This window comes from Crotalus tigris, unplaced genomic scaffold, assembly GCF_016545835.1.
Source record: "Crotalus tigris isolate CLP2741 ecotype Arizona unplaced genomic scaffold, ASM1654583v1 scf7180000020201.887925, whole genome shotgun sequence".
In the NCBI taxonomy this organism is placed as follows: domain Eukaryota; kingdom Metazoa; phylum Chordata; class Lepidosauria; order Squamata; family Viperidae; genus Crotalus; species Crotalus tigris.
Window position 1 is genome coordinate 26,253 of NW_024097902.1, and position 116,054 is coordinate 142,306.

At 37.2% G+C, this 116,054-nt stretch overlaps 3 protein-coding genes and 1 long non-coding RNA gene across 6 annotated transcripts; 3 read left to right on the forward strand and 1 right to left on the reverse strand.

The window, feature by feature from the left end:
* Nucleotides 1-3,898: 3,898 nt before the first annotated feature.
* LOC120318374 (alpha-1-antitrypsin-like) lies at nucleotides 3,899-8,635 on the forward strand (the record flags this gene model as incomplete). The annotated part of the gene is given in 6 exon segments (XM_039365897.1): nucleotides 3,899-4,238; nucleotides 4,241-4,411; nucleotides 4,926-5,106; nucleotides 5,108-5,188; nucleotides 6,789-6,936; nucleotides 8,287-8,635. Coding segments are annotated over 6 exon segments (1,113 nt in total), but the record flags the coding sequence as incomplete, so codon positions are not given.
* An 11,384-nt stretch (nucleotides 8,636-20,019) lies between these two features.
* SERPINA10 (serpin family A member 10) lies at nucleotides 20,020-29,869 on the forward strand. Its single transcript, XM_039365895.1, has 5 exons — nucleotides 20,020-20,121; nucleotides 20,715-21,436; nucleotides 25,392-25,665; nucleotides 26,242-26,389; nucleotides 29,655-29,869. The coding sequence occupies exons 2-5, from the start codon at nucleotides 20,737-20,739 to the stop codon at nucleotides 29,844-29,846; spliced, it is 1,314 nt and encodes a 437-aa protein (XP_039221829.1). The 5' UTR covers nucleotides 20,020-20,121; nucleotides 20,715-20,736; the 3' UTR covers nucleotides 29,847-29,869.
* A 1,386-nt stretch (nucleotides 29,870-31,255) lies between these two features.
* Nucleotides 31,256-106,413, reverse strand: PPP4R4 (protein phosphatase 4 regulatory subunit 4). 3 transcript variants are annotated; one of them, XM_039365884.1, is made up of 26 exons: nucleotides 105,890-106,413; nucleotides 105,076-105,191; nucleotides 104,867-104,940; nucleotides 82,061-82,163; nucleotides 81,053-81,200; nucleotides 80,159-80,232; nucleotides 75,699-75,805; nucleotides 73,940-74,047; nucleotides 70,544-70,665; nucleotides 70,301-70,423; nucleotides 68,110-68,279; nucleotides 67,640-67,759; nucleotides 63,357-63,434; nucleotides 60,617-60,700; nucleotides 59,502-59,684; nucleotides 50,265-50,370; nucleotides 49,552-49,699; nucleotides 46,261-46,405; nucleotides 45,716-45,757; nucleotides 45,556-45,630; nucleotides 45,071-45,146; nucleotides 43,884-43,964; nucleotides 42,197-42,290; nucleotides 40,096-40,163; nucleotides 39,665-39,807; nucleotides 31,256-35,055 (listed from the first exon to the last, which is right to left on the reverse strand). In XM_039365884.1, exons 2-26 carry the CDS (start codon nucleotides 105,127-105,129, stop codon nucleotides 34,978-34,980), a joined length of 2,604 nt encoding a protein of 867 aa, XP_039221818.1. In that variant the 5' UTR covers nucleotides 105,130-105,191; nucleotides 105,890-106,413; the 3' UTR covers nucleotides 31,256-34,977. The 3 variants fall into 3 exon arrangements, with proteins under 3 accessions (XP_039221818.1, XP_039221816.1, XP_039221817.1); XM_039365882.1 differs by lacking the exon at nucleotides 105,076-105,191; XM_039365883.1 differs by lacking the exon at nucleotides 105,076-105,191 and having other exon boundaries at nucleotides 39,657-39,807; nucleotides 105,890-106,409.
* Nucleotides 106,414-106,502: 89 nt separating this feature from the next.
* Nucleotides 106,503-113,682, forward strand: LOC120318369. The gene is made up of 2 exons (XR_005559474.1): nucleotides 106,503-106,702; nucleotides 112,884-113,682. It is a non-coding gene; the product is annotated as an uncharacterized LOC120318369 (long non-coding RNA).
* The last annotated feature ends 2,372 nt before the right edge of the window (nucleotides 113,683-116,054 follow it).

Sequence of the window (116,054 nt, forward strand, 5' to 3'; positions counted from 1 at the left end):
ATATATGGCAGCTGAGAAAAATCATCATAGATATAAATATAGCCAGGAAACAGGTCTCTTCAAATCTCAGGGCCCCAGATCGGGAACAAAGCCAGATCGACAAGGATTATGAAAAGTTAACAGGGTCAGGGTGATCCCGACTCCTGACTACATGAACTGCTACTGGAAAAACCATAGGTTCCTCATTTTTGAAGGTCATTGTGAAAGCCAATAAATATGAAATGGGGTTCCTGAACATTCATTTTTTAAAATTTTTTTATTGAATAACAGAAAACGAAAAAAAATTAAAAACATTGAGCATGGTAAATCAGATTTGACAAACATCTCAGTTCATATTCACAATTAATTACTAATAAAAACTCTATACAATAACATCACTCTAATCTCAATCCTAACTTATCTCATTACAATGACTTCCATATTTTTCCCCCATTATCTATAGAATTTGTTCCAAATTTGGTAAAAATCCACTGAACATTCATTTTGATTGCTGAAAAAGTCATGTTTGTTTGCTAGTCTTTGGGTAATGCTTAAGGGAATATTTCTACACCATTCTGCAATCTGATGATATAAATAGTAGAAGAAAAAGGATAAAGGCCCATTTGAATGAATGAAAATTCTTCATATATTCAGTAAGTAGTCTTGTGAGATATGATTGGCGATTTAAAACCATATATACAATTTACATGTTAATACTGCTTCTTTTTGTGTCGTTTAAGAAGTTTATACGTTTGAAGTTACTTCTGATATTAGAGATGCCGTAATCATGTTTATAATTTGTATTCCTATATTTAGAATTCTATAAAATAGCATTTTAGTAGCTTCAGCTCTTCAACACTACATTAAATATTTGCACATTATCCAAAAAAAGTTAATATTTAAAAGAAAGCAGAAAAAGAACATATAAATTTCAGATTTGCATAAATTATTACATGGAATATATGTGGAAAAGGTTTGGGGATGAAGAAAAAGAGAGAAAGAGAAAGGTATCCACTGGTCTCTCAGGATACAGAGAAAATTAATGAAAATTTCATGGTAATGCAACTTTAATTCATTTTGTACCTTTGAACTTGTATACCTTTGCAAGGACCCAAAATCTGTCCCGTTTGTGTGCTGAATATGCTGTGCTCTAGCCAATTAAACATTTTGAATTTGAAGGCAATGTAATGTTTTTAAAAGGGATAGAGATTAGAGGCAGAGAGTTCCACTTTAGCACTTAATTGGGAGGGGGGGAGAAATATCAACAAATGGTAGGAGGAAAGTCAGTGGCAGAACCAAGAAAAACAGGTGCATCCAATATTTTCCTTCCCCACTGTTTTACACTGGTAAGACAGTCAGCTGCATGGCAGGCATATGTGTGTGAGCCACCCAAGGGACGGGAAACAGAGCATGGTCAATTTTGGGTGAAGGAGGCCTTGGGAGACCTAAGGCAGGCATACCCTAAACCTCCTGGAATCTCTCTCACCCCTGAGGCACTTGCTCCACTTAATGACCTACATATTCAATTAATGAATGGACTGGGAAAAGCAGAGATGGTGGTTACTTTTTTTTTTAAACAAGTTTTATTGTTTTTTTCATTTTACAAACAAGTGCTTAAGAAACAACGTGGTGTTAGGGGAATCAATTGTCCACAAAACAAAATCATATTCATAAAGTTCAGATTAAGTCATTAAAAAACCCCTCTCTTTTCCCTCTAATGACATATTATATTCAAATTGATATATTTCAATACAATTAGATCAATCATAGCAATCCTCAATAATCTTTCATCTAAATAAATCCACAAATCCAGATCCTGTGTTAAGTTTGAGCATTTCACTTGGTATGTTCTGTATTTCTAATCTAAATACCTAGTTAACACTTTGGGAGTCTCCCCATAACCTTTTTCCTTAACGTATTCAATAAACATTTATTAATATCATTTCTTCTTTTTTCCTATTCCTCTTCCATTACAAAATGACTATCAATTCTAATAAGAAAAGAAAATATTAGTTCAAATCAGAAAGGAAAAAAATAACAAAGAAGAAAAAACAGAAACAAAACAAAAAGAAAAAAGAAAAGAGAAAAATACCTTTCTATATCTATTATTCTTTATAATCTAACAATCAATCCCTCAATATCTGTATCAAATTTCTTTAATGTCCTCTCAAAGTTACTGTATCCAAAACATATTAATACATAGACAAAACAACTTATTATAAGTTCAAACCTTTAATTAATTTTTATTCAATCTAACCTCTTATTTAACTGTCTTAAGCTATAAATCAATACATATCTATAAAAGCCTTTTAAACCCATTACATAAAACCTTAAGTCACATTCTTAAATCTTATTCTAGCTTTCCTTTTTATGCCAAACCGGTTTCCATAACAAGGCCTCTATATCAATGAACAAATCACTCTTTATGCCTTGTAGTATTCTTTGAATCAAACAGAGACATCCTCTTTTCTGTTTTAGAGACCTAGCTCCTTTGTAAGCAATCCCTTGTTGTTTTGGAAAGTCAAATCTCCACGTTTGAAACTATTGAAGAGCCGGTTCAATTATGTCCAACTTTGTAGATGATAGTTGTTTATCCAAGCTACCATAGTTCTCAGTTCGTTGGGCTTGACTGTCCATTTCTGTTGGTTTTAAGGTTGTAAGTGGTTTAATTGCAATCCTTTTAGTTCCCCGGAGATCTCATCAGTATGCATATGAAATAGGATGGAATCTTCTTTATCTGTAATTAATCCCGCCTCTATTGTTTTTTGGTCTATAGAGTGCTCAGATAAGGTCTGGGAATCAATTTGTAGATTCAAAGCAGAATTTCTGTTTTTTATTTCCATAGTAAATTCTTTTATTTGCAAACATATTTCATCAGTAGCTTCATAAAGTTTTTCCAGTATAAGTTTATAGTCAAGTTGGACCAAGGGTTGCTCCATTTCAAAAATGATTAGAAACAGTCTGTATCATTTAGTAGAGGCTATGTTCAGAAAACATTTAATCAAAGCCCACCCCCACCAGTACAGCTGTTAATTTTCTTTGTATTTTTCCTTTTATGGTAATCTGAAAGTCAAGGTCAGTCTGATCATCAGAAAAAAAGAGAAAGTTGCAATTTTAACTTTTTCCACAAGGTGTCCTCAGTACAATGTAAAATCTTCTCCCATAGACCAGGAATCTCATAAACAACATCAGGAAATGCAGAAAAAAAGAGAATTCAAGTCCAATAGCAAATTCAATATTAAAAAGTTTTTCAAGACCCCAAAGTGAAGAAAAAAAAATAAAAATAGAGAGAAAAAAGTCACTTTAAATTAATTCAATCCATAAGCTTCTTTCTCCCACACTCACCAACACCGCCTTCTCAGAGCAGGGAAATAATTTCAAAAGTGCTTTTTACAGGCACAAAAAAAAGGAGAACCAAGAGAGGAAAGGAAAAAAGTCTCATCCGGCACAGCCACAGTGGTTCCTGTGCTTAGATGTTCTTCTGACTTCTGGTTACAGCAGCAAGGTGAATGGCCATTTTACTGGCCATTCTTTCCACCGTCGGACCAAAGGAGCAATCTCGGTCCTTGGAAGAAGCTGCCGTTCTCCCAAGGACAACGAGGACCTCCTCACCGGTAGCCACCCCTCCAAAGCGGCTTTTCTTGACTTGAAAAAAATACAATACATCGATGTCGTTCATCCTGGCCTTCATCTAGAAGCCCAAATACCCATAAGACTGTAACAGAAAAGAAAAAAGAAAAAAGTGCTTACAAATACAGTTTATGATAAAATAAAATCCCTTTTCTTTATCACTATTTTCCTTTCCAGAACAAATTATCATCAGGATGAACAGAATCATTCATCTGTGCTTGGCCTTGATAGTGTTTTCCCTCATCAGCCATGGTCACCATGATGTCGATCATCACCAAGATCATCATGACCCTCAAACTGCTATCAGGACCAGAGCAATATTACTCATTTTGCAACTGAATTCTACAAAATATTGTCTGCAAGATCACAGGACAAGAATATTCTTTTCTCACCCTGCATTTCTATATTGCTTTCCATTCTGTTGTTAGGGACAAAATCAAACACCCATGCAGAAATTTTAAAGGGCCTTAATTTTAACTTGACGCACATTCAGGAAGATGAGATCCACCAAGGGTTTCATGATCTTCTCCATCTGCTCACACACTCAGAGAAGGATTTCAGGCTGGATATTGGACAGGGCCTGTTTCTAAAGAAAGGCATACAACCATTGCAGACATTTTTAGATAAGATTAAGGAATCTATGATGCAGAAATCCAAGCCACAAAGTTTCAGGAACCAAAAGAAGCTGAAAAACAGATCAATGATTATATAAAGCAAAAAACACATGGAAAAATTGTGGAAATAGTCAAGGATCTTGACCCAGAAACTGTCTTTGTTCTCACAAACTACATATTCTTTAAAGGTAACTTGCACAGAGAAAAGTGATGATTACATCACTAAAGGAAATATCCAAAGATGCTATTGAGGAAGAGTAAAGCTTTTTGAGTTTGGTGAAAGAAGGGTGGAATTGCTCCAATTCAGAAAAAAACACCATAATTTCCAATCAATACAAAGTACATGCACTGAAAATCTAGCCAAGTACAGAAATTTAAGTATGTTGTATAGCTCTCATATAACTATTCACTACTGGGGGGGTGTACAAAACAGAAACTGTATTGTTTATAATCAAATTACATGGCTTTTCACTTTTGCAGAACCATTTTAGGAACGGCGGTTCCAATTTTTTAAAAGCACCTAAGAGTAAGCCATCTTAAATAAAGTGGCATCCTGATCACCATAAGCAAATGAATGCAGAGCACCTTGCTAATTAAGTCATACCATGCCTTTGCCTGAGCAAAGACGATAACAACATCCACCTTACACAGGTTTAATACTTTTCTCCAAATATGACTACGAATCTTTTTTATACTCTTTAGGTAACTGGAAGACTCCATTTGATTCAGAGCTCACAAGGGAAGAGGACTTCTTTGTGGATCACAACATAATTGTCAAAGTCCAAATGATGCAGAGGACCGGTTGGTTTTACTACTATTTTGATAGCCAGCTGTCTTGCAGAGTATTGCAGATAGACTATAATGGTACAACTACCACTTTTTTTTTCTGATCCTGACAAAGAGAAGGAATTAGATGAGGTTCTGTCAATAAATACTCTGAACAAATGGACAAAAAATGTATACAGGTAACACTACTTTTACTGCTTCTTTATTTCTCTATAGAAATCTTTATTCTCTATTTATAAAAGAATGTCTAAAACAACTCAGTGTCTCTACATTCTGTGCTATGCTCTTCCAGAATAATTATTGAGGGTTGATTTTAAGGTAGAGACCAGTAACCCCAGAGCTCTGCACGTATCACTAGAGTTTCAGGTGCATCTCTTTGCATTGTCCCCTGGATATAAGAGTGAAGGATTTTCTTACTAATTCTTAACCACATTACTAATTATTCTTCTTTCCTGTTTGTAACATGTTACCACATGCCTTTGCAAAATAGCTCCAGACATGCCATTGAGAGATTGGTATGGCACTGTGGAAATTTCTGCACCGTTGTTCTAAGTGGTGAGAGAGTATCCCAGAGGACTAAGTGATGATAGAAGGGGACACTTTGGTGAGGAGATGCCAAACCCACCTCAGAGGCCTCACATCATGAACAAAACAGAGGACAGTGGTTTCCCATCTCCTCTGCATGAAAAATATATTTCTTCAAGTCCCATTTGACCTTACAGTGTTGTGTTTATCTCTTGATAATACTCCGATACTCCACTTCTTTCTTGCAATCTCTAATCTGTTTTATTCCTGAATCTTAATTATTCTCAGGGAGGGCAATATCTGTGTTTGCAAGATATTCATGACAGAAACCCCTCCTCCTTGATATTTGCATTTATAAAAGTGTGGGGCTATGACACGCTGGGGCTATGTCACACCATCTTGTAGATTTTGATCTTCCATGCAGACACTGCAAATTAATTCCCTTTGCCAGACCAAAAAGATCACCTGTACTGGATCAAAGGAACATTCTGAATCAAATCAATAGTTCCAATTTCATTATACTCACATACCAACCATTATTTGGACTGGCAATTCTATTGTAAAATGAAACATCAGACTGTGCCTGATTTAATTCCAGCTGCAGCTGTTAAGCTAGTCACCTTATGACTTCAGACATCTTGTCAGCTTGTTTTGTTTGTAAAATGCTGGCAGTGAAGGTCACAAATGACAATCGCATGACTACTGGACATCGTTGTGAATTGCTTTTTTCTCCCTTCTTTTCCCTTTTGCTTACTGAAGTAATCTTTCTGCACTGCAATGGAGGGAGAGGGGAGAATACAAGCAGTCTCTTTAGGCAATCAGTAGACATGTCCACAGTACAGATAGCTCTCGGTTAGCAACTGCCTCAGATAGCGGCCGTTTGCAAATACAACAGTAAATGTCTTGGCATTCTTTTGTTTTGGTAGTTTGCTGTTCTGGTCAGTTGATTTTATTATATACTGGTGTTTTAGTTTAGTTTTAAGCCACCTAGAGGTAACATAGTGGCTGGGCAGCCTAAAAATTCATTCATTTAATCAGTCAATCAAGTCTGATATTCATTTTGATAGCAACACCTATTCGTTCCTCTCAAATAGGTTAAACAGATTGATAATAGTTCTTATGATAGGAACTAATACCAAAAATCAATAGCTTTGTTGTTGTTGTGTGTATTTTACTGATTTTAGTAAATATTACCGGATGTACTTTTTAACTTTGTGATGTCTAGAATGAAAATGTATTTCTGTCTTTCTGAAGGGGTGTAGCAATGGTCTCCATCCCCAAGTTTAATATTTCAGCCACCTACAGCTTAAAGGAACCCCTGTCCCAGCTTGGTATTACTGAAATCTTTACTGACCACGCTGATTTCTCTGGAGTCACCAGGCAGCCTTTGAAATTGTCTAAAGTAAGTAAAACATTCATATTGATCATTTCAGGCAGGATTTCAGTAAGATGAAGCCATATTTCCCAGCAGCGGGGCTATATGTAAAGTCTCACCCTTGTGAAAAAGAACTTTCTAATTGTTATTTTGTAAGCAAAATATGTGCATCAGATTATCTTTCTGGCATCAGTTTCTGATTGTTCATCATTACAAAGAGGATAAAGATTGAGATGGCAATTTATCCAGGCTCAGTTTTTTCTTTAAACTAACTCCTCAAGAAAAGCACCGGCCAACTTAGAAAGATACATCTGTCTTTACCCAGAAAGTTGGAGGAATATGACAGGGAAAGTGAAATTGACTTTTTAAAAAATATACAGAAAAAAAATGCAACAATAAACTGCATAGAATAGGAATTGCACCAAGTGCAATATATGTAGAGGGAGAAATATAGTGTGTCTGGACACATTCCATTTGTTTCTTTTGTGGTTATCAAAATGATTCACTAGACTAAGAAATTGAAGGAATATATCAGCTACAGTATAATTCAACAGCAAACTTGCCTGACCTATCCATATTTGCAGAGAACTAAACTAATTCTGGTTGCTTCACAATGAAGAGATGCATACTTTTGGACAGCACTCTAAAACTTTTGTTTGAAATGACAGAACACAGAACTGCGGAGATCCAATTTAATAATGCAAGAATCTCAGTTCTAGGTCTGAGAAGGCTCCAGGCAAAGTAATTTTGGAAGTTGGAAATGGTATCTAGAATGGCTATTTTAATCTTCTTCAGTTTGTCAGTGGCTGAATTAGAGGAAACCTAATAATAGCCCTGGGCAATATTAAGCCCAAGAATCCTGTCATGTGTCTGAGGAATGTGGCCATGGCAAATTGTTCTGTCTGATTGTTATCTGCTGAAAAGATGGAGTTGAGAGGGAGTTGAGTTAAACATGCATTACTTATATTTTTTTAAAGCAAAACAATTACCAACAATATTCAATTTTGGGACTTTCTTTATTTTAGGCTCCTTAGTACTGTTTGGTTCCAGAAGCAAATGGAGGTTCTTTTATTCCTTTTTCGCTTTTTGTCTTAATTCAATATACTTTGTCTCTTTTTTTTCACAGCTGTTTAACCTAGTGTTTTTCAAACTTGGCAACTTTAAGATGTGTGAACTTCAGCTTCCAGAAATTGTCACGTTTAAAAAACATGATTTAAAATCTTTCCTAAGGAGACTCCAGCATTCACTTCAACAATGCATGGCTAAATTTGGAGCAAGAGAGAAGATTAACATAGTCCTAGCAGTGATCGGTTGTTACCATTTTTGAGATATTTCTCTCTTCTCCAAATTTTGAACTTTTTCTTCCTTTCTTCTCAGGTTACCCATAAGGCTGTGTTGACTGTTGATGAAACTGGAACTGAGGCAGCAGGAGCCACTGCTGCAGGAGCCATTCCTTTGCCAGTGCCTCTGAAGCTTAATTTTAACCGTCCATTTCTATTCTTCGTTTTTAATCGACAGGTTAATGCTACATTACTTCTGGCCAAGATGAAAAACCCAACACAGCAGTAAAACTATAGCAACAATACCCCAGAGTGGATTTTGAATACAGTTCCAAAATAAAGTATCACTGGAACATGAATTTCAAACAAAGAGGGTTTTTTTCTTGCAAAAGTTAACAAAACTATTTTGTTCCTGTGTGAATCGTCACATGAAACTGATAATTTCTAAATAGAAAAATAAATAAATAAATAAATAAACAAATAAATGGGGCAGTACTCAGATGTATTCACTTTTTGCAAGATCCAGTTGAGTCGATTACTGGAATGAAAGGTTTATTCTTACAAACTTTCACGTTCATGTTGGACCCCATCCTTGGGGACTTCGTTCTCTCCTGAATATGTGCACCAGGCTGTTCTATGTGTTGTATTTATATGGTTCCTGTTCCTGTGGCTTTTGATTATTAATTAGGGTGTTTATGACTGGCTATTAAGTCATTAATTGTTGTTTCCTTGTGCTGCACCCTTGGCTCCAAAGTATCTGATAGGCAGGAGGTAAATCAGAATTCCTTTTTTTTCCTGAAAATTTTAGTTTATTTAAAGAAGGCTAAAATACAAAATGCTAAAATATATTTTAAAAATGAAAAGAAAAAAAATACAACAAAAAAGACATTAACAAGAGAAAGTATCTTTAAAAAAAGACACACACACATGTTATGTTACCGGTCGGCTCTGCACCCGGCTTTTCAACCTGGTCATTGGTCCACTCACCATCTCTAATTGTTTTGTTTTTAAAGGGCACGCATTTGCTGCTACACTAGTGGTTTCCAAAGTTGCTGCTCCCTTTTCCCTTTTCCTCCCCCCAATCCTGATGTCGGCAGTGTTGGCCGACGATAGCTCAGCACTTGTATTAAACAGTTTTTGCATAAAGAATATACCAATAAAAAACAAACACTTTCTAGGAGATCTATGCTATGTTGCAACTAATTCAAACAACAATGATCTCAAACCATGAGGAAATTAAAAATAACTTTGAAAATATAAATGAATACATCTCCAATTTAACTTTACAACAAAAAATCTCTCACAAAATAAAAATAGAGAGTGGGCAGATAAAACAGACAATTGAACATAAACCAGAGGAAAGAGATTTAAAGATTGAATCTAACAATAGAAGGAAGTATGACTTAAACCAGGTGGAAAACAACTTGCAGGAAATACTGGATATGGAAAAGATAACTTATACTCTAAGACAGGGCATTTCAACCTTTTCACCGATTGTACCACTTTTAGAAAATGGCAACATTCGAGTACCACTAGTTACCCATCAAGGTGTCAAAAGCTTGATGACAAAAAAAATGGAAAAAAGTGATAAAGTACGGTAGTCCTCAACTTACAACAGTTTGCTTGGTGACTATTCAAAGTTATAACGGCACTGGAAAAAGTGACTTATGACCATTTTTCACACTTATGACCATTGCAGCATCCCCAGGGTCATGTGATTTACATTCGGATGCTTGGCAACCGATTCTTATTTATGATGGTCACATTGTTCCAGGGTCATGTGATCACCTTTTGTAACCTTGTGACAAGCAAAATTAGTGGGGAAACCAGATTCACTGAACAACCATGTTACTAATTTAATCTCTCTCCTTCTTTCTTTCTCTCTCTCCCTCTCTTTCTTTCTCTCTCCCTTTCTCTTTCCCTCTCTCCCTTTCTTTCTCCCTCCCTGTCTCTTTCTCTCTCCCTTTCTCTCCGTCTCCCTTTCTTTTTCTCTCTCCCTGTCTCCCTTTCTCTCTCCCTCTTTCTCTCCCTCTTCCTCCTTTTCTCTCTCTCTCTCTCTGTGTCCCACTTTTTCTCTCTCTCTTTCTCCCTCTCCTACTTTCTTTCTCTCCCTCTCTCTATTTCTCTCTCCCTCTCAAAGATCCTTAAAATTCTTAAAAGTTATGCTTGGGTGGAAGACTTTTTCTTTTACAGATGGGGCAGGTGGACCCGACATTTGCGGGCAGGCAGGACCTCACCCACCGAACTGCCGCCTCCCCATCACCCTCCATGCCAGCCGGCTTCATCGCCAGACTTCCCAGCTGATTGGCGCAGGTCTGGGAGTCTCCAGCTAATGGCGCAGGAGTTCAATGCTGCAGCGGCCTCCCCTTCACCCTCCGAACCGACCAAAGCATTGCCTGACATTCCAGCTGACAGGTGCAGATCCGGGGGTCGCCAGTTGATGGGGGCAGGAGTAGGCACTGCTTCTTTGGCTGGAGCAGTTGCCAGGGCTTGCATGGTTACCGGCTGCAGGGAGTGCGTCAGCGGCCCTTGAGGACCATGCAAGCCCTGGCAACTGCTCCAGCTGAAGAAGCAGGCGGCTGGGAGGCCAGTGTGGCACCTACCTCCTGTGCCCATCAGCTGGCAACCCTCGGACCTGCACCTATCAGCTTGAATGTCAGGCAATGCTTTGGCCAGTGCAGAGGGCGAAGGGGAGGCTGTCACAGTGCCGAACTCCTGCGCTTGTCAGCTGAGAGGTCTGGCGATGGAGCCGGCTGGCGTGGAGAGCGATGGGAAGATGGCAGCTCAGCGGGCGGGGTCCTGCCTGCCCATGAATGTCAGGCCCATCTGCCCCAATTGTAAAAGAAAAAGTCTTCCGCCCAAGCATAACGCCAGCAGTTCTGTGCCACAGAGGCTTGAGACACAGAGGCACGGGATGCAGCGTGGTGCTGTGGGAGGCAGCAGGACAGGGAGGAGAGGTTACCTGCATCTTGCCAGCCAAATTCTGGAAGCCTGCCTGAATGAAGAATTTTAGGGGGTGTTGAAAGTGAAACAGACTTAGGACTGTATTAAGACCATAGATGGCTGCGTAAGGAGAGTGGAAGGGAGGCGAATTCGGGGTGGAGCAGAAAACACGGGGGGAAGGCATTAGGAAATAAGCACCAAGGTATATGGTGCCTTGCAAGGGATTCCCGAGTGTTCCACAATTGTTTTTCCTCTCTCCTCTGTGCGAGAAAAACTTTTGCAGCATAAATCTGAAACCAGGTGTTCCTATGAGTTGGCGCAGGAGGTTCTTGGGAGAGGCGAGGACAAGCTTGGTGTTTCCTCTCTCCCAATCTCCTTCCTCTTCTTCACCCCCTTCCCCGTCCTGCCTGCAATCTGAGCTCGCAGCTCTGTGGCTTTTCTTTGCCTAGCCTAGCCAAGCTTTCTTCCACCCGCCCCATTCCCAGAAGTGCCGAGGAGGTACGGCAGAAACACATGAATTGGGATTGTGGTGCCCTTGGGAAGCTGATCATACTTTGAACCTTAGGAGAGGAGAAAGAGTCCTTTCCTCCTTCCCTCCCTCTCTCCCTGTCAAGCCCCAGAGGGCTCAACATGAACGGGCTGGGGGAGTGGTTGAGGACAACATGCGGGGTGGCAAAGGAGACAGGCGGCTGGCTCCAGACCTCCCAGCTGACAAGCGCAAGTTCGGGGGTCGCCAGCTGATGGGCGCAGGAATTCAGCGTTTCGGCGGCCTCCCCTTCACTGATCTGAGTGCACAAGAAGTCAAACCAGTTGCTGCACAATGAGTCCCTGGGGAGGGTGGGGCCTTGCTCTGCGCTTGCGCTCTTCATGCACCTCCTGCAGGACACATTCAGTAAAGTTTGTGCAGGCTGCTGCCAAGCAGCATGTTTTCCACAAACAATTGAGGTGGGAAGGAGCGGAGGGAGGGAAAGCGATGCTGCAGGGGGGAAGAAGGCAACGCTGCATACCACCAGCCAGATGGTCAAGTACCACAAGTGGTACATGTACCACCGGTTGACAAGCCCTGCTCTAAGACCACAAAATAAGTCTGACCACAAGAAAAAAAGACTCAACAAAATGAATTACAGAGATGTCAGGAGAACTATGAGAACTTGAGAGACAAAAAATGATAAATAAAATTAAGAGAGAAAGAAAGGAAAATTCTTCAATGAATAAGAAGGGCCAAAACCTTCCCATAAAACATCTTACTTGAGTTGCCTTTTGTACTTACAACAACATCTACAAGACTATGGGAAGACTCTTTGATTCAGTGGAGCATATTGATCAGGAAAGATGTTTGGCAAAAAAAAAAGGCTAAAGTGAGAATTAAGAAATTATATGATGAGATTTATCAGAGGGAATATTTAAAAATTAAACATAGGTTTGAATATGGTTAAAGAAATAGAAAGATTTTGGATATAAATGAATTTTAGTTTAAGAGGGATGAGCCCTCAAGTAACATAGTATTTTTTTCTTTCTTTTTTCTTTTGTTTTTTGACATGAGAAATATAAAAATGTTCGGATGGTTTATATAAAGGATTTTTTTTTATATTTTAGTGTAATTGATCTTGAGAAAACTTCAATGGATAAAAATGTTTTGAATACATCGAAAAGTTTAGATAATTGGATTTATTAAATGGAATATTTAAAGATTAAACATATGTTTGAATATGGTTAAAAAGAAGAGAAAAAGTTAATTGATACAGAACATTCTTGTCCCCGGTAATCTAAAAATTATAGGGTTATCAGTGCATGTAACATAGATGTGCATGTGTGGACAAGAATATCAACCTTGCTGTCAAGCAAAATCATGTTTTTAATAACGAGTGCCACACTAAGTGCACTAATCAAACAGGTGGTAAGAAAATAGGGGAACTCAGGCACCACACTGGTTATGTAGAAAGAAAACACAGGGTTAGACATAAAGGACTCAAATGTCTATACACCAACGCACAGAGCTTGAGCAACAAATGGTGAATTAGAAATTCAGGTAAATGAGGGCAGATATGATATTGTTGCCATTACGGAAACTTGGAGGGATGAAACCTATAAATGGAACACACAGCTAGAGGGATTTAAATTATTTAAAAGAAATAGACCAAATAAAAGAGGAGGTGGAGTTGCTCTCTCTATAAGAAATAACTATATCTCTACAGAAATAGAGCAATGATGAAAACTGTCTTGAATGCATTTGTGTCAATATAAAAGGGGGGGGGGAATGGCATTGCCATAGGTGTATACTATAGGCCAGGGTTTTTCAATTGGTGGTATGTGTATCACCTGTGGTACTTTGCCACATGGCAGGTGGTACGTGACCATTCTAGAGCAGTACAGAGGGGGGGGGGAATGTGACCGAAGTGGCCAATGTGACCCAAGCCTGAGGGAGAGGCAACTGCAGTTGTAGGACTGTCAGAAGCCCCAGCAGCCAGCAGGGCTCCAGATGATTGGCGCTTCCGGAAGCAGCATAGAGCTGAAGGTGAACTAAAGAAAAAGGGGGGGAGGAGAGGCTATAAAAGGAGGTGGTTTTGGTGGGAAAGGGGAAAAAAGACAACAGGGAAAGAGAAGGGAATGGAGAAGAAGCTGTGAAGGAGAGCTCAGCAGGCAGGGAGGAAATAGGAACAGGAAAGAAGCAGCAACTGTTGCTGGAAGAAAAGGTACCCTGGTTCATCTTCTCCAACCAGAAAAATGCAATTAACACTGATGAAATGAAAAGCTGGGAGACAAGCATGTCGGAAAGGAGGTGGGTTTTTAAAATTCTGGATCAGCTGGCAGCTTGATTGGGTTACCATAAGGATTTTTGTTCAGTTTTTACAGCATTTTGTAATTCAGAGGCTCGGTTTGTGTGTTTTGGTTATTAGAATATTTTAGTCTGTATTTTAGGCTAGCAATGAGTCCAAAGTGTAGATGTCCATAGGTTTAATCCTTTTAAACAAATGTTTTAACCCCTTATCTTGAGTCTGTCTATGGCTTTTAGAAAGTTATCTTTGAAGGTAAACAGGCTTAATTTAAGGCTAAAGCTTTTTCCAATTGCCAGAGCCTTTCAGTCTCGAATTGCAACATTGTGACACATGACATGCCTGAGGCAGCTTAAAGGAAAAAAACCCAGAGTTTATGCATTTCTTTATTTTGTGAGCCTTTTTTGCTTTGCACTTGATTCCTGTGTCTTTAAGTGTACAGGGAAGTGATTGGGGGTGCATTCTTACTACACCCCCAGAAGGGAGAGAGGAAGAAGGGCTGACCAGCTAGCTCAGGGGGTCTACAAACTTAGCAACTTTGAGACCAGTGGACTTCAACACCCAGAATTCCTCAACCAACCATGATGACTGAGGAATTCTGGGAGCTGAATTCTACAAGTCTTAAAAATGCCAAGTTTGAAGATCCCTGAGTTAGCTGGTAGTGGTGCATATTAATAAACATGGATAAATTCATCATACATTTGTCAGTGCAAAGGGAAAGTGATTCAGCAAACAAACAGCCACCAAAGAAATTAAAACTGGTACTTTTTTCCTTTTTTCTACAGTTTGTAATATTTTATTAGATTATAGAACAAAATACAAAAGTACAAAAGCAAATATTAGGAAATGGTGGGGAGGAAAAATGGGGGGAAAGGAGGGGTAGAAGAGAAATAGAACAGACTTCCTCTATTACAATAGAAGAAAGAATTAACATTGAACCTCAACTTTTTACTTTTCCACAATATTATAAACTAGCCATTTCTATAACAACAAATGAATCTAATCAGTAAAACCCAAAATCCCCCCCCCTTTTTTTTTTTAGTCATCAAGTTTTTGACACCTTGCTAAGCACTGGTGGTACTCAAATATTGTCATGTCTTAAAAGTGGTACAATCTGTGAAAAGGTAGAAAAGTCCTGCTATAGGCTACCCAACCAAACAGAGGAAATAGATGAACTTTTTATTAGTCAGTTAACTAAGGTATGTAGGAAGCACATCACAATAGTAATGGGGGACTTTAATTATCCTGACATCAACTGAGAGACAAACTCTGCATCAAGTGGAAGATCAAACAGATTCCTGACAAACCTAGCAGACAACTTTGTCTCCCAAAAAGTAGAGAAGGGAACTAAGGGATCAGCCATATTGGATTTTATTCTCACTAACAGAGATGAAATGATAGAAGGTGTTGAAACCACAGGAACCTTGGGAGGTAATGATCATGCAATATTGGAATTCAACATTATGGAAGCACAAGCAATAGAACACAGTCAAACTAGAGTGTTGGACTTTAAGAGAGCTAATTTCAATAAACTTAGAGAGAGCTTGGGAAGGATTCCATGGATAAGGATCCTCAAAGGGAAAACAACTCAAGAAGCTTGGGAAATTTTGAGATTATAAAAGCCCAGTCTAGCACACTACCAATGAAGAAGACAAATAACAACTCTGAAAAGAAACCAGCATGGCTGCATAAAGAACTCTCTGATAAATTAAAAGGCAAAAAGGACAAGTATAAAAAGTGGAAAGAGGGGCACATAACTAAGGCAGAATATCAGCAAATAGCCTGAGCTTGCAAAAATGGAGTAAGGAAAGCTAAGGCTCAAAATGAACTAAGGCTTGCAACAAAAATAAAAGATAACAAAAAAAGCTTCTTTCAACGTGTAAAACACAAGAAAAAAAGTAAGGAAATGATTGGTCCATTAGTGGGAAAAAGTGACAAGAAAGTGACAAGCAGCAGGGAAAAAACAGAACTACTCAATTAATTTTTTGCATCCGTCTTTACACAAAAGGAAAAAACAGTCCAACCTATCAAAAATAGCACTGTAAAAAACAGATCAGAAACACAAGTTAAGATAAGCAAGAAAATGATAAGTGAGCATTGTCCACCCTAGATGAGTTCAAATCACCAGGACCAGATGGACTACACCCCAAGGTTCTCAAGGAACTGGCAGATGTACTTGGACTTTAGTAAGGCATTTGATAAAGTAGACCACATCCTACTACTTGATAAGATAGAAAAATGTGGGTTAGACAGCATCACACCAGATGGTTTCGTGGCTGGCTGACTGGCCATAGTCAGTGTGTGGTCCTCAATGGAACTGCATTTACATGGAGGAAAGTGTGTAGTGGGGAGCCCCAGGGCTCTGTTCTGGGCCTAGAGCTCTTCAACATTTTCATCAATGATTTCGATGAGGGGATAGATGGGGAGCTCATCAAATTTGCAGATGACACCAAGCTGGCAGGAATAGCCAACATTCCAGAAGACAGGCTTAAGATACAGAAGGATCTTGACAGACTTGAACATTGGGCACTATTTAACAAAATGAAATTCAGTGGTGAAAAAACTAAGGTTCTACATTTAGGCAAGGAAAACCAAATGTATAGATATAGTATAGGTGGTACCTTGCTCAACAGTAGAACTGTGAGAGGGATCTTGGAGTCCTAGTGGGCAATCACTTAAATATGAGCCAGCAGTGTGCTGCAGCTGCCAAAAAAGTCAACACAGTGCTAGGCTGCATTAACAGAGGGATAGAATCAAGATCACATGAAGTGTTAATACCACTTTACAATGCCTTGGTAAGGCCACACTTGGAATACGGCATCCAGTTTTGGTCACCACGATGTAAAAAAGATGTTGAGACTCTAGAGAGAGTACAGAGAAGAGCAACAAAGATGATCAGGGGATTGGAGGCTAAAATGTATAAGGAACGGTTGCTGGAATTGGGTATGTCTAGTTTAAATGAAGAGAAGGATGAGGGGGGACATGATAATGTTCCAATATCTCAGGGGTTGCCACAAAGAAGAGGGAGTCAAGCTATTCTCCAAAGCGCCTGAAGGCAGGACAAGAAGCAACGGATGGAAACTAATCAAGGAGAGAAGCAACCTAGAACTAAGGAGAAACTTCCTGACAGTTAGAACAATTAATCAGTGGAACAACCTGCCTCCAGAAGTGGTGAATGCTCCAACACTGGAAGTTTTTAAGAAGAGACTGGACAGCCATTTGTCTGAAACGGTATAGGGTTTCCTGCCTGAGCAGGGGGCTGGACTAGATGACCTCCAAGGTCCCAACTTTATTATTATTATCGATCATCGCACAGTCAGCCAGATGTTCAGACTGGATTTGGCATTTTGTCTACCTATCGAGTCCTTACCCAGGACCTGGGATAGGCAGATGTGGATGTTTGATGGTATTACAGATATCGTCGCAGGATGGAAGCAGTTCCTAATAAGGCCGCCTTTTGCAATTGACTAATAGCGAATTTGTCAATGCCAATGGTGTTCAAGTGGTGCTCCAGTTGTTTTGGGATTGCACCCAAGGAGCCTATGACTATTGGTACTACCCTTGCTTGCTTTTGCCACAGTCTTTCTATTTCTATTTGTAGGTCTTTGTATTTTGTTATCTTCTCCAGTTCTTTCTCTTCTATTCTGCTGTCTCCAGGCACTGCCACGTCCACTATCCAGACTTTTTTGTCTTTCTTATCGACAATTGTTAAGTCTGGGGTGTTATGTTGCAGGTGCTTGTCTGTTTGAATTCTGAAGTCCCAGAGCAGTTTAATTTTATCATTTTCTATGACTTTCTCTATTTTATGATCCCACCAGTTTTTGCTTACAGGCAAATGATATTTTTTGCAGATCTTCCAATGCACCATTGTTGCTACTTTGTCATGCCGCTGCTTGTAGTCAGTCTGTGCAATCTTCTTGCAACAGCTTACCAGGTGGTCCACTGTTTCTTCAGATTCTTTGCATAGGAGGCACTTACTGTCTGTTGCTATCTTCTCAATTTTGACTTTATATGCATTTGTCCTTAAGGCTTGGTCTTGTGCAGCCAGAATTAGTCCCTTGGTCTTTTCCTTCAATTTTCCTGCTCTTAGCCATTGCCACGTCTTGTTATTATCTGCTTTCCCAGCTATTTTAATGTATTGGCCATGTAGTGCTTTGTCTTCCCATGCCTCTATTCTGTTCTTCATTTGGTCTTTCTTGTAGGCCAGTTTGGTCTCTCCAGTAGTCAGTAAGCCTTCCTGATATACTAATTTCAGTGCATCTTCATCATTGTTCTTCAGATATTCTTCCAAAGCCATTTTTTCTTCTTCAACCATCTGATGTACTTGTAGCATTCCACGCCCACCTATTTGCCTTGGTAGATAAAGTCTATCAATGTCACTGCGTGGATGAAGGGCATGATTCATTGTCATTATTTTTCTGGTCTGCCTATCCATTGCTTTTAGTTCTGCTTGAGTCCAGTCCACTATTCCAGCTGTGTACCTAATGACTGGGATTGCCCAGGTGTTGATTGCCTTTATGGTATTTCCTCCATTGAGTTTGGACTTTAAGATCTTCTTCACTCTCTTGATGTATTCACCTCTAATCTTTTTCTTGACTTCAGTGTGCTTGATGTTGTCAGCCTGAAGGATATTATTATTATTATCGATCATCGCACAGTCAGCCAGATGTTCAGACTGGATTTGGCATTTTGTCTACCTATCGAGTCCTTACCCAGGACCTGGGATAGGCAGATGTGGATGTTTGATGGTATTACAGATATCGTCGCAGGATGGAAGCAGTTCCTAATAAGGCTGCCTTTTGCAATTGACTAATAGCGAATTTGTCAATGCCAATGGTGTTCAAGTGGTGCTCCAGTTGTTTTGGAATTGCACCCAAGGAGCCTATGACTATTGGTACTACCCTTGCTTGCTTTTGCCACAGTCTTCTTCTTATTATTATTATTATTATTATTATTATTATTATTATTATTATTATTATTTTCTCAATTTTAAACTTTTAAATTAGGGAAAGTTCAAATATATCTTCCAATATATTACTGGAGTATTTTTCTAGAGCAATTATATATCCAAGCATGTTCTTTTGTACCATGGGCAACATTCACAGTGCCACATGTTGTACATATGCTATCTTTCCACCCCACATAAAGCTGCTAGAGATTTAATGAAAAAAGAGTAATTATATTACCAATGCCACTTCTACCTTAAGAATTTGGCTGTATATTAAACTAGGATCCTTGATACCCTCTGAACCTGGTTATTTACTTGCAGGCATTTCATTTCCCAACTTGATAATATGAGTGAGTGTGAGTGAGTGTGGGGGGTTTTGTCAGCTTATATACAGTAGTTTCCCCTGCCTGCCTTGGTGGGGATGTGGTTTCCTCCTTTTCCTTGATTAGAGTATTTTTTTTCTGTCTGATGGCTTACCTAGCATTAATCCCTGGGGAACTCTCAGGATGGATGGCATTCAACATCCTATTGAATAATTGCTGAGGATGTTTGGAATACTAATGGTGTTTATTATGTGACTAGGTTAAAAATCTTTGGGATGTGTAGTTGCTAATGTTTCCATACATCAAAAGAAAATTTGAAGCTACAAAGACAGAATTACAGTGGGGATCTGAAACATAATAAACATGAACACAGGAAAACTCAACACAGTAAAAAAAGGAAATGGAGCAACTCTATATTGCCGCCTAGAGTAACCCCTTAGCCAGATAGGCGGCAAATGAATTTAACAAATAAATAAATAAATATTGACATCTTGGCATCGGTACATTGAAATGGATTGAAAGTACATAATTTCAGTCAGAAGACCATTTAGCATATGAAAAACAAAGAAACAGTGTTATTTTCATAATTAGGAGGGATATAGTAAGGGCAGCACTTGGTACTATGCAATCAATGATTGATTAATTTCAATTAGAGGTTGTGAACAGCCCTTTAATATGACAATTATCCTTCCCTTTATTATTGTTTATTTCTTTAATTTTAAATCCAGCTACCCAACAGACCCTAGTTACTGGAATCTGGTTATTTCATCTTTAAATCTGTTCTATGGCAAGGCATCCTTGTTTGTAATCCAGTTAATCTACAACAGACAAAACTATGGAGCTACACTTTGGAATAGCAAATATTTACCTCACCATCCCTCTTAATGTTGTAACTTGTTTTCTTTTTCAGGCTTCAGAAAAGTAAAAAAGAGGCTGTCCTGCAGGTAAGATAAAAGCATTTGCATTTAATTTAAAATTATAATGAAAAGTATTATGAGTTGCAAAGTGGAAATGATTTATATATTGTTATCGGGGGCGGGGTTAAAAAGTGCATTCAAAGTGTCCTTCTTTTAAAATATGATCTAATCAGACTGGACAGAATAAGCCAATTTGCCTAGAATCTCTTTCTTTCTGGTCAACGGAGCTTCCATTTTATTAGATTACATAAAATTGTCTTGCCATCAGCTCCATATTTAATGGGGATTCTGTTATTAAATATTTACATCTTTAGTAAGGCCTTTTACATATGAAATAATGTAGAAATGACTTTAGTATTTTCATTAGTGTGTTGTGTTGTTCCAGTGTAAGAGTGAAAACTAAGTGAATTTGGGAAGATTTCTAATCTCAGTTTAGCTTAATATGAAATAAAGTAACATGAGATAATCCCATTGATGTTACCATTAGAAAAGATATTGGGATAAATGGGATAAATGAATTGGATGGGGTTCTATTATAGCCTACAGATGCCAAAACATCCTTTCTTTTTTAATTACAATACTAACTTGTGTCATCAATTTATATTTACTCTGTTCACCAGAAAGAAGTAACCGAAGTGCAAAATGAAAACTAAATTTTTGTTGGTCGTCTTTGGACTTATTGCTGAAATGTACCTATCAAATGGAATTGCAGAAAAATCAGGAGTCGAGGTACCACAGAGCTTAGTGTTAAATCTCTTCCCTTTCAATGATTCTGATAAACATTATCCACATGATACTACTCAAGAGTCATCTAGAAAAAGCCCCTCACCATTAGTCACTTTGCACAATTTCACAGAAAACATTAACAATTTTGGCTTCAATCTCTACAGGAAAATAGCACTGCAGCATGACAACAATATCTTCTTCTCCCCACTGTCACTGTCTTTTGCTCTAGCAATATTCATGTTGGCTTCAGAAGGGGAAACCTGCCACCAAATAAGTCAATCTCTAAATCTGCCATCTTTGAAAGAAAAAGATGAAGAGTTTCTGACTTTGTTCCAACAACTAAGGCTTAACATCACCCAAAATGAAGAGTTCACTCTTTCACAGAATAGCTTCTCTTTCATCCAGGAAGAATTTCAGATCAAGAATGCTTTCCATAACTTGTCCAAACAATACTTTGACATGGAATTTTTGTCAGTTGATTTCCGCAACTTTACTCTTGCCCAAAAAGTGGTCAATGAGCACATTAAAAAGAACACAAGAGGGGGAACCCCAACACTGTTTCATGATTTTGATCAGCATACTAAAATCATTCTGCTGAATTACATACTATTTCAAGGTAACTGTTTTTTCATTGATTCTTTCATAGTTTTTAAAGAGGAAAGCTCAGGGCACCAGCTACAGTAGCTTTATAAGAGTGTCTCTCTGTAAAAATGTGGACAACCTTAACTTCCTTAACTTAGTCCCCCAAAGTGTGTCAACAGAAGGGTCCATTCTCATAGCTATTATTCCTTTTCCTGTATGTTTTGTTTATGGGTGGAAAGGCCAATTGGTTCACATCAATAATCCTTCTCATCTGATATACTTTAACTTCACGGATATTTCCATGCATAAAGGCTGTTATCATTTTTGGTCCTCATTTCTTATTTTGAACTTGCAGTGCAAATGTTGCCAGTGGTATTTAGGTAGGAGAAATGTGTGTGCATTCTGAAAACTACTTACCTTCCAGTAATATATAGTGCTATTTCATGTAAAATTTAAGGCAATTCTCTGCTTTCATAACAGATGAAAAATCTAAGATATAGTGTTACAGGTAGTCCTTGACCTACAGCTGTCCACTACGGTTGCATGTTGTGACAGCTGTTAAGCGAGATTGCTTTGCTTAATGACCACTATCCTCTACTCTCCTTGATGCAGTCATTAAATGACTATGTGGATCCTTAAGCAGAGTATGGGTGCCTCAGGGATGGGGAGAGCCTTTAGAGGCCTATAGCAGGCCTAGGCCCACCTGTCCCAGACCTCCCAAGACATCACTCACTCTCTGAGACATCCCATGATCTGCTTCCTACCCAGTGGTGGGATTCATATATGTGAACAACCGTTTCTCTGTGTGGATGCCGCTTCCAGAAGTCCATTCTGGGCCTGGGCAACAAAAAATTAGCTACCAGTTCTGCTGAAGTGGTGCGAACTAGATGAATCCCACCACTCTTAGGATTGTCACTTTGTTGCTGGGCGAATGTGACATGAATCTGGAAGTGGCTACCATTTTCTGAGCAACCATAATTCAATGCAGCCACTCAGAAAATGGCAGCCACTTCCAGATCACACTACATGACCCAGCAACAAAGATAAGTGAGGAAGAGTGTTAAGTCCTTCGTTTGATGGGGAATGAAGGTCACACATGGTTGAATCAATAGCTCTTTATTTCTCCTTCTGCTCAATCCAACAACAACAAGAACGAGGCTCGCAGGCCTCCTTATTTAGTGTCCGGATCCCCGGACAAAACAGCAATAATTAATGGCACGCTTTTGCGCCTCGCGCATGCGCACAAGGCTGGCACCACTCAGTCTGGTCCCGGACAGTTTTTGCAATTGCCTGGGAACCTTGCAATGTCCCAAGCCTACATTTGCAGGCTCAGGACACAACAAAGAGGATGTGGAGTGGGAAGCAGGGCCAAGGCCTGTGGAGATCCGGTGGGGGCCATGCAGGGAAATAGATAGGGGAAGATCAGCAGGTGGGTACTGCAGCATTTCTAAGGACAAATGACAGAGGGGGTGCTGCCATGGCTTTAATGTCAGGAATTGGTCGTATGTAGCAATAGCAACAGCAAAAGCACTTAGACTTATATACCATTCCACTATGCATTTCAGCACTCTCTGAGCAGTTTACAATGTCAGCATATTGCCCCCAACAATCTGGGTCCTTGTTTTACCGATCTCAGAAGGATGGAAGGCTCAGTCAACCTTGAGCCCCATCAGGATTGAACTGCTGACTGTGGACAGAGGTAGCCTGCAAAACTGCATTTTAACCATTGTGCCACCACAGCTTTACCAAGTAGCTTTTGAGGGGTCTGTCATAACTTTGAATACTCACTGGTTATAAGTTGAGGACTACCTTCATGATATATAAATTCCTTATGGTTTTGTAGAACTTGTCACTGGAAAAACCTGAAATTGCCAAAGCCCCTAAATGTCCCTATGAAATATTAAGAACTCTATTTTTTTAATTGGGCCAGAATACCAAGCCATAATTTCAAAGGGAAGTTGATTGATTGACACAATTTTTACATGGTATATTTTACCTAAATGACTCTTCAAAAGTTCTTTAAAGTTGAACCTACACACATAAAAGATCCCCCAAGTTTTAATAAACAATTATTGTATAAATCAGGAGTGAGAAACTAAATTTTCTATAGCTCTACAATAATAAAACAGAGCATGGTATTCCCTACCTGGTGACTCTTAATAGTTTAAAATATTAATTGCTAGAACCTCCAGCCAGCATAGGTCCTGGTTTCTGTCACCTGAGAACCAGATAGGGAAAGAGAGATATGCAAATATTGCTGTGTAATCATTTAGCATATTAACGTGTTTCTTATCCTATTTGTCTGAACTCAGGACATAGCTGAAGGAAAATTCCAGTTAATAATTTTTTTTTAAAATGGTATTTAAGGGAAATTCAAATGGCACCTTCTCTAACATTAATATATTAAGAGACCTACAGTAGGGATGAAGAATACTATATATGAAAGTGGGATGAGACAATGCCTCCTTATGCCATTTCTGAGCTTTGTGAATGCAATGGTAAGTCCAGAAGGAGTTCTGTGTACAGAGTTCTGTATATGCTTTGCTCTGAACGTAGTGAAACTGTCAAGTGAATTCTTTCCCCCACCAAATATTCAACAAATATGATTTTGAAGCCAGGCCAGGACTCATACAGATGTGCAAATTCATTATACCTCCTTGCAATTTTCATGGGAGGGTCAGTTAAATATTGCCTTGCATGGGCTATATGTTGCTGAATTTCTAATTTTTTATGAATATTGTGAATTTCATTTCTCTGTCTCTTTCATAACCAAAAAAAAGGGGAGTGAATGGGATCAGAAAGATATTTCCAGCATAGTTTGTTGCCTGTCAAATATCTGAAAAGGGCTCCATGGCAACTAAAAAGCCTATTGCAATTAAATATTGCTAATTTCACTTCTCTTATTTTTAGCTCTTGCTCAGATTCTTTTCTAATTGCAAAGTTGCACTGAAGTGTGTTGCTGAGAGATGAGGGAGGATGAGTACATCTGCTATCTTGAATATAAAGGGGTGGTTTAAATCCTAGAGGGTACAGTGTGTTTAAAGCAACTGGAAATCATGCAGGATGGCACCCATTGTAGCTGGAGGTTACAAGGAGGTAACTAAACATTTCTTGGTGGATGGGTGGGGGGAAGAATTGGCACAATCACATTGAACAGTAAGGCAATAGTTTTTAAGAGACAAAAATACTGTGATGGAGCCTCCATAGCTATTCTGCCTCCATAGCTATTCAAAGAAGTCTTGTTGATCCCACAAAGTTGTGCTGGGAATGATGGTGGAATGGGAGACTTTTAAATTCCTGATAGGAAGAGGAAACTGGTCAATAGGATAGATAGCAAATGTGGTGCCTCTGGCTTCTCACTTGAGCCTTGGCATTGCAAGCAAAGTAGGTGACGCCAGAACCAAGAAATGGTTAAAGCAAGATAATACTTAGATATATATGAATGAATGAATGAACGAATGAATGAATATTGGATTAAATATACTGAGTAGGATTATTCTCAAGTGGTGGGAAGTACAGATTTAAGTCTCCATTTGATCATGGAGCTCACTGACACTACAGTATTAATCTGTGACAGTGAAGTAGAACTGCCTACTGATGCATGGAGCCAGTCAATATGAAAAAGTAAGCAGTAGCATTTATCAGCTTTTCAAAATGAAGTGGGGCTGTATTGAACTGGTGATTCATATAATTAATCACTACTTTTCCAAAAAGAGACTTAGTTAATGTGCAGGTCCTATTTATGAAAAGGAATCTCATGTGAAACTGTCATTAGCCCCTGTAATTGGATCGGAACCAAAGATTCAGACATGCAGTAAGAGTGCAATATAGATCTAAAGTTTCAATCATACTATGGAAGAACACAAATTCACCTTTAAATTGAAGTAAATCAGGGTGATTTGTATCTGGATTACTGTTGAATTTTCCCTCAATAATTCTGGATTATATCACAATATAAAATAACATGTTGCATTTATTTATATTTTCAGGCCAATGGCTACATCCATTTTCTGCTAAACTTACAGAGCTGGAAACTTTTTATATAGATAATTACAGAACTGTCCAAGTGCCAATGATGTTCAAGACAGACAAAATTGCTGTCACATTTGATAAGACCTTGCAGTGTTATGTGATAAAGCTGCCATATAAAGGAACTGTGCAGATGCTGATTGTTATGCCTGTGAAGGAAGCTGATTATATGTTTATTGAAGATGATTTAACCAATGAACTTGTGGAATCTTGGCTTAAGACCATGAAGATCAGGTACAAGTCATAGCAATCACTTCACATTTTTTATTCCTAAAATCCTGGACAGAAAATCCTGTAGTACAAATTAAAATGGCCACTCAAACAAAAAAAATGACAATAGAAATGACAAGGAGAGGAAGAAAAGGAAGTAACTGGGAATGGGCCACTGAAATGTGCCAAAGACAGCCATTTTATCTTTACAATATATTGCTTCATCAAAAATAAATAAAAAACATTGAGTTTCTATTACCTAGTCTGCTAAGAAAAAGGATCAACTTTTATTTATTTAGGAAGTTCTATATCTTCTGTAAAATCTTCCACATCATTTTTATGAAAGCCTTCCAGATGTCTGAAATTTTCATATAGCTTCCTCTTCCACAAGTTGAACTTATCCAATTAATTCAAGCAAAACTTGTCACAATCATTGCCTTTGCATCATTGGTGCTCAAATTTTCATAGCATCCAGAAAGAGGGGAACAATATGCAAATGTTCTGCTGCCTGCTATTTATCTTTGCATGTTTTCTGTATATACAAAGGCCAGTGTATGCACATTTTCCTTCAACTTGCATTTATATTTGTTTGCATTACAGGAAAATGGATATTTACTTTCCAAGCTTCAAACTAGATCAGACATATCACATGGATCAGTTGCTTCAGGATTTGGGAATTAAAGATCTTTTCTCTTATAAAGCAGACCTAAGCCATCTCACAAATCATAAATTCGTAAAAATATCACAGGTAAAAAAATAATTACTATACTTACTATATTGTTCAACCAAATATATTTAACAAGTAACATGAAGACCCATTCATTTACTGGAGACCCACTTGCTAAACGTGGGTTTCTCAACTTTGTCATGCTAACTACAATAGAAAAAAGAAACAGGATCTTATAGTTCACAAATTGATGAGTTACATGATCATAGCTGATGGGGAGTGCATCGATTCATGATCTGTATAGATCAGTGGTTCTCAACCTTCCTAATGCCGTGACCCCCAACCATGTGGTCGTAAGTCGAGGACTACCTATATTTCCCTGCGGGCGGGGCAGGAGGAGGCGCTCACACTCCGCCTCCTCTCCTGCGGCTGGAGCGCACACTGGGCAGGCCGAGGGTGCACGCCGGCCATCGCCCAGCAACCGCCTTGGCCCGGGAGCGCTGCGCATGCATGGTGCCGCCCCCTGAGCTAGCCGAGGCATAGTTAGCAAGCGGCAGTGATGGCACAGCCACCAGCTGGCCCAGCCCAAGAGAGGTAAGCCACCCGCCAGGCCCCACGCGTGCCAGCAACTCTCCCTGCATCTGCCACTGCCCCGCTAGCCTTACCTTGGCCGCCGCACGTTCAGTGCGGTGGCAGGCAGGCCAGGCGCTCCTGGGCAGCCATGGCACGTGGCAGTGAGGGCGCAGGGTGATCACCGGCTGGGCCACCAGCTGGCCCAGCCCAAGGGATGTAAGGCACCCACCAGGCCCCACGCGCACCAGCAACCCTCCCTGCACCCACCAGTCTCCCACCTCCCACCCCTGGCCTTCTTTTACTTACATTTAGTAGTTGCTCAGCACGGAGGGGTGGAAACGTCCAGAAAACTCCCCTTAGCTGCAGACAACTTGCAGCACCATTTGCAGACTGGGACTTTTGGCGGGCTCAGCAGGGCAGAGACAGCCTGGACAATTCCTATTGGCTTTTGAAAGCCAATAGAATTAGACTCTATTCAAGAGAGTCTATTCAAGAGATTCTATTGGCTTTCGAACGCCAATAGAATAGAGTCTCTTGAATAGAGTCTATTCTATTGGCTTTCAAAAGCTAATAGAATAAGAGGGAGTAGCACAGCTAAGGAAAAAGGGGAAAAAATGGTGGACTGCATTGTTTGGCGACCCCTGTGAAATGGTCGTTCGACCCCAAATGGGGTTGCGACCCACAGGTTGAGAACCACTGGTATAGATCTAAACAAAAGTATCATGCCTCGTCATTGATGTTGCATTTGTAGACACAGGGTTTTTGCCTTTACAAGATTCAACCTCATTGAGTGATCCATATCCAGAACCATTTTGGATAAGTGCTACAGATTAACTTTACTGTAATTATACAACTATTTAACTCCTAAGAATATTCAAGGTTAACTAGAAATGACTAGAATAGCATGAACCTACATGTTCTGATAAGAGTAGGAAAGGCTCAGAATTTAACTCTCATTTCATGCTAAATAATCCAATCTACCTACACTGTGATCCTCTGCAACCATCCCTTTTAGTGTTCCATTTTATTATCAGGAAATCAGATTATCAGGAAATGTCTCCAACCCAGAAAAATGGCATCCCAAATTCTACCAGCTGCAGACTATTTATTTTATGATAGATATGTATTATTTTAAAATATTAATATTTAGTATTATACATAGTGGCCTATGGGGAAGAATCTAATTTAGTTCTCAGTTCTTAGTGACTTGAACCTGCCAAAGAGTTTGACTACAATTCAATATATCTGATTTTAGTTTGAAAATTTTCAGCATAGTTACAGCAGTCAAAATCATGATAGCTAGTAGTTTGTAGAGTTGTTGTAGAGTTGTAGAGAGTAACAAGCTAAGGAAACATGATTTAATCCATGATATTGATAGTATGTATGCCGATCCTGTGTATTATGTAATAACACTGTGCAAGACCTTCCGAATTTCAGACCTTACTGGATGAGACTATCTGAATTCATTCCAAGCAACCTTTGTTGATATATGCGACTGAAACTATCTTATTCAACTAAATGGCTTTTGTAAGGATTTGATCTGAGACAGTTGACTCTACTAATCCTTATATATCTCTCAGTGATTTTCAGTATCATTGACTATTGTATTGCTTTCAACCAAACAATACTGCCTTTAGTTTGGGTCCAGAGAATGATGCTGGCAAACTACTATTAAACAGACTGCTCTGCTCAATAATCTCTTGCCATATATGATCTAGCACTGTATCACTAATTATCACTATCGGATATATAAATATATATTCTTCATTTTCAAATGTTTCTTTTTCTTGAAAAAATGAGTTCATGATCAAGTATCTGCTCAAAATCTTTTGCAAAAAGACCATCAATTCATTTAGATTTTCTACAATCACGTAACCTCCATTACTACTATTACTAGCCACCCACCCACCTACTCCTGGTTCTGTCTGTCTGTCTTTTAATTGCTGGTCTTCATGTATTTAACAAAATGCTGAACAAATTTTCTTTTATGCACCTTTTGTTTAGGGATAACAAATCTGGGCTGCAAACTTCTGTGTAGGATGGAAAACACTGAATTCTTTGCTGACACCTAGTGATTTTTTGTAGCTCAAATCTGGTAGTCCTGTCACTTCTGCATATTTCTGTATGTTTCACTTGTTCTCTCTATTTTCTAGAGTAGGGGTCCCTAAAATACGGGCTGTGGCCTATTTGGAATCAGATTGTGGCCTATTTGGAACCGGACTGTGCGAGCGGTGGGCACTGGCATGTGTATGTGCACATGCTCAGCTTTACTCATGCAAGTGGTGGGCCACACACACATACAGCTCAACTTGCACAAGTCAAGCTGTGCACATGTGTGCCAGCTCACTGCTCACGCTGCCCAGTTCCCCTCTCCCCCTCCCCCCAGCCAGGCCGCCAGCCAGAAAGATTGGGGACCGCTGTCCTAGAGGAAACCTGCTTCCTGCTAATATTTTCCTTGACTGTGTTCATTAACTATCCTAGTGACTTTTGAGATTCAGTCATGTCCAGAAGTCTGGAGAGATGGGATCTTTTTGACTGCCCCTTTTAATTTCCCTTCTACAGAATGTTTATCTTTTAAAATTCAATGCTGGCATATCCCCAGTATGTTCTTATTGAGACAAAGTGTTTGTAGCTGTGGATTTAGGATGCTGCTTCCACATAAGTGAAAAAATGTATGCATGCTCAATTTTCAATCTGTGTTGAAGAGGCAGACCAGTTGATAGGAAATGTGAGCATCTTACTAAAAATCTCCATATATTTCCATTCTTTTTAGATTCTTCAAAGAGCAAGCATTGAGGTGGATGAGAAAGGAACAGAAGCTGCAGCTGTCAGTGTATCTGAAATCATGGCATACTCTTTGCCTGATACTATCCGGATAAATCGGCCATTCATTTTTATGATATATGAAGATATTACCAAGATTGTATTGTTTTTGGGCAGAGTTACTAATCCTACAGAACTGTGAATTAAACAAAACCCAGTAATTTCTTTTTGATGCATCCTATTTTAATGACATAACCCCTCCCACCACCACAAGTCAAATTACATGCTATATACTAAGAACACATTTTAAATATGCTTTAGCACTAACTTCTTAATTTTCAGGAGAAAAATATAGGGATATGGAAAACAGGTAAACATTTTCCTTCTTAAAATATATTCACCAAATATTCTCTCCTCAAAACAATATTTTCCTCTTATGCTATTATACACAGCAAATAATATCTTTCAGGAAAATAGAATTAGAATAAAAATTTAATGGAAAAGATTACTTTCACACAATCCCTTTCCCCAAAGCATTCAACACTAAAATAGCAAAAAGGAGCATAGTCGAAGAGAAAGCTCCCACATCCATTGTGTGGGAAATATCTTCATTCACACAAAGCAGTATGTCAAAAATAATGGGCACGTTCTCCAGAATTATTAATCCAAGATATATAAAAAGCAGGGACCTGGTTTTGGGGAGAGTAGGAGGACAAAATAGTATCCTTTGTTCAGTTGTTATGGTCATGAGGTCTACACTTTAAATACAGCTGAAAATTACTGTACTTTTTTTTTTAAAGAGGGCTCAGTGTATGATATGTACTCTTTATTGCTGTTAGAAATAGTTGGGTCCTCTTCGCAACATAAAGAAATTACTAATGTTTTCTGCAAGCTAATCAGAATTAGAACCACAGCATAGTGCTACAAGTTAATGCTGCTGTCAAAAGTATTTATTAGCAATGTCTATGCAGATTCTCAGTCATCCAGGTTGTGGTTGTCCCAAAGATGCTTTTTCAGGAGGCAAGTGGACTTTTTTTGTTTTTCTTTGAATACATTTCACTTCTCATCCAAGAAGCTTCTTCCGCTCTAATTGGATGGTGGGGAATGGAAAGATTTACATTCTTTGCAGACAGCTGATCATTTGCATTATTTTAGAGTAGTGTTTCTCAACCTTGACAATTTTAAGGCATGTGGACTTCAACTCCCAGAATTCCACAGCCAGCAATGCTGCCATAAAGAAGAGGGACTTAAGCTATTTTCCAAAGCACCTGAAGGCAGGACAAGAAGCAACGGGTGGAAACTAATCAAGGAGAGAAGCAACCTAGAACTAAGGAGAAACTTCCTGACAGTGAGAACAATTAATCAGTGGAACAGCCTGCCTCCAGAAGCAGTAAATGCTCCAACACTGGAATTTTTTAAGAAGAGACTGGACAGCCATTTGTCCGAAATGGTGTAGGGTTTCCTGCCTGAGCAGGGGGTTGGACTAGATGACCTCCAATGTCCCTTCCAACTTTACTACTACTACTACTACTACTACTACTACTACTACTACTACTACTACTACTATTATTATTATTATTATTATTATTATTATGCCTTAAAATTGTCAAGGTTGAGAAACACTGTTTTAGAGAGTCATTGAAAGCAGTCAACCAAAACTATTTCAAGTGCTTCATGAGTTTATCCTCATCAATTTGGTCTTGCTTGAAGTGTACAGATCTACAATAAGAATTTTGCACTTATTACAAGGGAGAGAAGCTCTAATAGCAGCAGAAGGGAAGGGAAAATAATATGTACCAGTTAACATGAAAATGAGAGGTGGGGAAGCAAATTAGATTGTGGAAACTACAGAGGTATCTCACTGCTGTCCGACACAGACAAATTCTTTGCCTTCATTCTTTTGAAAGGACTTGTCATTGTCTTGGAAAGGAACGTCCCAAAGGTGCAATGTGGCTTTCAGCCAGAATGGAGTAGAGCAGACATATTTGACATGAGGTGATTCCAGAAATGCATTGAGCAGAACATGCCTCTTTACTGTCTTTCTTGATCTGACAAAGGCATTAAACACTATAAAGGAGGAATCTCTCTGGATCTTCCTGAGATATTATGGATGTCCAAAGAAATTTGTGAGGTTGATTCAGCTACTCTACAACAGAATGACAAGACAGGTTCTTTATCATGGTGATACATCAACTGCATTTGTTATTTCCAATGGAGTAAAACAGGATGGTGTGCTAAACCCAGTTCTATTGAATCTGTTCTTCACTTGCATGTTACATTTTGTCTGGGGTCTGAAGGTGGAACTGTGTATCAGGTACCAATTGGATGGCCCCCTCTTTGACCTTCACCACTTGAGTGCACAAGGTGCTTCTATATAGTCATTCAAGAAACCCTCTTTGCTAATGTCTGTGCATTCCTGATGCACAAAGACAGTGATTTCCAGCTGATGCTGAACAATTTCTGACACTGCTATGGCTCTGATTATCAGCTGATTAGATTATCAGATAATCAGCTTGATTATCAATCTGAACAAGACTGCACTATTTTAGCCAAATGCTATCTGTAGAACCAACAATCAGTATTGAGGACACCTAGTTGACAAATGTAAACAGCTTCAGATATTTGGGAAGCATCATCTCTAGTGATGCATCTTTGGACAAAGAAATTGACTGCAGAATTAGCAAGGCCAGCCAGGCACTAGTTGCATACTAGAGTGCTTTATCAACATATCATCTCTTATCATCTCTAGAAAGCTGAAAGCCTCCAGAGCAGTGGTTATTCCTTCTTTCTTATTTGGATGTGAGTCCTAAACACTGTACTGAAGACACATAAAAAACCTGAAATTTCATATGTGCGTTCTGTAGTCCATCTTAGGCAGATGTTGACAAAATTGTATCTCCAACCTGGAAGTCTTGGATCCACCAGTGTCCACCAGCATTAAATCCCTGACTATCAAAACCCAGACGATGTGAGTGGAACATGTCATCAGAATGGATGACCACCATATGCCTTACCAGTTGCTCTATAGCACACCAGAGTCTGAGAAAACACCTCAAAAGGTTGACCGTGCAACTACTCAAAGATACTGGAAAAGAAACCTTGGGTCATCCAGCCAAGGGAACTAAAAGCTGTGGCTATTGACTGAACCTACTGGCTAGCCCTGTGCTATGAAGCCTCCATCAGCACTGAAGACAGCACTGTCCAAAACTTATAGAAAACTGTGAGTAGCATCACAGTATAATACTCAGTTACTACAATAATGGGTTTCCAGTGCCCCATTGTGCTAGACTCTACACCTCCAGTCTGGGACTGCAGTGTCACTTCTGTGCCAAGGATAACAGCACCACAGTGCTTCTTCTTTGAACACAAAGGATTACTATATAGACTTGATCACAGAATTTATAATTATGCAGTACTCAGCAAAGGGCAATATCCCAAAATACTAGAAAGTTTCACTTTTGGGAAACAGTGTATGAATTGCATCATTAAGAGAAGGCTGTATTTGCTGTTAATTAAGAAAAAGAGGACTGACACTGATTGAAATTTGGGACAGTGTCTATTAATGAGATGAAAAAGAAACATTATGGAGAAAGTTACCGTAAATGCCGGTGTATAAGGTGACTTCCGCGAGCGCTGAAATCGGCGCCAAAGACGGGGGTCGTCTTATACGCCGAGTCGTCTTATACACCGGAAATACTGGTAGTTTCCGGCGTATAAGACGACGTTCTAGGAATGCGGCCCGGCTATAAAGACGGGGGTCGTCTTATACGCCGGGTTGCCTTGTACGCCGGCATTTACGGTAGTTGCTACGTTTGGATTGCTGAATGCTCTCTGCATGATACCATGAATGTACATTTCTTAAGAATATAAAAAAAAAACCCCACTCATTCCAAGGCAAGCCACCAGTTCATGGAGCTTGATATCATTTAAATATGGAAACAGTTCTCTAGAGCTTCAGACAGATATCATTTGCAGATCCATTTGGAAAGACCAGGTATTGAAACTAAGATTTTCAGCACAACGAGCCTTTTCAGGTATTGCTACTTTAGTGTTTAAGTGAATAGCTTATTGTTCAAGGGGTTGGTTTGCTACTATAGGAGCAGAGAATTTTGCTATGCTGCATGTATTACTTACATATTAATCACTAGTGCAGTGGATACAGAATATTCCTGTCTGTTTTTTTTATTTTTTATTTAATTTAAATTAAAAGCTGCAAATTAAATCTCTCCCACCCAAAACATGCCAGAATTTTAATGGCCTAAATTTTATTGTGCATAAAGCATTCATTATTTCACATTGTAAAAAGTAACCACACATTTATTCATTCACAAATTAGATTATCTTTATCATACACCAACATATTTAAAAAAACAGATAGTCTGATATCAATATAGTTTTGCTGATTGCATTTGTGAAGTAGAGAAGCTGACAATAGCTTCATACAGTCTCTCTCAAGTATTGGCATAAATTGAATGTGTTAAATAAAACTGCATTTTGCAGGCAAATTTTGATAGGAATGCTAGCATGAATACAAACAGAATGATGTTGATATAGCTAAAAGCATGATGGCTTGAATTAACTACTAATTAAAAACTAGATTAATCATCTCTAAAATGTTGGATAAAGAGAAACTACAATAGAATATACTGGTAAATTAAAACAAAGTATTTGTACAATAAAATTGCAATGTGAAATTTAAGAAATCATTCATATGCTATTTGGAGGTATCTGTTTCTTATTAAAAAGTGAAAAGAAATCCTCTTGACATTTTATACACTAGATAAGCAATATTATCTAAAATTATAGCAGAAGTTTATTTTAAAGGACTACACTTCTCCACATTTCTCTGTTCATGCTTCCAGATTCCACACTGAAGCTTCTTCGATATTTAAAAGCTTTTTTGAAAGAGAAAGTGTCACTTGTTCAGTTAATTCTTATACGCAGAGCAATTTCACACATATGGCCCTATTTCCATAGCGAAGGCAAATTAGGAGTCCATAAGCTTGTAAATAGCTATATTTTAAAGTAGAGGGCACTTTCATTCCAAACTGAATAACCTGACCTAGTAGAAGGCATAATTGAGAGGGGGAAGTAGGGAAACCCTGTCTCTTTAGCTGCAGCAGATTTAAAGCACATTGCTAAAGTAACGTTGAATTAAGCACTTCACTTACAACATTGGCATTCTGCACATATTACATTATTTCTATGAAGATATTTTACAACATAGGAATTTATTTAATTGACAGAAGATGTTAACATTATGGTATCAAATCAATCCCTCCTTCCTGGTCCTTAAATTCAAGGTTGTACTCTAGCTTTGTCCAATCCTGGCTTCAGCCACATTGGCTCTGGTGGTCTTTGGTGTGCATGCTTTCTTTCACCAGCTCTAGGAGTTTAATTTTCTGTTTTTCCTTGAGAGAAAGAAAAACACTCTTATCACACAGAGCAGATCAAATTAACAGTGTTCAGAACTGCTAACTTCTTGCAATCATCATTTACAGCCCCAAAACTGTTGTGATCTTAGGCTCATGTATTGTAAGTAAAAAGAATCAACATTATTTCTTCTAAATCCAACAATGCGATGCTTTTTAAAAAGAATATTCTTGATTCAAGGCGCACTCACTTTCCCATCCATTGTGCCATCCAACTCCACTGGCTTCCTTTCCACCCATCGCCCACACCTTGTGGATTTTCTTTATGTGGAAATTGTCCATCCATTACTATGCAATAAAGAAAAGTCTGCGTATGGACCTCAGAATACACAAATCTTAAACTATTGGTTTGGAAAAAATATATACATACATATTAAAATAATTTTATTGTAGAATCCTTTTTTAAATCAGACTCATTTGTTTTAATAGTGATCAATACAGAAAACTGGGTGAAGTCATCTGTAAGCATGTGGGTATCAGTATGTTGATGATATACAACCGCCCTGGGCCTTCCATGAGATGCTACTGAGCTGCATTCTCAGTGCTTGGATACCTGTGCGTCTGGTAGGGGAGGATCACCTTCTTGGAGTTGAAGTCATAAAAGAGCCAAGGTTGCCTACCCCTGCCCTAGATCAAAGTGGCTTTCTTTTCTGCTACCATTGCTTAACTGTTAGAAAGATTATGTTGAAAGACAACTATCTTAAACATAAATAATATTGCCAGAGCAATCATACCTGCCTGTCATTGTAACTTGTATACCTTAATCTGATGAGTAATAATGTGAATAAGTTTCCTGTATCCTTGTTAAAGATATTTATTTCTGAGTACTAATATTAAATTAAAGGAATTATTTAGAACATTACCAGATACTTTAGCGGTATATGCCCATATGGTAAAGTATTACTTATCCCAACCCACATTAAAATTATTCATCTTAGGGGCACATAATGCCTGACTAGCTATATATTTTAATGCTTTGTGAAGGAGTGTAAGAATATAAGTTATTATGTTGAAAGAAAATATCTGAAGCTCTTCACAATGAGCAGATATACAAAAGATAATAAAACCAAATGCAGTACAACAGTCACAGAACATACTTTTTTTTAATTACCTATGTTTGTGATTCATGTTTGCTGTCTATTTGAGTATGACTCATTTAACGCAGTCTATTTACTAGCAATGGGAATGAATATGTTCTGTTTTCAAACTCATTGATGCAAGTCTCCTGTGGATAAAATTACTTTCTGAATGAAATTCTATGAACAGCAATGCACTACAAATGAAAGTTACAGGCCTACTATAAACTGAAAATTGATTCAGGTATCTGAGAATTCCCACAGCTTCCAGATGAACACTACTGAAATACAAACTGAGATGCAATCATACATCTTTCTGGTTTTCAAAACAAAGGTACAGGTAGTACTTACAACAGTTCATTTAGGGATCATTCAAAGTTACAACAGCACTGAAAAATATGACTTATGACTGTTTTTCATAGTTACGATCTTTGCAGCATCCTCATGGATCATGTGACCAAAAGTCAGATGCTTGACAACTGGTTCATATTTATGATCTTTACTGTGTCCCAAGGTCGTGTGATCCCTTCTGCGACCTTCTGACAGGCAAAGTCAATGGGGAAGCCAGATTCACTTAACGACCATGTTACTAACTTATCAACTGCAGTGATGCACTTGGCAACTATGGCAAGAAAAGTTGTAAAATGGGGCAAAGCTCACTTAACAAATGTCTCACTTAACAACATAAATTTTGGGCTGAATTGTGGTCGCAAGTTGAAGACTTCCTATATTCACAAGCTTTCCAGTGCTCTTCCATGTGTACATGCCTCCGCATCTGCCAGGCTGCAGAGACAGGGCTCAGATGTTTGTGATCCAAGCCCCATCTCTGCAGCCCAAACAGAGAGGCTGAGGGTCCAACTCAGCAGACGGCAATGTCAGCCAAACCCCAAGAACAAGAGGGAGATCTCAGGCAGGTGGCAGCAGCAGCAGCTTGCAACCTTCCCTGTCGGCTTCCCCACTGACTTTCTGAGAAAGTTAATAGAGATGATTGCAAATGGCAATCACATGATCACAGGGCACTTGGGAATTGGTCATTAAATGTGAACAGGTTGCCAAATGCCACAAATGTGGTCGTGTGATCACAGGGGGAGCAGCACAGTGTTTTATGATAGCCAGAAGTGCTTTATGGGCCATAAAGCACTCTTTCTGAGGCAACGGTAATTTCAAACAGTTGTTAAATAACCAGTGATAAATTGAGGATTACCTGTAATATCAAAAAATACAGGCTGCTGATGAATAAAATTGCAAAATAACAGTGCCTAAATCAGCGGTTCTCAACCTGTGGGTCACGACCCTTTTGGGGGTCGAACAACGCTTCCACAGGGGTCGCCTAAGACCATCGGAAAACACATATTTCCGATGGTCTTAGGAACCGAGATACTAGTGAGAATTTCTGCTCAAGGCTAGCTGTGCCAGTCAGCTCGGACAGACAGGAAAGCAGCCGCCTCAGCAGCATGGTGGGCCTGCGCCAGCCATTGCAGAGCAGCTATTGCTGTGTCGCCACGGCTATGAACCTCCTGCTCGGCGTCTTTCAGATCCTCTTGCCTGGCTTCCGTCTGGGAGAAGCGCAGGGCAAGGTAAAAAAAAAAAGCCTGGTGAAATACTCCCGAGGGGTAGTATCGATCTGTAGTGGGAGGTGAAGGGGTCGGGTGGATGGTGGGGGTCGACCAGAAGGGGACCGGGTCTGATAAGGGCAAAAGTTGAGTGAAGTTTTTCCCCTCGCCCCTCTCTCCACCTCCCTTTGTGCAGCGGCGTCTCTGGCTGCTGCCTTCCCAGTCACCGAGAAAAGGGAAAAAAAGAGCCGTGAGCGAGTTCCCCTTTCTGCCTCGTTGCTGAAAGCTTTTTTTTTTTAAACGACCGCTTGTTCAGAACTCCTCGGGGCTTGTTTGCACGAGCTTGTGGCAGATCAGTAAATAAAGGGGTGGGGGAGCCAAACCACCCAAGGCGTTTGCACCCTGAACATGTGGACGCTGCTTTCATGACTTGCTACCACCGCCCCCTCTCTTCCCGCCCTGCTTGGGCAACGCACTGCTGCTGCTTATGATGGCTGAGCTGAGGTGCTGAGCCGGTCCCCACGTCTCCTGGTTACTCGGCCGCGCTCCGCTCCCGGCTGCCCTCCACGTCGGAGCCTCCCCGTGCAGCCCGGCCTGCCTCCCTCGCCGTCGGAGGGCATCTGTGTGTGTCTCCAGACCTTACTGGACTACCATCCCCAGCAGCCCTAAAAAGCACTGTGGAAGAGTGGGGAACGCTGGGAGTTGCAGTTCATCACCATCTGGAAAAACATGACTCTCCAAAGATCAATCCTTCCTTCCTTCCTTCCATCCATCCATCTCCTTCCCTTCCCCTTCAATCTCTCCTTCCTTCCTTCCTTCCTTCCTTCCTTCCTTACTTCCTTTCCTTCCTTCCTTCCTTTCCCCCTCAATCTCCTTCCTTCTCCATCTCCTTCCTTTCCCCTTAAATCTTCCTTCCTTCCTTCCATCTCCATCCCTTCCACTTCAATCTCTTTCTCCTTCCTTCCTTCCTTCCTTTCCCCTTCAATCTCCTTCCTTCTCCATCTCCTTCCTTTCCCCTTCAATCTTCCTTTCTTCCTTCCCCTTCCCTCCCTCCCAACATTTTTGAGCAAGGAAGAGTAAGCTTCTCCAGCGAGCATTGCTATATTGTTTTTGTGATTAATCACTATGCTTTAATTATATTCAATTCGTTACAATGAAAATACACTCTGCATATCAGATATTTACATTACTATTCATAACAGTAGCAAAATTACAGTTATGAAGTAGCAACGAAAATAATTTTATGGTTGGGGGTCACCACAACATGAGGAGCTGTATTAAAGGGTCATGGCATTAGGAAGGTTGAGAACCACTGGCCTAAGTAAACAATGGTTCTTTAATTATCAGTACATTCATACATATGAATTTGTATCTCTGTAGACCATCATTTGAATCTAAAGCTATTATTCCAGAATGATGATCAGTACAAGTGCAAAGTCATATGTGTGAGTCATAGAGATAATGAATACTAATTCCACACTACTCTTACCCACATCTAGCAGCATTAAAATACAGTGATGAGTCAATTGCAGCTGTTCCTGAAAACCAGTGTTATGATTATTTTAGTCATCATACTATCCAGAACTACCATAATAATTCTAGTTCTTTGTATAGTATATTTGGGCCAGGAACATTGTTTTTGAGATGAAACAGCTTACCAAAACAGGCATAGCCTCCCCAATACTAAATCAGAAGAGTTAAACCTTTAATTCATGGGTTGTCTAGTCTTAGTAATAAATTAGAATGAATCTGTAACCACTACTTCTGTGTTCTTGCTAAAACAATGGTTAAAGCAATCATAAATAATTATCTCAACATAGCTGTGGAAATGACAACATAAGCAGAATTCATTTTCATCCTGAGTAGGAGAAACAACTTAAAAGTGTGAAAATGAAAAATCAGTTATTTATTGTAATCTTTAATCCTGCACTAATTTTAGTTGATCACTTACAAGCTAACCTTCCGTGAATGGCTCTCTTTATTCCCATTGCTTTTTTGATCAACTGTGTTATTTGTGTTACGAGAAGAAGATGGTAAGGTGGAAGTAGAGTTAAAAACAGCAGTGCCGCTGACATTGTTGGGACGAGTTCGGAAGGAATCATCTAAAAGAAAATATATAAAATTTCAGAAAGTCAAATTATAATTAAACTAATTTGTTTCAGAGCTAAAAATTTTGTTAGTTGCATGAAGTGATTATCAAGCAGATATGTTAGCTTTTATAATTTCTTGCATTTGAGACAAAACTAGGGCATTGGACTCTTTAAAAACAAAACAAAGCCACTAAAATAATTGTAATAAAATATTATTTTATTTGAGGGAGATGAACAGTTAAGTATGAAATATAAATAAGTGAATGAATGAATGAATAAAAAGTAACACAGTTTTCTTACCAGTAAATGAGAACATAGAATTCTTTGCTACTCCTGACACAGAAGTATAGCCTATTGAAGAACTTTTGCTGAAGATATAACACAAATATAATGGGAATGTTATAATGTGTACTTATCATATTAGTTTTTATAATTTTTCATTTCAGAGATTTCAAGACAGTTCACAACCTTACACAACATAGTTATAAAGTAATAGTCCTCAACTTATTACTGGTATCACAATTACACCCGAAATCTTGATTGTAAGTCGTGGTAATGATCTTTTTGCTTAACCACTGCAATCCTGGCTCTCCCAATTGTGATAGTTAAATGACCGCATGGATTGTTGAATGGTCAGAGTGAAATAGCTGCCTGCCAAAAGTGGGCATGTAGCTCCCCTCTGTGCATGAAAAAGTATTCCTGGCCTGTGTTTCTCCAGCTCAGTGCAGGGGTTCCCCTCCCCTCAATGCAGCAATCCAAGCTTCATTTCTGCAGCCCAGCAAAGGAATCTCCCTTTCCCCTATGAATGGAGGGAAGGGCGATATCCTTTGGTAGGCAATAGTAGCTTACAACATTTCCTACCATTTTCCCATTGATTTTTCTGGGAAGGCTAGTAGAGAATGTTGCAAATAGTGATTGCATGACAACCTATCTCAGGAGTTCCTTTCCCCTTTGTGTGTGGAAGGTAACCACTGTGCTGGGCTGGAAAAAGGAAGCTTAGATCGTCTGGATCCAAGCTTCTTTCTGCAGTCTAGCACGGTGATTCTCCTCCCATCTGTGTCCAGAAAAGGATTGCTGTACTGGGCTGAAGAAAGGAAAAATTGAATCTTCAAGATCCGAGCTTCCTTTCTCTGGCCTATCACAGGAGTTACCCTCCCCTCCATGTGCTAGCTTTTCTGGCCTTCAGAAAAAAAAATTGCTAGCTTTTTAAAAATATAGACACATTTGGCCCCTTCCAGTTTTTTATCCATTTAATTTTTAAAGTATGGCACATCACTCAAAGAATTTTTTTTCTTTTCAGCCCTTCCTTCTTTAGAATAGAATAGAGCTTGAAGGGACCTTGGAGGTCTTTTAGTCCAGCTTCCCGCTCAAGCAGGAGAGCCTATACCATCTCAGACAAGTGACTGTCTAGGCTCTTCTTAAAAACTTCCAGTGATGGAGCACCCACAATTTCTGGAGGCAAGCTGTTCCACTGGTTATTGTCCTCACTGTTAAGAAGTTTCTCCTTAATTCCAGGTTGTTTTTCTCTTTGATCAGTTTCCAACCATTGTTTCTCGTCCTTCCCTCTGGTGCTTTGGAGAATAATTTGACCTCTTTGACCTCTTCTTTGTGGCAGCCCCTCAAATACTGGAATACTGCTATCATGTCGCCCCTATTTCTTCTTTTCTTTGGACTAGCCAAATCCAAGTCCTGCAGCTGTTCTTCATATGTTTTAGTCTCCAAGCCTTTCATCATCTTTGTTGCTCTTCTCTGAACTTTTTCCAAGATCTAAACATCTTTTTTGTAGTATGGTGACCAAATTTGATTGCAGTATTCCAAGTGTCGTCTCACTAAGGTTTTATAAAGTAGTATTAATACTTCGCGTGATCTTGATTCTATGCCTGTTTATACAACCCAGGATTATATTAGCTTTTTTCACAGCTGCTGCACATTGCTGGCTCATAGTCAAGTGATCGTCCACCAGGATCCAAGGTCCCTCTCACAGTTGCTGTTTTTGAGCAGGTCTCGCCTAAACTGTACTTAAACCTTTGATTTTTTCCTGCCTAAATGTAAAATTTTGCTTTTCTCCACATTAAAACTCATTTTGTTGGATAGGGCCCATTGTTCCAGTTTGTCAAGATCTTTTTGAATCCTGAGCTTGTCTTCTGAGATGTTGGCTATTCCTGCCAGTTTAGTGTCATCTGCAAATATGATGAGTTCCCCTTCAATTCCCTCATCTAAGTCATTGATGAAGATATTGAAGAGTACTGGGCCTAAGATGGAGCCTTGTGGTATCCCACTGTTTACTTTTGGTTTTTGGAATTGGCAAAGCAAATGTTATGCTTCCATAATGAGCAGCTACAGTATAGGTTATACACTACAGTCATGCACCTAACATTGGAGAAAACAAAATATTACATACCTGGAGCATTTGTCAATGTTGCCATATTTTGACTGAATAGCTTGACTACTGAAAGACTGACTTCTAACCAATTTAGACTTTTTTACTTCTTTGCCTAAAAGAAAAATTATAATTAATAATATAGCTCTTTCTTAGCAAATATATAACTGCAAGTGCAATCCATAATCTGCCAATGAGTAATGCTAATAGGCATGAATACTGTTTTTTTAAACCATGTTTATGTTCTAAAAACCATTATCCTCACTGAACATAAAGGTCCAGTTATTAATTTTATGGAATTCTGACAAGACATGTGATCTAATTTCACTGAATACAAGTTAACCATACAGGCAATGATTATTAGAATTATTTATATTATTATACTGTGCTATCTTTACCATCTTGAGTCCTGGGAAAGGTGGAACATATATACATTTCCATCACATAATTCCTTTTCATGGTAAACAAGCTTAAGAAAAGCACAAAGAATTAGAATAGTAAACAAAAGAAATTAAAGATAGAAAACAAGGAGAAAGGTATCTGCAAAACCTGGACCAAAAATGAGATTAGAACTACCTGGGGAGACTCCACCCCCCAAAAAAATTAGTACATTCACCCACTACACATACCCATCAGTTATTATTTTTAGAGGTAAGCAGTATTCTATAGAGTGCAGAAAAAGAGTTCAAATCATAAGGGGAAACATGGAAGTATGAGACAAGAAAAACTGTATCTAGTTCACACCAATATCCATAACTTTCAATAACTTCCTATCTTTGCAAATCATCCTTACTTCCACCATTTTCTTATGCTGCCTTTTATTCTTTAAATTTTTCAATTCTTTCTTCTTGAGACTCTCATCAACTCTCGCCTAACAAAATATTCTTAGTCATCTCCTTTGTCTTGGTTCATTCATTCCCCCCCCCTCATATTTGTTTACAATTCATCCCCATTTGTTTTCTCTATATTACCACCTCAATTATGTTTTTCATCCTGGTCATTCACTTTTATTATCAGCCCACATTTGTTCATCATCCAATAATTTTTGGACATGTCTCTTATTTTACTATACATGCTTCTTATGCAATATATTCTCACTCCATTCACCTGATTTTAATATTTCTCCTGCAATAACTTCCACATGAAAGGTAGATAAAATCACATTTAATTTTTAAGCATTCAATTCCTCAATGATTGCTAAAAAGTCAATATTATCTTTCCAGCTGGGGACATTAAGGCTCAAATGGGCTAATTTAAAAATGCATCCAAAATTCAGGATCCATGACTATAACAAAATTGAAATTTGGCCAATTTTATAAAACATTTTATGACAAAAAACTATCATAAAGCATTTTATGATATAATACAACATTTCATAAAACATTTTGTTGGTCAACTCCTGATGTTTTGGCAGTGCTATACAGTTCAATATGGGCTACTTTCAAGGCAGATACATTTTTAAATATTTTCCTGAATTTTTAAGAGTATTTCAAGTGCAGGTATACTTTTAATGCAGGGGTCTTCAAACGCTGGCTGAGGAATTCTGGGAGTTGCAGTCCATGAGTCATAAAAGCACAAGTTTGAAGATCCCTGCTTTAATGCCTCCCATAGATCACCTGAGACATGATGCTTTTCCACTTATTCCTTTATGTTCTTTGCAATATAGATTTGATTTTAAAAAATTATGCAGAAGAGATTTGTTTCTTACTTGTTGAAGCGCCTGAAGGGTTTCCAGAAACAGACATTGGGATAGTTTTGGCCAACGTTGATGATGCTTTACTGTCTCTACCTAAAACAAAGGTTATTATATGCACTGAGATTAACTACAAGAACAAAACTAATATTTCTACTATTTGAAATTAAATACAATTCATCAAATATTACAAGTATTACTGGGCAATGCAAATTATCACTCATATCATCAAGTGCCAAATTTTGAACTTCACTGAAATGTAACATGCTTTTCTACAGATACTGCAGAAAAGTAGGCCATCATTCAATACAAGGTTTTATGCTTAACTTAAGTTCTTTATCAGCACAATCAGCAATCAAGTCTTTCAACTGAAGAGTTAATCCATAGAGCTGATGCTTGAAATAAACTCAATATTGTTTGTTTCTACACTTAGAGTGGCATGATCAGCTTGCTGGTAGAGCAAAACAGGAAACAAAAATACTGGCTTTAGGACAATCATAATGCGAAACAGAAGGAATTAGCCTCACATTTCTCTTTCTTCTACTTCTTAAAGCAATTTTTTTTCAGCTTTCCCCCATCATTAATTATGGCTTCAAGGTGCCAGTGTACAAAAGTATACTTAATACAAGTAATGTAATATTATATTTTCTTTCTTTTCTGTTGTAGTTTTTTACTCATTTTTAAAGCACTGTAATTTTTAATATGTATTTTATGTTCTGTTTTTTTCTTCTTTTGCTGCATTTATTTAAAAAGCAATAATAATATTATTTAAAAAGCAATAAAAATTATAAAAGATAAGGCTTTTCCATAATATATTTTGCTAATTGTACCAATCCATTTCAAGTAATAGCCCTCAACAGTCGATAGTTTGGCCTCCAATGATTTTGTGTGAAAACTTTTCCTAGCAAATAAGAACTGGGTCTTTTCCATAATGTAAGCTTGGACTTCCTACTTCAAATACACTGCTATAACATGCTCTTATAGTAAGTTAGCAGCAACTATCCATAGAGGATTTTAATTAATACAATAATATCTACCACCTCCAGCTGACCCCTTTTTGTTAAATAAATAAATAAATAAATAAATAAATAAATAAATAAATAAATCAGCCAGCCAGCCAGCCAGCCAGCCAGCCAGCCAGCCAGCCAGCCAGCCAACCTTTGGAGAAAGGAAACAACCCCCCAAAAATCACAACAACTTACGCTTCTTTTCATATATTTTATCACCCATATTTGTAGATCTGCTCTCATTTTGCTGTTTCTCTTTTTCTATTTGTTCCTAGTAGGAAAACAATATAATAAAAGTGTTAATGGAAAAATGAAATCTAGATTAATGGGCTGCAACTTTTGTGCTAGCATGGTTTTATGATCTGCCTAGGTTCAAAAAACAGCCTGAAATGCTTTATGTTATCAGTGATAAAAGAATTGTTTGTTCAAAGTGTATTTTGGTGCCGAAGCTGCCAAACTCCCCTAAAAATAAAGCCATAAATATATAAATAAGCTCTCCTCTTATGCTACCACACTGTTTGGTTGCTTTCTCTCTGAGAAAAAAAAAAGACACAGCTGTAAAATTCTAGGAGAGCACCCAGATTAGGGGAAATCAATTGTTTCTCTGATTAGAATTAATTAGAATTCACTGGTACTTTGTATGATAGTCAAGTAACACCTTTTTCATGCAATAAACATACCATTTCCAAAAGAAGTTGTTCCTCTCTTTCTTTCTGCTGATCCAATAGATCATTTTCATAAAACCTCTTCTGAAACTGTTCAAATGTGAAACCAGAGGATCAGCAATCATGTTGGAAGTTTCAGCAGAGTATTACCGCTATCATTTGAGTTTATACTTACGGCATCTAAAGAGGTATCCATTCTGTCAAGTTCTAGTACCATCTATTAAAAAAGATTTAGTATTATTATAGATTTGCCATAATTGTTTTAAAAGAATCTCAAATGGTTTGGATTTCCTACTAGCAATTTTAGAAAGGACATAGACACATCCAGAGGATAAGATACCAGGCTAGCTTGGGAACCGGGATGCCTACCTACTAGAAGCCTGCATCATTCTTTAAGCAGAAGCTTACTGATCATAATATAAGAGACTTCTAATTATGGATGCTTACATTTGAACAATATATGATCCAAAATTCATTGTAACTATATATTCCTATACATTTATAGTAAGACCATTATATTTGATTTACCTCAAATATGAACAGAATTCAAAAACTTTGCAACTCATAAAATGGATTCACATATCATACTAAACCAAGCTGTTACTTGGATTTAATTGTTGCATTAAGCAAACCATGATTTTGTACAATGAAGTCTGTTATCTTAAGAATTATTATAAAAATATAAGAAAAATACTGAATGAATAAAAAAACCTCACATACTTTTTTAACAATGTTCAAGACGTCTTTATCTTTTTCCTCACATAGAAGTTTTCTTACACTCATTTCTAGCTGCTGCAGTAAATGTTTGTCTGTGGGAACCTTGAGGGTTGACTTCACTTTTGGTAATAAATAACAAAGTTTCATTCTATATAGGGAAATAATGTTTATATTTTTTTTAAAAATTGAAGATATACACAAGGTTAAAAAAAAATAAACAGAAACATGCAAACCTGAAGTGATAAATAATATTGAAGTAAATAAAGTCTATGCTCCGAAGCCCTAAAAGAAGAGTTAAAGCCCAGTAAAATGGTGGTTGCTAAAATAGACAGGACTGATAATTAGGGAAAAAAGATTATTTTGTTTGGCAGTTTGGGACAAGGAGAAGCAGAGAAGGCAATAGATAAGGTAGAGGGACAATATCAGGGAGATCACTGATCTTGAAAGAACTATATCTTATTGCAAATAATTGTCCATGCAGTCATCATGAGTTGGAGCAAAACTGATGGCACCTAACATCAACTTTTCTTGCAGTAAATGTGCAGTAAATACAAGACAGGAGTACAGTAAATACATATATTTTAAAATAGCAAGGATAATAGCATGTTGAGTATTTCAAAGGGATGGTATATATAATTTTTGAAAAACGTCTTTATCTTTTTAAACTAGTAAATTTCAAAAAATCTGTTCCCTTGGGTGTATTTTATGAATATTTATATAGTTGAATCAAATATGAAAAAGTCTACTATGTCTACTAACACTCCTCAAGGATTCTTTAAGGCCCTCATTTCCACCTGCTTTTTGTTTCTGGTAATGAAATCCCTATTATCTGACAGAAATCATTTGTTCATGTTGGCTTGATATTATCTATGGAACTGTAAAGAAGACTGTCCTGATTCTGTTATATAGAGAAATTCCTCATACTGCTGTCTATCTTTTTCATGGACCTTTAAACAATGTTATGCAAATCAGATTTTCATTATTCTACCATTTACTGTAGAGTAATTACATTTCTAAACATTTTAGAGATTTTTTAAAATTTTACTTTTATTTTAGATTTTTTTTCCACCTTTATTATTTTTACAAATAATGGGGCAAACATATCTACTTCTTCCTCCTACTACTTTCCTCAAAACAACTCTGTGACATGAGTTGGGCTGAGAGAGTGTGATTGGCTCAAAGTCACCCAGCTGGATGAACCAGATGAACTAGGGATGGATAGATTCCTTTAGGATCAAGACATTTTTCCTATTACAGAGGACAAACTTACTCTCACATCAAGTATGATTTTTAACTGCCAAACAGAATAATTTTTTCCCTAGTTATCAATCATTTTCAACACATGCTCCAAATATTTGAGTTTCTGCTTGCAGACCTCTGCCTCAATGGAACAACCTATTTTTATTTGATTCAGGACTGACCAAATCCATAATTCAAATGTGTTCATATTTTTTAGTTTGCTCTTCATCAATGTCCATTTTTCATAGATAAATATTACCATTAGAAAAAACAGCTTTAACAATTCTGATTTTTGTTATCACAGAAATATCCTCACCCTGAATTTGTCTCCATCACCACCTTCCTTCCTAAAAATAATCTTTCCTGTAGTTCTCCAGCACACACTTTTTCATTATCTCTTCTTGAGCTCAGGAAAACAATTCTATCTACCATCTTTGCTTCTTTACTGCCAATCATGAATTCACGAACCATGGCATTTAACATTGCCTTTGACTTCTTGTTTCAGCTCCCCACAAAGCTTACTGGGCCTAACTTCTTCACCACTGGACTACTGATCAGTCTCTAGATCTTTCAGTTTCCTCTTTGACCTCCATAATGCATTCTTCTACATCTGTTTTATTTTAGTATAATAAAGTGGTATCATTTGCATATTTAGTTCAACATTCTGTTTCCTCAGCGGACTTCCTAGGCTACTAACTGTATACGTCTCTAAATGAAGCTTTTTCCTCTTTCAAATCATAGGCATTCTTGTCAACTGGAGAAATTTAAGATTCGTACTCAAAAACCTAAGCCTATTGTGCAGAAACAAGTTTTGCTCCTGTCCCAATACTTTTGTTAATTACAGTGTTTTTATTTTATTCCAGAGAATTTCAGGGAAAGTGTTAAGGAATATTTCCAGTTGTATAATTGCTCTGCTACAAACTCAGCATTGTATGGGTAATTTAGATATCATTGTCTTTATATTTCAATTCTCATATGTTTTCTCATTGCTTCTTCTGCTTTCTTAACATTAAAAAAATTAAGGAAGGAAAGTCGGGATAGCTGCACTATTCTTTCCAATTAACATTACTAAGAATAAATCCATTCATTTCTCTATAAATGTTTTCTTTAGCCCTGTTCCAGTTTCTTCTTTATGCTGACAAAGCACCAAACTCAGTATGTATGTATGTATGTATGTATGTATGTATGTATGTATGTATGTATATATGGTACAAATAAAATACGAACACCAGGAGAGTATAAATATTTATATTTATATTCTCCTGGTGTTCGTATTTTATTTGTACCATAGACATGCCCAGGAGTCATATTTTTATGCAAATTTTCCAGCATACACACACACACACACACATATATATGTAGGTCTTTGGTTGTTCGGGTTTTCTCCCGCGTAAAATTGGAAGTGTCTTGACGACGTTTCGACGAAGTCCCATTCGTCATCTTCAGGCTGGTGTTTTCAGCTTCGTGCTTCGAGGAGCACGAAGCTGAAAACACCAGCCTGAAGATGACGAATGGGACTTTGTCAAAACGTCGCCAAGACACTTCCAATTTTACGCGGGAGAAAACCCGAACAACCAAAGACCTACATAAAACACCTGCGAAAACCTCAGAAAACACACACACACACACACACACACACACACACATATATATATATATATATATATATATATATATATAGAGAGAGAGAGAGAGAGAGAGAGAGAGAAGGAGGGAGGGAGGGAGAGGGAGAGAGAGAGAGAGCTAAAAATTCGACTCTTGGGAATGTCCATAATAAAACCAATAAATACCAATCACCAAGAGGAAAGTAGTAAAAATTTAATGAGCCCCAATGAAAGCTCGGCTCATTAAATTTTTACTACTTTCCTCTTGGTAATTAATATATAGAACGAGATACAAATCTCATTCATTAATATATAGAATGAGATACAAATCTACAGAGTTCTAATATATCAATTCTATTTCAGAAAAAAAGGCAATCTGCATTAAATGGCAACACAAAGCCATCTGAATAAATCAAAGTGTTTTATTAATTTAATATAACTTGTACGGTACCTCACATTTGCTACTGGATCATGTGTAAGTTCAAGCACAGGAAGAAAGAAGTATTCACAGAAAAATGATTTGGAAAAGAGTTCTATGATGAATTCACAGGTATCTAAAAAACGTAATCTGTTCCAATAGCTTTTTCCTTGGCCCAGTTCTGGAGAACAAAATATTAACACTGATAGGTTATTATTTTGATAGAAGAAATGAATGAAAATCCAGTGCTTAATTATCCCAAAAATACTTGTTAACATTCTCAAATATAATGTAATAGTTCTCAATCAGTTCATTAGAATAATTATAAAATATGCTTTAGGTAATTTTTATAATGTTCTAATTGTATAGCTAAGAAGTAGAAAAGTCCACCAACAGTCGTGTAGGATGGCTCTACTACTGGAGCAACTCCCCACATTAGCATTCCAATTTCTTTCTGCCTATGCTCTCTACCTTACAGAATACCTGTTAAATACTGGTATTTAAATTTGACATTCTTATTGGCGTACTGGAAATGGTGCTGCATCTTTTTAAAGATTATCATGAATATGAGTTGCCATGGTAAACTTGCATACAAATATTTGAAGCTAATGCAGCTGAAATCTTTATAGTGGAAAACATCTAGTCTATGGTTAAAAATGGAGGCCTTCCCGTCTTATACACAACAGCCTTGATTTTGACTAAAATTCCATTAACTTCCTCATGATAAAGAGGACATCAAGACTTACGTTCAATCAATTTCTGGATGACCTCATATCTCTGTTCTTGCTTACGATTATATCGTAAGTATATACACAGTGTTCGAGCAGCTGCTCTTTGGACAGGTAGGACATTCTTCAAGAGAGAAAAAATATATTTCATTCTACAAGAGATTATATATAAGTAATCAAGCATACAATTTGTTCATTGGCAGGGAAAGAATAGTTGAAGGTAAAAAGACAAAATAATAAAGCATCAATAAATGATAAAGAAATGAGGTTGAAATAAATTCAACTTAAGGTTGGTCTTCAAAATTTGAAGTATGAACTTTATTTTTTAAAGCGGTATGAAGTCAGACTATTAATTAATAAATCATTTAACAGCTAGTCTAGTTTTTACTGAATATATTGTCTTTTGGTGCTTGTTTTATATCTTTCACCAGGAAACATGTTCTAAGATCACTTAATTTTTCCTACAAGAAGATCATCCCAGGAGGAGAAAAAACAAGTGTGTTTTTATTCTGCTAATGAACACCTAAACCAAATTATGGGCCAGTGATGGGGAGAACACATTATGCATACGCAAAAGTCATATTTTACTTGTTATTGAAATGCCAGGATTTGTAGATAAGCAAACTGTATGTGAGTTTTTGAATGTGGAATGTGTAACAAGCAGTAAAAGGAGATATATATATTTTATGTCTTGATTTGGCTTCTTTTTAAATCAGCATATTTAGATGCAAATTTGAAAGGGTTTTTTTTGCTTTGTTTTGTTACCCTGGGTTTAGATGATATTCTATATTCATGGAACAGCTGACATTTTTATATTTAATTTTGTAAAATTAATTGGATTATTCAGTAGTTAAAAATAAATACATTTCAGCTCAATAAGAAGCATCTATTAAGTTTCAGGGCAGAAATTTGCTTGCCTCCTTATAATTTATTTAACTGGGTTTGTATACCATGGCAAGCAGAATTGACTATAAGTGCATATTTGCCCTCCGTAAATTGGGATAAAAATGAAGCTAAGACACAGATCATACAAAATATAATCAATAAAAATGTATATACATAATCATGGGAGTAAAATGCAATTGATTAGAATTATTTCCACTGTTAGAGAGACAAGCAAATCATTCAGACTCCGGGGCCTACTTGAACAGCCGCCTTAATAAACCATCTAAATATTAAAAGGGAAGGGACCATAAAGAAGTTGTGGGAAATGTTCTCCCAAATGACAAGGGGGAGCAATAAAGCAAGTGTGTTTCTGCAAAACCCGCAGCTGACAGTCCCCAAGACAGGCAACATGAAGAAACCCTACTCTACTTAATCTTATCAGGTGGGCAGATATATTAGAAGAAGGTGGTCGCATAGATATCCAGGTATGAACTATGAAGATTTTTAAAGGTGACAGTGAGCATCTTGAATTACAATCAGAAGTCAACTGATAACCAGTGCAGCTTTCTAAGTAACAGCGTTATGTGGCTCCATTAGGTGCACCCAAGTGTTAAATCACTGCATTCTGTACTAAGTCTAGGTTCCAAATGCTCTTCATGGTTATCCCAACATAAAGCACATTACAACAGTCCAAACAAGAGGTGATTAAGGCATGAGTGACTTGTGAATAAAGCTCCCATCCAAGAGTAGTCATAATTGGCACACAAGATGAAACTGTGCAAAGGCTCTCCTGACCGCAGTCGCCACCTACTTCTAAAGTAGGAGTTGTGAGTCCAGGAGGATTCTCAAATTATGAGCCAGTTCAATAAAGGGAATGTGATCCCAATCAGAATTAAAGGTAGAATCTCCCTGGATTGGATGGTTTACAAACACAGAGACACTCCGTACTGGGATTAAGCCTCAACTTGTTCCTGCATAACTAGACTTGAACAGCCTGTTGTCATCTCAATAGCACTTCAAAACCATCACCTTTTTAACTTAAGTTGAGATGTAAAGTTAAGCATCATAACATACTAACGATACCTAACTTATGTTGGCAAATGTCACCAGCCAGTGGCTTCCTATATATTTTAAAAAGGGGTGGGGAGAAAGGCAAGCTTTGCAACATACCACCTTTGAGAAACCTGGAACTTGATCTCTCCCCACCCCATTACAACCAAATGAAACCACCCCAATAAGATCAGAACACTCTGAAAAGGGCCTTTGGACAGCAGTCTGTGAATTCAGAAAAATATTGGTATTTATTTGAGAAACTTGGAGATAATAATAATAAAATATATACATATTTATTCATAATTAGAATGCATACTTATTTTTGCTTTGCAATCTTGCAGTTATGTCTGTAAATATTATTTCTTATGTTGATTTTAAAATTCAAATCATAATCTCACATACATACACAATATATACTATACATATTAAAAGCTATGCATGATTCAAAAATGATTATAAGAAATAATAATTGGGACTTCTGCTTCCGGATCAGGCAGCTTCAGCCATACGAAGAGCTGTTGCTCTTCGTTGGCTTCCTTTCTCTCTACCGGTAGACCCTTATGCGGGTCTTAAATTGCCCTGGAGGGGCGACTACCGTCAAGGAGGCTTTTGCTCAGCTAAGGTGGAGTGGCGGCTCCCCCATAGTCCGAGCTAACTCTGTAGGGCCGATGGAGAAGAAGATCGGTCAGTAAAATGGCAGATCACCTCGCTGTGCCAGCTGAAGTCAGAAAACCATCTAAGCATAAAGAACCACCATGGTGAATCCGGGTGAGACCTTTCCTCCCTCTCTCCGTCCTGAATTATTTTTCCTTCTACTTTTTTTTTTTTTTCCCTGTAAGAGCCCTATTGGAATTATTTCCCTGGCTTCGAAAAACAGCTTCTACTTGTTTGGGAAGGAAGGCATGAACAAAAGAATATAACAAAATTTTAAAGACTACATTTTTTATATACATGTTTTGGGGTACCGAAAATTTTTTTTTTCTTAAGAGCTGTATTATCAGTTTATGCTGTTTTTTTTCTTGCTGAGTGCTATTACTATCTTATATTGGAAGAGTATTTCTTTTCTCCACTTTTTCCTTAAAAAATAGAAAGGGGGGGGGGGAAATGGCTCTTGAAAAAGATTTTTTAGCTTACTGAGGACATCTACTGGCCAAAAAACTAATATTGTAATTGTTGACTATTTGGAGATGAGAGGTTTTTTTCAAACTGTTTGCTTTTTTGAGAGAAAGATAACCTGATCCAGCTGAATAACTTTTAAAATAGAGCTGCATTCACACTTAAAGTGTAAACTTATTCTGGAAAAGATTTATGAGGCTAAAGAAGAAATATGTGCTACAATGAAAGAGTTTACTACAGAATTAAGAGCCAGAATCTCTCCTTTAAACTTCAAAATTGATTCTCAAACTACTTCTGATTATTCTATAAAACAGACTACACAAGAAGAGGACTTAACTGAGAATAAAGAGAAATTGACTTTGCCTTATAAGCAGTTCACCTATGGTTTTGAGGACCAGGAAAAGCAAAGACTGAGATTTGAAATGTCAAAGCAACGAAATTTTATGGTTAAAAGAAACAGAGGGCCAATGCAAAGGCCAAGATGGTTTACATGGATTCAAATGATACTACAAGCGATAAAGAGAGACTTATCAGTTGAAAGGGAAGCTCTGTTATAGAAACCTACCTGGCAGAAGAAGAAGCCCAGAATAAGACTGAAAAGAAGTGAATATTAAAAATTTTATGTAATGAATTAAAGGCAATTTAGAATTATGGACTGATTTAAGGACTAAGATTATGAGCGAGATGTAAGATAAATGGGCGATTAATGGAAGATATGTATTAAATTGACTAAGAATGTACTTTATGGATTACTGCCTTGTCGTGGCGAAGGGGCTTGCGTAACTCAATGAAGCTATAAGCTATGCCGTGCAGGGCCACCCAAGACGGACAGGTTATAGCAGAGAGTTCTGACAAAATGTGATCCACTGGAGAAGGAAATGGCAAACCACTCCAGTATCTTTGCCATGAAAACCCCATGGACAGTACTAAAAGGAAAAAAGATATGACGCTGGAAGATGAGCCCCTCAGGTCGGAAGGTGTCCAATATGCTACTGGGGAAGAGCAGAGGGCTAGTACTAGTAGCGCCAGAAAGAATGAAGCGACTGGGCCAAAGCCGAAAGGATGCTCAGCTGTGGATATATCTGGTGGTGAAAGGAAAGTCCGATGCTGTAAAGATTTTTTCTCCATAGGAACCTGGAATGTAAGATCCATGAATCAAGGCAAGCTAGACGTAGTCAAAAAAGAGATGACAAGACTGAACATCGACATCTTAGGAATCAGCGAACTAAAATGGACAGGAATGGGTGAATTTAACTCAGATGACCATCAGGTATACTACTGTGGGCAAGAATCCCTCAGAAGAAATGGAGTAGCCTTCATAGTCAATAAAAGAATAGGAAAAGCAATACTGGGATACAATCCCCAAAATGACAGAATGATCTCAATTCGAATCCAAGGCAAACCATTCAATATCACAGTAGTCCAAATCTATGCCCCAACCACTGGTGCTGAAGAGGATGAAATGACCGGTTCTATGAAGCCCTACAGCACCTTATAGAATTAACACCAAAAAATGATGTCCTTATCATCATGGGGGATTGGAATGCTAAGGTAGGAAGCCAAAAGATAACCGGAATAACAGGCAAGTTTGGCCTTGGAGTACAAAATGAAGCAGGGCACAGGCTAATAGAATTTTGTCAAGAGAATACGATGGTCATAACAAACACTCTTTTCCAACAACCCAAGAGACGGCTCTACCAGACGGTCAACATAGAAATCAGATTGACTATGTGCTCTGCAGCCAAAGATGGAGAAGCTCTATACAGTCAGTAAAAACAAGACCAGGAGCTGACTATTGCAAAATTTAGGCTTAAATTGAAAAAAGTAGGGAAAAGCACTAGGCCACTCAGGTATGAACTAAACCATATTCCTGATGAATATACAGTAGAGGTGACAAATAGATTTAAGGAACTGGATCTTATAGACAGAGTGCCTGAAGAACTATGGATCGAAGTTCGCAACATTGTACAAGAGGTAGCAACTAAAACCATCCCAAAGAAAAAGAAATGCAAGAAAGCAAAATGGCTTTCTGAGGAAGCTTTGCAAATAGCTGAGGAAAGAAGGGAAGTGAAAGGCAAAGGAGAAAGAGAAAGATACACCCAATTGAATGCAGAATTCCAGAGAGTAGCTAGAAGAGATAAGAATGCCTTCTTAAATGAACAGTGCAACGAAATAGAAGAAAACAACAGAATAGGGAGGACCAGAGATCTCTTCAAGAAAATTGGAGATATGAAGGGAACATTTCATGCAAAGATTGGCATGATAAAGGACCAAAATGGCAGGAACCTAACAGAGGCAGAAGAGATTAAGAAGAGATGGCAAAACTACACAGAAGAACTATACAAGAATGAGCTTAACATCCCAGATGACCACAATGAGATGGTCATTGACCTCGAACCAGACATCCTAGAATGTGAAGTGAAATGGGCCTTAGAAAATCTGAGCAACAACAAAGCTAGTGGAGGTGACAGTATTCCAGCTGAGCTATTCAAAATCTTAAAAGACGATGCATTAAAAGTGCTACACTCAATTTGCCAGCAAATTTGGAAAACTCAACAGTGGCCACAGGATTGGAAAAGGTCAGTTTACATTCCAATTCCAAAGAAAGGCAATGCCAAAGAATGTTCAAACTATCGCACCATTGCAGTCATTTCACATGGTAGTAAAGTTGTGCTTAAAATCCTACAAGCTAGACTCCAGCAGTATGTGGATCGAGAACTACCAGAAGTACAGGGAGGATTTCGAAGAGGCAGAGGAACTAGAGATCAAATTGCCAACATACGCTGGATCATGGAGAAAGCTAGGGAGTTCCAGAAAAATATCTACTTCTGCTTCATTGACTATGCAAAAGCCTTTGATTGTGTGGATCACAACAAATTGTGGCAAGTTCTTAAAGAGATGGGAGTACCAGACCAGCTCATTTGTCTCTTGAGAAACCTATATGCGGGTCAAGAAGCAACAGTGAGAACTGGACACGGAACCACTGATTGGTTCAAAATTGGAAAAGGAGTCCGGCAAGGCTGTATACTGTCGCCCTGCCTATTTAACTTATATGCAGAGCACATCATGAGAAAGGCAGGGCTAGATGAATCAAAAGTTGAAATTAAGATTGCCGGGAGAAATATCAACAACCTAAGATATGCAGATGATACCACTCTAATGGCAGAAAGTGAAGAGGAACTAAAGAGCCTCTTGATGCGGGTGAAGAAGGAGAGTGCCAAAGTTGGCTTGAAACTCAACATTAAGAAAACCAAAATCATGGCATCCTGCCCTCTCAATTCCTGGCAAATAGATGGGGAAGAAATGGAGGTAGTGACAGATTTTATTTTTCTGGGCTCAAAGATCACCTCAGATGGGGACTGCAGCCAAGAAATTAAAAGACGCTTGCTCCTGGGGAGGAAATCTATGGCAAATCTAGACAGCATTCTAAAAAGCAGAGACATCACCCTGCCAACAAAAGTGCGTATAGTCCAGGCCATGGTTTTCCCAGTTGCAATGTATGGCTGTGAAAGTTGGATCATAAGAAAGGCTGAGCGCCAAAGAATTGAGGCCTTTGAACTATGGTGCTGGAGAAGACTCCTGCGAGTCCCTTGGACTGCAAGGCGTTCAAACCGGTCAGTCCTAGAAGAGATCAACCCCGACTGCTCTTTAGAAGGCCAGATCCTGAAGTTGAAACTCAAGTACTTTGGCCACCTAATGAGAAGGAAGGATTCACTGGAGAAGAGCCTAATGCTGGGAAAGATTGAGGGCAATAGAAGAAGGAGACGACAGAGAATGAGATGGCTGGATGGAGTCACTGAAGCAGTAGGTGTGAATTTAAATGGACTCCAGAAGATGGTAGAGGACAGGAAGACCTGGAGGAACGTTGTCCATGGGATCGCGATGGGTCGAACACGACTTCACAATTAACAACAAGAATGTACTTTTTGAATTGATGGGTTTATCGATATGAAAATTATTATTTTTAATAAGGTGATTCATTTGTTTGATGTCTAATGGATTGAAATGATTTAAGGTTTGATATTATCTTTTAAGCTTAAAAAGTAAGAGAAAAAGGGGTGATTAATGGAATATATATATTAAATTGATTAAGAATGTGGTTTTTTAATTTTTTTTTAGAATGATAGGTTTATTTGTAAGAAAATTATTATGTAATGTTGAATTAACCTAATAAGATGATCTGTTTGTTTGATAACATGGATGTGATTAGTTATGAAAATTAACTGGATGAAATTTGAATTTTGTCAAATGGATTGAAATGATTTAAGGTTGGACTTTATTTTGTCACTTTAAAGAGATTGATTGATGGATGGATTAGATACGTATAGGATAGATTAATATTTTATTTTAAATAAGGGATATTAGTGGAAGAAGAAGTAAATAAGATCTATGATAAAATTAAGGAATTAGAATATATTTGGAAGGGATACCCGAACTGATAAGGTTTGTACTTAAAGTTATTTTGATTATGGTAGTGTAAATTTATAAAGCTTCAAAAACAGGTTTAGGTTGAATAAATTTAAGCTAGAATTGGGTTATTTTAAATAAAATACGTTACTTAAGGGAAAAAAGAGGGAATATTTGATGTATTGATTGAATTATGTATATATGTTTTGTTTGCTGATGTTTGACTACCCTAACGCCACGATGTGTCTTGAGTGCTTTGTTTTAAAAATCAAAAAACCAATAAAACTTGTCTTAAAAAAAAGAAATAATAACCGGAACTGACAGGAGGAAATAATACATATATTATATATCATTTATATATGTTATATATGCATATTTGGAACCATTTTGAGCTTTCTCTATTGGGTTAGTCTGCTCAGAAAAAGGCAAATGTTTTTATTAGTTTCTGGCAGACTAGCCAAAAACAATACAGACTAGTATATTTTGCAAAAAGAAAAAAAAAGAGTAGCAAAGGTAGCAATTTCAGCTTCATTATCATGAAAAATTGATGTACTTTTGCACTAAATCTGTGCATTTTTAAAAGGATTTTTATTATCTATTTGTTTGTTTATTGGACTTTCAGTAAATATGGCCAACTGACCAGTTCAGAAAGCTCTTTCTGGACTGAAGCTTTTTCAATTTACAAATAAGTTTATAAAACTCTCCTGGGTTAGGGAGAGTCCCAGAATCATCCCATATCCACCTTGTGTTCCGCAAGGAGACTCTGGATGATGCTCCAGAACAGCTTCTGTCTGTACATCAATCCCCAGAATTATTTTTGTGGACTAATTTATAAAGTCACAATGTATTCCTTACATTTCTCACTGATATTGGATTGGAAACAAAACAGCTTATTCTGCACACAAAAGGGCTTCCATCATCTATTGCTACCAATTATTTTAGAGCCCTTCCAAACAGCTTTCCTGATATCTACAGCAAGACAAAGATGGAAACTGAAAAAGAAGAGGTCTTGCTCTTCATATTCCCTCACAATGATTCAGTCTATCAGAGTATGTAAACAAGCATTCTACCATCCCAAAATTCTCCTCCAAGTCTGACGTGCAACATTTAGGCATGCATATATATATATATATATATATATATATATATATATATATATATATATATATATATATGCATTCTGATGATAAGAAGTATCAAAATACTGTTGATACATTATAACAAATTAAAACTGAATTGCACTGGTATTTTTTAAAACACTAGTTTTGATTTGAGAATAGGAATAATTTTGATTCAGGATTAACAACCACATAAATATTTTTTCAACTGAAATATATTTTTTTTTCCATGATCTTCTAAATAGCTTCTAAACTTGAAAGTGTGGATTCTCATAGTCTAGATTGAAGCCGGACAACCTTCCCAAATTCTTTTTGTCGCAAGTAAAGAAATCCAATTCTATATACAAATATGGTTAGAATATATAAGGATTCATACTGTTTTTCATTAATTAAGTTTCAGTTTTGGAATTTGCAATCCTCACTTATTTGGAACATAAGATGGAAACAAGCAAACCAAAACAATTGAAAGTTACAGGTATTCAATTTAAACAACACTGGCTTTTCATTAAAAATACAAATTAAAATAAAAAGTTCTAGTTTGCTTGTTGCTGATATATTTGTCTCAACATAGATTTATTTCAGTAGCACTGTATATATTTAATCTCTTGAAAAATATTTAAGACAATTTCATATACTTCAGAAAGAAATACACAGAGAAGGATCATTGAGAACTCACATTTGTCATAATGATTGTCAGCATTCTGTGCAAAAATCGGTAATAAATCTGATCACTTGAGATGACATGAGGCAAACAGGCATACTTTTGTAATAGCTTCTCATGTGTCCTCCATTTTAAAGAGGTTGCTGCCCTCTGTTCAGCTCTTGTTAGTGCTGGAATTAACTCTGGAAAATTTAAAAGCTGAAAAGGGAAAGATATATTATACATATTAAATCAGAATTGCCAAAACACAGTAGCACATACTACACATGGTTATGTTACAAGTTCCCAACCAACCAATATTCACATCACTGAATGCTGTACCAAAGTTTTCAAATTATCTTTGAAACTTACATAAAATGCATAAAGTCAAACTCTGATTTAATTAACATGTGAGTTATTGATCCTAAACTGTAAACTGGTGTTTCTGGTCACTTCTGCTACCTATAATGTGCAGGAGAATGCTAGAGCCTCAAAACCTCAGGAACTAGTCCATCCATATTTTCCTATATAGCTTTTTCTAGTTCACGATACATTTATTTATAATTATCAAGGGAATACCAATAAAAAACTACTAACAGGGATTACTACTAGAAGAGATTACTGTTTTTAATTCTTGTTTATTTCTCTCCCTTCCCACTTTCATTGTTCTAAAATATATTTTGTTTTCTCTAATTCCTCCAAGATATTAAGAGGATCTGTCCTGGAAGACATACAGACTATTAAAGCTTTCCCCACAACACTGAAAATATGATACTCAAGGTTTACTCTCCCTCTGCAGTAACCTAATCACAGCCTCACAAATGAAAGCAAAATAGTAACAACTTTCAGGTGCTTTCAGGGTGAGAAAAATGATTGTACTTAGATAAGATTAAGATTGTAAAATAAGATTAGATAAGACCCCACCTCTATCCTTTGCATGTCTTGCTTGCTTCCTTCCTCATCATTTTGTTTAATTTTAATTCAAATGCAATGTCTCTAAACATTTGTTTTAATGTTTTATATTGGTATTTTTCCTGATTGATTGTAAGCCATGTAAAATCGCCTTGGCAAGATGGGTGATCTATAATTTTAATAAATAGTGGACTTTGTTGTTTAAAATATGATTCTGCTGGCAGACTCATCTACTTTACCTTGTTCTCTGATCCACTGTTTTCTCCTCCAGTAGACAGAAGTTCGAGAATTTCAGGAAGGTGATTTATTAATGCATCTATCACCTAATTAAAAGAGAATGTAGTATTTACATTTCCAAAACCTATCTATGTACCTACCTAGCTCATCTGAGTACAGAACAGTAGACAGAGGAAAGTATCCTGATCTAACAGCCTGCAGAAGGCAAAGTTAATGCTGTATGAAGAAGCAAGTTGCAGACAGCAAAGAATATGAATTTGATGGAGAGAGGGCAGATCAGTTAACAAAACAATAAAAAGGAAACTACTGCTTGAATCCAAATGATAGGAGAAGACCATGAAATCACCTCAGACAGACACTCTCCTAATTTATGTGAATATAAAAAAGGGAGGAGGGCAAGCACAAACATGGTATTGTTGTTGTTAGTTGCAAAGTCATGTCCGACCCATCGCGACCCCATGGACAATGTTCCTCCAGGCCTTCCTGTCCTCTACCATCTTCTGGAGTACATTTAAGCTCACGCCTACTGCTTCAGTGACTCCATCCAGCCACCTCATTCTCTGCCGTCCCCTTCTTCTATTGCCCTCAATCTTTCCCAGCATCAGGTTGGGACTCCAGTGAGTCCTTCCTTCTCATTAGGTGGCCAAAGTACTTAAGTTTCAACTTCAGGATCTGGCCTTCTAAAGAGAAGTCAGGGTTGATCTCCTCTAGGACTGACCGGTTTGATCGCCTTGCAGTCCAAGGGACTCGCAGGAGTCTTCTCCAGCACCATAGTTCAAAGGCCTCAATTCTTTTGTGCTCAGCCTTTCTTATGGTCCAACTTTCACAGCCATACATTGCAACTGGGAAAACCATGGTCTGGACTATACATACTTTTGTTGGCAGGGTGATGTCTCTGCTTTTTAGTATGCTGTCTAGATTTGCCATAGCTTTCCTCCCCAGGAGCAAGCGTCTTTTAATTTCTTGGCTGCAGTCCCCATCTGAGGTGATCTTGGAGCCCAGGAAGATAAAATAAGTCACGACCTCCATTTCTTCCCCATCTATTTGCCAGGAATTGAGAGGGCCGGATGCCATGATCTTGGTTTTTTTTAATGTTGAGTTTAAAGCCAACTTTTGCACTCTCCTTCTTCACCCACATCAAGAGGCTCTTTAGTTTCTCTTCACTTTCTGCCTTTAGAGTAGTATCATCTGCATTATTTTAGGTTGTTGATATTTCTCCCGGCAATCTTAATTCCAACTTTTGATTCATCTAGCCCTGCCTTTCTCATGATGTGCTCTGCATATAAGTTAAATAGGGAGGGCGACAGAATACAGCCTTGCTGGACTCCTTTCCCAATTTTGAACCAATCAGTGGTTCCGTGTCCAGTTCTCATTGTTGCTTCTTGATCCGCATATAGGTTTCTCAAGAGACAAATGAGATGGTCTGGTACTCCCATCTCTTTAAGAACTTGCCACAATTTGTTGTGATCCACACAATCAAAAGTTTTAGCATAGTCAATGAAGCAGAAGTAGATGTTTTTCTGGAACTCCCTAGCTTTCTCCATGATCCAGCGTATGTACCACCCAAACGTGGTACTATAGCCAACTGAAACAAAATTATTTCTTAGTCTTCCATGGGGTCTATTTCTTGGCCTGGTCTGCTCCTCACAGGCCTAACAAAGAGTATTTGGAACCTTCCATTGTTGCAGAAATACCCATTCTTAAGCAATGTACTATCATATGAATTTAGGTATCAGTTCATCTCTAAAATGCCTTGCAGCAGTGCCATACAGTTCCAAGTATTGGACCAGCTGACCAATCACCACTAGTCAGAGTATTTATCTATCATAAATTCCCACTTAAAACTGGGAGAGAATTTTCCATTCAAGAAACATAGTTCTTTAAACACACAGAGTGACTTATCTATTCACCGCTTCATCTAATCTCTTTCTTTCTGATTTACCATATATGCCGGCGTATAAGGCGACTTTCGCAAGCATTAAAATCGGCGCCAAAGACGGGGGTCGTCTTATACGCCGAGTCGTCTTATGCGGCGGAAATACTGGTAGTTTCCGGCGTATAAGACGACGTTCTAGGAATGCGACTCGGCGCCAAAGACGGGGATCATCTTATATGCCGGGTCGCCTTGTACGCCGGCATATACGGTAAGCCACACTTCTGCAATATTCATCAAAGAAGACAAGTTTAAGAGGAAATATTATAGTACTCCAATATAGTTGTTCTGCTTTCCAGCATTTAAAAATATTAGAAATTACTTCCTTTTTGTTTTCCTAGTCAGAATATTCCCAATCCATTTCCTAGCCTAAATATTGTATGTCTTCCTTGTATAACTTTGTCTTCTATTGTCAACCCATACATTCTGATTTAACAATATAATTTCTGGAGCAAAACTGAACATATACTAAAGGGACTCTTACTTAGCACCAATTAGACTGATTAAACCTAAGGCATATCAAACTGGAGTGAGATCAAACTATTATATATGCCTCTGAATAGTGATTTATTTTGCAAATTCAATTTTAGGCATTTTCTATTTCTTCTGGGAAAGTGTTATAAGAATTATCACATACCACTTTCATATCACTTTATAGTGACAACATTCTCTGTCCCTTATGTTTAGGATCATGAGATAAACAGCTATGATTCATCCTATGTTTTGACCCATTAAGAATTCCTTCCTTTAATAAATATAATTTGGAATAATTGTGAATTATCAAATATAAAGAGCAAACAGATCATTACCTCTATTGATTCATCCTGCAATAGGGCTATCAATTCTTTATGTATTACATACACATCAGTATTTAAAAGCTTAGCAACCTGGAAAATTACAAAACAATATACAGATATTAGTCCTTTTAATCTATGTTTTATTTTTTAAAACAAAGTTTGAATAGTATCTTGAATAGAAAACTAAGGTATAGACTAAACCTAAAATGCCAGTAGCTATACTTTAAGACTGTTGATTGTCCTTTCCTTACTATTTGTAATATAGTATTATGCTGATGAAAACATTGAAAAAAGTATGTAGTAGCAACTGTGTTCTTTGACAATAACCTCTCGGAAAAAAGTTTGCTAGTTTATATAATCCAAATATACTTTGAAATTTTGCAAACATTTTGCCATGTACTTCCTACTAATGTAAAACACAGTTGATCAGATTCTAATTCCCAAATGTATTAAATATTATTCTGTCTTCTGATATTGACAAAATAGAGAAAAAAATGAACATTATCCATTTTTTTCTAAGAGTCCAAGAAGAAACAAATACTTCATTAAGAAAGGGAATAGTCTTATATGTCTTGAAGATAGCAGTTTGTGGAAAAATTACTAAAGAATGCATTCTGTATTATGCTATTGTGTAATAACAAACCTTCCTTCTTTGGTTAAAGTATTTAAGTAAGTGGCAAATTGCTCAAGACTGACACAGATTACTTACATCCACTTCAGATCAATTAATGCACTAGGTCTGAAACTAAAACATTCCTTATCAAAATGCTTGACTGACAGGAGAATTGTATAACTGAAATTCTGTTAACTCTCCTAGAGCTCTCAACAGTTTTCAAGTTTAATTGCTTTATATGGTTTTATTCCTTCCCAATAGATAATTTTCAGTAGTAAAGCTGAGGCTCTACTGTGGGGATATATCTGGACTATGTTGCCATCAATGAGCTAATTCCTTCTCAGAGGGTGAAAGGTAGTGAAAGTTCTGGACAGGTTTCTGAAGTCAGCAAACTGCAATTTTGCAATTTCATTGACAGCGGAAGTGCGGTTAAATCTTTCTGAGTTGCTATTTTCTTCACAGATATAAGTAACCAATAAACAACCGATATACATTGAGAGGATAGTGGGTGGAGTGCTTAGGATTCTCCTAATGGTATCTTTTCACAGAGCAATCAACACAATGAAAAAAATAATAATTGAAATTTTATATTCAGGTTGTAAAGCCATTTCAGAAAGTTTAGCTAAAATGGCCCGACACCAATAAAATGTAGAAACTCTATTTTATCTTTAGGTGAAATTAATAGAATTTACTGTATGGCTATAGCTATGTTTATTCAGAGGTATGTTTATAACTGTTCTGATTTGTAAACCTTTACACAAATCAATCAAGGTGCTAAAATATTATTACAGAACAAGTGCTTGAAAGCAGTGGAATAAAGTATATATTAAAACAATAAGAGATTAAAAAAAATTGTAATTCGTATTCTTATAACCTCTAGATTGGATCACTGCAATGCACTCTATCTGGGACTGCCCCTGAAGATTATCTGGAAACTGCAATTGGTTCAGAAAGTCAATTTAGTAGTATGGTACTTATATTATGGGTGCTGCACTGGCTTTGAAAAGTGTTATTCAAGATGCTGATATTTACTTTTTTATTTATATACCACTGAAGGCAATTTATATTAATTAAAATATTAAAAACAATTAAAACACAAATATAATCCAAAAAGAAGAATCCAAATAACAAACAATAATCAAAATACATGTCTGGCAATGCCAGGACATCATTGGATAACTTCAGCTTCCAAATATTCCATGAAATAACTCTTGTACGAGGGCAATTCGGAAATAAAACTCCGTTTGAGCTTGTGTAAGAAATAGGCGGGGATAGCGATGCCCGTCCTGTGGCACCATGTGCAATAGTTCAGTAGGCAGTGAGGAGTGGAAGGAGACGGTTGTGTTGCATTTGACTCGTCTGCTAGATCAATTTAAAATGAACCCTGCCATAGAAAGTCCCACCAAATGTGAAGTGCGTGCAGTAATACTATTCCTATGTGCGAAAAAACCTTTCAGCAGCTGCGATTCATTGCGAACTGTGTAACGTTTATGGACCAAGCATGATGAGTGAAGGTGTCATACATCAATGGTGTCACATGTTTAAAGATGATGAACTGACGTGCACAATGAGGCAAGAAGTGGCCACCCATCTGTAGTCAGCAATGAACTCATGCAGGAAATTGACAAAAAGGTCTGTGAAGTCCGTCAGTTCACAATATCTGCACTTTCTTTACACTTTCCACAAATTTCTTGAACTGTTTTGTACGAGGTAGTGACAGAAAATTTGGGATACAGGTTCTGTGCTCATTGGGTAACAAAATTCCTTTCTGAGGAACACAAAACACACCAAATGGGTTCTGCTTTGGACTTTCTCATACGTTATGCCGAGGAAGGAGAACAATTTCTTAATTGTGACTGGCGATGAGACCTGGGTATCGAACGTGAACCCTGAAAGCCAACAGCAATCAATGATGTGATGTCATACGCGCTCACCAAAGAAATTCAAAAAAGCTCGGCAAACATTGTCTACCAAAAAAGTTATGGCAACAATATTCTGGAATGCCAAAGGAGTACTGCTAATGAGGTTAATGGAGTGTAGTTCAACCATCAATTCAGAAATCTACTGTGAAATGTTACGAAAACTCAGACAAGCCATCCATAACAAGCGTCGGGGCATGCTGTCTTCCAGTGTGGTGTTGGTTCAGGATAATGCTCACCCACACACTGCTAGACACTGAAGAACTTTTGAAGCAGTTCCATTGGGATATTTTTGATCCCCCCCCCATAGCCCAGATTTAGTGCTATCACCTCTTCAGGCACATGAAAACAGTGGCTTGTGTCGCACCTTTTCAATGATAATGCACTTCACGATGCTGTTACAGGATGGGAGATTTTTTTGCAGAAGAAATTTCAAACCTTGTAAGACCTTATGACAAGTGCCTCAATTTGAATGGTGATTATGTCGAAAAGTAATGTAATGTTGTAGTTTTCTAATGTGTATAATAAAAGTTCTGTATCTGCGAGTGTCTATCATTGATAACCAAACAGAGGTTTATTTCGAAATTGCCCTCGTATTAATTGGTTTTAAAAAGTCAGAGTTGCAGTAAGAGATTGTTATACAAAGTGGGACCATCACCATTCCCAATCTCACCTTTTGTGAGTTTCCTTCAACATTTCAACAGGAATGGACAAATTAGATACAGAAAAGAACAGAACAACTAGAAGGTCTTGGAGGTCTTCTAGTCCAACCCCCTGTACAATCAAGAGACCCTATACTATTCAAGACAAAGGGTTGTCCAGGCTTTTCTTAAAAGCCTCCAGTGATGGAGGACCCACAACCATTCTGCTGGTTAATTTTTCTCACTATTCCGTAGTTCTCCTTAGTTCTAAGTTGCTTTTCTCCTTGATTAGTTTCCATCTATTTTTCTTGTCTTGACTTCTGGTGCTTTAGAAAATAGGTTGATCCCCTCTTCTTTCTGGCAGCCCTTCAAATATTGGAACACTGTTATCAGTTGGTTCTACCCAGAGAAGATGTTCTTCAATTAGCTAGAAGCCATTTCTTTAAAAATAAAAACCAAACATCTTGTATTTTGAAATCTCCTGGAAACCAATGAAGTACCTACAATATTCAGTCACATGGCTGTAATGGCTGTCATCCATCACTATGTGCTGTCACATTCTATATTGATTGTTTTTAGATAGCATTCAGGGACACTCCTGGAATAGAGGCAATTAGGCAAACTTCTCCTGGAAGAGAGTTCCATAACCGAGATACTACTACTAAATTACTGCAGCCATAGAACTGTTTTAAATAAATAAATAAAATCAAAATGACTATAGGTAGTGCCTTGAAACTGATCTTAGATTGTATACTCAATCTAAGAGGTTCTAAGGCAGTGGTTCTCAACCTGTGGGTCGGGACCCCATTTGGGGTCGAACGACCATTTCACGGGGGTCGCCAAACCACGTTGTCCACCATTTTTTTCCCTTTTCCCTAGCTGACATACTCCCTATTATTGGTGGCCACACCCACTTGGGGGTCACCACAACATGGAGAACTGTATTATGGGGTCACGGCATTAGAAAGGTTGAGAACCACTGTTCTAAGGGGAGGCAATCTTTTATGAAGTACTTTTAATGTTAAAATGTGATATTTTAGATAATTATAAACATGTCAAAATAAGATCCAATATTTAAAATAAGCCAAACAGTGTTTCCATAACATACATTTCCTGACTTACTTCATAGAAACTACTAGCCACAGTATGTCTGACTGGTACTTCAGGATCATGACAGAAACAAAAGAATGTAGAATACAGTTCCAAATTGAAATTTTTGGGATCCACAAAAATCATCATGGCCTAGAAATATAAACAATGTAATATATAATAAAGGTTAGCACATATATGTCTGCCCCCCTCTTCCACTTTCCTATTTGATTTCCAAAAATAACTGGCAGAAATAGAAATTATAATCTGTCTGTTTACTTGGAGTAAGTGACCCCGGCCATCGAATCAGGCAACCCTTCTTCCGCCTTTTAATCTACCCTTTGTTAAACAGTAAAAGGTTCAGCCCCACTAAATACTGTTCTCTGATTTAGGAGAAAATGTGTTTCAGAGGAAATAATCTCTCTTTAAAATCAGAAAGAGTTTCACAAGATCTATCTTTTATAGAAATTATGGATAGATAAATAAAAGAGCATTTCACTCACAGGTAAATTGTAAGCACAGTTCTTTCTCACTGATATGTATTTCTTTTCCTGTTCTAGGGTTTGCAGCTGAATCTGGTTGTCATTGTGCCCATTTTCCTGTTCTAATCCCAATGTACAAAGCTTCTTATAGAACTCCAAAAATCGCAAATGCTGCTCTGGTGTAAAAATTCCTTTAAACAAATAAAATGCTTGTTCAATATTTTATTTGCATAAATTGGTTAAATGACAGCCTATCCAAACATTGTGCTTATAGTAGCAGACATAATGAATTCAGCATTATCTTTAAATCTCTGCCATGCCAGGCATTTTATTGACAATACTGGAAGATCTCATTTCTTCTTTCCTTAGCTGCCTCACGCAACTGTAAACTTTAGAGATTCCAAATATAACTTTTGAAAACACTTTCTATTAATGTGAAGAAACATAGGCTTGATTAAACTAAATATTTTATTTTCTATCATTTTGAAATTTAGCCTTTGCAGATCAAAAACCATAACAAAACAATCACCATGAACTTCTAATATGCTGAGGCTTTCCTCTCTGCACAGATCAAACCCACATTTTGTAGTGCTAACAGCAATCTAATACTTCTCCAGAATATCAAATAAGAGTGACTGTATTCTATGTGATTTCACTGACAAATTTCCAAACATACCGAGGCTTACATTCTAAAAGTATATATTAACTCTGCTTCAGGGCTTTTCTATAATATATTAGAAGTATGTAATTACTTGATCTCTGAAGAGAAAAGCCCTGACAGAATAAATTCTTATTAGGTTTTGGATAAAACTTTAAAGCTAACTATTTCCCATTTCAGTGCTTACCAAGAAATCTGATTAAACATGATATCTGAACATAGGTTTTACAGGTTGCAATGTATATAGCAAGCTATTGGGAAAAAAACAGACATCAAATATGTGAGTAGTACTGGTCTTTATGATGTGGTTGGATTAAAGCTGAAAGGACAGTCAGCAGCTGATATTGTATCATCATAATCAAAAGGATAAGTTGATGCTGGAAAAGTGTATAGGGGAATGCTGGAATCATGATCCAAGGCAGGCTTGATGAAGTCCAGCAGAATTATAAGAATGAATACTGAAATAGTCCGTTTCACATGAGAGGAGCATCAAAGCTTCTATTATGAACAAAAACACCACAGAAGAAAGGAAGTCATCCCTATTAACAAAAGGGAGCTGCAGTCAGTGCTTGGATGCTTCTCTTTCCTCCTCCCCCCCTTCCCCCCACGACAGAATTATCTCTATTAGAATTCAGGGCAAGCCAATATTATGATGATCCAAGTCCATACACCAACCATAGTTTTAGAAGAAGAAGAACTTGAAAAGTTCAATAGTAACTTGTAACACCATGTCAACAGAGCACTAAAAATTACATTTTACTAATTACGGAATATTACCTAGAATGAAAATTTGGTCTTGGTATAAGAAATGAAGCAAAAGAAAGGCTAAGAGAATACTACAAATATTCAGGTTTCTTCCAATAATTTAAAAGACAACCCAACACATGGTCATTGCCAGAGAGAGAGAGAATGCCAACATGAAATGTTGTAAGTCACTATTTTCAATGCTATTGTAACTTCGAACAGCTAAACAACTGGTAATTAAGTTGAGGACTACCTGTAGATTGTCAATAAGCTTCTGGACCCAATTCAAAGTATTGGTAATTAACTACTGTGCAGCATCAGGTTTTCTTACATCCGTTGAACAGTTCCACTTGTTCAGAATAAGTCTGCCCTTCCTATCAGCTCATTCCTCCTCCATGTAAAATTTGCATGATATGAATTAAATGCCTTAGAAATCCATTTTGTTTTGGGGAACAGAAATAGATTTTTTTTTTTTGAAAATAGGAAATAACTACTAAAACACTATTTTATTTGGTATTTAACTATTTGAATGAGTTTTAAGTGAATGTTGACAAATTATATATTTTCTAAACTATACTCAGTGTTTAAGCAGATATTGATTAAAAATTAATACCAATGCTATCATACTATACATTATCTGGGGGGGGGAAGTGGCATTTAATTATATTTTTCCATATTATATTTAATTGAATATCAAGTGTTCTTTATTCCAGAAGCAAGCATAATCAGGACTGCAGTGTTAAATGTTTCCAACCAAATATAAACAAATGCAGCACCCTTAAAATTGTATTGAAAACATTTTAGGCATACCATATAGTCCATTACAAAGCTTCCCTAAATGTAAAGATAATGAAACCAGAATAGATTCATCTGCTTTAAAGGACTTTTCACAGAATGATTTCACTAATGGGAGAACAGTTTGACTTCTATCATCTGAAAAACATAAAAGATATGATTAGAAAGGGATGAATAATCAACATATGACTGAGTATGAGCATATTAAAAACAGATCATAACAGATAGAAAAATAGCTGCAAAGCTAATGAATCTTACCCGCATCAAACATTTCTAACAGATTTACCAATGTTTCAAAAGCTGCAAGACGTACACTGCTGCCTTCATCCCTTGCTAATTCTACTAGTTCTGGAAGCACTACATTTTTTGTTAATTCCGTTCTACAAAAAAGAAACAACAAACATTTAGGAGATAACCCATAATTGTCATCTACTACAGTATTCACACTTTGGAAATAAGAAATGGCTTTCAATATGTATATTTCCTTAATCCATTTCTAGAGAAAAATATATTTAAACATGGGTAGAATTCACAAGTCAAGTAATAATTAGTTTACTAAAACCAATGGGACTAACTACTAAGTAGAGTGTTTACTGCATTTAATTTCTCAGTAGTATACACAGTAAAATTTCATATACAAGAACACTGTAATCTATACCAAAATTTATGTGCTGGAATTTGAATGGCTCAAATGCTTTCAGTGGAGATTTGTTCTAATTTGTCATCAGCTGAGTCAAAGAACTGATGGCATTCCAGTGGAGGAGCAGTAAATTGCTACACGAGAGCACATGAAAAAGATGCTACTCTACATTTGATGCCCTTCTTGAAATAACCAATCAGTCCTTTTATGTGAGAGAATCTTTTGTGTGTGTGTGTGTGTGTGTGTGTGTGTGTGTGTGTTTTCACGGAAAAGCATGACTTATGACATCACTATCAGGATGATAGAAAAATGAAATTCTAATTTTACAAGCTCAAACCCTATGTGTTTTACGTATATTTACCTCTCAAGATGTCAGTTTCACCATTTAGTGAGCTCCAGTTTAGGAAAAACTTAAACCAAAGAAGTATCTTTATGTCTTAACTGTCACAGCATAAAAACTTAAATTATTGCTTAGATTAAGCATATCACCTTAGCACTTTTAGTGAATCATGGCTACAGGAAAAATTCTTGTACTGACTGCATATGATATAGGCCACTAACGATTTTGACTTGCCTTTCTTTAATAAATCCTACTCTATATTAGTGATAAACAAGTAATTTCATTATTTTCTTATTGTGGTGGTTAAAAGAACTATTACAATGTTTTAATACTGATATTTCACTGTTTAACCCTAATTGAAATCCATTTCAGAATCATTATTTTCTCCTTTGACATATTCTCTTTTAAATTGCCTGACAAAATAAGACTAAAGCACTTATATATTCAATGCTATCAAAATATTGGTAAATACAATGTGTTAAGAGAGGAAGAATTTTTTAACAATACTCACAAAGCTGATAAAATATAAGGTTTATAATACTTTTGAAAATCTAGTAAATTAAAACTACTATCCTCAAAACCTAACTTCAATTCTAGAATGATATATTTTCTCATATAAATGTTATAAATCATTCATTTATCCAAAGAAACTATTTATTTGCAATTAACAGTGGAGTATCTCTTGGGACATAAATCAATAATAATTTTTATTTTAATAACATTGTTACCTCACCAACTCATAGAATTTTCATTCATTTATTGATACCAAAGACAATCTTTTTCTAAAACACTTACCATATTTATTTCTACATATTTAAAAATATTTTGGGAATCTAGTACTAAATAATTAAGTATTAAGTATTCTATAGAGATTACAAATTCTTTATTTTCACAGAGTGCTAGGAGGATAAAATGGAAGAGATTTTGAGAACATAGAATGTAAGAGTATCCAGCTGAGAATCCATTGCAGCCTATTAATGCATTGACCACTATATAGCAGGATCACAAGCTCAAGTTCAGCTTGTGATCCATCAAGCCACTCAAATCCATTATGCATGTATTGTTGTCCAGGACAGTGATCCTCCTCATCCATCCTTACTAATGGCTTTGGTTTTTTCTACCCAAATGCATTTTATATTTGTTCTTGCTAAATTTCATCTTAGTGATTTCTGCCCACTGTTATAGTTTGTGAAGATCCTCCATATCAGGGGTCAACAGACTCAATCCCTGGTCTGCAGACCCCTACTGGTCCATGGCCCATAGGCAACCAGTGGGCGCAAGAGGTGGGCGAGTGCAGGAAGCTCCATTTGTACAAGCAACGTGCACATGCGCAAAACCATCCCCTGTCCTCTGCCACTGCCGGTCCATGGACCCAGAAAGGTTGGAGAGCACTGCTCCAGATAGTCCTTGACTTATAACAGCAAGTAGGATCAGAATTTCATTGCTAAGTGATACATCATAAAGTGGGAATGCAACACTAAGCAATGGCTATCCCTGCAATCCTTGTTGCCATTATTAATTGAATCCCACAGCCATTAAGCAAGGTAACTTCCTACTGGCTTTCCACAACCAAAGTCAGTGGCAAAGCCAGCAGGAAGTTGCAAATTCCAGGCGTGGAGGCAGGTGACTGCTGCTGAATGTAGAAGGCAATGAGGGGAAGTGCAGGCATGTGGGAAAGAGTGTGCACGGAAGGATCTATAAGGGTGTGCAAAAGATGCTGCACAGGTCAAGGAGGATATGTGAGGATGTGGGAAAGATACAATGAGGGTGAAGAAGGGTGCCTTGGCTGCACAAGTGGCCAGTGCAGTACAAGCACAGAGGAGCTGTGGGTGGGGGAGACTTACCCTAATGACTTGCAACTTGTCATTGACTTTCTGGGGAAGCCAGCAGGGAAGGTTGCAAATGGCAATCAAGTCATTGTGGGTCTCTGCAGTCATAAGTATGAATCTGCTGCCAAGTACCCAGATCTTAATCACTGATTGTTGGCCAGGGCTCCAAGGATTGATCGTAACCAACATTCATTCAGCACTGGCATAACTTAAAATGGTCACTGAATAATCATAGGTCAAAGACTCTCTGTACTCCATTATATTTGTGCAACGTGCCAAGTTTAAAATCATGTTTTCTAAATATATCTAAATTGTTTACAAATATGTTGAAAAACACAGAAACTAGAACTGAGGGCTACAGTATGTCACTCAGTATACTCAAATACTCAACATGCTGCAGAACTACTGATATAATGACATTGGGTTATGACTGTTTAACTAACTTCAGATTCACTCTAACTTATACTTTATTAACTGACCAAGATTAGCTTAGTGATACTTTGAATTTGGATTTTTTTTTCAGATATTTTAATATTTATGTCACACTGGCTATGAGAGAAATAGCCCAGGATTCAAAGATGAATTTATTAACAATTGCAAATTAAGAGAAGCATGCTTGGCAGCAGCAATAAGAAAATTTTTGCCTAACATATCTAATATATCTTGGTTATTCATAAAAGGAAATCACTTGTAATTGGAGTAAGTAATTTGGAAACTTATATTGTATGAGTTCAACCTAACATATTAAATCAATCTGATTTAGAAACCGTGCAAGCTCTTGCAAATTAATACCAACATTATTTGGAATTATTTTCACAGAATAAATAATTATCAGCCTTGCTCACCCTATTCCTTGAGCAATTAGTTCTAGCTGCCGGCACATGTAGGAACGAACTTCATATTCTACATCCTGGCAAAGAGATTTTACCAGGGGAAGGATTTCTCTTTTAATGCTAAAAAGGAAACAGTTACTTAAATTATAATAGAAAAAAATGCTCTCCTAATTTTATCATATATATCTCAAAACTGTAATAAAAGAGTAAAAACTGATAATTCTAATTTATGTAATTGTTATAATAATGTATGCAATAATTATATTTATGAACATCACACTACAATACATATAAAAGATAATTTATACTTCTCAAATGTTAAGAACTTATAGGCCGCTATAGCATCATAACAATATTTAATAATGAAATACTAGAAGCAGAAATGTTAGCAAATAAACAGAACTGCAAACTCTAACTACTTTATCGGTATTAATGATAAGTAGATAAATAATTGAGAAATGTATCAAAAATTCTAAATTTCTGAACAGGCAGCATAAATGATACAGCATGAATTTCATCTGTTCAGATCAGTCTGATCTGAAAAAAATCTTCTAGAATATCAAGATATTATCACAGTTAAACTAAATATTTTAAAACACACAATTTACTTTGGAACCAACAGAAGGTTCTTGGGAAGATAAGATATATTTTAAAAATCTGTTTCTTTATGGGTCATTTTGTTCTCCCTCATTTGGTTATTTGTTCATGAAAGTCTTTTGATTGGCATCAGGATGAAGGCAAGCATTCTTTGGATTCTGTTTTCACAGAATCATCACAGAACAAAATCTGACCGGCTACTTGGCATCATCCTAAAGTCAAATCATATTTCGATCAATGCTTTCTTCTTTCCCTTGGGCACACAGGGAAAAAAAGGGAGAAGTCAAGAAATCTACCCATCTATGTTATAGAAGCTATCATGATTAAAATATGGTGGGTGCCTTTATTTCCTGGCTACTCACCAGAGAATTCTCAAAGGGAGGGGGGGTTGTCTCTACAGCAAGATAAAATTAAAATAAATTCATATGTAGCTAAAAAGAAGATAATGGATTCAAGAACCATTCACTGATGTTATTTTTAATATCTTACACATCCACATAAAATATCCAATATACTATAAACCTGCCTATCAACACAGCGATGCAAGGTCCGAAGAAAATTAAGCATATCACAATGAACCTATCTTGAGCATTCATAAATCTCAATTCTTATATAAACTCTATTCTGAGTTACACTATCATATTATTTGAAACTAAAAGACAGGCAGACAAATCCAATACCTTTATAAGAGCAAACAAGGTGGTACTTCTGAACAAAAATGAGGTTGACTATTTCTGAAATTGCTTTCATGCTGGATGGCATGCAATTATTTTATATCCTTCAATATGGTATACCATTCTTGACAAGAAATTTAAAAACACTTCCAAACAAAATAAAATCTAAAATGGCAACTAGTAGGGCAAATCATGAAAATAAGACTAAAATTTGCTGAAATGACACTATGCAGGACAAAGATAGGAAATATTTATCCTTTTATAGAGGATACAATTCAGGACCTACAATTGCTATGTAGACTTAATTATTTCCATTTAGATTAAAAAAAGATGCTGCTCATCAGAGCTTTATGGATTGTGTCTTAAGGTCACTGTACAATACACAGCTTGTCAATAGCCCAAAGTAGTATTCTTTTCTATTGCAACAAAATGAGGTCACCTTGTTTCCTTTGTAGACCATTTATTCATTAGGACATCTAAAACACACACAAGCTACTCACATATGAGCTTCAAACTTGTTAGCTAATTTCCCCAAGATTTTACAACTAACCAGGCGAGACTGAAGTGTTTGGGAAAGCTGTGCCTTGGAAACAAGAGGATTCAGGATCTATAGGACAGCAGACAGAAGAAGAAATTCAGGTAACAAATCTAGAATTAGATAAATAAAAGTCAAGCAACAAAAATATGCATTAAGAACTACTTCACATGTTAAAACCTTTATTAGTATCAGTTTTCCAAATCATCCTTGCAGCAAGAGTCAGCATACTTGAAATTACAGGCTACATTTGATACAATTTATAATTTTTTTTTCTTATCAGAAAAATATAACCTGTGGCATAATGGCCAAGTTAGTAAAACCACTAAGATAAACCAAAGTTTATACTCTCCAATCTAAAACTTAAAAGGCATTTAAATTGTATAATAATAATAATACCGTATATGCCGGCGTACAAGGCCACCCGGCGTATAAGATGACCCCCGTCTTTATTGCCGGACCGCATTCCTAGAACGTCGTCTTATACGACAGAAAGTACCAGTATTTCCGGCGTATAAGACGACTCGGCATATAAGACGACCGTCTTTGGCGCCAATTTTAGCACTTGCGGAAGTCGCCTTATACGCCGGCATATACGGTAATAATAATAATAATAATAGTAATGATGATGATGATGATAATAATAATGTTATTGTTGTTAATTGCGAAGTCGTGTCCGACCCATCGTGACCCCATGGACAATGTTCTTCCAGGCCTTCCTGTCCTCTACCATCTTCTGGAGTCCATTTAAGCTCACGCCTACTGCTTCAGTGACTCCATCCAGCCATTTCATTCTCTGTCGTCCCATTCTTCTATTGCCCTCAATCTTTTCCAGCATTAGGCCCTTCTCCAGTGAGTCTTTCCTTCTCATTAGGTGACCAAAGTATTTGAGTTTCAACTTCAGGATATGGCCTTCTAAAGAGCAGTCGGGGTTGATCTCTTCTAGGACTGACTGGTTTGAACGCCTTGCAGTACAAGGGAATTACTACTACTACTACTACTACTACTACTACTACTACTACTGCTATTATTATTATTATTATTATAGAACAATGTAAATGCCTTTTAAGTTTTGTACAATTTTAAACATAACTCTTGGGTTTTCCCATTCCATATAAATCTTGAACATTCACTAATCTTTGCTGTTAATACCGGTATATGTTATCAAGCCAAGTTTTTAATATTCCATTTTAGAGACATTTTATTTAATGTCTCTAGTAAAAAAAAGTCCATTCTGAATTATCAAAGGCTTTTTAATGTCTAAAAATATTACAGCTGTCCTCTTTTTATTAATGTTGAGTAATTTTAGTATTGTTGTTGTTAGTTGCAAAGTCATGTCCGACCCATTGCAACCCCATGGACAACGTTCCTCCAGGCCTTCCTGTCCTCTATCATCTTCTGGAGTCCATTTAACTTCACACAAATCTGTTACCTTTTATTTTCCTTTTTGGACTGTAATTGTCTGATTTACATGTACAGTTTTGGGAATGTGCTTCGTATGTTTGGCTAATATGTATTTGCCATTCAGTAAAGAAATTGGCCCATATGCCTGAGATTTCTTTGGGTTATTGTGTATTAACATAATATACATCTTCTTCTCAAGCTTTGTTTGACTTTCATTCATTTTCAATAGGAGTTCTGCTAATACCTCTTCTTTTTGTTACACAAAATTGTCAGCAGTTCTGTGCCTGGCGCCGTATTCATTTTAATTTTCTTTACTGCTTATCTAATCTCTTGCGCTCATATTAATTTGCTTAAGATTTGTCTACATTCTTTAGTAAATTCTTTAAGCTCTGAGTTTTCAATAAATGTTTCTGAATGTCCCTTGTAATTTTATGACTGGAATATAATTCCACAAAAATATTCTTTTGTTATTACCAATCTTAGATACAATAATTTGTTTTCTTTCTTCATAGCTATATCAGCCTTCTTTCTTTCTTTTTTCTGATCTAATATGACAAATGTTTCCTTGTTTTTTTGCCTTTTTATCTTTTGAAATTCTACCACTTTCAATAAATCTAATTGTTAATTAATTTACTGAACTCTTTCAATGCTTGTTGATCGAGGCTAGTTTTATGAATCTATCCTAAATCTTTTATTCTTTCTTCTAATTATGATTTCTATTATGTTCTTTTTTTCCTGATTTGCTGCAAGCCTTATTAAAATTCCTCTCATATAAACTTTACTTGTCTCCCATATAGTGGTCTCTGGTATCCTTGTGACATATTTTTACAAACAATAATTCTTATTTCTATAATTCTTTAAGCAACACTATATGATTAGTGTTTCTTTAAGTATCACATATCATTCATCCTCTATCTGAAGATAATTTCTGAAACCAAGATTAGAGTATGATCTGCATACATCACTGAATCAATATTATTTCTTTGTTAGATGGTGTGACTCTTTTAGATTTAGTATATATCAATTCTTGAGTACACTTGGTGTTTTACTAAATAAACATACATTCTTTTGGTTTTGGATTTCTAAAAACTTAATTTATTCATTTTTAAGATTTATAAGGCTTACCAAGTCAAATGGCTTGACTATGGGCAGTATACTGCATAAACACATAAAAAAAAACCCACCATATAACAATAAATAGACAATATATAAGTATAAAATGGTGACCAAGCATACAATAAAAATCAACCGGTTCCTATTCCCTATTGGCCTATTCCCATAGTCCAGCTCCATCACTACAGCCATAGGACACTGACTGGATTTTGCCAAGACTGTCAGCTAGCTTCTCCTCCCACTGCAGATTGATGGCAGCCTTGTCTATCTTCAGCATTCCAAGTGTCCAAGGGCCAGCTGAGACTAGTCAAACTGCTCACCCACCAGAAGCTGATCACTTCAGGTCAAATAACAGGCCATTCACATGGAGGACAATCTTCTTTGGAGCCTCCATACAAGACACATGAACAAACTGCCATGTATAAGGTAGGCAGCAGCTCCACTCACAGTGCTGTTGCCTTTCCCACACCACCAGCTCCAGCCCAGCAATTGCTGTTCCTTATTGCTCCAAATTTCACTGCAAGTTCATTCCCCAAAAGATGTTGAATGAAAGGTACTGCCATGGTGCCACCCTAGATAGCACTCCACCAAATAAGCTGTTCAGAGCTGCATTAGTCATCAGCAGAGCTGCAGTTCCATTTACAGCACTCATGCACTGCCAACACTCTTTGGATACCTGCCTGTCCAAAGCAGCTGAGAAGCTAGTCCAGGGTCCCAGCAATTCCTCTGTTACACATCCAAAGCTTCCAGCACCAAAGCCACTATCAGACTCCTGGAAAGATGGTCCTCCAAAAACCTAAATCCAAGCCTCAAAACCTAACCCAACCTCCATCACATCCTAAAACCAATACAAAAGTCCCTCACAGCTAACAAATACCTACCAACTCAGTTGCCATTTTTAAAAAAATGCTGTAATTTATTTGCTAAGCGTTGGTCAAACCAATACATTCATCTACTAGAAAACCTTTCTTGGAAGCTGTCCAACTCCCTCGCCTCTCGGGATTGTTTGTCTAAATTTGGATCTAGCATTCTATTCATGTCTTCTACAATACTTTTTTCCTCCTATGCAATTCTTATTTACATTTGGAATAATTTTTTCTTAGCTATATTTAGAGCATAAATGGATGGATAGATACCAGTATTAAAATGTTGCCTTCTTTCTTAATTTCAAGTTACTTCCTTCTTTGCCCTTTAATTGTTTTAGTTTTTCATTATCAATATTTTAATTTGCTCATTGAACAGAATATTAAAAAATGCATATCTTCTTACAGTCTATAACTGAAAAATTATAATCATGCTGCAACTGAAAATTAATTTTTGGAGCTGCAAAAGGGTTTTCCAATTTACTGAGAAATTAGGAATGGGCAATTGGGCAATATTTTTTTATTTCTGCTAGGATGATTTGCAGCCAAAATATGACACAACACTTTCCACTTTTATTTAAAATAAATATTTTATTTAAAATAAATATGTTGACTTAATATTTCAAGAAAATAAAAATAAGAAATATAAAACTATACTTTGATAAGCTACAAGTTTGAGTAATACTCACTTAAATTCTTAGATCTTATGTCTTTTAATAATTAAATAATTAAATTTCCACATATTTTTGTTTTTCTTGATAGTAGTCAAATCTTTTTTCATTTTGAAAGTTTTGAAAGTTTATGATCATATGTCACATTTCACTGTAACTAATACAAAATGGGTAGAAGGTTTCATATACTAGAGCACGGGTGTCAAACTCGATCATATCACATGATGTATCACTACTTTTTTGCCTTTGCAGGCCACCAGTTTGACACCCCTGTACTAGAGCATGAAGGCCAAATCTAGTTCTAAATAGAAAGCAAACTATAACTATAAGCCACAATCTATCTTCCCACTAATATCGTGGGAAAACAATATTACCTCATGTCTAATAGTTTCTTTTGGAAGAGCTTCTATTGCAGCAAGAAGTGTGTCCAGCCAAGCATTACTGACACCTGTGAAGTACAAATGAACTACAGATATAAGCACCACAAGCCAATTCTTAAAATTCTTTTAGACAATGACTTCTATTAACAATATTGTGACAATAGTAACACTAAAATAAATATATAATTTATACATTATAAAAGTTAATATGTTAAAATATAATTTAACAGATCAAAGTCCCACCAAATGAAAGGCTAGACTGAACTTACCCAGGAGTATAGGTAGACCATGTTTACTGACTGCCTTGTTCAGTGACCATATAAAGTTTTGACAGTGCTGAAAAATTAACTTTAAGACCTATGTCCACATTAATTACCTTTGTAGTGTCTCTCAGTCGTGTAATTACCATTATAATCAGTACATATTGTCCTGTGCCTGATCTGTTTTTCTTTTTGATTCCTCCTTGCAAATAGGAGAAATTGGAGAAGAATGGATCACAAATAGGAGAGATTGGAGAAGAAGGGATCACAAGTGAATACATAGGCACAAACGGGGGGGGGGGGATACATTGGGTTATTTGTATAATATCTTCACGGTTTTTATCCCTGAATATTCTTGGGATTGCCAGCACCACCTCATTCCTTTTGATGTGTCTTCCCCGTTATGTGCCTGCTTAGTCTCTTGTAATTCCCTCCTCTTTTTTATAATTTTATTAAAAGGGGTTTTTTTTAATAAACAAAGGCTAATCAACTATATGATGTACCACTAGCAAACCTATTCTGTAATCACTTATTTTATTTTATTCTGGCACGTACTGCTTTAAATAGTACATTATCAGAAGAAAAAGCACAGCAAACTAAGAAATCAGCAACATGGCATTCATCTGACCTGCATCTCTATGCTCCAGATTCTGTAGAATGAGTTGTAAGAATGAGTGAGAGTAAGTATGGATGGATATTGACTCCTCTTGAAGAATTGTCAAAAGAGAAACAGCTGCTGTTAGTTGCATTTCCACACCTGCAACAGGTAGAACTTCCTGTATAACCAGAAAATAACCAAGCAAAACACATACATACATTAAAAACAAAGATAAAAAGATAAAAAGTACATCTTACTATTTGTAAAATATATCATACTTTAATCATACCTAATTTATAATTATTGTGATTTATTGTAGTTTTGCTTTCTCACACTTTGAGGACAATTGAACACAGCTGCATTAACACACCCACTTCTTCTTGGGCACTCTACCGTGGGTGATCCAATACGAGCATTCTTACTCAGCTGGCTTTCCACTGCCCCTCTTCTCCCACCATTGGTCCACCAGCACTCTTCCTCTGCCCCTTCATCCCAGGTGTTTCACAGAGAGAAGAGGAGGAAGAGGAGGAAGCTGAAGTGTTACAAAAAGGAGAGCTACCCCCTTTCTCCCTCATCTCTCTCTTTTTTTAATCTCTTCCCACTCCATCCATGTGCTGCAAGAAGGGGGAGAAAACAGGAAGGGTGTGTGTGTGTGTGAGAGAGAGAGAGAGAGAGAGAGAGAGAGAGAGAGAGAAGAGAAGGGAAGCAAAAGTTTGGGGAATGGAGAGTATTGCAGACGGAATAAGCAAACTTAAAAAAAGAGCAGGTAAAAAAAAAAGAGATGGGAGGGAGAAAGTGTCCAGATTTTGATCATGTGACCAGGGGGATGCTGCAATAGTCATAACTATGAAAAATAGTCACAAGTCACTTTTTCCAGGGCTGTTGTAACTTCTAAATGAATGGTTGTAAATCAACAACTACCTGCAACTAATTTTGTCTTTAATAAAATATTCACAGCTACCAAAATCAGTGGGAGTTTCGTTCTTGGTATAACTGTAATGCATGCAATACATTAATAGGAAATCATGCTATACCTACTCGAACTTTTGGCAAGACTCTCCTCAGTGTCTCTGTAGGATTCTGTCGCATCAGGACTGGAAGATTTGCAACCACACTTGTCCCTTGGATGTCTTGCCCAGAACTTTTTAAAAAAAAAAAGAACAAAAAAATGTTAAAACATTTTCTATGAGATCAAGTTTAATAAAAAGAAAATAAAAACTGCTAGGAAATTAAACCTCATATCATAAAAATACATAAACTGGATAAATCTGTTTTAAAAATAAAAACACATGAAAAAGAAATCATTATTTACACATACTATTAACAGAATAAATAAAAGGAATTTGGTAAAACCCAACTATTCTGATTTGTTTTAAAATGAATTCAAAATATTTCAACTCTTCTTATCAGACCTTCCTCAGTATATCATTTAACTGATTTACACAACATGCTCCTGAGGCAGAGAACTGAGCTAAATTTTCAGCTTATAACAATGTAGATTTATTCAGCCAAGATCACAGGTTTTGGAATCTTTCTCATTTCCAAATTATTATTTGAATAAGAAACATATTTTGACACCATTAGATTTTAGAACATAAAATCTAATGTGAGGAGACTTGAGAAAAATGATTTTGTATCCATTAGTGCAGTTCTTTGAGTGGTTCCCTGAATTCACACACATGGGTAATGTACTTGCATTGAGACCTAGTCAAAACCTTATAGAATTTAAAAGATTTGACAGGATGCCCTGCCCTCCCATGTATAGAATGTGATCAGCTGAACCCTTTCAGTTTTTAAAATTAACACAGCAGATCTGAAAGAAAATAAGATCACCTGAAACCAAGCAAAGTAGAGGAGTGGACTGTGTGAATTCATAGTTGACCACTCAAAGGATGCAGTTAGAAGTAAATATCCAGCTCTTCGTCATCATGATCTCTTCATACACAAGTTTCAGCAGCAAATTATTTATCTGGAGGGGGATCTGGAGAAGGGGAATGAAAGAGATGACAGCCTTTCTAAAGGTTGTGTCTTTCTAGGAGTGGAGATCCAGTTTATAGTACTGGATTAAATTGGGAAATTAATTTTGGTTGAGGGAATATTGGAGCGACTACAGTACAAATTGGAATGGAGTAGGGTAAATACAAATGTAATGATGAGTGCTATCCATTTAAAGAAATCTGGAAAGAATATATCCTTTAAATGGGTCTTGAAAGCCATTTCCCCCCTCCCCAAATTGACTCTAAAAATGATACTGCACAGTTCTGTATGAAAAATGAAAAGATGGTGGCCATCCAACAGATGAAACAATGTTCTGAATTCTGGACCAAGTATTTTAGATGCAGAGTTTAGAAGGGGCAAAGGATGGTGTATGAATTAGTATTTAGATGTGAGAAACAAAGACAATTTGGAAAACAAAAATATAAGGAGACGTAATGAATGGTAATAAAGTAAACTAGATATGTGTAGATTTCCTTCTAGCTTATTTATTATTTATGATTTATTTCTTGTCTTTAATTTCTTTAGCTTATTACCACTGTGCATAAAGTTATTTCAAATGGCATGATGAGTCTATGTATGAGCAGAACCAAAGAAGGAACTGAATTATAAAGAAGTGGGATTATTTCTGTGATTGGTATTTCTTTGGCACATTGTGCGATATACAGTAATGCTGTTCTATTTGTTTAACTGCTTTGATCTTATTATGTATTTAGGTATGTAAGCTGCTTCCAATTCATTTCAACTGAAATAGCATATAAACCAAGCAGGAAATGAAGGGAAGAACATAGAAAGATGATACCAGGCTGATGTTACATTGTGGACAGTGAAAATGCCAATTTTGGTATATGGCTAAAGAGAACTCTATATGGTAACTATGTGGAATTAATAGAACCCAAATATTGCTTATTGAGTCAGCTGTATGACAAACTAAAATTACTTGCTTGATAAAATGTTGCTTCTGCTTAAAAATGCTGACAAATGAGATATGGTAGGAATGAAGATATCATATCAAAAATATAACATGAATCCAAAACCAATTTTCTGCCCTCATCCTGAATGCTGAATGCAGATCATTGTTGTTTCTAAAAATCCAATTTTGATGTCTCACTACTTATTTAGTATACTTAAATATACTATTTGCCAAACAAATATAGACTAATAGTGGCTTACAAAATTGTCAACAAAACTTTCAACATTGATTTACTTTCTTTATTTGTATGGTACCCAACCCCAAAAAGCTCTAAGTAGCTAAACTTAACGTCATCATAAAATAAGGCATTGATTACAAAAAAACCAAAAAAATCAAAACTGATCAAAGTAAAAAAAAAAAAAAAACCAGAAAAACATAGCAATCATATACTTGCAGTCTCCTTTCTAATCAAAGCATTCCCTCCTCCTGTGCCAGATGGAATTGGCAGTTCTTAGCAGCTTTCCTAAAGCTTAGAAGAAACATAGACAATCTAATCTGTGCAGGAAGAGAATTTCAAAGTGTGGGGGTGACTATTGATAATAAAAATTATCAATATGACAAGTATAAAAATTCTCAAGGTGACAAATTGATAGCATCAACACCAAACAGGCTGTTGATGTCTATGGAGATTCTCAATAATCCAGGTCATGGTTGTCCCAAAGGTGCTGTTCAAAAGGCAACTGAATTTTCTTGTTTTTTTTCATGAAAACATTTTGCTTTTCATCCAAGAATCTTCTTCAGTTTCTCGGATGAGAAGCAAAATGTTTTCAAGGAAAAAAAAGAAAGAAAGTCCAATTACCTTTTGAACCTTTGGATAGATTGTTGTTGTTTCTTCCTCCAATTTAAAAACCACACGTAATTTTAGAATTCTAATGGTGTTTATGACATGGGTATACTAGAACCTTGGAGAGTTTTAACTGAGGGAGGAAGGAAGGAAGGAAGGAAGGAAGGAAGGAAGGAAGGAAGGGAGGATTACACTGGAAACACAGAATGATACAGTGGCAACTGTTTGGAAGAGATCAGTCTACATACCAGTACCACAAGGAGGGGATTTAACAGTGTCTGGAAATTATTGTACCCCTTATCACAAATTAATGTTTAGGATCGCCCAATGCAAATTTGAGCCCTACATGAAAAGAGAAATGCTAGAAATTCAAGCTGGCTCTAGAAAAGGCTGAGAAACACAAGACATTATTGTTGATATATGCTAGATAATTGAGAAAATCAAAGAATATCAATGAGAAGTTGGTATGCACTTCATTCATTTTAGAAAGACAATTTCTTCAACTGAGTTGATCATATCAATTTACAGAATGTGCTTAGAAAAAATAGAAATTCCAGAACATCTAATTGTCCTCATGCCAGACCTATATACAGATCAGGAAGCCACAGTCCAGCAGAACATGGCGAAACAGATGGCTTCAACTTGACAAAGAAGTGGCCTTATTTAACCAATTTATATACTGAATATATATTGAGAGAAGCTGGGTTGGAAGAAAGTGAGCAGTGTTTTAAAACTGGAGCAAGAAATATTATTAATCTGTGCTATGTTGATGGCACTATTCCAGTTATTAAAAAATCTGCAAAGATCTAAAGGATCTGCAAGCCCTAGTAATACAAGTCAAGAAGCACAGTAAAATATGTACAAACAGTGTACAAAAAAAGGTGTCAGAACTCATACACGTCATACAACCCGCTTTGCCTACCCTACAAGATTCCATCCAAAAAAGGTGCTGGAACTCCGTTCTGGGCATTCTATGAGAAAAAAAACCCTGTGTACAAATAAGACCAAACTTATTACAATAGGTACAACCACAATTCATAGAATTGATACTGAAAATACTGAAGTGGTATATTGCTTCTATCTTTTAGGATCAACCATCAACACTATAGCAACTGACCTAGAAAATCTCCAGGGTCCCTTCCACCCTATGATTTTTAAAGGATGTTGACTGTCCTTGTATCTTATTTAATCAATACACAGATGTATAAACAAGTTTAGCTGGACCTTTTGCAGTTGTGCAACAATTCAAGGCTAATCCCCCACTTCAGTCTTCCTCCCTGCCTGGTCGGATGTTTCCCAACATCCCCAAAAGTGTTTTGGAGTGCATAGAGGTGCAAACAGCACACACATTAATATCTCTTTAAACCAAATATTGTGAAAAATTGAAAGATATTCCTGAAATGGACACCTCTGTATTTTTATCTTATATGACTTTTTAAGAGTTTCCAAACATTGCAGTGGGGTGGCTGTGCTACTTACAAAAAAGAAGCTGATTTTGATTAACTTCATGAATAATGTTAATTAACATTACAAAAGCAAAAGTAAAGTAATCAACACCACCCACTCCCACTACTACTATTTTGACAGGCTCTGCCAGCAATATCAGATTCACAACTGAACAGTGAAACACCGAACCAATACACTAAGCACAACCAATGTGCTAAGCACATACAAAACAAACACAGGTAGATATGTCAGGTTTTTAAATGTATGCAGAAGTCAAACAATTACAAACAAAGCAAACAAACAAGGCCTTCACTAATCAACCTTCCAAGTGCATCAACAGATACAAGGTCCAAAGGTCAATCAACATCCAACCAAAATCAGCATAGCAAAGTATTATTGAAAATATAATTATATTGCCTTGCTAAGCTAGGTGTGAGGGTTCACTCTTTACATGTGTATTCAACTTATACAACAATTTCAGGAGTTTGAAAATAAAAGACTTGGTTCAATTTTAAGGATGACCTGAAGCTCAAATAAAATTATATCCACTTTGAAGAGGTAATTTAGATAGACCATTGAATCCATTCTACTGCTCAATAAAGGAATGCAATTTAATCCATCAAAAGAACTAGTTGTCTGATATCTTTTTATTTTCCAAATAAGGGGGTCAACTTATTTTCCAAAGCACCAGAGGGAAGGACAAGAAACAATGGATGGAAACTAATCAAGGAGAGAAGCAACCTGGAATTAAGGAGAAACTTCCTAACAATGAGGACAATTAATTAGTGGAACAGCTTGCTATCAGAAGATGTGGGTGCTTCATCACTGGAGGTGATGGACTGGAGAGCCACTGATCTGAAATGGAATAGGGTCTCCTGGTAGAGGGATGGAACTAGAAGACCTCCAACGTCCCTTCCAGCTCTATTCTGATTTTAATTCTTCAATACATCCAGTGGAAAAAAGTCCAACATCTCTTTGGTTCCATTGCTAACTTCTCTCATTATTCTCTTTTTAACTTTTACTTGGAAACTTCTTAATTCTTAGGAATTTTTTTTTATTTTCTTACATGTTTTTCCCTCTAACACTAAATCTGAGTACAGTATTTCTTTCTGCAGTTTAAATTCAGACAAACCATGTATCCAGTTTGCTTAAGTCCCATTCAACCACAGAGGCTCAATGGGTGATTCTGAATCAAACATTCTTATAGTTCAAACTACTTTACAGCTTTGTTGTTGTAGGAAATAAAATTAGGAAAGTCCCTAATTATAACTTGATGTCACAGAGCAAAGGCAGATTATAAATGCAATTAATAAAATATGATTTTCATATGAAGAAGGTTCTGTCTTCCTTGGAATCCAGGTTCTCTTGATGTTTTTCTATTATCTTTTAAAAGAACAGACTCTAGCTTAAGTATACTTAAGAAAGACACAAAGAATTGATTGGCTAGCTAGCAGCCAAAATAAATGTACAGAAATAACTCATGGAATTGCTCTTCATGCTACAGATATCTAAAGATACAACTAAAAGTTTCATCCAATAAAAATAAAAATCCACTTAGGATAATGCAATTAATTAATTCTATCATAGAATTAATTAGTGGTTAAGGCACCAGGGTAGAAAACAGGAGGCTGTGAGTTCAAGTGCCACCTTAGCCATGAAAGCCAGTTGATGACCTTGGGCCGATCCACTCTCTCTCAATCCAATTCACCTCATAGGGTTGTTGTTCTGGGGAAAATAGGAGGAGGATATTGTGTTGGATATGTTTGCCGCCTTTAGTTATTTGTAAAAAATAATACAGATGAGATACAAATACATAAGTATAAATACTGTAGTGCTGTCTTTCTTCTTTCAAATCTCAGTTTAAATTTTTTTCAAGGCTTTCACTGACCCATCTGCTCAAATTCTACCAGCCAATCCATCTCAGGAACTACTCATGTATTTAAAAATAATCAACTAAAGGTATTTAGAATTGTAGTTATGTATATTTAACTACATTTGCACAAATTCCTCCTGTTATTTTTTCCCCAATTTTCCCACCCCTTCGAATTAGTGGGTTTTTTTTGTTTTGATATCTAAATTGTTGAAGTATGAACCTGCTTATTTCTATAAGACTCAATAACACAGCTTATATATGTGTCAAGGAACAATAGCATCATTTGCTATTTCTGCATGTTTACTTGATTTAAGCTAGTCAGTGAAGAAAATAATTTCTATTTATTTTTCTTTAGAAGTGTATTTACTGTAAAATATCCCAAAGATGCTTTTTTCCTGAGGCAATTGAACTTTCTTGTTTTTCTTTGAAGATATTTCACTTCTCATCCAAGAAGCTTCTTACTAGAGCAGGGCTTTTCAACCTTTTCACCCCATTGTACCACTTTTAGGATATGGCAATATCCGAGTACCACCAATCGCCTAGCAAGATGTCAAAAACTTGATGACCCCCCCCCAAAAAAGGAAAAAAGAGATAAAGTACAGGTAGTCCTCGACTTACAACAGTTCACTTAGTGCCTGTTTGAAGTTACAGTGGCACTGAGTAAATGGAAACATTTTACTGCTGTCCATTTTGTGCTTTAGAAGATAGTTTTATATTATTTCCTCCCTTTCCTTTTGAAAGAAATGAATTCTGCAAAATCTATAACTACGTATTTTTCTAAAACAATGAAGTCATAAACTCAATTTTTATTCAGTTAAAATGTAATTTGGATTTCCGGTGCTTGCCAGTAGAGATTTATCAGTTAAGTTATTCCTGAATTTAACTGATGTATAACCATATACTTAGGCTTGTAAATTGGAAACATAATTTAAATGATTTCTCACAACAGATTCTCTTCTGCCTATATCAGGGCTTTTCAACCTTTTCACCCATTGTACCACTTTTAGGATATGGCAATATCCGAGTACCACCAATCGCCTAACATGATGTCAAAAGCTTGATGACCCCCCCCCAAAAAAGGAAAAAAATGATAAAGTACAGGTAGTCCTCGACTTACAACAGTTCACTTAGTGCCTGTTTGAAGTTACAATGGCACTGAAAAAAGTGCCCCCCAAGCCACAGCTGAGCAAGACACCTGTCTGCTCACCCGGCGGCGTTCTTCCTCCTGTCCAAGGTTTTCATTGTTGTGAGCATTTTTGTTGAGGATTGGTAGCAGGGGTGGAGTGGAGGGATGTTTGATTTTTATTCCCCCCATCTGCTGGGTGGTTGCAGCAGGTTTTGGTCATTTCACATGACCCTGGGACACTGTGACCATCATAAATATGAATCAGTTGCCAAGCATCTGAATGTAAATCACAAGACCCTGGAGATGCTGCAACATTCCAGCTGATCGGCATTTCTTCTGGGCTCAGCAGAAGTGCCAGGATTAATACCGAGCTCCACCTGGAGCCTGGCACTGAAACTGAGCCCTGACAGCCCTGCAGCTCCAGCCATCTCTCACTCAGGCTTGTGCGGTGCTGCCACCAGTTCAGCTCATTCCCCTCCCCTGCTATCACTTTTCTAGGACGGTCGCGTACCACCTGCCAGGTGCCAATGTACCACAGGTGGTACCCATACCACTGGTTGAAAAGCCCTGTTACTAGGGTATTCCCCAGGCTTGCAGAAAAAAACATATTTGAGGGCTTTCTGGAAGGCCATAAGGGTTGGGACCTTGGGAGGTATGATATTCCAGGAGGTAAGTGCCAAGGCAGAAAAGGGTTGTCTCCTAGGTCTCATCAGATGGAAGTCTTTTGCAGATAGACTTCTGCAAAAAAGACAGCATGTCTTTTCTGCCAGAACCAATGGGATCCAAATCCCGACAATCTCTAAGTATTGGGATAAACCTTGAGAACCACATTTGGTTGACCTGGGATCGAGATATACAATTCAGTGTCATCTGCACAGTTATGATACTTGACCATGTTAATGGTTGACCTCATCCAGTAGATTCATATATGTGTTAACAGCGTCAAAGCCTGTGATCCACCTTGAAAACCAGGGACTTAGGGCTCGACCTCTCCCTCTTGTCAACACTGAATGAAATGGCCATGGAAAAAACAGGAGGATCAACACAACATTGTGCCACCCACTCCTAATCCCTATAATCAGTATAGATGGATACCATGATTGATGGTATTAAAAGCAATCTGGCTTATTTGCAACAACTAATTAAAATTTAACTTTTTAAAAAACGCTTCAACAGGGAACTCAAATAAGTTGGTTTTCACATGAACAAGGTGGCAGAAGAAAGAGTTTTTAAATCCTTGAAAAAAAAATATTTAAATCATGCCACTGACATAGATTTATGAAGAAAATATATTATTATAACCAAGTGGATTTATATTTTAATAGAACTGTTGTATAGCAAATGATATAATAGCTACAAGCTATCTGAGGTTTTTAAAAGGGAGATGAAGGTGACAGGTAACTTGCCCTTAAGTGCTCATAGGATTACAGGTAGTGCTTGAGTTACATCTGTAGCTGGGACTGGAATTTCCATAGTCAAGCAATGTGGTTGTAAAGCATATCACATGCCCATATTACTTAGTGACAGCAAGCCAAGCAGTCCTAGTTGTTTTATAATCTCAGACACATGGGTTGTTAAATTGGAAGAGAAGGGAGTCCCTGGTAAAGAGTGTAGGGCTGCTGCAGGGAGGTGAGGAAGCCTTTGGAGGTACAGCACAGAATGCACACAAATTGAGAGCGGGTGCTACCATGGAACCCAACCTCGAGCAGGGAAATAGAGCACAGGGTGTGTGAGAGCACAAGGAGGCTTGAGAAAGGAGCACACAGTATGTGTGGTGCATGTGTGCAAGTGGATGAAGACCACTGAAAGAAGCCATGGGAGATGTTCATGTTTGTGAGTGCAGGAAGGCCAGAGAAAGAGGATGTGTAACGTGTACCTGCATGAAAATGCAGGAAAGCCAGGGGAAAGGGGGTCTATGCATTTATGCGAGTGCAGGGAGACCAAATAAAGAGGCTATGGGGTACATGTATATATGCAAGTGCAGAGAGACTAAGGAAAAAGTGTATGGGGTATTTGTAAGCAAAGGAGGTAAGGAGGCTATGGTATGAGCAAAGAAACGCTGTGGTCTGGGAGATACTTACCCAAGCAACTTGCAATCTTCCCCATTGGCTTCCCTATTGACTTTGCTTGTGGGAAGCTTACAAATGGCAATCATATAATTGCAGAATGTTGCAATTGTCATATCATAAATGAGAGCTGGTTGCTAAGCTCTCAAATTTTGTTAATGTGACTGTGGAGTGCTGCAACGCCCAGAACTTTGAGGATCAGTCATAAGTAACTTCACTTTGTATAATTAATATGGATATAAATAAAAATACAGTTAAACTTACAGTAATAGCGAACATATTTTGGCTAAAATCAAAATAATGGAATTCTGATATAACATAGGCCAGGGCTTTTCAACCCTGTGGTACATTGGCACCTGGCAGGTGGTATGCGACCATCCTAGAAAAGTGATAGCAGGGGAGGGGAATGAGCTGAACCGGTGGCAGCACCGCACAAGCCTGAGTGAGAGATGGCTGGAGCTGCAGGGCTGTCAGGGCTCAGTTTCAGTGCCAGGCTCCAGGTGGAGCTCGGTATTAATCCTGGCACTTCTGCTGAGCCCAGAAGAAATGCCGATCAGCTGGAATGTTGCAGCATCTCCAGGGTCTTGTGATTTACATTCAGATGCTTGGCAACTGATTCATATTTATGATGGTCACAGTGTCCCAGGGTCATGTGAAGTGACCAAAACCTGCTGCAACCACCCAGCAGATGGGGGGAATAAAAATCAAACATCCCTCCACCCCACCCCTGCTACCAATCCTCAACAGAAATGCTCACAACAATGAAAACCTTGGACAGGAGGAAGAATGCCACTGGGTGGGCAGACAAGTGTCTTGCTCGGCTGTGGCTTGGGGGGCACTTTTTTCAGTGCCATTGTAACTTCAAACAGGCACTAAGTGAACTGTTATAAGTCGAGGACTACCTGTACTTTATCATTTTTTTCCTTTTGGGGGGGGGGGTCATCAAGTTTTTGACATCATGTTAGGCGATTGGTGGTACTCGGATATTGCCATATCCTAAAAGTGGTACAATGGGTGAAAAGGTTGAAAAGCCCTGATATAGGCAGAAGAGAATCTGTTGTGAGAAATCATTTAAGTTATGTTTCTAATTTACAAGCCTAAGTATATGGTTATACATCAGTTAAATTCAGGAATAACTTAACTGATAAATCTCTACTGGCAAGCACTGAAAATCCAAATTACATTTTAACTGAATAAAAATTGAGTTTATGACTTCATTGTTTTAGAAAAATACGTAGTTATAGATTTTGCAGAATTCATTTCTTTCAAAAGGAAAGGGAGGAAATAATATAAAACTATCTTCTAAAGCACAAAATGGACAGCAGTAAAATGTTTCCATTTACTCAGAACTACATACATATGACAGATGTAGGCACCCACTAAATCTCCCACTGTAGCACTATAAAGGTATCAGTTGAATTCAGATATAACAATAAGACAAAATGGTAATACAAAACTTCTTGAGCAAGGCCTGTTAGTCAATCAGCTTCTCTTGCTGGTTAGCTCAGCTAAATAAGGAAGCATTTAATATTGGTTCAATGGTACATTCAAAGCAACATTTGTGGCTTTTACCTCTCTTAATAATCTGAATAAAAAACTGACTTTATCAGAGCCTTAAAAAATGCAGTAATGGAAAAAAAATATTGCATGTTGACCCCCAAAAATAAATAATCAAATAAAAAATGAAACATTAAGTGAAATGAAAATTAAGTATGTCTTAATAATTACATGCAGCTATCCACAATTATGAACAAAAAAATCCCTTAATCTTGACTGCTCATTCATAGTGTTTATATTAAATCTCTATCCGTTTTATAAAGCTTAAGCTAGTGATTTAATAATATAATCAAATAATACTGTGACCCCTTAGAGTAAGAAACAATGTGAAAACCATTAAAAGTGGCTATTTGACCAGTACAGTCATATAAATCCATAAATAAATTTTAAAAACAAAATTATAATTTATAATAATGAAATGTTCATTAAAAAATTAAGATTTCACACAGGAGTTAAGATATCATCAAAAATACTTAAGGTACTTATAATTAGTTATAATATTTAAAACTAGAAATAACAATAATGAAAATGCTAATTTAAATATATAAGTAAGAAAATTTTATTCATATTCTCTTATTTTTCCCTACTCGATATTTCCTTCTTTTGATATAAATAATATATAACCTCTAAAAATGAATTATTCCTAATTGCTGGAACAGTATAATTTTCAGACAACATCCAAAGATTTGAAAGAATTCCATGATTTACAAAATTACAAAGGAATGGAAGCTATGAAATAGCATCCCCAAAAGATACAGACTTTTGTTGGGTCAACAAAACAAAGCAAATCAAAAACAAGAACAGAAAACCCAAGAATAATACACTAGAGTAACCTTGAAAACTGCTTTATTCATAGCAGCCATAAATATGAGTAAATATTCCATCTTGAAACAGTGTGCTGCTGATTTCTGTTGGGTACATCTACACATATTTTAACACACAATTCAAGTAGAATAAAAATACTGTATTTCATAGAACTTCTTAATTATGCACTCAAACTCCTAATCAAAATATATATTAAAATTGTTTGCAACTATCAAAAAAATTCTGTATTCATCCATTGCTGGATATTAGTGCAAAGCTCCTTGATTCAAAAGCTTATCAACATCAGCAGCATTTCCCTGTCTTTTTTCCTAAAGCCAATTATATTGTCTTCATGCCAGCATGACAATTTAAGTAATACTTTCAATGTGTATACATCCCAGAAATGAGAACTTCAGTTCTTCTTCTTTCCTGGCTCTAGTGTATTTGTTCTGAAGCAATAATTAATCTTCAGTGTGAACACCAAAAATTAAAGTGAATAAAATCACTTTCCTTATACTGCTACACTGGATTTTCCCCTAATGATCAAATACAATTAGTTAAAAATGTAAGACTGTCCTAGATTTATTAGGCCAAGGGTCCCCAACCCCCGGTCCATTGACCGGCACCAGGCCACAGCATGATAGCAACTGGGCCGCGCAACCAAGCAAAGCCCCATCTGCGGGATGCAGGCAGCATAAGAAACCATGTCCCCTTTGGTCCGCGGAAAAACCTCTCTCCACATACATACTGACATTGACAAGATGCTACAGAATTGTTTGCTTTTATAAGTTTTGCTTACTAGGGTTCCAGATAATAAAAAATAATTTTAATAAACTTTTTCATTTTCAAGATATTTAGTTTAGGAATTCAAATGACTGACTTTTTAAGAAAAAAAATGTCCATACGTTATCTCTGTCTACATATTTTTTCCATATGACAATTATTCTCATTTGTGGAACATTTCTCTGTTTTATTTTTCTTTGCTTGTTGTAATCAATGTAATTGATCTACAAATCCTAATAGCGTAACTTATTTACAACTATTTACAACAGTTAGACTTCCCTCTCTATGATCTCCTTATCTCCTCATTATCTCGGAATCTCTCATTACTGAATGTGACTTCCAGAAAAAGAAATAGCAAACTGAAGATAGCTCTGCAAAAAGCAGAACCAATGACCATGATGAAGAATGAAGTGCCAGCAACTAGACCAGTTCTTCGAACCTCTCCAGATAAAGTAGAGGAGCACTGATCACCCATTACTGTAGTGCTCTAGAAAGCTGCTCCCCATGAAGAGACTGATTAATAATAATTAAAGGGATATACAAACAATAAATTAAGAGAGTGGGATATAATTTTTTATATTATATTTACAAAAGAGAATTGCTGAAGCTCATTTATAAGGGAAAAAGAAGAAATGAAAAAAAATCATGGTTCTATCTATAACATTATTAGAATGGTCTAAAGATTAAGATTGTTAGAAGTAAAAGGAAGGAATATAAAGTTGGTTTATTTGATCAAGGTTACAATAGATATGTTATTATTCTTGGCAGCCCTTAATGGAGTTGTGCTGACACCACGACTACAATGACAGTACTTTATTTGTTCATAGATAAGAGACGAGATATGGGTAAAAGTATAATTTGCAATTTAAGAAGACGTGAAAAGTTACTATACAATGTTTTTATATTTGTGATGAAGGTTGGGAGTCTCTCTATCTCACACACACACATACATACACACATACACATTCTTTACTATATTCTTACTTTTCTTCCTTTTTTTATTTTGTCTTTTCTACTTTTTCCCTTTGCACCTTTTACTCCTTTTTTCTATTCTTTTAGCTTGTATTAGTTTTTACTATTGAAATTATAATCTTTAATAATTACTTTAAAAAGAGAATATCCCATTACTATATAAGCATATGATATTGTAGCACCAAAAAACTGAGTGGCAATTAATAAATTAAAATTAGGTAAGAAGCAAAAAGAAAATCACAAGAACATAAGAAATGACACACTCTCAAATTAAAAGCAATGCACAATGGTGCAGGAACAGATTTCTTCCTCCTCTATTGCTTCCTTATGCCTTGCATTACAAAAACAACTTTGGGAAATTCCTAATTTTTGGGAGCGATTCTGGAAATATGAGGGGTTGCAGCAAAGGGAGTTTGTTTCACCAATGAAACAAATTAACTGAAAGAAGGGTAGCTAATTTTTTCTTGCCCAGGCCCAGAATGGACTTCCAGAATAACAGAGAACCAGTTATTCATATATCTGAATCCCACCATTGGGTATAGGGGAGATGGGACAAAAGATTTGATTTGAAAATTGGCCAGATCTGGTTGAGATTTCTAAAGAACATTCCCACTAACGAATCCCTACGGAACAGACACTTGCACACAAATACACAAATGAAACATGAGACAACCAAAGCTATAGGCACAGACATGTACAGAAACACATCTATTTATTCAATTATTTATAGTGCTTACAATATATGGCTGTCCAACTCAAACACATATCTCTGGACAGTGTAAAACAAATCAGTAAATAAAGGCATCAAAATAAAACAAACAATACTAATTTAAAACAGACATAAAGAATCAGCTATTAGGAACTCAAAATTATTGCATTCTTCAGGACAGGATTCTCATATCCATACAGGGATGTATATGCACAACCTCTTATTAGTTTCTGGGAGAAAGCTTGATTTTGACAATGGGCCAAATCAGCCTGGGAGACTGCAGACAAAAAAAATAATCCTGACAAATTTGTCTAGTGCATCCCTATGAAAAGAGGCAGTTCAGCATGGTGATTGTTCCAGCTTAAGGCCTCTTCCATCTTAAGGCCTAATTCTTGATGGTCATGTGATCCAGAGCAGCACATTCAACCTACATCATACTTCTCAGTGCATACATAACTTACAGCCACTGCAGATAAAATGGCTCACTGATTATTTTGATTAGATTGTGTGGGAAGAATCCAGAGAAAGAAATATTTTGGGAAATATTAAAAAGCCAGAATATATTTCCCCAAAGGATTTTAAAGGCAGAAACCAACCCCCTCCCAAGTCTCTGTACCCCAGACAGAAACCAAGTCTGCAGAAATGCAGATGTGATAATCTTGTCAGAAAAATTGGAGTCAGGAAGCTGGGATTAGAAAGAAAAGATCTCTAGAATCAACAATCCCTCACACCAAAAATCTAACAGTCATAAACCACAGCCCCAGGGAAGCAGGATATGACCTTTGAGACATAATAGGATTAACCCACCATCATCAGAATACCAGAAGGGCACACTCAGACTCAGGTCAAAGTACATGACACAGGAAATAAAAGCCTCAAACAGGAACAGGAAACAACCTCAAGAACCCCAGAAGGTATAAAAGGCCACCACTCTGTTCCATGTGGTCACTTTTTCCAGAGCCATCTTTCTGTCTGGCTCTCCTCTTCAATAAACTACAACCTTCTTTCTAAAGCAGTCTCCATGTTGTCTATTCCCAGCTTGGACTGGACCCTGACGAAGATTTTTCCTTCAACAATTGTTTAATACTTGGTTCTTTGCTAGTCCAATCAAACAATATTCACAAAAATGTCAGGCCTTACTCATACTTCCTTACAATTTTTTAAAAAGTACTCTTGAAATTACAGTGATTTTTAAAATATTTTCTTCTTTATAACATTACCATGTAAGTAATGCCAGTTATTAAGCAGTCATCACATGACCATGCCCAATTTTGTGGCTTTTTTTTTGTGCTATCATTAAGCAAACACCATTGTCATTAAGCAAACCCATTATCTGCAATGCACAGTTTTGGGTGGAAACCAGAAGCAAATTCTGGTTTCCAGCAAAAAAACATCGTAAATTGCCATCACATGACTGCAGGATACTTGCAATCCGATTGTTAAATGTCCAAAATGTAATCATGTGACTGTGGTTGAGGTGGCCATCAGAACTTCAAATACAGATCGTAAGTACCTTTTTTTGGATGGATCATAATTTAGAATGGTCGCTAAGTAGCTCGTTGTAAATCGAGAACTATCTGTAATCTTAGTCTGGATAAATCAGAGTTAAGCTACATATCCAACTGTCCACAAGCAGTTTATGAATCCTATCCTAATTCTAATCCTATCCCCAAACCTATGCCTTATATTTCCTTTCAATCATTTAATCTGATCTGCAGTATCCTTCTTAGTCTCTTCACCAAATTTATCTGCATTGTTCAACACCCTTTCATTTGTCTTGCTTCTCCCAATTAAAAAAAAATCTTCCATATTCTGGCTTATGAATTGGAAATTTTTCTTTATCTACTCATTTTGCATATGGATTTGATATTGTTAGACTATTGCATATATTACAAAATATTTATTAAAAAATTATTTGAATAGGCAACAGACATAAGGCACACAAACAGCTTATAACACACAATTCCAAAAAAGAGAATAATTATGTAGGGAAGCTATGCCAACAACTTGTTAGCTCAAAAATGCAAGTGGCTGAAGATGGTACAGTTTATGATATTCAAATACAAGTTTAATATTTGAAAAAAAATCATTTTTTAGTTGGAGTAGGTCACTTTGAGCCATAGTTTAAGGTTCTATGTTAGACAGTTCAGAGACAGGGTACTATGCTTCCTTTTCTTCTTTTATCCTGTCTTTGCCTTAAATGATTTGCAGGGAGAAATCTTCCAAAAATCTATTGCAATGAAACATGTAAGGTTATCTGGATTACAATTTGCAGGGTTAATATCCACTAAGACAGTGGTGGAGAACCTATGGCACGCGTGCCAGAGGTGACACTCAGAGCCCTCTCTGTGGGCACGTGCACCATTACCCCAGCCCCACCTCCCCCTGTGGCCCCCTCATCAGCAGCCCCCCGGAGACTTGCCCCTGAGCATGGTCCGTGCAAAGCAGCACAGCCAAGGACATGGCAACCAGGCAACAGGGACAAGACTCTGCCCTCATGCCCTGTCACACACAGATGATGCTGCAGAGAATGGGCGGAGGGCATGGCCGCCATGGCGCTGCTGGGCTACCTGGGCAATCTGCTGCGGTGGGCTATGGAGGCGGTGGGTGACCATACAGATGGGCAGGGCACAGAGTGGGGGTGGGCGGGGAGGCGGGGAAGTTTTGGGGCACTCGGTCTCTAAAAGGTTCGCCATCACTGCACTAAGAGATCTTTCATTTCATTCTGCCAAAAAATGGAGCAGTATAATGAATCTCCATTATAGCCTACAATCAAATATTTTTTAAAAAATCTCAGTTCAGTTGTCTACTGTATGTCTCAAATCAGTTCAAATCAAATATCACTCCTTTCAAATCTCAGATTCAAACTGACTACAGTATTGCTACTTATCTCAAATCTTAGATATTAAGATTTGGATCTTAAGTATTAATTCTTAACTAATTCAATTAACCATAGCATATGATTAGAAATAAAACACCTCATAAAATTTCGGGTTCGTGTGGTATCCCCTCTTTTTAGTACAATTAGCAGGGAAATGTAAGTTCCACTGTTGCAGGTTTTTTTGGCTCCCTAGATTAGATACTGCAGCTTAAAAGAAAGTTTTCAATTATTAAAAGCAAAACTTCTGACTTCTTTTGCGGGCTTGCTTAGAAAGGTAGACTTTGATAACATAACACAACAAGGTAATAAAAGGAAACTACATTTTGATTTTTACAATAGTTTTTATTATGGCCATGTAGAAGCAGCAGCATGCAAACCCTACCAATCTGTACATGCACTTCTGGTTTTAGTGCTGTGTTCTAGAACTTCCAAGTCTTTGGACATTAACAACTAATACACTGCAACAGCAGAAGCTTTTGTAGACTGAAGTCCTCTCTGCAAGGAAATCTGATCTAAATTGAAATAATTATTCTGAAAGCTAAATCAACTTTATTTAGGCTTCAGATCTTCATATATTCCTTATAGTACTTTAAAACAATAGCAATATTTAATCCAAGTCACTCTTATAAAGAAATCTATAACATTACCTAGTCACAAAGTCAAGGTCCTATTATTTCATAATGGACTTTATATCCAATCCTTCACTAAGTAAAGTATCATTTAACAAGAGCAAAGTATTTTTACAGGGGTTCCAGAATTTGTGGAATACTGTCCAAGAAACTCATTTGATTTATTCCTAATCTCTTCTCAGAAGCAGATTTACAATACTGTGTTTATATTTCAGCAGGTAGCAATATTTGGGCAATCTTAGCTGATCACAAAAGGTAAGTAAGGTTTGCTATAATTAGTATTTGGATAGAAATTCCAGGAGTGCTAGCTTGATTGAAAAGTAAAACTAAACAAAACCAAAAGAGCAAGCAAATAAAAAAAAACCAATGGAGCAATGGCATAACATGAAGAACTGGAAATGATCTCTTTTAATTGAATTCTTTGTACTTTTAAGATTTGAAAATTTATCTTTAACAGATTCCATTTTGTGCAATTTCTTTACTCCATTAAGGTTCATTCTCACTAGTTGAAGTGGTATTTTTTTAAAAAATAGGATATTTTAATCTAATAACTATATGTTATTTAGTAAAATAATAATAATAATAATAATAGTAATAATAAAGTTGAAAGGGATCCTGGAGGTCATCAAGTCCAACCCCCTGCTCAGGCAGGTAACCCTATACCACTTCGGACAAATGACTGTCCAGTCTCTTCTTTAAAACTTCCAGTTTTGGAGCATTCACCGCTTCTGGAGGCAGATTGTTCCACTGGTTAATTTTTCTAACTGTCAGGAAGTTTCTACTTAGTTCTAGGTTGCTTCTCTCCTTGATTAGTTTCCATCCGTTGCTTTGGAAAATAACTTGACTCCCTCTTCTTTGTGGCAGCCCCTGAGATATTGGAATACTGCTATCATGTCCCCCCTCATCCTTCTCTTCATTAAACTAGACATACCCAATTCGAGCAACCGTTCCTTATATGTTTTAGCCTCCAGTCCCCTAATCATCTTTGTTGCTCTTCTCTGTACTCTTTCTAGAGTCTCAATATCTTTTTTACATCGTGGTGACCAAAACTGGATGCAGTATTCCAAGTGTGGCCTTACCAAGGCATTGTAAAGTGGTATTAATATTTCACGTGATCTTGATTCTATCCTTCTGTTAATGCAGCCTAGCACTGTGTTGGCTTTTTTGGCAGCTGCAGCACACTGCTGGCTCATATTTAAATGATTGTCCAGTAGGACTCCGAGGTCCCTCTCATAGTTACTACTATACTATACTTGTACATTTGGTTTTTCTTGCCTAAATATAGAACCTTACTTTTTTCACCATTCAATTTCATTTTGTTAGATAGCGCCCAGTGTTCAAGTCTGTCCAGATCCTCCTGTATCCTAAGCCTGTCTTCTGAAGTGTTGGCGATTCCTGCCAGCTTGGTATTGTCTGCAAATTTGATGAGTTCCCCATCTATCCCCTCGTCCAAATCATTGATGAATATGTTGAAGAGCACTGGGCCCAGAACAGAGCCCTGGGGCACCCCACTACACACTTCCCTCCATGTAGATGCGGTTCCATTGAGGACCACACGCTGAGTACAGCCGGTCAGCCAGCTACGAATCCATCTGGTAGTGATGCTCTCTCTAACCCACATTTTTCTATCTTATCAAGTAGTAGGTTGTGATCTACTTTGTCAAATGTCTTACTGAAGTCCAAGTAAATTATATCCACAGCATTCCTCTAGTCCACTAATTTTGTCACTTGGTCAAAGAATGCAATAAGATTGGTCTGGCATGATCTGTTTTTGACAAATCCATGTTGGATTTTAGTAATGACTTTGTTTGCCTGTAGGTGTTCACTGATTATTTTCTTGTTTATCTTTTCCAGAATCTTCCCAGGTATTGAGGTCAGGCTGGTAGGTCTGTAATTTCCTGGATCCATTTTTTTTCCTTTTTTGAAGGAAAAGTATGAATAAAAAGTATGAATAAAAATTATTTCCAATATGAGTGGTTCTACTATCTTGTGATAGTAATCATAATAATCCATTTAAGACAGTGGTTCTCAACGTTTGTGTGACGGCGACCCCCGTCACACAAACGTGCTGCGCATGCGCGGCGCGCATGGGGGGGTGGCCTCATGCGCGGTGCGCATGCGCGGCGCCCCCATGTGCAGCGTGCATGCACTGCGGTGGCCCCATGCGCAGCGCGCGTGCGTGGCGCCACCCCAACGGGGGGAAATGGCGGATTGCCTTCTTTGGCGACCCCCGTAAAATGGTCGATCGACCCCAAATGGGGTCGCGACCCATAGGTTGAGAACCGCTGATTTAAGACCTTCCATTATTGAAAATATATCAACAGGAAGTAGTAATCACTTTTAATTGGGAGTATACAAAGGATTCACAAGGATCAGAATAATAAAAAGGAAATTAAAGATCACAGACTGAGCATTCTCATGCAATCAGGTGGCAGAATTATCAGATAATTTTTAAATGTTTATTTAATTATTAAATGTATATACATTACATTATATGTTAAATGTATATACCACCCAACTATGAGCAATTTAAAAATTGTAAACATAAAAAACAGTCCATAAAGCAAACTTTAAAAACACATCTAAACATTTCTTTACTGAATATTAACAAAATTTAGAGATCAAATTTTCAGATGAGGCTGCCTAAGGTATTGCATATTTTTGCTATGGAACAAATATATTCAGAAGCAAGTTCTTTACATTGGATCACTTCGCATTCCATTCAGAAGTATACTTATACTGGAAACACAGCAGCAAGCCTTGAATTTACATACCTTACACTTATATACATAATCAAATAGGCTTCATTCCTGTAATATCTATAATAAAACAAGATTTGTTTGTGCACACTATTACAAGATCACAGATTAATTTATTCAAAAACTCTACGGCAGGAACAAGGCACATTATAAAATGTACACTACAGTATATTTTTAGACCAAACCAACCCATAATTTAAAAACAACTAAAGGAGAAGGTATTATAGTAAAGAATAGGCTCCAGTCAAACCAGTACCATGCTAGTTACTGGTAATATATGGCCACAAATGTGATAACAGAATAACAAAAATATTGATGTTACTTGCTCTTCAATTTGTGATTCTGTATTAAAGTGTAACTTCAAAGAGAAGGTTATTTGGAGCGTAACATGGAAAGGACAACATATAAGGAAACTTAGGCTGATGTCATGCTATTATGCCCATATGCTTTAAAAATAAACACACAGCTATATTTCATCTGCCTTCATTCAAATTATTATCTTTGAGGTTAATGTTTTTTAATATTTTTATATTTATGATTTTAATTGTAAGCTGCCCAAAGTCGCTCTTCAGAGTGAGATGGGTAGAATATAAATAAAATAAATAATTTCTACTTTACACCAGAAGTTATTAGATCTAGTCTGCAAGAAGTACTCTTCAACCTCAGGAATGTATAAGAAAGACTTAAAGAGAATCTGAGACCAGGATCGTTTCCAAGAAACAGGTAATGCACAATATTATTTACTAAGCTGTAAAAAAGAAAAGCTTGTACCTACGTATTGGTAACACAAGGATTTTTAGGTGACATCTTGCAGAGCACTATATTTTATTATCTGTCTCAAGATGATAATATATTGAACATCAATCTTATGTATTTTAGCAAGGGCTGAATAAACTTGCTTTTCATTCATACTCAAGACTGCAATTTGTTCAAAGAATAACTGCTATAATTATAATTTTTTTAAAAATCAATGAAAAAAAATCAAAGCCTAACCCTGAAAACACAAAACCATAAAGATCAATCTTAGTGATCCTTATCTACATCAGTAATTTCAAACATGAAATTCTTGAATTTTTAAAAAATCTAAGGTTTATGTGCAGTCAGTGAAAACATATTATCCATCCTTGCCAGCTACCAAATTTATTCTTCTGAGAAATAAAGTAGCACGAACCTGCTTTGCATCTTTACAGCAACCACATATTAAGAAAAAGGTAGGTGTTATGAAATGAGTCACCAATGACTATGAGTATGGCCTCTGTTACTCTGACTAGCAAGTCGACATTGTTCCAACCTATGCCTACTTAATGAAGATATTGGAAATGGATGTTGTAGGGTCAGAAAGAACTTTACAATCCACCTGCCCTGGAAATGTGTCCCAAAGAGATGCCTCAAATTTTGACAAGAAAAAAAAATCCTGAAAATTCTTGCAATGAAGAAAACGTGATAAGTTTCATGATTTATATATATTTTTTAAATAAAATATTGGTTTGCTGCTAGAATAGGTTGTTAGGATGTCTGTCTAAGTTTAGAGTAAATGATAATGAAGTTTCTCAACCCATTCTACCCACCTCAATAAATTCCTTGTAAATATTCAACATTTGAACTAATATATTAACAATGAAAAAGCATGTGATGAATCCAAACAAATATTCTACAATAACATTTTGCTTACAATAAGATATTTAAAAGAACCAATGAAAGATGAAGGTATTAACAGACAGGACAGCTATAAAATATTTAAAAGGTTGAAAAAAGTATTAGCTTACGATATATTAGCTAAGTAAGAGCTTCATTTCCAAGAATGAGATAAACATGGCTCTCAAAAGTACTAAACATAACTGATAAAATTTAAAGGAATCTTACAGCTGGCACTTCTTTCAGTTAACATTGTATAAAGAGGCCAGCCTATATCAAAATCCTTCAGCACTGCACCTTCTCCAAAAAGTAAAAAATCTGACTTTCAATCAAATAGTACTCTGGGCAATTAAATGATGCTTAAATGTGCATTTTAAAGGGCAAAAGGCAAGTATGCATTTTATAAGGAAATACAAATAAAAAATTAAACTATGATTAAAAGCCAATACAGATTTAAATATTTCTCATTCTAGAAATGTATCCTGTCAAAGTTTCCATATTATATAGCCTTTGAAGGAAACAAAAAGCTCATTTACTGCATAATCATAGTAAAAACTGTTCTATAAATATGAAGTGAATCAGTGATCAGTCTTATTAATATCATCATTCAGTTTTGTAACTCTCAAAGAAGAGGGAAAGGTTAAAGTATAAAGCCAAAAAATAGCCTAGCAACCATTCTCGTATAAGAATATATTGCCATGTAGGTTTAATGGAGTCTTACTGTCACACATTCTTTTAATCTTCCTTTTATAGTGTTATTACAACTCAGAACTCAAGAAATAAAATCACCAAGAGGGTGGAGAGGGAAACATTTAAATAAAAGGTACTAAAATGATAGTATCTAAACTATACCTGAGTAGATACACAGCCCTTTCAATATCACTGAGTTCTTCATCAACTGTCAGTCTTTCTATTTCTTCTGGTGTCTGTCAGATGATACAGAAATTAACATTATTGACATCATAGCTCCATACTTCAATTTCTTAACAACTACCTCCACTTTCAAATTTGAACATTCAATGCCACAAGTATATTTATTCTACAATCCCACACACACTTACCTGCAAGTAAGTCCCGATGAATTCAAAGGGGCTTACTTCTGAGTAGGCATGCATAGGATTGTACTATTCATCACCAGGACCACTTTTATTTATTCCAGAGTAAGTATGAATTCTGCCTGAAACACAAGAAATTAATGTAATTAATGTAATTAAAAGAAATACTAATGAAAAATAAAGTGTGCTAGCTTCAAATTAGTCATATATTTGACTTCTATGAGTCAGATTACTATTTTGTCAGGTGTTATCCATTTTAATTGGCAACTGCTCTCCAAGGCCTTAAGTAAGGGCCTTTGCTATTTGATAAACTACAGACAGCAAGAAAAGAACCAGAGACAAATATGAGTTACCACTTGTCCTTCTCAATTTTTGAACCAGAATGACAGCCAGTAATTTTTAAGCCACTTTCTCTGGAACAGTCTCCTGGAAGACTATGACAGGTTTCAGATATGGTTTTAAGGCCTTTAATTTTAATTCTCACAATTTGATAGCATTCCAAAAATGAGGCAATTAACATTTTAAATCAGTTACTATAATAAAAGATAAAAATTATATAATCATAAAAGTAGCTGAAATCAAAGCAATTGCTATCTAGGATTTCTCTCCCCCTCATCTCAAATGCCATTTCTGAAAGCATTATACCACTGCTGAGATTCATTATCTATGCAAACCATCTTTCCAATTTAAAATATGCTAAGCCTGCAAAAGATATGCCATCACATCACTTAAGAGGTTCGGGTCTGAAATAACTACGATTTGATTTTATTTATCTATTTTTCTTTTAAAAAATGATAGATTCGTACAACATATGTAATACCTTTAAGCTCCTGCGCACCGGCCTTTCAATGATAGTAAGTTCCTGCAGATCTTCTATATAACCAAACAGATTGTTTTGGCTAAAATCCATTTTGTATGAGAAGATGATTATCGGATGCATGTACTAGGTTGATGCTCCAATCCTTGTCAAATCAGGGTTTTTATTGGGCACGCTTCACATTGCACTGAGGCCCTCAAAAGAGCAAAAACAAAAAACAAAAACCGGAGGACCTCTCTCGTCTAAAAGATGTACTAGTGGAGGTGGGCGATAGAAGCTGCTTCGCTACAGCTGCTCCCTCCTCCTCGCAGGACGCTGAGCCCCCACCAGGCGGGAAGATCCTCAGCAAACACAATGCGGCAGCACCGCAGCTCTCCGCCGATGCTCGTTCAGTTCCAAAAGCATCACTCGCTACTCAGCCCAGGTTTCGGCAAGGAAACTTTCTCTCCTGCTGCTTCACTTTCGCCTCAGTTCCTCCACCGTTTCCAGGGAGAAGGAGACACCAACATTTCCCCTCCTCCGCACACGCGCGCGCATACACACGCCCTCTTTCCCCTTTTGCTCCGGTTGGCCGGCGGGTGGGGGTGGGGGTGGGGGCGGATGAGAAGCAAAACAGAGGGAAAGGCTCCGGTCTGAGGTGGCAACTTTTCTCTTGTTTGATCTAGTTATGAAGTCGGAGGCAGTTTTAGGCATTCAAGTCCAATTCAAAGGTGGTGGTGATGATGCTGGTGGAGGAGGAGGAGGAGGCGGCCGGCAAGATTCTACAGGAAGCCCAAAATAGAGATGGAGAGGACATGCGAGGCAAAGTGCAATTCCGTATCCTTAAAAAAAACGTAAATCTTAAAAAGGGGTTCTTTTTAAAGGGGAGGGGCATACAGTTAGCCAGTCATCTTACGATATGGTGGATCGAAAGAGGAAAAAATGAGGAAACAAGCTTCGTTACGATGAGAGGAGCTATTCATAGATTCCTAGGAGGGGAAATTTGGCGGGGAACGAGGAGGTCGGAGGAGAAAACTGGGGACGAATCTTCTAGGCAAGAATTTCTGATTGAGAACAGACGTTGTATTGAGTGCGTGACAAAGATAGCTTTCTAGAGGTTTCTCTGCGATAATTTGTGCTAAGAATAGCTCCTATATATATGTATATATATATTTATGTATATATATGTATATATTCTATTCCGCTTCGGCCCCAACACGGCCCGCTGTCCTTCCCGAGCAGGCGAGGGGGCAACGGGCGGGAGGGACTTGCGAGCCAATCTGTTCCTCGGCAGGCTGAGCCCCAGCAATGGGGCCACTTAGGGCCCGCTGTGGTGGTCCGGCTTCATGGGCCCTGGAAGCTTGTTCTCGCTCCGCGGCCAAAACGAGCGTGCCCTTCGGGCAGACGCCTTCCTCCCCCACCCACCCACCCCCCACGACTCGAGAGGCGCAAAACCGCCGTGTGAAGATAGGAAGGAGTAGGAGCTGCCTTCGTCTCTGCTAGTAGTGGCTGCGCAGAGCCCGTCACCAGGGTAACAAGCAGCTACAGGGGCCTCGGCGGGGCAAAAAGGTCTGTCCGAATGTGAACGCCTTTAGGAGAGTACGAGTGCTGCTGAGGCTACTGCCCGGGTCCCCAACACACTTAGTCCAGCCCTGGGGTTATTTTGCCGGCCCACGCATTAATTCTACCCATGTTGTTATTAAAGGGTTTTTTTAAAAAAAAAAAAAGTCAATTTTCACTGTGGTTGTGACTGCTGGTAAAATTTACTCTGAACGTCTGCTGCCATTCTTCTGAGTCCTACTGTTGGGTTTGGTGGAGAGGGGGGCCCTGCGGGGTTTTTGCGTGATGCCTTTCAGCCAAGTCCTTTATAGCTGGATTCATATACAGCCAAGCACAGCCTTGTTTAAACATAGTTTAGCTTATTAAACATAAATGACTGGATTCACACAGCATTTTAAGCCAAAGCCAATCCAGCCACAACGTGACATGATGTAAATAAAAGAATAGTATGTTTCTACTCTGCCGATAAACAGCCACCCCAAAAGGTAAAGGTTATGTTTCTTTCAAGCAGAGCTCAGATCCTAGTAACTTGTGGACACATCCATTTAGTTTTCCTGGCAACATATAGACATGGTTTTTCATTTCTCTGCGTTGCCATTTTCCAAAGTATTATTTTCCCCCAAAGGACCTTATGGCTCTAAGATTGCTAGTTAGGTCCCTTCCAAGTTTAGCCTGCTCTGACCTTGTTTGGTTTCTGAGTCCATCCACAGCTTAGTATCTAGAAGTTTGTCACATTGCCCCATCTTCAACCATACTTTTTTAGAAATTTGATTTATTTCAGGTGGGTTTTAATAATAAAAGTATCAACTGAAAGAGGCAAAAGTTCCATGTGGAATAACATTCCTTTCCCACAACAGTCAACCACAGCCCCATGAGGAGCCTACTAGAATGAACACAGTAACACTCCTATTCTTCAGAAACAGCATATTCTAAATGTGTAGGCAATAGATAGATATTGCAACTGATAGCTGTTTTAAATCTGCCTCAGATAAAATATGAATGTGAAAAATGTGAAAAAAAATCAGATACTGGGCCAGTATATGCCCTCATCTTACAGATGTGATCTACAGTTTGATGTAGGACCCCATCTTTTATATGATGACATTGGTTAAAATTCTATTCAGTTAAACTTACCAGATAATCTGTTGTTTCTCATGTGTGGCTGCTATGAGAATAACATGGAGAAGATAATATTGTACTTAAAGCTGTTTGGAGTTAAAATGTAACAATAATTATATACTATATATCTTAAATATGTTATCTAATCTGAGTTAAGCCTAGCCATACAATGCTGATGGTATCTTCCTGTAAAGATTGTCTGTCATTGAGCTTTCTCAGAAGCTCAATTATTTTGAGAGCAAGAACACTGTTTCTGTATCTCTTCCTCTTGCATGTTCTAGAAGAAAACTGATACAGAACCAAGATTAGGGTAGAAATTAAATAAAGTGGTTTGTTATTTGACTTCATGTTTATTCAAATTAGCCTTTTGTAATGAGAAGTCACTAAGATACCAGGAAGCAAAAACATTTCTGCAAATGATAATGAAACTATGAAGCAGCAGTTTCTTAGCAACAAACTGGAAGCTGAATTAAGTAGTATTCATATTTTTAATCAAAGATTATGAAATTGACAGTTTGGCATTTGTATTCTGGATATTTATTTATAGGAGATATTCTTATGGATCAAAACTTGATATTGCTTTTAGTTGCGTTGCTTTTTAAGATAAATATTCTACTCTTTTCAAGAAAAATTGCACCCTTATGCAACATATTCACAGTATGAATTTCAGTTAAACTAATAGAAAAAACTCAAAATATCTTGTTTTCTTTCCACAGCATAAATTATTTTGTTCTATTTGGTCAAACTATTTATATGGATTTAAATATAGTCATTCCCATATTCCAAAAGGAATAAAGCAACTTGAAAGAATATATTATATTTAGAAGCTAGAGTAGCTCTCTTTAATCATCCTTTTTTAGCACCTGTTTTACAAATCCTCACAATCTATGGAAATTTTCATCCCAAGTTTAACACCCAGAGAAAACCCATCAACCAGAAAGAGAGCAGGCTAGGAGTGATGAGTGTCAAAGCCACTGTCCTAGATGAAACCCAGAGCATCGAGGAATACATCAGTGGCACCCAAGGATAAGGTGCTAAGAGAATACCTGAGCACAGCAGACATGAGAGGAAGATTAAGCAGAGGAAACACCAAGAGCCTGCATAGCATGTGCCATCAACAGATAGCTGAGGTGGCAGATATTGGAAAGGGCTGGACTAAAATACATGGAGACACTCATCATAGTAGCAAAATTATAGCACTAGGCATCTGTTCCATAGAAGCAGAGGTCTACCACACTAGACAGGACTCAAGGTACAGAGTATGCAGAGGCCTCAGAGACATTCCGGCACATAGAGATAGGGTATATGATACAGGCAAGAACAGCATACATTAAGTGGCACAACCAAGTAGCTGGCATTGTATATAGGAACATCTGTACAATGTATTGGCTAGACCCTTCCAGGTCATCTCCAGATGGGAGATTATATAAAAGGTCATGCAAAACAGGCGTGATAAGATCCTGTGGGACTTCCAGACAGATAGGCAGGAACAAGGCAAACACCAAGACCTAGTGCTAGTAGATAATAGCAATAGCCCTTAGATTTATATACCACTTCACAGTGCTTTACAGCCTTCTCTAAGTAGTTTACAGAGTCAGTGTATTGACCCCCAAAATCTGGGTCCTTATTTTACTGACCTTGAGCCTGTGAGAATCAAACTGCTGGCAGCTGGTAGTCAGCAGAATTAGCCTGCAATGCTGCATTTTAGCCACTGCGCCACCATGGCATGACCAAAAGACAACAGTGGTGATAGATGTAGCAGTGCCAAGTGACAACAACATTAGGAAGGAGGAGTATGAGAAACTGGAGATGAATCGGAGTCTGAAGGAGGAACTTTAGTCACGAAAAATGGTGGTAGAAGTACTTGGGGCTGTGCCTCCTAAGCTGGGAGAGTGTTCCAACAGAACCCAAGAACAACATCAGAGCTCTATAACCAAAGAGCAGTGTTAGGAACAGCCAAGATACTGCACAGAACATCAGATTCCCAGGCCTCTGATAGATGCCCAGAGATTGAGGAAGATACATGCTAGAATGAGAAGGGAAATAATAATAATAATAATAATAGTAGTAGTAAAGTTGGAAGGGACCTTGGAGGTCATCTAGTCCAACCCCCTGCTCGGGCAGGAAACCCTACACCATTTCGGACAAATGGCTGTCCAGTCTCTTCTTAAAAACTTCCAGTGTTGGAGCATTTACTGCTTCTGGAGGCAAGCTGTTCCACTGATTAATTGTTCTCACTGTCAGGAAGTTTCTCCTTAGTTCTAGGTTGCTTCTCTCCTTGATTAGTTTCCACCCGTTGCTTCTTGTCCTGCCTTCAGGTGCTTTGGAAAATAGCTTAATTCCCTCTTCTTTATGGCAGCCCCTGAGATATTGGAATACTGCTATCATGTCCCCCCTTGTCCTTCTCTTCGTTAAACTAGACATACCCAATTCTCGCAACCGTTCCTTATATGTTTTAGCCTCCAGTCCCCTAATCATCTTTGTTGCTCTTCTCTGTACTCTTTCTAGAGTCTCAACATCTTTTTTACATCGTGGTGACCAAAACTGGATGCAGTATTCCAAGTGTGGCCTTACCAAGGCATTGAAGAGTGGTATTAATACTTATGTTTATAAGTATATGTTTATAAATAATAAGGATAGCACTACTGAAGGAGCAGATTTGTGACTTGGCAACTCTTCTAGACTCACGGCTCTTGCTAGAACAGCAGGTAAAGGCTACGGCAAATAGCTTTGGCTAATGTACCAGTTGCACCCCTATATGGAGCAGGATGATCTTGCTGTGATGATTCATGCTCTCATCAACACCTGCTGTAGAAGGTGACCTGGATGGAAATCTGCAAGAATTGTAATCTAGGAAACAATAGGCTGAAGCATTTTTTAAGACCACAACAAAGAGTTAACATTTGGAAGTAGTTCAGGGAAATGCTTCTCTAATTCACTGAAGTATAAGAAGCAATAGAAACAGCTCAATCAAATTTAGCCTTCTTTTGGAGTTGATTTCCTGGTCTGGTCTATCTAGTGGGGCTTATATCTGGTAGACTAATGTAACACAGTCTATATGGGGTTGCTTTAAATTCAGTCAGGTACAGTTGGTTCAGAGTGCAATGGCCCATATGCTGACTGACATTCACCAATGGGAGCACATTACTTCAATGCTACTGGCTTTATATTAGTAACCAATAAAATTTTGAATGCACTTTAAAGTGCTGATTCTAACCTACAATCTCAAGCTGTTCCTACCTAGCTTGCTGCCTACTAATCTGCAGCAATGCATTCTCTAGATCAGTGATGGCAAACCTTTTAGAGACCGAGTGCCCAAACTGCAACCCAAAACCCATTTATGCATCATCAGGTGCCGGGTGGGTGTGGCCATTTGGTGGGTATGGCTGCGGTGGTAACAGCAGACTGGGTGGGACTAAAAAGTTCGGTCAATCAATTCCAACTTTGCAAGATCTTTTTTTTCCTCACGAGAAGTTGAAATTGACTGATTGATTGAACCTCTTTTTTTTTTTTTTTTTGCACACAGCAGCGGAGGCCTAAAGTGGAAAGGTTTTATAAAACCCAGCTGAAGGCCTAGGACTAGGGTGACGGCGCACGTGCCCACAGAGAGGGCTCTGGTACCCATGCCATAGGTTTGCCATCACTGCTCTAGATAAAATCAATCCAGTCTGTCCAGAAAATCAGCCCAGAAAAAAAAATTGGAAGGCCTCATTTGATAGAGGGGGGGAGAGATGGACTCAATGGTGCTGCTTTTTAATGTAGCTTCATAATGGACATTGGTTAGGTTTGATCCTGATTGTCTTCCAGAAGCTGCTCAAAACCTAGCTTTTCCAGAGGGCACTTACACATTGACCCCATTGTTATTTGGTTTGGTTAATGTAACATTCTTCAGTGTCTTTCATTAGTGTTGTTTACTCTATTTTATTTTATTTTCTTATGTATAGTTATTTGTATTTATATATTAGGTATAATTATTTGTATTTATATACCCCTGAGAGTCCTTAGGGAATCAGTGATCTATAAACGTAATCCATCATCATCATCATCATCATCATGTACTGTAAAGAGAAGTTGAAATGAGACATGTGCTCCACAATTAACAATTCACAATTAGCATCAGTATAATAATCAAACTCTCACATAACCACCAGTTAACACAACTACTGGACCATAAACATGCCTGAAAAGTTCTGAAAAAAGTATTTTCACTGCCTCCCTGAGTATTAGTAAGGTAAGGCCACCCTGATATGAGACAAGCTGCTCCAAATGGAAAGGGGCAAAGCAAGAGCTCATTTCTGAAGCTTTACCTCTCCATTTTCCTTAACATGAGTATTTGCAGCATGCCCTCTCTGCTTATTTGCACTGGTGGGCAGATTTTATTCAGAGTAGGTAGTCTCAGAGATACCTAGGATCCAAGCCTGTAAAGATTTATTGGTAACTACTAGCCCTTTGAACTGGAATCTACTGGCCAATGCATCACCTGCAACAGAGATATTACAATTTCAAGGTGGACTTCTAGAGTAGCTTCATATAGAGCCAATCTCAGTTATCTAAGCATGATGTCACAGCGTTTAGGTAAACATAGACAATGCATTTCATTGGACTCAGCAGGCAGGTGCACCCAGTAGGTAACACCACTAATTTTGCACGTATAAGGATGGAACATTTTATCACATGTGGTGGCAATGTCCTAAAGCAAGGAAATACTGGGAACAGATAAGGAGATGGCTACAGGAGATAACAGGAGAACAAATTGAATTTAAAGCTGAATTATTTTTATTAGTAATAATTAATCAAAAGATAAAAAAGCAACTCCAATATATTATTGTACACATAGTAACAGCAGCACGTATTGTCTATGTGCAATGCTGGAAACTTGAAAATATACCAGCTAATGATATTAGAATGTGCCGAGATGTATAAGCTTACACTAGAAATGAAAGGCAAGGAAGAAACAGAATTTTATGAGGTATGGGATAAATGGTATAATTGGTTAGAACAAAGAAATAAAAATGTATAGCAATAAATGTAAATAACTGTAAGAGATACATGACATAGTACTGTTAAAAAAAGAAAGAAAAATGTTTTATTTTGTAAATTGGAAAAATGAAAAATAAAAATTATTTTTAAAAATTGCATGTACAATAGAAATGACTAAATATTGAAATTCCTTTCATTACTATTCTGTCACGAAAAAATTAAGCTGATGGTGCCAAACCCAAGAACAACCTGAACAATTGATTTATAGATACTACAGATAAATTTTAATGTCACTTGCCACAATCTGGTAACTTCAGAGGTTTGGGATTAATATTTTTTTTTCCACAGCTAGGAATTTGTCCAGCACCTCTGGAGAATACCACACTTGGGAAACTATCACAACTCTCTAATTGGGCAGGTAAATTCCATTAAGCTGTATGGGAATGTACACATCTGCAAAGAATTTTGTCTTTATGATGCATCAATGTGATAGAAATTTTTTGAAGAAACATCCTAGTTAATTGTTGTATATCAAAAATATACTCCTCAAAATCCACCAGTTATTATATTTATTAAGTCCTAGTATAAAACTAGAAATATTGTAAATACATTCAATTAAATACTAAAGACCCGAAAGTGAAGACAAACATAACCATATTCAGTGAGAGCTGACAGGTATTATAATGAGCAGGCTAGAAATAAAGATAATTTTATATTACAGATAATCCTTGACTTACCACCATGACTGAATTCAGAATTATGGGCATGACTAATGGCAGTTGTAAAGCAAGTAGCATGTGAGCTGACCCAATTTTATGACCGCATCCTGGCTTTCCCATATGTGGTTGTTAAGTGGCAGAAAGAGTCATAAAACAGGCAGAACTCCCTGTTAAAGAGGAGCAGGTAGTTCCTCTCCATTAGTAGAAGGAAACTGCAGCACTCGACTGGAGAGTAGCTCAGATCTTTATATTAAATATAAACATTACTGTTGGACATTCCCAAGACAGAATGATGAATTTATTTGAGCAGTTTGATATATATAAGAAGCAACATTATTATGGTAATTTCCTCTTAATCTTAGAGACATAGAACAGGCAAAAGATGAGCCAAGGCCTTACAGGGGATCTTCATTTGAGAAACAGACAAATAGTGCCTGATGGAAACAAAAGTAAGTGGCAATTGCTATACATTCTTCTATGGAAAAATTAGGAGGTTGCCTCTTTTCAAATTGCATATTGTGCTAATATTAGAAAACCATTTTTCAACTTATTGGCAAAGGAACAGAAATGTTTTTCAAATCTCACAAGGCATTCTATTGAATAGGTGTGACCAGAGAAAGACCTGCTTTAAGAGGTCTTCAGTTGAGCAGGTGCCAATGCAGAAAAAGCTCTTTATTTCTGCTAGTCTGGTCATAAGAAAGATAATTAACAGAGAGATCAAATTCAAATGTTAAGCAACAAAAAAGAACAAATCACGCGGGGGAGCTTTCTGTCCTCCCCTTCACCTATGTTTATCTACAGCAAGTCATAGATAGCAATCCAAATTTTGTAAGATTATATGTACAGTATTAGAGAATGAAATATGAGAAAATATAACCACAGCAATGCATACATGTATACCTTGCAAATCTGCTGAATCATATGGTGAACTCTATTAAAGGAACAATACACATACACTCCATAAGCAGACATGAGGGGGCAGAGGCAAGTAACAAAACACATAACTGTTGTTTTGCATATCCTGAAACTTACATATTTGAACCTACATCTGGTTTCTATCATGATATCATGACATATTTCGTCATTTATCTGGCATCATGGTTAGCTGCAGAACCTATGCCTCCCCCATCTGAGAAGTAAAATGTGTGCCAATGTAGAAAAAATGGCTTTTGAGCCATTACACCACAGTGATGAAATGCTTTGTCAAAAGCAATTCATCTCCTTATGGATTTAAGTGGGCTGTAAAGATACATTCATTCCTTCATGCAGTTGACAGTAATTGATAGCTTGTTTTAACCAGAAGAAAATTGTTAGTTGAATAGACATTTATGGCTGTTATTTTTTAAATTCATCTTTAGGATATTGATTTTGTTTTTTAATTATTTTTATCTAAGTCATTATCAACCAGTGAATGATTTAGAACAGCACCATGTTCAAATCAAAGAAATAATAAATCAGAATTATGGATGGTTCATCATTTCTGTCTTGCCATGACAGATCTCAAATTTTCCCATTTTCACACACTATGCTTATGTATTGCACACACTGCAGTTGTGCCTGTAACAACTTAATCTGTAGCATGCAATAATACATTTTGGGAATGGCCACAGTCCAGTGATAGAGCACATGGCTTACATATAGTTCTTTATTAAACCAGTTCCTAGGTTTAATTCTGACATTACTGGATTGGTCAACAAAAGATGTTTGTGTTAAAAATCCAAGGAGGCCACGCACCGAAGGCTTCTTGTGGCTCACAGAGCTTCATCTACTGCAGTTGCCCAAAATTATCAGCATAGTTCTCCAACTTTCTA

Excerpts from the sequence above, each read along its gene's own strand:
- SERPINA10 (XM_039365895.1), top strand. The coding sequence starts at position 20,737 with ATGAAAACTAAATTTTTGTTGGTCGTCTTTGGACTTATTGCTGAAATG. Across the intron at positions 21,437-25,391 it reads GAATTACATACTATTTCAAG|GCCAATGGCTACATCCATTT; the intron begins GTAACTGTTTTT and ends TTATATTTTCAG. Across the intron at positions 25,666-26,241 it reads CTTAAGACCATGAAGATCAG|GAAAATGGATATTTACTTTC; the intron begins GTACAAGTCATA and ends TTTGCATTACAG.
- PPP4R4 (XM_039365882.1), bottom strand. The coding sequence starts at position 106,009 with ATGCATCCGATAATCATCTTCTCATACAAAATGGATTTTAGCCAAAAC. Across the intron at positions 63,435-67,639 it reads TGGCTAGTAGTTTCTATGAA|GTTGCTAAGCTTTTAAATAC; the intron begins GTAAGTCAGGAA and ends GTAATTTTCCAG. Across the intron at positions 50,371-59,501 it reads TGACAATCATTATGACAAAT|AATGTCCTACCTGTCCAAAG; the intron begins GTGAGTTCTCAA and ends TCTCTCTTGAAG.